Source organism: Amphiprion ocellaris, chromosome 22 (genome assembly GCF_022539595.1).
Source record: "Amphiprion ocellaris isolate individual 3 ecotype Okinawa chromosome 22, ASM2253959v1, whole genome shotgun sequence".
NCBI classification, from domain to species: domain Eukaryota; kingdom Metazoa; phylum Chordata; class Actinopteri; family Pomacentridae; genus Amphiprion; species Amphiprion ocellaris.
The window spans coordinates 2,155,536-2,299,714 of NC_072787.1; the positions used below are offsets into that span (position 1 = coordinate 2,155,536).

The window sequence follows — 144,179 nt, forward strand, 5'->3', positions numbered from 1 at the left end:
TTTCTGCTCGCAACAAGGCAGGCCTGCAGGCCTGCTTGTGTTTTATGCCTTCCCTTTCAGGCCCCTTTGTGGTTGCTGCGGTTACCATGCTTTTTTGGGCTCTATAATTGAGTCTTGCGTTTTTATCCTGGATTCTGCAGACCTGCACAAAGCATTGATTATTCCTGAGCAGTGGACGGGTGGGGGGTGGTGCGACGGGGCGACGGTTAGGAGGGGCTTGGAATGAATGCTATTACGTTCTCATGAAGCTCATTGGCTACATGCTCTTTGTCTCCAACTTTCCGAATCCCCGGGTGCTTGACTGGAAGCACAGAACAGACACAAGCTTTACTGATCCAGTTACTGGAAGATTTCTAAATTTAACAAGACACTCACACATCATCACTCAACAAACATCTTTGTGACTTTTAAAACAGCCACTACTTTATTATAGATCTAATAGGTTTAACAGCATGAAAACTATATACACAACTTAATGGAATGGGAAAAAAACACAAAGATAAATGGATATGTTTTCAGTCTGAAGACAAAACTCTTCTTCAGGCTGTTCTATGGTAAATTCTAGCCTGAACAGATTAAAAAATTTCCACTTAATGACAAAACGCTTGTGTTAAAGTAATGCGTTTTCTGAAGTTTTAATTTTGACCAAATGGTAATTTTTTGTCCACACAGCTGAAAGTTGTAGCAGCAGCTGTTCTGAGCCAACAGTTTTTTTACCATGAATGAGCTGCATTTATGTCCTCCATGCATGTTGCATTTTCATGCCCAACTTTTTCATGCCTTTTTTAATGGATGCTGCTTGGTAGCTTGCTGGCTAAGACAGATAATAAAACTGTTGATTGGCTGTAACTTTGGCGGCACAGTGGCTTGGTGGTTAGCATTGTTGCCTTGCAGTTGGAGGATCACTGGTTCACGTCTCGGCCTTCCTGGAATCTTTCTGCATGGAGTTTGCATGTTCTGGATGTGTGGGTTTCCTCCGGCTTCTCCAGCTTCCTCTCACAGTCCAAAAACATACTGAGGTTAATTAGTGATTCTAATTCATGATTCTTGTCCATGAGTGTGATTGTTTGTCTCTGTGTATCCCTGTGATAGCCTTCACCTAAGTCAGCTGGGATAGACTCCAGCCCCCTAATGAGGATTAAGCGGTGTTTAGATGATGGATGGATGGATGGATGGCGGTCACTTGGGGTAACAGCTGACATATGGATCACTGACAATGACAAAATATTGGTGGTGAATGAGAGATCTGGCAATATATGTTTAACAAATGCATTAAAGTGTGATACTTCAGTAATCAAGTAACAACAGCCCAAACCACACTTTCACATCTAGATATTGGGACAGCATTTCCATTGTGAACTGGCAAGTTGACAGCATGCCACTACATAAACTGCATCAAGGAAATTTCTGTACTGAAGTATGACCTGGCATCCTACTTCACCACTGGATTTTTCCGAATGGAAAGTTAGGATTTCTCAGTCTGCCACATATCTGACATGCACCGTGTGTCTGACTGACCTTTTATTCAGCCTTTTCATTGTACCACAATGTATAGCTTCCCTTAAATCAGCATTAATGCATGCATTTTACAGTTTGCCTCTCAGTTATTCATGGACAGCCTGCATCCATAAGGTACAGCTTTTTTTCCTTTTTCAAAAACAGCAGCTTTCTAAAACCGATGCTTCAGTTACATCAAGTCACATAAAATATTGCAAGAAGTTTCCTCTTGACTTCTTCTCAGCATGGCAGCCAAATGACTTTTCTAAGGAGTTTCACTGAGGAGCATCAACAAAACTTAGCAGGCAAGAAATGATTTGATCTTCACCAGTTAAATTCCCGGTAAGATGTTCTATGAGGTTTATTAAGTGCATGTGTGAAGCAGTATACTTTACATCAACATGGTTTGCACAGTAATAGTAGTAGTATTGTTATATGTGGTAATAGATATCATCCCCAGCAGTGAACAGAAGACTGTCACGGAATTCATGTCTGTAAAATAGTCAAATATTGTAAGATAGAAATTTGACATTTCTGATCAAAATTAGGGACAGAAGTCTTTTGAAGAGCAGAGGCGTCACTTAGTCCAGGAAGTTGAGTCTCTGGTTAGCAAGAGGGTGCTGCAGATATTTCCTTGACCATTAAAAAAATAATAAAACTGTTGGGTACAAATTGGAAGTACTGTGGGATTTATTTAAAATTAACAATATGTTTTCTTCTTATACCTGTAATGCAGCGCTACGTGGAAGCTCCTTGATGTGGTTTTGGACATTCACATGTAGTTTTTTCCTGGACTGTGCAGCTCTTGTAGTATTGCGTGTCTAAATAACCACTGGTATACAGGTAAACATACAGAGCTCTAAATATTCTTAAATGCCATCGCAGTGTCCTTTTCTGTTCTGTAAGTAACTTCAGATGAAATATTCAGTGCTCATTCCAAACACACTAAAGATACAGCGTGGTATCCCTTACCCTCGTCTTTTTTCTCTTCCGTTGTACTTTTCTATTTAAGTTAATTTGAACGATTGGTTTTTGCTGCTCAAACACTCCTAATCCATCGTGATCAATGGGATATTCTCCTTACGGAGGCAACTAAATCAGAATTTTGACACAAAGGCAAAGCTTGTTACAACCGTAATAAGTGTTGATGTATCTCTGCGTGGTTTTTGTTGACCGTACGAAATTACTGACCGTCACTTGGTAGATCCCTTCAGCCTTCAACAAAATGCCTCTTTAAAACCGAGTTAGCCAGTATACAGTACTAATATTCCTCCATATTTAAAAGTGATTATTTTCTGCTTTCTAAAAATAACAGTGTGTGTACTATTGACAGTTGCTTAGCGGCCTCCATGCTGCTGCTCTTCACTATGAATTAACCACCGGAATGCTTAACCTCAAAGCTGCACAGTCCCATCCCAGGGCTTCAGTCTTTCCACTCTCTTCAGAAGGCTTAAAACGCTCTTAAATGTTACCACCCTCTTCTAATATGCAATATGTTGGTAACAACAGCGTGCTGACAGGCTTTCAGAATTACAGGCTTTATTTATAGCGTAACGTTTTCTTTATGGACCATAGAACATTGGACTGTTTTACATTGAAAATCACTGCAATAAATACAGCTCAGGAATACAAGGGGAACAAAATTTAAAAAGTAACTCATGCGATGCACAAGGATGTCTAACTGTAACACAGAGTGAGCTCAGGTTGAGTCATCTGTACTATCAGACAGTCATCAGGATCTGCATGCCTATCATTTGAAAACAGCAACAAAACTATCTAATAATTACGCTTAGTAAAACCAAATTTAAGAACACCAGTGTCCCAAGCTGGCTGTGAGAACAAATACACAGAGAATACAAAGGAGAGGCACATAAACTGCTGTTGTTGAGGACTACTCATGACAATTCCTTTCACGTGGATTAGCAAGTCCTGGAACACAAACACTGGAATGCAGCAGCTTCACCCGATACTACACAACTGGTCAGCGACATTATCACTACTTCAGTGTTCCATCTTGAGGCATCTTTTAAGAAGGGGTTATTAAAAAAGACTGTGTTTAAGCTTAAAAAAAATGGTCAATGCATCTCATTATACTATGCTACTACAGCTTCTTACAACCTTTACTGTTCAGATCAAAGAGTCTAGATGAAGAAGGAAAGTACTCAAAGGCAATGTTTCATTTTATGCTTCAGGAAAATAAAAAGACTAGTGAGGATAGCAGAAGACCGCCTCCGTTGTGTAGTTCATAAAACACACGTGCTAATACTGCTCTGGAGCTGCAGGCCTCCACTAATAGTCAATGTTCTGGTCATTGTAATGGGAGCTGTAGTCATCGTGATAACCTCCGTGGTACTCGTCCTCCTGGAATTCAGCCTGATAGTCACTGTCGCTGATCTCGGAACCATTGGTGCCGGTGCCCTGGCTGCCGTTGGTGTGGATGACCGGCTCAGTTGGGGGGGCGCAGTACTTGGGGTCATAAACCTGTCTGCCCAGGCCGTACACGCTCATCCCCCTCTGGGAGGCCACCTTGTTGGTGCCCATCTGGAGAGAGATGGTAGAGTTGTCCAGTGGCTGCAGCGCCACTTTCTGGTCAAAGATGTCTCTGCGGGTACCAGGGGCTGGCATGCCCGCCTGCAAAAAACCACAACGCAACATGAGAAAGGCAGCATACGTGTCATGTGTTGAAGCCTCTCTTCTAATTGGACAAATTCTTGTAGAAAAACATATTTATAGAAAGTCTGCTCATCATTACTCATCAATAATGAATTATCTGTCATTCAAATTGATAATGAATTTAAATGGTTTTAGTTGGTTCATGTTATGTTTCTACTGAGAGAAGAAGGATTCAATGAAAGTCTGGTAAACTCTTAATAAACTCTAATAATCTCTGCAACATTGTATTTCTCACTTCATCTGTTCATAATTTCTTCATGTAACTAGCTTAGGTTTTAGCTGCCCAGGTTTTGAGATGTATTTCTGAGATTTCTGCCCACAGCCTAGTAAGACAGAGGTGAATGGAGTTTAGTTTGTCCTGCTTACAAAGTTAAAAAATGACCCTAAAAACTGAACAGTTGACACTCTTCATCCAGGTAAGGCTGCTTTCACACTGAAAGTTTCTGTGTGAGATGAGCCTTCCTTTTCATGTCAGCCAAACTAGAGGACTCTGGGGAAGAAAAATCATGGCCCTCAAAAAAAATCTGACTCAACTTTTAGTCACTGCAGTCACAAATCACATGCATGTAAAAGAGCCTTTCAGGCAGATGAGAATGCAACTGAAATGATTATTTCTACAGTTGACCTTCTGACCACTGCAGCTAGAGTTAAAATAATTAATCTGCCAAAGAATGCGGTGGAGTTATGTGACGATCAGCATTGGCTTATCTGTCTGTCTGTCTGTCAGCAACATTACTCAAAAACAGACCAACGGATTTGGATGAAATTTTCAGGGAAGATCAGAAATGACACAAGGACCAAGTGATTAGATTTTGGCAGTGATGCGGCTTATATCCATGGATTTATAAAAGATTTCTGTATCATTGCCAGATAGGGGCACGGCGTCACTGTAACCATGACAACAAGTGAACACTACATCAGCTGCCTGGTGATGATCACATGATTGTGATCCTACTACAAATCCACCACTTAGGACTTATCGCAACTTATTCATTGGAAATGATCCAAGGAACAACTGATTAAATTGTGGGGGTGTTTCTGAGTCCCATCAATTCCTGCCTCCCGCTACATATTTAGGTCATGCAATTCTGTATCCGTACATAATGTACACATGCATAACACACACCTGTGCTCAGCACAAGGTCATTTTGTTTGTGGGTACATCTATATTAAATGGTCACATTCTATGGTGCCGTGATTTCTGATGATCAATAACTAATAAACAAATGCTGCATTTCTACAAAAATATGCTGCATTTCTAAAGAAAAATGCTGCATTTCTGACAATGCCACATGGGGGCAGCTTTGGAGGAGGACTGCACTCTCTGGCTGCTTTTCTTGTTTCTGTGATAACTGTCTAAGACTGTAAATCCTGTGTGGCAGCATTACAATCCTCTGTACAGTGTTTTGGGTGTGAAATGCTTTCAAATTCTTGGATCTGTTAGTCAAACTGGACTTCACACAAAAAAAACAGTGGAACAACGTGCCCCCACTCACAGCACCTAGCGGCTCTAAATGATCCACGAAAACAGTGCTCAGTGAACTACTTTCTAGTGAGGAAATTATGTCCTCTAAAAACTGTCCATCCCATGTCTATGGCTGTTGAATTCCTCTATGTAGGCTTACATTTCCCCGACTGTTTGAGGGTGGAGGAACAAATCTCAGACACTGAGTTCTCAAAATAAGAATAAAGCAAATGAAATTAAGCTATAGGCATAGACAGGTGCCAGCAGAACTGAAGTGTGATCTTGTTTGTGTCTACAATTTGGGTGAAATGACCTTTAAAAAATTATGCCAATACAGTTGTTTCACCAGGTGTAAACAGCTGTGACTGTATGCTAGCACTGGCAGTACCGCCACTCTAGTAAATCCATGAAGAATGAAATGGGCTTTTATAACATGGCAACTAAGCAGTGTGAGCACGTAACAGTCTACAAGGTTTGTGGATTCTGTTAGTCATATTACAGTATAAAATTGTTGGTTTTGGTACCCTATAGGGATTTACTGAAATTAAAAAATATTGAGTGAGAGCAAAATGAAAAAAGGAGAGGGTTTTAACCTGGCTGGCTCCTTTGTTGGTTCCCATCTGCAAACTGATGGTGGTCTGGTCATAGGGTTTGTCAGTCTGAGTCTTTGGATCATACAGATGTCTTCTGGTTCCATAAGCAGTCATTCCAGTCTGACTTGCACACTTGTTAGTTCCCATCTAAGGACAAAAGGCCAGTGAGAGGAAGTTGTTTGTGAAGCTTTAAAGCAGAGGAGTCAAACTCATCTTAGTTCAGGTTCCACATTCAGCCCAATTTGATCTCAAGTGGATCGGACCAGTAAAATCACAGCATAATAACCTATAAATAATTCCACATTTTTCCTTTGTTTTAGTGCAAAAAACCATGTTCTGAAAATGTTCACATTTAAGGAACTATCCTTTTGCAAAACATTATGATAAACTTGAAATTTGTTTGTGCGAAAAATAAATTCAATTTCAACAACATTATGCCTCAGTTCATCATTTACACATTCGAACTTACAGATCACAGTTCATCTACAAAGACACAAAACATTTAGTCACAACTATCTGGAATTGAATGATGTAGTATTTTTCTTTAAAAAAGACAAAAAAACAACAAAAACAAGACAAAATATTACAAAAATGAGACACAAAATGACAAAAAAGAGATACAAACAACTAAAATGAGAAACAGTATGAAAAAAAATGAGACAAATGACATGAAACAAAACAAAAATGAGAAAATAATTTGACAAAAAAGTTACAAAGCAACAAAAAATGGACACAAACGTGACAAAAATGATAAAACCATGAAACAAAACAACAAAAATGATACACAAAACAACCAATAAAGCAAAACACAAAATGACAAAAAACACAAGAGAGACAAAAAGGAAACACAAAACAATAAAAACATTAGACAAACAACAAATGTCAGACAAAAAAAAGACAAAATACAACAAAAACAAGACAAAATATTACAAAAATGAGACACAAAATGAAAAAAGAACAATGAACAATCTAGTATTTTACTTTATGATCAAAACAACTTGTCATGGTCTAGAAATTATTTTAAATTCATAGTTTTACCAATTTACAATCTGCAGTTAATGTCTTCTCTGGAATTTTTACACTTTGAGGGCCGGACTGGACCCTCTGGAGAACCAGTTTTGGCCCGCGGGCCGCATGTTTAACATCCCTGCTTTAAAGAGTACAAAAATGTGAAATGATTTTCAAACAAACTAATAATCGGCTCCCAGTGATGTCTACTGTAGCAAAATCTGTTCATTTGTTGGCCTCAAAAACTGATTTTAATCCACTACACTTTTGTGAAATTCAGAGAGTATCTCCTCACTGTCTGGCAGCTGTTTATTCTATGTTTGTACTGAAACCATTTCTGGTGATCATACACAGCTTGACTCCGTAAATAGGAAAGAAACAAAGGGACTTGGACTAATCCACAAATCTTTTTCCAGGATCACAAACTGCCCCAGGCCACAGTTACCTGCAGTCCAATGACACACTGCCCAGCCTTGATCTTCTCATCATCAAAATGTCGAGCTTGTTTGTCGGCATATTTTACCCCGATATCAATCTTTGTGTCCATACCTTTGGTCTTTGCCTGGCAGAAAGACAAGGACTGATGTAATACAGGGTTTGTGTTTTGTAAGAACAGAAAAAGTGCTCCTCTGCACTGTGTACTGACTCACCATGCTAGCCAGTGCAAGCAGTGTGGTCTGGACTTGTGTCATGTTCCCATTTTCAAACAGGTCATTGGCCTCAAAGATGTCACTGGGCTTTAGGCCATAGGTCAGGATAGCTTTGATGAAGTTCCCAAGGTTTTCCAGCTGCAGAGAGCAACAGAAAGAAGAAAAAGGAGTGATCAGGGCTGGAACGATAACAGCACAAATAAAACAGTTGTTGAAAAGTGAACACTTCATGAAAAAGTGCACTTTGCCTCAGAGCCTGACGTACTGTGACTAGTTTTAGGGGAGCTAAATTTACCATTTCTGATGACTGCTCAGCTACTTTCCTTCACTGAGGTTTTGTTATGAGGCCTGCATTGTGTACAGCTGAGAAATGGTCTTACCTTGTGCCAGTTGAGCTGTGAAAGGTTGATTTTCTTTACTGAACCAGGCTGCAGCTTATTAATTAGTCTAAGAGAAACAGGAAAGCACGTCATGTATCAGAACACAATGTGATTTTTCAATATACAGTCAGGTCCATAAATATTTGGACATGGACACAGTTTTCAGCATTTGGGTTCTATACACCACCAGAATAAATTTAAAATGAAACAATCCGGATGTGCTTTAAGTTCAGACTTTCAGCTTTAATTTGAGGGTTTTTACATCCAAATCAGGTGAACGATGGAGGAATTACAACACATTTTATATGCATCCTCCACCATTTAAGGGACCAAACATAATTGGACAAACTAACATAATCATAAATCAAATTGTGACTTTAATGTTTGGTTGCAGTCAATGACAGCCTGAAGTCTGGAACCCATAGACATCAACAGACGCTGGGTTTAGTCCCTGGTGATGCTCTGCTAGGCTGCTACTGCTGCAGGAAGTGAAGAGAATTTCCCCTTCAGTGTAGTCTTCAGCGAATGAAATGCAGCTCAACTGGATTCAGGTCAGGTGACTGATGTGACCATTGCAGAATATTCCACTTCTTTGCCTTAAAAGTCTTTGGTTGCTTTCATAGTATGCTTCAGGTCATTGTCCATCTGCACCATGAAGCATCGTCCAATGAGTTCTGAAAGATTTGGCTGAATATGAGCAGATAATATTACCCGAAACACTTCAGAATTCATTCTGCTGCTTTTATCAGCAGATCACACATCATCAATAAATATCAGAGAACCAGTTCCATTAGCAGCCATACATGTCCACGACATTATACTACCACCACCATGCTTCACTGATGAGATGGTATCTTTGGATCTTGAGAAGTTCCTTCTCTTCTCCAGACTCTTGTCTTCTCATCATTCTGCTACAGGTTGATCTTTGTCTCATCTGTCCATAGGATGTTGCTCCAGAACTGGACAGGCTCTTTTAGATGTTTTTAGGCAAACTCTAATCTGACCTTCTTGTTTTTGAGGCTCACTAATGGTTTACATCTTGTGGTGAACTTTGTGTATTCATTCTGGTGAAGTCTTCTCTTAAATGTTGACTTCTACCTCCTGGAGAGTGGTCTTGATCAGGTCATCTGTTGTGAAGGGTTTTTTTCTTGACCAGAGAAAGGATTCTTCTGTCATCTACCACACTTGTTTTCTGTCGTCTTCCGAACTCATCAGTGCAGTCTTTCTTTTTAAGAATGAACCAAACAGTTGATTTGTCCAAGCCTAATGTTTTTGCTGTCTCTCCGATGGGTGTGTCAGAGTGCTTTGTCCTGCTGAGGGTGGTAACTGGCATCACATGAATGCCAGGACTCAAGGTTTCCCAGCAGAACACTGCATTATAACAAGATGATCGATGTTATTCACTTACTGGTTATTGGCCATTGGCTCTCAAAAGAAAACATATTGGTCTGTCCCTATTACAGAGTTCATACACATTTTAGATGCCTTCTGAGGACAATACATTACCTTGGATTCCATTTGTACAGATTTACCTTCACTCTGTGTCTTTATAACATCGGTAATACAAGTACACATAAACACAAACATGAAGAGAACTTACTCGCAGAGGATGACCCCATCCTTCAGGCCTTTCTGAAAGTTCTCTCCAATAGGCATCCCTGTTACCTCCTCAATCCAGAAGCGAAGCTCCTCCTCTTTTTGTGGGTCATATTTCTGAGCAATCTAAAACACAAAACAAAGTCATTATATCTACATTCTATTTTGGGAAAACAGCTGCACTACACCGCTTTAAGAGACAGATGAACATTTTGACAAGTAGTATCTAGAAAAGTACAGGTGAATTAACGATGGCTGTATTCTTCTGGTATTTCACCATCATGGCTTACTGAGCTATCTGGTTTCACAGCGCCAAAACAACAACAAAAAAAATCCTCTAAAATCAATGTCAACTCAAGGTCCTGACTTACTGCAGTTTCCAGAACTTTCAACCACATCTCAGCAGATAAAAAAAATACAGCTGCTGCTTCATGTTATTAATTCTACCTATGTTTTTCCTGCTATAAAAAGTAAAATTGTGTGCTGTACCAAAAGATGTATTCTGACCTAGCCTGACTCAAGTTATGGGTCAGGGCTTGATTATCATGAGCCCAGTGGATCTTCTGATCCTACTTCCAAAAGCAGCCGGATATTTAAAACATGAACACGACACTGTGAAATGGCAGCTTGGCAGCAGTGAACCTCTGAACTTCTGATCAGTACCATTGCCCTACAGTGCAGCCCTACAAGCTCATTTTGCTTGTTTTGAAACAATCGAAAGACTAATAACCTCACCTTAATCCAAGTAATTATCTACAATGGTGAGTATAATTGTTGTGGGTTAATCAAATCTCATATCAAACTAGAAAATGAACCATGGAAGATCAAGAAAAAACATAATTTTGACTGTATATCTCAAATTTTATTGGTGGAATAGCAAAACTAAGGCCTGCATCATTCTGCAGAACACTAACATACAGTGCTGTAAGAAAGTATTTGCCCACCTACAGATATCCTCTATTTTTGCATATTTGTCACACATAAATGTTTCAGATATCAAACTAATTTTAATATAAATCAAAGATTATCCAGACTTGAATATTAACATCACTAAATAGAAACTGTCTTCATTGTGAAGTAGCTAAAGGGTCTGAAAAAACAGCTCATGATGCCACATTCTAAAGAGATTCAAGAACAGATGTGAAACAAAGTCACTGACATCTATCAGTCTAAAGGGTTTCTAAAGCCATTGCTGAAGCTCTGGGACTCCAGAGAACCTCAGTGAGAGACATTATCCACAAATGGAGAAACATGGAACAGTGGTGAACCTTCCCAGAAGTGGCCAGCCTACTAGCATTACTCTCAGAGCATGTCGACATCTAATCCAAGAGGCCACAAAAGTACCCAGAGGAACATCAAAAGATCTGCAGACCTCACTGACCTCAGCTAAGGTTCATCTACATGATTCCACAATAAAGAAGACACTGGGAGAAAACTCAACTCAACTTTATTTATAAAGCGCTTTAAACAGCAGCTGCTGAAACAAACTGCTGTACAATAAACAATAAATTAAAACATTAAAACAATAAATAAAACATAACTAAAACATACACAAAACGGTCTTTGTGGAAGAGTTGCAACATGCAAACCACTCCTGACCAAAAAGAACATAAAGGTTCATCTGGCATTTGCAAAAAAATATCTAGATGAGCTCCAAGATTTTTGGGATAACATCCTGTGGACTGATGAGTGAAAGGTGGAACTTTTTGAAAGACATGGGTCCGTTACATCTGGTGTGAAGCTAATACTGCATTACCCAAGAAGAACATGATACCAGCAGTGAAACATGGTGGTGGTGTGATGGTTTGAGGACCTGGACGACTTGCCATAACTGATGGAGACATGAATTCTGCTCTCTATCAGAAAATCCTCCTGGAGAACATTCACCATCAGTTCATGAACTAAAGCTCAAGCACAAATGGTTTATGCAGAATGACAATGACCCAAAGTCCACCTCTGAGTGGCTCAATGAGAACAAATGAACCCAATAAAGATGCTGTGGCAAGATCTTTAAAGGACAGTTCATACTCAAAAACTACCTAATGTGGCTGGATTAAACTATACTGCAGAGTGGACAAAAATTCCTCCACGGTGATCTAAAAGACTGATCACAAACTATTGCAAATGTTTAACTGCAGTCGATGTTGCCAAGAGACCAACCAGTTGTTAAGTTTAGGGAGGCAACTGCTTGTTCACAGGGGTAGTTGATGATGACAACCAAATGCAATTTGTTCTGAAATGATCCATTTACAGCTGTAACTGCCCCATTCAACCTTGTTTGGATACTGCCTAGCTTGTAACTGAAACTTTCACATCACAGTGCCTTAGTTTCTTATTGAAACTATTTAATTGTAGCTGACGCTACACCAAGACATCAATTTACAACAACATTGTCAATAATCATGATACAACACATTCTGGAGTCAGGCCTCATCTTCATAATCACCACATCAGACTACAGCACAGGACAAAAAAAAGCACCGACACTCACACAGGGTGGTAAAAAAAAAAAAAAAAGCAAAACTGAAGTAATCAGACATGCATACAGGATGGAGGAATTGTAGCAAGAAACGGTCAACAAACATCTTCAAAAGCTGCATGTGACCTGTACCAAGACAGGAGACATGACAACCTTTTCTTCATTTTCAAAGGTGTGGAGCAAAACCATGCCACTGAGTGTACACAAAGACTTAGTCTGTTGCCCCCAAATTTATATCACTAGCACTGTCAGCAAATCTTGCTAACAAAGCTCTTGTGGTAGCATTAATTCAAATCCCAGCAGCAGTCGCTCTATCTGCATTCTCAGTCATTACTGAATCTGTGATAGGGATCAGATATATGATGATTTGTCTACTTGTCACATTTTTGTAAATTATATAGTTGTATTTAGCTCCATTTTGTAGAACATTAAATAAATGCAGGTGTTTCTGGATCTGGAGCTACAATAAAAGACAGTTTCTTCAGTCACAGAGGCCATGGGATGCAGTTAACAGTCTTTCAGTCTTGAGGCTTATCTCCCTGCCTTTAATGTAGATTCAGAACAGCTACAAGCACCTGACTTTAGACGTGATTTAAGGACACATTCTTGATAATATCTTAAGTTACACATAACTTCAGTGGTGGAATGGCAGAGGTCATGAACTCCATAATCAACAGCTTTATTCAAACAGCCATCCATTGGCTATGAATGCTTTCTACTCTAAAGGGTCACAGGAAGCTGGCGCCCGTCACTGTGAACATAGGGTGAAAGGTGGAATGCACGTTGAACAGGTCACACGAGCATGGCAGGGTCAACACAAAGACACACTCCACCATGCATGCTCACTTGTTGATGTGAGGTGACAGTACTATTCCCTGCACCACTATATGCTGCTGACTGATCACACAAGCCTCTTCCAGACAGGGTACAGACAATCTGTTAAAGTAACGGCATTCTAGTCATTCAGACAGTGGTCACTTTTCTGTTGATGTTACTCACAGTTGCATTCAGACATACCCCCACTATACTAGAGAGCACATAGACATTTAGTCATAATAATTCATGCATAACTAGACAATATACCAAATGATGTATAAAACACAATAATGCAATAATAATTTCAAACTAACAAACAGCTGCTGATCAAAATGTCCCAAAAACCAACAGCCCAGTTTATCACAGATTTGGTAAACAGTGAAACTGAAGGCTCAGGACTCTGCAATGGCTGCAGTGTAACAAAATGTTAAACTGCAGCTGATAAACCGTGACTCTTTATCGGCTCGCTTGTCTGACATGAAAACATTTTTACAGCTGCTGTTAGATCCTGATCGGCTCTTTCTCCATGTTGGGATCATTTCTAGTTAAATGAAGTGACTACTGTTGCTCTAAATGCAGCAGCTTTCTCTCTCTCTATCTTTTTGGATCCTACTGCTGGCTGATGCTGCTGGTTTGTCATAAACTACTAAGAAATCATCCTAAATAGCTGGAAGCTAAACTACCATTCAGTGTGTAACAGTTCTCCAGTCTGATGTGAAGACATGCAGGTCTAAATCATCAACAAAACAGAAAAAGATGCTCACATGGAGGTCAAAAGAACAAGTTGAGAGCTTCTCTGGTGCATTTATCAATGTCCAGTAAATCTTAGCGTACAGTAATCCTCCTCTCATTAACTCTCTAGACAGTGGAAAGTCTTTTGCATAGACGTCCCACAGACACACTACTCATCCACAGCTTGACAAAAACTCTGCTATAGTTTCCAGTACAGTCAGAGAAGAACCAATGGAGGAACAATCTGTGATCTGCTTCCTGACACCTGGCATGCATATACGCTACGTGACTCTTTTTAATTACTGGAAAATGAAAAGACCAAATATCAGTAATCAGTGGACACTAATGATTTGATGAGGATGAAAATGATGTAAATCATATGCTATGGCCTTCATAGTAGTTTTTGATCCCTTCCTGGAGAATTAATGCCAAGGCACACTGAAGCTGTTCTGGCAAACGGCCCTACACCTCAGTGAGAGATTTTTCCTTTGTCACCCACCTGGATATCTGGATTATAATATCTCTAAACACCAGTGTCTTATTTTTTATAAATCATGCTGAAGGGCAACAGATTTCTTTTTTCTGAAAACTTTCCGTCAGACATCTCTGTATCCGTTTTGTGGGAAACAACTAAACCTTAGATGAGGTGTGTCATCATCTAATACCAAAAAAGAAGTTTCTCAAGGCACAGCTGGAGCTAGAGACATTAAATAGGCAACTATTCAACCATCCATTACCTATACACCCCTCAATCCTCTGTATGGTCAGGGACCTATTGGCTGGAGTCTATCCCAGCTGACTCAGGGTGAAGGTAGCATTCACCTGGACAGGTAACAGCCCTCACAGGGCTACACAGAGACAATCACACTCACATTCACACCTACGACCACGAATTAGAATTAGAATTACCAATTAACCTCAGTGTGTCTTTGGACTGTGGAAGGAAGCTGGAACACCCTGTGACAGAGGATTTAAGTTCATGGTGCTGCAATAATAGGTGTAACCGGCGAGCTTCAGTGATATGTTGTTATGAGAGGATGCTGTGTCACACCGTGATCTTTGATTATTCTGACTAGAACAAATGTAAGGAAAAGCCACCGTGAATTAAGTTGCCACTTCAGGCATATGTACAGACATCAGCACTGCCACAGAATATGAATTTACAATACAGAGGACACAGCACACACAGAGTTTTAAAAAACATGACAAACCAAAATATTAGAATTTCCATTCTACTGCAGTCAGTGCATTCATAAACTTTCATTTTACTCTTTACCCAAATTTTACTGGTTTGTTGATAACATTACCCACAACTGGAATTTTAAAAAAGCCTTGCAGATGCATTTCTCACAGTGTTCCTTCCATCCTTAGTCTGGATCACTGATGTGGGCTGAGAGCCACAGAGAACATGAACATTGAGCTGTGGTTGTCTGTGGTAGAGGAGCATTCTCCATCTACTGCAATGGCAATGACCTGTGGGATGTCTCAAACCTCACTGCAGCAGTGATGGAGGTGCAGCATCCAGACATGGAGATCATCTTCTCTGGTACCACAGAGAGATGCAGGTGGAAGGCTGCTACCTGTGTATGTACACTGTGTTCTACTGTCATCAGTACAAAACTACATGCATTTGGAAAGTAGGTCCAGTGAAGCCAGTGCTATTGCCCAACAGATTTCATCTCAACTCACAACTGAAGGTTTTGTAGTCTCAATTGGTTCCAATCAAGAATTCAGTCACACATGGTTCAACCAGGGTGACAGCTTATGCTGAGTGAAACACCGAGTAGAACAACCAAATAACCCAATCACAGTGTTCAATCAGCATGGTGGTGCCCTGATCACGCATGACACCAAGTGCTGAAGCAAGACTGAGCAAACAGATGAGCTGCTATTCATTCATTTATAACCGTACAGCGAGGTAAAGAATTTGATCAGCCTGTAATTTTAATGGTAGTTTTATTAACTGTAAGAAACAGAATATCAACCAAAAAATTCAGAAAAAAACATTATCAATTATAAATTATTATCTAGTTGATCAAGGTAAATAAGTATTTGATCCCCCAGTAAAACAGACTTAGTACTTGGTGGATTGACCCTTCATCACAACCACAGACGTCAGACGTTTCAGGTAGTTGGTAATCAGGTTTGCAAACATCACAGGAGATACTTTAGACCACTCCTATGCGCAGATTCTCTCCAGATCCTTAAGCTTGTAAAGCCACTGCTTAGAAATTTAAACCTTCAGCTCCCTCCATAGATTTTCTATAGGCCTAAGTTCTGGAGACCGGCTAGAAGACTCTTGGCGCTTTTCCATGAGCACCTACTCGGCTCGACTCTACTCGGTTTGTGAGGTTTTCCATTAGGATGTAGTACCTGGTACCAGGTACTATTTCAGTACCTACTCAGTCGGGGTTCCAAGCGAGTGACGACACACGAGACCTGTACCGTGGGCCAACGAAGAGATCGAGACTTTTCTGTCTTTGGTGGTGGACCAAAGAAAATATAGAGGGAGGTGAACGGTGCGACTTACAACGAGAAAGTATATCAGGAGGTCTCTGAGCGGATAGCTGCTCATGGATACAGCAGGACAACGAAGCAGTGTCGGGAGAAGCTGAAGAAGCTCAAAAGTGAGTATCGGTCCATCAAGGACCAGAACGGCTGGAGTGGGTCAAACTGGAGGTGTTGGAAGTGCTTTAGCCAAATAGACACCATTTACAGGCACCTACTGGTGAGCAACAGGAGGGAGAGTGGCCTGGTCCCATTCATTGTTCCCTCAGAGCGGTGCAGTCGTCCTGTACTCTTGACAGAGAAACAGCCCCAAAGCATAATGTTTCCACCTCCGTGCTTGACTTTGGGGATGGTGTTGCTGGGGGTCATAGTCAGCATTCTTCTCTCTCTGAACATGAAAAGTGAAATAGATGCCAAAGACCTCAATTTTGGTCTCATCTGACAAATTTACGCTCTACCAAGCCTTCTCAGTATCGTTCAAATGCTCATTGGCAAACTAAAGACAGGCCTGTATATGTGCCTTCTTGAGCAGGGGGACCTTGTGGGTGCTTCAGGTTTTTAAACCATTACAACACAGCACATTACTAATGGTTTTCTTGGTAAATAGTCCCAGCTGCCTTGAGATCATTAGCCAGTTCCTCCTGTGTAGTACTGGGATTATCCTTGACCTTTCTAATGATTATACACACTGCATGAGGTGAGATCATGCATTGAGCTCTGGACTGAGGCTGATAAATACTGTTTTTTCTTTATTCCATCTGTGAATGATTGTATCGACAGTTGTCACCTTCTCACCAGGGTGCTTGCTGATAGTCTTGTAGGCTTTTCCAGCCTTGCAAAGCTCTACAATCTTGCATCTGACATCTTTGAATAGCTCTTTGGTCTTGCCATGAGAGTGAAGTTGAAGATGCAAAGTCTGGTTCTTTGGACAGGTTTTTTTCACACATGTACATGTAACCAGTTCAGATTATTAGTTTCTGAAGTAGTATGGCCTAATATGTGTACTTCCTGGTCACATCAACAATCTGTGGAATCCAGAATTCTTGCTGGTAGGACGACAATCAAATATTTACTTCCGTTAATCAATTGGAAATTAATTTCTAAGTGTTATATAATGTGTTTTTCTGGATTTTTTGGTTGATATTCTGTTTCTCCCAGTTAAAATAAACCTACTAATAAAAAAAAAAAGACCACCTTTATTTTTTGTGTGTGGCCAAATCATGAAATATGCAGGGAATCAAATACTTCCCTACTACTACTTCCCTCACCACATATCTAAACTTCAGAAATACTCAACATACCAGAGAGAAAGCATGTCATCAATGGCAGTACAAGGTCAAAGTTTGGGGAGAGAAAGACAGATTCAGGGCTGTAGCTGACAATTAGCACAATCCACAAAGTCCAGTACGAGCAACAGATCTACTGAGTTTGAAGGCTTGTCACATGCAAAAACACTGCACTGAAGTTTTCATAGCAGTAATAATTTCATCTATCATTGCAGCAGTCATGCTGGAAACATTCACCACCAGGACTGCATTTATTTGACTAGCTGCAGTAGCAATTTGACAGATGACGTTACTCTCCACTGTGACAAAAGATGAGCTCTTTATTGATGACCCTGCATTCATTTTTCTGCACCACAACACTGTCAATTTGACATCTGCACCCAATTCATCCAGTGATTGGCCAAATGAGAAGGCATGCAAGGTTTCAACTTGTCTTTTAAGTTGTATGTTCTCTCTGCGTAACCACTGCTTAATTTTTTTCTCAGGACAAATTTGCAATTAACCGACAGTGTCTGCCTTTCTCCCCATTTCTTCAGTTCATCATGTTGAGACTACAAAGACACACAATGACAGATCTGTTGGAAAGAGATTGGGGTGGCAGTGAGATGCAGCCTAGAGGGAGCTTCAATATTTACCATTATCTTGGATGAAACAGCATTCTCCTGATGTTTGCTGTTTATACAACTGCTGTAGAAAGGACAAAATCTTAGTAAATGGTTTACTAGACAAAAATGTCACAGCTTACATACATGATTAACCTTGTATGCTCAGCTGGCAAATTTTCTCAAGCAACCGTTAAAGCACAAGCACTTTCCACATTTTAAAAGTAAATTTACTAAAGGGCATGATTATGTCCTGGACATTTCCTGGCAATCTGCCCATTGATATTTCCTGTGCACTGGGGAAAACTTTGCTCTGAAGGCAGCTGTAGAGGGTCAGGATGTCCCTTAAAACATGAAGGCTGATCCCATCACACCACTTCCCACAAAAACAGAAGTGAGATTTTTAAAGACAAACTCACCCATACTGTACAGAAACTGGCTTACCACGCAATTCACATAAAATATTCATTTTACAAGGCACTGTTGTGAATTATAAATATTCCATGAGCTGTTTTGTCTATTTTAAAAAGATACGTAACAGCCCAAATTTCAACAATTGCGGTTGTGTGCAACCCCTGCTGCAAATAACTTTGAAGAAGCAAAACAATAACTCCATGTAACAATCTGCTCGGTACACCAGAGACAAATGTAACAAGAAAAGCACTCCTAGAGCGCAGTACTCCTTCAAGGCTGCTCATTCCCTCATATGGCATTGTCAGAAATGCAGCATTTTTTGACGAAATGCAGCATTTCTTTATCAGTTATTGATGATCAGAAATCACAGCAACAGAATGTGTCCATTTAATATAGATTTACCCACAAACACAATGACCTTGTGCTGAGCACAGGCGTGTGTTATGCATGTGTACGGTATGTACAGATACCAAATCATGTGACCTAAATATGTAGCCGGCGGCGGGAATTGATGGGATTCAGAAACACCCCCACAATTTAATCAATTGTTCGTTGTATCATTTCTGATAAGTTCCAATAAGTCCTCAGAGGTGGATTTGTAGTAGGATCACAATCATGTGATCATCAGCAGGCAGCTGACATAGTGTTCACTTGTTGTCATGGTTACAGTGATGCCGTGCCGCTATCTTGCAATGCTACAGAAATCTTTAACAAACCAGTGGATCCAGACTATAAGCTGCATCACTGCCTAAATCTAATCACTTGATCCTTGTGTCATTTCTGACCTTCCCTGAAAAGTTCATCCAAATCCGTTTTTCAGTAATGTGCACGGACAGACAAACAGACAAACATACTCTGATCGTCACGTAAGTCCGCCGTGTTCTTTGGCAAAGTAATGATGAGGAAGCAATGTCTTGCTCATAATCAAAAATCGGGGATTTATCCAATGACTGCTTTGTTACACAGCCTGTGCTACTATCTGTAGCTCTGGGTCAGAATAGAGGAGCTGATGGGGGAATGCCCAAAACAAGTTTAATCTGAATGTTTGGCTCACGAAGCGTACCGAACAGTTCAGGATGAATACACGTGCTGTTGCAACCCAGTTCAATATAACCCATTTTGTCACAAGTGTGTCTGGAGGATATCTCCAAATACTACAATATCCACCTTAATATCTTTGTTATGTTTTTTTAGACTCTCCATCTTGATATTTTCTATATAGTCCTCTTTTTTCTTCTCATAATAAAACTCATTACACCTTTAAAATGTTAAAAATAACTCAAAGAAAGAAACATAAGTATGAACTGGTTTGAACAAGATTTCAATTTTCGACAACTGAGATAAAGCTCCATTACTAAAACAAATGTTAGCCTAAAATAAAAAATAATGAGAATAAATGAGGAAGTGATGGAAGTTTAAGTTCAGCATTATGTGGACTTTAAATGATTGTTCCACTGAGCTGACATTAGTGCAGTGTCCTCCTTCTAAAAGGAAGACAGACTGGCAGAGCCTGATGAGTGAGTCAGCACAGAGTTCACGACTGTAGTAAAAAAACATACAGAGATTCATGTGAAAAAGCTCTCCTGCTGCCAGACCAGTCTGACTTTTGGGACAGTGCTTCATCACAAGTCAAGTGTGACCTAGAAAAAGTGAGGAATGATAGTTCTGAAGTGGCCATCCGGGCTGGAGTGGAATGTGCCACGGTTTCAGATTTCACTTTCCTTTTGTGCACAGAACAACAACTATTTATCTCACATAAGCTGGAGTTAAACTCAGACAATCTCGGGTTACAAATTACAGAACAAACTAATACCGATCATAGTAATCATCATATTGTTAATCACTTAGTCACACACTGACACATGGACTTCTAATCAGTACTGAGGTAGCCATGTGTTAATTACTTTTAAACAGCTCCTGACTTATGTCTACACATTCAACACTTTGGGACCTGTGTGTCTGAGTAATTTCCCCTCTCCTCAAAAATGACCCCCGGGAGAGTGAGGATTGTATTCACAGTATTTACCATTTCAATTCTGTAACATTAAAAACTGGTTTTGCATCTAAATAACCATTTAAACCAATCTGTAATTTGTACAAATCTGCTTGCTATTTATCATGTTTTTTTCTTCAGGGACTCGAAGCACACAGTGTGCCTACTGCCCAGGCTAGAAAAACAGTGAGCAGAGTGAAAAGTAAAAGGCAGTGAGTTGAGGCCTGCTGGATGGGGTCCTCATCAAGGGGCTTGTGCTAAAGAATTCCAGGAATGTGATGTATGCAACTGGGAGAAAAGCAAGGACTTCTGATCACACCTTATGCACTGAAGCCCAGATGGACCCCTGCCTGTCTTCCTTCTTTTGTTTATGTGTCCTCTGACAGAGAAAGTTGCAATGAAGCGGCTTACAGCAGGGAAACAAGAAGTCAGTACACTTCACGTCTTCTGGGGAACAAAAGCATTCTACTGAAGGATACTGGGGATTTTCTGAAGGGCTTTTCCACTGTTCGTAAATGAAGTACAACTTAGTGTCAGAGCATATTGCAGTGTGTTGTACTCTTGAATATTTGTACATCCTTTGCAGTCATACTTATCAAGCTAAGATATTCTCCTGTCATCACTGACAACACTCTCAGAACACATACAGTAGTATGAGCGTACACTAAAAACAACATGATCAACATCATGCTGCACATCCCAGCAACATGCTGTATGATAGTCACAATTCACTCTTAGCCTCAGAAGTCTACTTAATAGCTTCTCCGAATTCTCTGGATGTTACTCGATACTTAAGAAGTTGAAGCGAACAGGTATGTTTAACGTTGACCGATGTGGTTTACAGAAGAGAGGTCCCAATTTTTTTAGCTCCCACTGTCCAAATCTACTGCAATATGCTCAGATGTGTTTGCAATATTTTGCCCACTATTCTACAGAAATTTCAACAATTACTCAGCATTGCTACTTTTACGAAGACAGGATATTATGCAGGAATATTGAATTCAACTGCATTCATTTTAGCTTGGTGTACCGAGGCCTGCAAGTAGCAGCAGAAGAACTGCGTGTTTTAATATTTACATTACCATTAAAAAGTTTGGGGTAACTTAGAAAAGTCCTTATTTGTGATAGAAAAGCAGTTTTTTTCAATGAAAATAACATTAAATGAATCAGAAATCCAGTCTAGACATTGTTAATGTGGTAAATGATTATTCTTGCTGGAAACGACTGATTTTTATAAAATACAGGAGGTCCTCGACTTACATCGGAGTTCTGTTTCTGCGGCCTGATGCAAGTCTTTTGCTGTAAGTCGGAACTGAAGCGACAATGTAAACAAAGCAGTTAGGCGCATCACTAATCAGTTCTTCGGAAAAGTCATGAATACCAACAATTTTGAGTCATTTTACAAGATAACAGAACATAACATGCTTGGGAGCCATAATGAAGGGCAAAAAGTCAGTGACTGTAGAATAATCCAAGGTGGCGTACAACCAGAGAATGTAAACAAAAGCCATCTTAAAGCACCGTAGCTGACAGCGTATTCATCTGTTCCGCTTACCTACTAGTACCACATAACCAGTTCTGACATGACATAATGAAATGCCGTAGGTTGAAGGACCCCCTGTATAAACATAGGAGTACAGAGGAACATTTCCAGCAACCATCACTCCTGTGTTCTAATGCTACATTGTGTAAGCTAATGGTGTTGAAAAGCTCATTGATGATTAGTAAACCGTTGTGTAGTTATGGTAGCACATGGATAAAAGAGCCGGGTTCTGCTCAAGGTTTTCTTCCCTGTTAAAAGGGTGTTTTCCTGCCACTGTCGCCTTGGGGCTGCTCTGGGGGTTCAGGCATATGGGTTCTGTAAAGCATCTTGAGACAATTTGACTGTAATTGGCACTACATAAATAAAATTGAATTGAATTGAGTTTTCATGGAAGACATGAAATTATCTGGATGACCCCAAACTTCTGGACGGTAGTATATGTGACAAATGGAAATGCAGCTTTAGTTTCTAAATTTGGTATCAGTGTTTGTATCAGAGCTTAGTAAATCTGTCTATTTGTATACAGTCATTTTGCACATTAGCAGAATAAATAATGTCTACTCATATATGCTGGGACATGCTGGTACATAAAGTGGATGGGATCTACATTTGATTGGCTTTATTTTAGCCAAACATCAATCCAATAAGATAGACCAGATCAGACCTAAAGATATACAAAAAAAAAAAAAAACTATAGGCAGATGGCTCATAACATTCCCATCATGGATTTTGAATTTGTGAGAAAAAACAAAAACCAAAAATCAGACTGAAGATCCCACTGATAGGAGATGTTTGTGGTTTACTTCTTCATACTACTGATATTTAGTTTTTTACTGTATTTTGCAGTATCAAAAATCAGGAATTACCACCAGACTTGAAAAACTCTTTAGAAAGAATTCATCTTTCTAAAATGCTTTTGTAGAGGGTCTATCTGCATCCAAAATAAAACTAAATTTAAAAAAAAAAAAAAAAAAAACCTGCACAAAGTCTTTGGAAACTTTCTCCTATGATGGAAACAAAGACAGAGACATTAAAGCTAGTTACATGCATATTTTTGGATGACATTCAGATATGGGTTTGGACTCATCATATGAAGTTTTGTGGTGCTAAATTAAATGGTCAAACACAAGTTGTGTTTCCACATGTAGTGGCAAAAACTGCTGCTACCAAAGTAACTGTTTCGTGGTCAGCATCATCCTCTCTGTTGCTATAATCTGTCCATATAACTTGCTGTACACAGCCACAGCCTACATGTCAACAAAATGTGTATCTTAAATCAGAGTAAATGTATAAGACAGATTTCTCTGGACAAAGAGAACCATGTGCATTTTCTTTTTGAATCAAGTAGCTAAAAATGGCTTAACCTGATATGTTAGAGTTAATTTAACTAACTTCACATTGCCTTTCCTGAGATGGAACTTCTGCAAATTCACACACTGTCTACTACAATGCAGTATAATTAACAACTGCACTATCTTGCTGAAGTTCATGTGCTAAAGGCACATGAACTTTAATGACATCCCATTCTCAACTCGTAGGGTTTGACATTTAGTTGACCCACCCTTTGTAGCTATAACAGCCTCAACTCTTCTGGGAAGGCTGTCCACAAGGTTTAGGAGTGTGTTTATGGGAATATTTGACCATTCTTCCAGAAGTGCATTTGTGAGGTCACACACTGATGTTGGAAAAGAAGATGTGGCTCATCCCAGAGGTGTTCTGTCAGGTTGAAGTCAGGTCTCTGTGCAGGCCAGTCAAGTTCCTCCACACCAGATTCACCAATCCATGTCTTTATTGACCTGCTTTGTGCACTGGTGCACAGTCATGTTGGAACAGGAAGGGGCCATCCTCTAACTGTTCCCACACGGTTGGGAGCATGAATCGTCCAAAATGTCTTGGTATGCTGAAGCATTCAGAGTTCCTTTCACTGGAACTAAGGGGCCAAGCCCAGCTCCTGAAAAACAAGCCCACACCATAATCCCCCCTCCACTAAACTCTACACTTAGCTCAATGCAGTCCAACAAGTACCGTTCTCCTGGCAACCACCAAACCCAGACTCGTCCATCGGATAGCCAGACAGTGAAGGGTGATTGGTCACTCCAGAGAAGGTGTCTCCACTGCTCTAGAGTCCAGTGGTGGCTGCTTTACACCACTGCATACAACGTTTTGCATTGCACTTGGTGATGTAAGACTTGGATGCAGCTGCTGGGCCATGGAAACCCATTCCATGAAGCTCTCTATGGACTGTTCTTGAGCTAATCTGAAGGCCACATGAAGTTTGGAGGTTTGTAGCTATTGACATTGCAGAAAGTTGGGGATTTCTGCACACTATGTACCTCAGCATATGCTGACCTCGCTCTGTGATTTTACGTGGCCAACCACTTCATGGCTGAGTAGCTATTGATCCAAATTGCTTCCACTTTGTTATAATACCACTACTACTACCACTGTAGAATATTTAGTATGTAGGAAATTTCACAAATTGACTTATTGCACAGGTGGCAACCTATCATGATCGCATACTTGAATTCACTGACCCACTCTTTCACAAATGTTGGTAGAAGCAGTCTGCATGCCTCGGTGCTGCATTTTATACACCTGTGGCCATAGAAGTGATTGGAACACATGAATTCAATTATTTGGAGGGGTGTCCCAATACCTTTGTCAATATAGTGTATGTGTGCTGCTTTTTCTCATTACACTACTTTACAACAGATATCTTTCTACTGGGGCTGCACAGTGGTGTAGTGGTTAGCACTTTCACCTTGCAGCTAGAAGATCCCTGGTTCGCGTCCCGGCTTTCCCGGGATCTTTCTGCATGGAGTTTGCATGTTCTCCCTGTGCATGCGTGGGTTTTCTCCGGGTACTCCGGCTTCCTCCCACAGTCCAAAAATATGCTGAGGTTAATTGATCATTCTAAATTGCCCGTAGGTGTGAATGTGAGAGTGATTGTTTGTCTCTGTATGTGGCCCTGTGACAGACTGGTGACCTGTCTAGGGTGTCCCCTGCCTTCACCTGAGTCAGCTGGGATAGACTCCAGCCGGCTCCAGCCCCCCCCTCCAGCCCCCCCCCCGAGCCCTGCATATTTATCTCAACTGTTGTATTACTAGAAAGCAGCTGTAATCAGATTACTGCTATGGGGTTATAAAACAGGATGCCTTTAGCCAGACAGCAGTGAGAGGAGCAGTAGATGACACCAGCTGGGCCCCAGCTCCTCCCCACACTAAACCATAAACCTATTTGGATTTCCATCATTTTTCCCCCTTTACAAACACCACACAGCAAACATCACCTCAGTGGAATCAGGTCTCTTCACTGCGTTAAAAGCCGTCGTGTCATCTGTTCCCAGACAAAGGAGGGAAAGCTGCTTCATCTCTGCAAGTCTACACTCCGAAAACCCCCGGAAAAAAACTCTGTTTCCATCCCAACATTTTACTTGTTTTAGGTTTTAGTAGTTCACACTTCTTTCCTCTGCGTGTGATGCAAAGTTACAATATTAGGCTGCTGAAGAGAGACTCCTGAATTTCGGGAAACTTCGGGGAGCTGAGGTTTTGTTCCCAACAGGTTCTGCTTTGTGCAACAGTCTGCTGTACGGCGTGTTGCTTTTCTCAGTCGAGCACAAATAGCACAGAAATGATAGAAATACAGAAACACCACAGCAGGAAAAGCCTTTGTTAACTTTTAGAAGAAGTTTGTTGCCACACAAAAGCAGAGACAAGACTGCAACACTTACTTTGCTTCTCACTTCAGCAGATAATCCGTAGGCTGGTCCCTTATTAAAATGTGTCATTGTCTTGGTCCAAATCAGAGTCCTCGGCTACCATGTAGCAAAGAGCCTGCAGTGGAAAACTCAGGTCAGACTGCGGAGCTTCAGCGTTTCTTCTCCCAGAGGCTCTGGAGGAAACTGGCTGCCTCCACCTCGTGTCGTCATATGATTGACGTAACCCCAGCGGCCAATCAGAGTCGCCGGTATTTGCCTCCGTTCCCTGTGATGACACATACGATAAGTAAACATCATTCCAGAACTGGACGACATTTTACATCAAATTTAGAATAATCCACGTTCAAAATACTAAAGCATGCAGTTGTTGTGTAAATGTTCTTGTCCTGAGACCAAATCTAAAAAACTAGGAGAAAAGAATGTTTGAAAATATTTTTTAAAATACCAAATAAGTCTGGAGTTCCCCCTAAAATGCCATTTTTCTCTTGTCCCACCCCCTGATGACCAAACTGAATCTCAAGTAAAACAGTTAAAATAAAATTTAAATCTCCTTTTTTTTGGGTATATTTTTTTCATTGTTGTCTCTTGTAATTGCGGGAACATTTATTTAATCAACATAATATTTTAAATGATAATTATTATGCACACAACCCTGTTAGCATAACCTTTTTATCTGGAAGAAGAAGAAAACATCATCTGGAATTAATATCATCAGTTTTCCTAAAGAATGGGTAGAGCAAAGCTATGTCCTCTCTTCTATTTTTCATATTTTCACAACAGTTTGAGAGAAGACATCAGCTGCAAACTGTAATTTCTAGACCTTGACAAGTTGTTTTAATCATAAAGTAAAACACAAAATTGTTCAATTAAAGGTAACTGTGACTGAATGTTTTGTACCTTTGTAGAAACTCTGTGATCTGGAAGTTGTAAGGCACAAATGATGAACTGAGGCATAATATTTTTGAAACTGAATTTAAATAATAATTTTTCTTAGGAAATTTCAGGTTGTTCATAATGTTTTGCTCTATCTGCCACTATACCTGTTCTTTTGTTCTCTGCTGCCACTTGCAGTTTTTGTAATTTTTTTGTAAAGATGTCTGTTTACACCGTTTACTCCACTATTTAGTTATTTTTTATTCTTGTTTTATTTTGTTAGCTTATTTATCTTGTGTATTTAAAAGGGAGAAAGTCATGCAGAATTTCACTGTACACTGTGTATAATGACAATAAATCTTTCTTGTCTTGTCTTGTCTTATAAAGATAGTTCATTAAATGTGAACATTTCCAGAAATTTAGTATTTTACTTTTCCAGTCCACTTGAGATCACATTGGGCTGGATGTGGCCCCTGAACTAGAATGAGTTTGACACCCCTGGTCTAGAGTATCTGTTCTTGATTATACATAACAATAAATACTTTACTGTTAGAAATAGTTAGAAAAAACACAGTTATTGAGGGGTGACATATTTTTCAATCAGAAGGCATTTACCAAACAGTTTGAGTGGAAGGTAACCAGTATGAGCGTCTCTGAACCTTCATCGCTCATCCAGTGAAACAGCTGCTGCTCCCAGTTTCTTCTACACAAATAATCTGAGAGTATGTCTATAAATAGTCCCAGATGTTAGGCTCTCCCCCTCCTTCTTCTGCTTCTCCTCTTCTTTGGTTCAGTTCAGCGAGTCATCTCAGAGCTTCCTGTTCATGACTCAATCCAGGAACAGGAAATCATAGCACAAAGAAAGACAGTAGACACAATGTCAGAGATTCTAAAAGAACAACATCAGATGCTGGGATGGTCTCAACCGGTGTGTGAAGCCATGTTCTCCATTATGCTGAAAGTGTATATCTACAAAATAGTTAGAATGGGAGATGTTTTTTTCTGGGAATCACATGAAAAGATGCTATTAAAAACTACACAAGGACTTTATAGGCCGAATGTGGTGACAAACAGCTCAGTGAGACTGAATTAATTACAACTAATTCTTCAACTAGTTACCACTAAATGTGCTCCAGTTGTTGGAGCATTCTATTAAAGGGACAGCAGGGATTTTTTTTGATAATAATAAATGGAAAGTTGCATCTTTAGCTCACATACACGTATGAAATAAACTTCATTTGCCCTCACTGCTTCCACAAACACAGACAGTCTGGCATGTCTTTTTACTCTGAAACAGGCAGAAGATTAAAAGCATCACAGCATCACCTTTTCACTTACATTCAAAGACTGATCCTCACAAGTGTTCTGTAGATCTTCCTGCAGAGTGGGATGAGTTATTGATGCTGTCTCCACAGACTTCTTCTATACTTCCACACTCCACAAACTAAGCTGAACATTAAACCTAGACTAAATCACACAGCTTCTTCTAATCTTATTACACCAAGATTTAAGACTGATTTTAAGCTCAGCGGACTTGATTTGAAACCTCTTTAAATCTCAGTTCAAACTTAGGTCTCACTGTCTTGTGGCAATTGGAACAACTCCCATCACCACCTTTAATGAAGACCTTGGTCAAGGTCTGCTTGATCTGCTGGCTTACTACTACACCCTGCATCTTACCTGTCCCAAGTGTGTGGTAGCCCTTCTCTCTGGCTTTCAGACACAAGTATTAAAGGACAACATCCATGAGCGAGACACCACAGGGTCATACAAACTGTCAGAGTGGAAGGGATTTACTGAGGAGTAGAGCTGTCCAGGTTAAGGGGTTGATGTTGTTGCAAACCTGTGCCCCAAATGTTCTTCCATATAAAGTGAAAGTAAGTAGCTTTACATGTTAGTGACAGTTGATCATGTTTAAAAATATGTTTGTACTGCTGGGAGTCATACAAAATAATGCACAGCTGTACCACTGTCCTGTAATGTATTAGTTAAATAATGATGAACAGAGTAATGTACCATGTTGCTTGCATTACCTCCAGATTATATTCAAGCTGCTGTGGATGTTATGTTTAATGTGATACATATTTTATCTTTATGTTGAAATGCTTCAAGTAGTTCTTTATATTTTGAGAAGCAACAAGTAATCTTTGCTAGCACTGATATTTGAGAAAGCAATTCAAATAAATGTGTTCTGCAGTGCTAATTCTGAGTGCTTTTCATTTAGTGTAGACACTTTGTCTTGTTCTGAGCTGTAAAGCTAATAATAACTCTTGAATGAGGAATAATAATCTTGTTTAGTTGCTCTGGTTTGGAGATCTTTTCATTTAAACTGAGTAAGAAACAAGCAGTCAAACAAGAATTGACAAACTAGTTTTGAGTTTATTTTACTTATAATATATATATGCTTGGAATGAGTGTTTCTCCACTTATTTTAAGGGTTAAAATCTTACCAAGTGTAATTATCTTACTGCACTGGCAAATAATCCCACTTGTTTGTAGTCTGAAACCTTTACATTTACATCTTTATATTCGACAGAACAGATATGCTCCTGCTTTAATCAGTTACTCACTAGACTCATGTAAACCTGAAGTCTCTTTTAGAACTGTTGCATCTGAAGCAGGGAGTGCTTATAAAAATATACATAGAAACATTCTGGAGACGGGGGAATTTCAACACAGATGGTGACGGTGTGAACTAAAGATGGATTGTACAGTGATCCTCAATTTGAATTTCATGTGAAACCAAATGAATAGTTATATATCCACAGTCAGATAAATCTTCAAACTAGCAATGTTTGTACTTGTAGAGCAGCAATCCTTGGTTTCCAAGAACATTCAATGGCTCATTCCAGAACTGGAGGACATTTTACGTCCCACAAATCTAATGGGAATGTTTGAAAGTGTTTTTAAAAATACCAAATAAGTCTGGAGTTCCCCCTGAAAAGCCATTTTTCTCTTGCCCCACCCCCCTGATGACCAAACTGAATCTCTAATAAAACAGCTAAAATGAAATTTAAATCTCCTTTTTTTGGTTTTTATTTTTTTCCATTGATGTCTCTTGTAATTGTGGGAACATCTGTGTCTTGTTTTTGTCATTTTTTGTCTTGTTTTTGTCATTTTCTGTCTCGTTTTTGTCTTTTTGTCATTTTCTGTTTCGTGTCTGTTGCTTTGTGTCTTGTTTTTGGATGGATGGATGGATGGATGGATGGATGGATGGATGGATGACTTTGCGGTCATGGGCATCTGGGTCCTATTTCATAAAACAAGCTACCTGCCGGCTGAAACTTACAGTGTGTGAGCGACTAGTCTCGATTAGCCAGCCGATTGTTGTGCATACTGACCCCATTCTCACAGAAGACAATGAACACACTGTGGTGGCTGCCACACATTCTCTGTCTCCTCCAACATACCTAGACCCTGTCACCTGTGACAATGAGAGAAACACCTGTATGTTGGATCTTGGCATGCCTCTGCCAGGCTGGCTAACAATCTGGCCATACAGGTAAGCACTTCCATGTCACCACTTATGGTGCTTTTCCACCAGCACCTACTCGGCTCGACTCTACTCGGGTTGTGAGGTTTTCCATCAGGACGTAGTACCTGGTACCAGCTACTATTTTAGTACCTACTGGGCCGGGGTTCCAAGTGAGCTGAGTCGAGCCGATAATGTGACGTCTACAGAGTGCAGGCCACTGATTGGACAGGGAGTAATGACACACGAGAGCGACTCCTTCACAAACTGGTGAGTGTTTTGTGACTTCAAGAAACTTTATTTAACCATATATTTATTTATGGTGGCAAGCTCACTTTAAACAAACAAGTATATTTTTAAAGTAACGTGGTTGTCTCCTGTATGCAGACAATAAGCTAGCTAGTTAGCCATCAATGCTAACTCCATAGCCGGGCCGCCGTGCTATGACGACTCCACCCATGATGAAGTGGTGCTCAGTTGTAATGGAAAACCACCTGAACCGAGTCAAGCCAAGTCGAGTTAAGCCGAGTAAACGCTAGTAGAAAAGCGCCTATAGTTCCATTGGGTTAACTGTTGTTCTGACTGCAGCACTGCCTCCATTCACCACACAACCATTATGATGTGTAGTTACCAAGCAGACTATGACTTAGAATTTGTGCAGTTCACACAGTAAACATAGCTCAACAATACAAAAAGAAAGAGCATTTATTCAGGAGCATAGCGACTACATACGTGTCTGTATACAGACACTTAGCGATTACCATTAGAATCTCCATGAGTGCCACATATTTTTACACTATTCTTCCAAGGAAGATAGATTTGGGGTATTTGTCCCTCAGGGAGGACCACTGCACAAAGAAGTAGTCCGATATGGGATACAGGATCTTCCCAGTGAGGGATAACGTCTGCACCCGGCAAATGCTCTCGACATAAACTATCACGACTTTCTTCATTCCCAGAATGCCAAGCAGGAGCGCTGCCACACACAGTGGAACGCAGGTCCCTGGGCCGTTACACAGCACCTGAAACAACACAAAGACAGGAGGGGAGTGAGCACACTTCAAGGAAGTCACATGTACGTAAAAAGCAGCGTCCCAGGCTGTTCAGGACATCTGTGACAGAACTCATATATCACAGGTCAGACAGTGGTTGAAGAAAAACACTGTCCCTAAAACTGTGGTATTTAAGACATGTAGTGACATGTAGTATGAAATCCACTTGTGATCATTTGCCCATTTGTTTCCAGTTTCACTAAGTTACAGAAATTCCAGCACTGTAGTCTGTAAAGAACATCAAATTGTAGGTGAGAAATATATAAGTTTTGCAAACAGTGGACACATTTTAATACTGTACATTTACAATACGATATAACGATACCTACACAGCAACAACCCAATCATATTTGGAAATCATTGTTTCCAGTTCATTACTTCTGTAGACTTAATGGTCCTGAGAACAACTGCTAGTGGGCTGAAAGTGTTTTTGCTTTTATTATACATACAAAATGTTTAAAATGTTATAAGAAAAGTAAATATCCATGATCAATGGTCCTAATTTAGTATCTGCATCAAAACTAAACTGCTTCAACATGTGACTTGCATCCTTGGGGTCAAGGAGATGACTCCAACATAAAATACTTCAGTGGGTCTACCATGACGCTAGAGCTGGAGGACAGTCCAAGGAATATGAATTTTGAAGCACACAAATTGAAGAAATGTGAAGATTATAAAGGCAGAGAGCAGAAATTTGCCTTGTGTGTGACTCAGTGGCAGCAATGAAGGTAGCTCAGTTAGACTCCGGACAGAATGGGAGACAGATTAGGCAAAAAAGTGACCTCAGAAATGAAGGAGGCTGAGGGAATTTGGGTTCACAGGAAACCAGACAGAGCTGGAGTCTGGAGAAGTCATCATACAGCTCCACAGCATAGACGCAGCACAACTATAATCCTCTCCACACTGCTCTGGAAACAACGGAGAACTGCTCTGCACTCAGAACAGTTCTGTCATTCTTACAGCTCAACAATAGACATAGAACAGTCCCTTAAAACCCATACAATGAAGTGGTTCATGCAGCAGCAGATACAAGGATTAAGACTACAAACCTTCCACTTGTTCGATGGAAAAATGATGTACTTGGTTTACAATAAGTGTAAACTAACAACAACAATAAAACTTCTTCAAGTCAACCATCAACAACAGCAGATTTCACCATTTTACCATCAGCTGTAGTAATTAGAACAATGGTGACTGAAATCTTGTTTTCCTTAACTGGAGATTGCCAGGCACTGGATTTACAGAATCTGGACATTTTCAGCTTTGTACTTGATTTTTTAGAGCATAGCAACAAGAAAGGGAGTGAGCATGGTTTTACTACTAAACTTGATTTTGTGTCTGCACTAAACCTGGATTCTAACAGGGTGTCCACATGTACAAATGCAGAAAAAAGATGGAAAAAGCTGTGAGAGCAGCAAAGATAGGTCCTTGTAACCAAACAAGTAAAAAAAAAAAAAAAACAACTCTTTAGATTATAGTATACAGTCATGAACAAACTTACATATACTATAAAAATGTATATCATGGCAGTCTTGAGTTTCCAATGACTTCTGTAACTCCAAATTTTCTAGGACAGAATTTTTGAAACACACGTCCTTGTCACAAAAAACAATATAGCATATTTTTTAATATTAATGTTTCTAACGCAAACCTCTGACCAGCACCACACTCTACATTTTTAAAGCTTCTGTTGGTGTCAATCACAAGGGAAATAACCTTTTATGGTTGGTAGAGTATCAGAGTAGACAGAAACAAATACATTTTTGAGCAAATTTACACCAAAATATCACTGGTTTCTATTTTTCTATGAGAGCAGGGTTGTACCATTAAAGACCACTTTCAAACATCAACGAGGATACAAATTTATAGGACTGTAGCTACATTATGTTTTAGGTTGTGGCGCTTCAAATATTGCTCCACAGATTGGCACAAAGAAAATACCACAAAAATCTATCATGACCCCATGGTCTTTAAGGATTTTAAGTCAAAAAACTACCACCACCCGTAACCGAATATTTTACACATTTTACCTCCTCACATATGTATGCATAGGAAAAAAATAATAGTCTGAGAAATATGAGATGGTCAGGCATGAACTTATTTTAAATTTGGTGGTGAACTGACTCCTATATATTTATTCATATACATTTACAGTTGTAAGAAAAAGTATGTGAACCCTTTGGGATTACTGGGATATCTGCATAAATTGGTCATAAAATGTGTTCTGATCTTCATCTAAGTCACACCAACACAGTCGGGGTAACTAATACCGCACAAAAAATGATAGGTTTTCATGGAAAAACTATGTTAACCCCTAGGCTAATGACTTCTCCAAGAGCTAACTGGAGCCAGGAGTCAGTCAACCTGGAGTCCAGTCAATGTGATGAGACTGAAGGTGTTGGTTGAAGCTGCCCTGCCGGATAAAAAACACACACCAGTCTTGAGTTTGCTGTTCTCAAGAAGCATTGCCTGATGTGAACTATGCCTAGCACAAAAGAGCTCTCCGAAGACCTACGATCAGGAATTGTTGACTTTCATGGAGTTGGAAAGGGTTACAAAAGTATGTCTAAAAGCCTTGATGCTCATGTGTCCATGGTAAGACAGATTGTCTACAAATGGAGGAAGTTTAGCACTCTTGCTACTCTCCCTAGGCGTGGTCGTCCAGTAAAGATGACTGCAAGAGTACAGCGCAGAATGCTCAATGAGGTGAAGAAGAATCCTAGAGTGTCAGCTTACACGACTTACAGAAATATCTGGCACATCCTAACATTTTAGTTGACAAATCTACAATAAGTAAAACATTAAACAAGAATAGAGTTCATGGGAGGACACCACAGAGGAAGCCACTGCTGTCCAAAAAAATCCCACATTGCTGGACGTTTAAAGTTTGCAAAAGAGCACCTGGATGCTTCACAGCACTACAGGCAAACTATTCTATGGACAGATGAAACCAAAACTGAGTTGTTTGGAAGAAACACACAGCACTATGTGTGGAGGAAAAAAGGCACAGCACACCAACATCAAAACTTCATTCCAACTGTGAAACATGGTGGAGGAGGCATCATGGTTTGGTGTTGCTTTGCTGCCTCTCAGTTCCTGGACGGATGGCTGTCATCGAAAGAAAAATTAATTCCAAAGTGTATCAAGGCATTTTGCAGGAAAATGTAAGACCATCTGTCCACCAACTGAAGCTCAACAGAGGGTGGGTAATGCAACAGGACAATGACCCAAAGCATAGAAGTAAATCAACAACAGAATGGCTTCAACTGAAGAAAATACGCCTTCTGGAGTGGCAGTCAGAATCCTGACCTCAGCGTGACTGAGATGCTATGAAATGACCCTCAAGAGAGCGATTCACACAGGACATCCCAAGAACATTGCTGAACTGAAACACTTTGGTAAAGAGAAATGGTCCAAAATTCCTTCTGATCGTTGTGTAGGTTTGATCTGCAACTACACGAAACGTTTGGTTGAAGTTATTGCTGCCAAAGGAGGGGCAACTAGTTTTTAAATCCAAAGGTTCACATACTTTGTCCACTCTGTTCTGTGAATGTTTACATGTTGTGTTCAATAAAAACAAGAAAACATATCATTTTTTGAGCAGTATTAGTTTAAGCAGACTTAGATGAAGATCAGAACACATTTTATGACCAGTTTATGCAGAAATCCAAGTAATCCCAAAGGGTTCACATACTTTTTTTTGCAGCTGCATATATTTATATATTCCTTTATGGCCACTAGGGGGCTCCATAAATCAAGACTTTTCTGTGAAAGTCTAAGGACAGTTTTGGAGGTCGCAAAGCCATTTCTGGTAAATATATGAATAGTGATTTTGAGCTAGAGAGCAACAAATTTTGACGAGACAATTGAATCTTAAATAGGAATTGGGGGAAAATATACCCACATATAACTGACAGTCTTTCAAATTACATTCTTTTGTTATTTCACTAATACATGTAACAATCATTTTCCACTTGAAAATTTACTGCTTTACATGATATGAAATGTAACCCACTTTGATGAACTATTATTTAAGGAGATCTTCTTAAAGATGCGCAAGTAGAGCGCCACCAAAACATTTTTATCAATTCCAGTGAATAACAGCAACAGCAGCGCTGATCGACCTGTCCGCATACACAGTTCCCATGAACACAAAGTAGCTAACCAAACTCAAGGAATTTACGTGTAATTGAAGTTAGTGTGGCAAATGAATAGTTGTGTTTAGAAACTTTCTGTTATGCACACTACATAGTTTCTGTACTGTGGCCTAAGTTGAAAATTCTGGTGGCCCCAACTGACTAAAGATGACCAGAATCTCAGCTGTTGAACCTGCAAATTCCTCTTATGGCAGAATCAGTGCATTGCTCATGAGTGTGGCTAGAGGGTTTTGACTGTCCCAACCTCTAGGGTCAGCCAGGTTTAACAAAGAAACCAGGTGTCATTGGTTAGGGTAAAGCAATTTATTGCTTAGTGATGAAACTGAGAATACAACGGTGATAATACAAGTAAACAGAGCTAGTGGGTGGAAGCTGCTAAATCAATTTAATAAAACCAAATAAAGGCTAATATAATTATGAAACTAGTTAAAGACAAAAAAAAAAAACTAACTCCTTAGCCAAACTTAAAAACACCACAACAAACAACAGAAACTCACAAGTTCAGAGTGCACAGAACTAACAAAACAAACAAGTTCTTCAAAATACATACCAACGACAGATGAGTAACTCTTAAACTGAGTTGAACAGCTGTTAACTGAAGTTACAGTCTTCACCAAGACGTGGGAAACTTCCACACTAAGTTAGCAGCTGCCAACAGAAGCTACAATTCACACAGACAAGCAACTTCTTCACTAAATTGAACAGCAGCTAACTGAAGTTACAAATTGCCACAGTACCACACAGATGCAGGAAGTCCCAGGGCAAACTGTTCACATTAAATCCTCGCTGCCCTTACTGAGAGTTTGGTTGAGGATTTATACCGATTAGGCAAAACATTCTGACCACTGACAGGTGTAGTGAATTACACTGATTATTTCATCATGATACCTATTAGTGGGTTGGATATATTAGGCAGTAAGGGAACATTTTGTCCTCAAAGTTGATGTGTTAGAAGCAGGAAAAATGGGCAAATAGCTCTTGTGTGGTGTTCCTGGTCTGCAATGGTCAGGATCTATCAAAAGTGGTCCAAGGAAGGAACAGTGGTGAACCAGAGACAGGGTCATGGGAAGTCAAGGTTCATTGATGCATGTGGGGAGGAAGGCTGGTCCATGTGGTCCGATCCAACAGATGAGCTACTGATAATTACTGAAGAAGTTAATGCTGGTTCTGATAGAAAGGTATCAGAATACACAGAACATCACAGCTTGTTGCGTATGGAGCTGCATAGCTGCAGACCAGTCAGGGTGTCCATGCTGATCCCTGTGCACTGCCGAAAGAACTGGACCACGGAACAATGGAAGAAGGTGACCTAGTCTAATGAATCAAGTTTTCTTTTACATCGCATGGATGGTCAAGTGCGTCGCTTACCTGGGAAACACATGACACCAGGATGCACTATGGGAAGATGGCAAGCCAGCGAAGGCAGTGTGATGTTTTGGGCAATGTTCTGCTGGGAAACTCTGGGTCCTCCATCCATGTGGATTTTACTTTGACATGAACCAACTACCTAAGCATTGTTGCAGACCATACACATCCTTTCATGGAAACGACATTCCTTGATGGCTGTGGCCTCTTTCAGCAGGACAATGCACCATGCCACGAAGCAAAAATGGTTCAGGACTGGTTTGAGGAGCACAACAATGAGTTTGAGGTGTTGACTTGGCCTCCAAATACCCCTGATCTCAATCCAATTGAGTATCTGTAGGATGTGCTGGACAAACAAGTCTGATCCATGGAGGCCCCACCTCGCAACCTCTGGGACTTGAAGGATCTGCTACTAACATCTTGGTACCAGATACCACAGCACACCTTCAGGGGTCTAGTGGAGTCCATGCCTCGAGGGGTCAGGGCTGTTTTGGCAGCAAAAGGGGGACCAACACAATATTAGGCAGGTGGTCAAAAAGTTATGCCTGATCGGTGTATATCTGGTGTGGTGATTGTTGGGGTCTTGTTGGTGGAGGAATGCGGGTTATGGATCAATCCATGGGTCAGGAGGCGGGGAGAACAAGGGCTGAGACCAAGTCTGGAGTTCCAGGCCAATCATCTCTGATGTCTGCCAAGTGGGTTCTGGAGCATGTTCCTTAGCCAGTTGTAGTCAATTCAGCCTCCACAATCCATCTCCCCACAAAGAGAGTGCACAAAGTCCAGCACCAACCACACAGCCACCAGAGGCCGTAGCAGTCAGCCATTCTGCATTTATAAGCCTGGCTGGAACATTCTTGGCATGGCTGTTGTGGACACTAAATCCCCAGTTTTGTGTCCAACCAACCACCAACAATCAGATGGTCTGCTGGACAGAAATCAAGGATGACTGGTCACAGATCTGGAATCTGATATTACCACTTTCATCATGTAAACATGCAATCCACTAGTTTTTAGCAGAGAACCATGGACTGGTGCTGACTGTCATCCCTGCCAGTTCACACTCAGGCTGCAAACCGTGCAAGTGCATGAGCACGTCATCAGTAAAAAGCACAGATGTAATCTTGAGGTTCCAATGCCAGATACCCTGTTCACACCTTATGTGCCTTAAGATCTCATCCATGAATGTCACAAACAAAATCAAGGGGCAACTCTGGCAAAATCCAACACCCACTGGATACATGTTTAACTTTGTGTTTATGATGCAAATACAGGTCTCACTTTAGTTCTACAAGGACCAAATGGCTTGAAACAATAGCCCTGGTGCCCCATACTCTCACAGTACCACCCAGAGTCCCTCTGGGAACACAGTTGTAACACAGCCTCTTCCAAATGCTACAAATCACATGGTGCCTGGCTGGTCAATGACCCCCTATGTAGCTCTACAAGAGTAAACAGCTGTTCCATGGCCAGGATGGAATCCGCATTGCTCTTTCTTGATTCGAGGTTTAACAATAAGTTGAACTTTCCTATCGAATACCCTAGAATAAACTTTACTGAGGAGGTTGTGCAGTGTAATACCCCCAAGGTTTCCATGAAACTCATGGAGGCCAACTAAAAGTCCTTCACACAGTAGATCTTACTGTCAACGTCTTTCTTTTGAAAGTTTCTGTATGAGTAGGGGCAATAGCACTGCTGTTGGAGTTTTTAAAATGTCATTTTTCAGTCCTCTGAGCATCACAAACTCACATACTTCACCATTAACTGTAAGAGTTGTTACATGTCATTTCTATCACTTCATTAGTCATTGTATTTGACTTTTGTAAGCAGTGAACTCCTTTACAGCAGCAATATATCTTTATGTGTGTTATTTCTCAGGGATCTGCTTTACTTGTTTGTTTTTTAAATCAATGTATTTGTTTTACTGGATATGTCAAAACAAAAAATGTCACTTATTTTATTCAGTCACATTTTTCAATAGATAAGAAATTATCATCTATTGCTATGCTATCATGGCGACATATTTTATCTTATCCACCACTCCTATTGACGATGGCCACCATTGTGTACTCATCCCTACCATAGCTGACTGTCATGTTATCCACAGCCTCACAGTTTACACAGACAGCCCAGAGCAGACCAAGAGACATTTTCACACTGCTGTATCTATTCAAAGCAGGTTCTTCAGACCACTGGGTTCAAGTAGGGATGTGTAGGGAGAGAAAAAGTTTCAGAATTTCCTTTCCTTCTGTTTGGGGATAGATCACGAAAATCAGAGGCAATATGACTAATGCAGTTTGTATAGCAATATTTTAATCTAGTCTGACAGAGTCAAGAACTACAGGGACTGACTTACATGAAGAGGAGACTCAATGACTCAGCCATTTAAACTAGGTGTTGCATACAGGTCTTTGAGACAATGAGAAGGATCATTTGCATGTGTGACAGTTCAGCATGTTGTCTCCACACAAGACTATCTCTGAGATGTTTGTCTTGATCAGGAGGTGGTTTGCACAGCTGTCTAGCACAAACACTTTGCTGTTACATGTGTTACATTTTTCTGGTTTTATTATATCTGTCAGCTGGTGTAAGATTTCAGTTAGTCTTTGTCTCTGAAGCTTCAGTTAAACAAGTAATGTAATACAGTCTGAACCTGATCTTCGGTTGTGTCCTGTCACTTCAAAGGTCAGCAATGTCCCTTTCTTTATTGCACTGACAAACCTTTTTTATCAAATGTCTACATGTAGATTTTAAATGAGGTTCAGAACTATGCCAGAACAGCACACATACATAAATGTCAATATTTTGCCCATTAGAACATTTGTTCAGTATTTTTGTGCTCAGCCTTTTTGGGGTGTTCCAGAAAGCATGGTTCCATTACACATTGGCTCATACTTGCCATAACACTTCATTAAAACTATAATACAAAAAATTACAGTTAGCATCAGTTGTTCTAAAACACAGTTGCCAGTTATGACAGCCTAGAGTTTGTTTTAAGTGAGCCAAAAGAACGCAACTGGATTTGTTTTTGGTTCTTGAAGACGTTTTAGCTTCTATTCAAGAAGCTTCCTTAGTTCAGTGGTGGAGGATCCCAGATCTTTATTCTTACACCCAGATCACATGGCTCATGGCTCTTTAACAGTCCTAGACTTACATGACTCAAGGTCATGACAAAACTGCAGAGGGAGGGATCTTGCATTGTAAATACCTGTTAAGTGGTGTCCTTTTTTAGATGGCTGTTCCAGTTTAACATAGAAGGCTTCCTTAACTCATGTCTCAAACCATTTATCTTTTCTGTCCAGAATGGTTGCATTGCTATCCTTGAAGGAGCGTCCCTCATCCTCTAGATGACAGTGGACTGCTCAGCCAATACAGGTTCTCGTGGATTTCCAGTAGTCAGTCAAATAAATAAATATACCTATTACATATTAATTCATCAAACAATCTTCGGTCTCAGGCCACTCAGCCATAACACCATACATTGACTTGTGTTCTGTTTGGGTGACACTCTTCTGATATGAACAATTATACCTACATGTCTAAATCCTGAAAAAAGGAAGGGGCACTATGCAGGACATTGAACACAGCTCCTAATTAGCTTGTTAGGCCTGCTTTTTCACAATTAGTATTAGAAAAGGGCCAGTCAATGCAAGTTTCAAAACTTTATAAATACTCCAACTACTCAAAGCATGTCCCAATGTGGTATGGACATTTGTATAAAACATACAAATGTCCACAAAGTGGGAGAAGGCTGTGAGAAAATAGCAAAGGGTTTTCAGGTAGTTATTACCACAGTTTCAAATTTAATGAAAAAATAGTAGTTAACAGGAACAGTGGAGGTCAGGATAAGGTCTGGAAGATGTGAGGGCTGCACTATGAAGCAGGTTTGACATAGCCAGGCTTTCTTTCTGTAAGTCAGATCGACAAAAACTAAAACCCCAGTCAGAGATAACAGGTATCACGAAGGTGGAAATCAACTTTCTTTATTAACTCTGGTTTACTGCTGCAGACACTGTGAGCGTTCTAATAAAAGAGGGTGTTTAATGCGTCATGTGACTCTTCTGCAAAAAATGAACCGGTGTTGTCCTGCCTACTGCATTCAAGCGGTTGTTTTAACGTAAAATGTTTTCTGATCTTCATCTAAGTCCCAACAATAGACAAAAACAGTCGCTTAAACTAATACTGCTCAAAAATTAAATGTTTTCATATTTTTATTGAACGCAACATGTAAACATTCACAGTGCAGGGTGGAAAAAGCATGTGGACCTTTGGATTTAATAACTGGTTGATCCTGCTTTGGCAGCAATAACTTCAACCAAACGTTTCCTGTAGTTGCAGGTCAGACCTACACGATGATCAGAAGTAATTTTGGGCCATTCCTCTTTACCTAACTGTTTCAGTTCAGCAATATTTTTGGGATGTCTGGTGTGAATAAGTAACACTCTTTAGTCTTCTGTCAATACCGTCTATGTGCAAAGGTATGGAAGCATGTTGCTGTGACTCATCTCTGGATCCACTCACCATGTCAGGTCTGAGTCTGAAGACCAAAGGCAGGGAGTACTGCAGGGCATTCAGGGTGCTGACAACAGAGGAACTCAAAGACTGACGTACCTCCCGGCTTCGTGGGATTCGATGAATGGTGAACTATGGAACACAGCACACAGTCATCAGACATCACTCACCCAGAAGAAGAAACAAAACAATCAAAAAACTTTCATGTGGATATAACTGCCTTTAAACTCTTTCAGATTTCACAGCAGATCAGGTCAGTGGTGAATTTTCCCTACAAGTCTACATATTTAACTACAGTGGTACACAAGGTTCCGTCCCCCTGAGCCCCAAACACTGAGATATTCAATAAAATGCTAAATGAAGACACAATGCTCAAAATGCAAGACTTGAACATGTAGTGGCGCTGCTGTGGGACTTCTCCTAATGTGAATGATGTGACTGCTTATTCCACAATTGATCAGTACCTGTGTCTTAGAGTCTGACTGTTGTTTAGAGCTTTCAAAGGTGCAAACTTTCTCCTGGCTCATCCTGTCAGTGTCAGCAATAACATAGTGCCGCGGCGTGTAGGATGAAGACAGGCTCTCCATCAGCCGCAGGATTTCTGTTGTGTGACCGCCTGTTGACCACACAAGACACAGTGTCAATTATAATTTCACGATAATATGTAAGAGAGTATTCAGCATCTCCTATTAACAAACATATTTTAAATGTTCTACAAGGTACTACAAGACTCTGTGCAAGCTGGTAAGAACTTGACCAGCCTGCAGAGTCGTTACCTCATCCCAACATCCCTTGAATGAACTGAAATGCAAAATAGAAGCTAGGCCTTATTACTCAGCCTCAGAGCTGGACCTCAGCAATGCTCTAGCAACTGAATGGGAATATACATCTGCAGCCAGGTTCAATATCTGGCATAAAGTTTGAAAAGAGTGGCTGTTGGAACAGCAGATTGTTTTCCATGCTGCTACCATAACAGAGTGAGAAACACAGGCATCAGCACAGTCTGGCCCTGTAGTGCATCTCAAATAGCAGACACAAATAGGGCTGCACAATATAATATTTAGACTGGGATATTGTGATGTGTGCAGGATCACCAGTAACATCTCAGGAAGTGCATTATGATAGCTGCCTGATACAAAAAGAAAACTCTGAACGGTCATCATCTTCTATGACTATTTTATGAGAGAAGTCTTGTCTAGTGGAACATCACCGACTCTGATTTAAACATTGGATATGCTGAATTTTTAAAACTGTATGGACACAACAGTTTATTGATATTCCAGCTCTGCATGTCCAAAATGAGCAAGAAGCAGGAGAGAAACACTGAAAAGGAATATTTGACTGCAGAAAAGAGATGCAAGGACTTTTGTATGAAAATGTTTCAGCTACAGAAAGGATGCTGTTGACCAAAAACAACAGCAGGGTCAATATATAATTGACGGACTTTTTGAAGTCCATGGGAAATTTCTTGCATACGTTTTTATTAAAAGTAAAAGAAACTAATGTTTTTTATGTTCACTATGATCATGTCTTTACAAATTCCATAATTATTTATTATACAAACAATCACATTAATAAAAAAATGACTGGATATCACTAAAATGTCAACTAAATAACTGTCTAAATTTAAAAACAACCACCTTCTAATTAGCTAAACAACAATAAAATGAGCTTATTCAAAAAATATTTGTGATCTTTTTGTTAAGTTGAGATAATCATGACAGATATTTCTTTTTTGGCAATACATCAAATTTCATATGGAAAATAACAAATTGTATCTGTGTCTAAGAAATCACTTTCAACTAAGTTCCCCATTACAAAAACACCTCTCAAGGAAGTGTGTTAATTCCAGATCACATGACCTGCTCCACATGATGTCATTTCCTCCTGAAGAAAAGACTGGCCAGACTCCAAGGCTTTCTGAGTTATTTAATATAAAGTAGTGTGTGAGTCAAGTGTGGATTTATGCATGTCAACAAGTTTACTACATTATTGTTGTTATTATTGTATTTAGAAGAATCTTTCTCTAAAAATGCCATGTGGTGTTTGGTTATAGGTGGCCATGTTGATTTTAGGCCTGAAAACAGCAAAAATGTCAACTATGTTACAAAAAGTCCCGCAATTATACACTGCTCAAAAAAATTAAAGGAACACTTTTTAATCTAAGTATTGCATCAAGTCAGTCAAACATGTGGGATACTGATCTGGTCAAGTAAGTAACAGAGGTGGTTTTTAGTCAGTTTCAGCTGCTTTGGTGTTCATGAAATTAACAAGAGGTGCACTAGAAGGGTAACAATGAGACAACCCCCAAAACAGGAATGAGTTTATAGGTGAAGGTCACTGGCATTTTTTCCTTCCTAATGTTTTCCGACTGTTTTTCACTAGTTTTGCATTTGGCTAGGGTCAGTGTCACTGCTGGTAGCATGAGGTGATACCTGGACCCTACAGAGTTTGCACAGACAGTCCAACTCCTCCAGGATGGCACATCAATGTGTGCCATTACTAGAAGGTTTGCTGTGTCTCCCAGCACAGTCTCAAGAGCATGGAGGAAATTCCAGGAGACAGGCAGTTAGTCTAGGAGAGCTGGACAGGACCGTAGAAGGTCTTCAACCCATCAGCAGGACAGATATCTGCTCCTTTGTGCAAGGAGGAACAGGATGAGCTCTGCAATAGCTTTAGAAAATGACCTCCAGATGACCACTGGTGTGAATGTCTCTGACCAAACAATCAGAAAGAGATGTAATGAGGGTGGTCTGAGGGCCCGACATCCTCTAGTGGTCCCTGTGCTCGCTGACCGGCACCGTGGAGCTCGGTGGGCATTTGCCATAGAACACAGGAATTGGCAGGTCCATCACTGGTGCTCTGTGCTTTTCACAGATGAGAGCAGGTTCACCCTGAGCACATGTGACAGACATGAAAGGGTCTGGAGAAGCTGTGGAGCACGAGGTTTACTGACACATTGGTTTCACTACAACAAAACAAATAAGTGAGGTAAAGATAGCCGCTTAAGTAGCCTGTCACACGTAAGTCATTCAAAGTTTTTATGTTTACTGTCAATTTACTGTTGCTTATGCATAATGCATATATTTTATTTCAATCAGAGTTCTAAAAATGAAGTTATTCAAACTTTTTATGCTTTTACTGCAAACAAAAATAAATGTATATATTAATGCTGTTATCATGAGCCCCCTCATTTCTGAAATGTGCCAGTTCAGCTGCTGGGCTCGTAGCTGGTTGCTTCTTTCTATCGCGAGATCTGGCAACACTGCTACAGCCAATTCATTCTTTCATTGCGCGGGTATTTCTGTATTCTTTCTTGTCGCAATTTATGTCGCAGAAAAACAAAGAAACAAAAAAACATAATCTCACAGCTTTTTTTTTATTTTGCGCGTTAAAAATGTGAACTACGTGGTTCGTGGGGGTTATTTGTCTAGATAGCTTTTAGATGGCACAGTGCGGTGTATGAAAAAGCCCCCCCCCCAACGTCGTCACGTTGGTACAGTCCATCACTACAGTCTACGTCTTACAGCTCTGAAGACAAGTTAGCCGAAGATAGAGGCTGAAAGCGTGTCCTGTCTGTTGGCCCTTTTGTACAACATCATGAAATAACGCTAAACAAGTCGCCATCATGTATCTTAAATCAGAAGAATGTGACTGAGGTGAAACACAGCAGAAGTACCGCGGCGTACACATATCCTGAACCATACCTGACCCTGCGACCACAAGAACAGCGACTGGACCTTTGGTTCCAGATTTAGACCTACGCCCGGTCTTCACAACAACATATAACCGAATAATAAATACCACACATAGAAGTAAACCCGCAAATACAGCTTCCAACACGAACGTCATGACTGCTACGGTGGCTCTGTGGGACCAAACTACATACGTCGCTTAATGTGCTGTGCAGCCCTGAGTTCAGGCTGTCAGGCAGTTCACCCTGTTGGAAATCTAGCAGATGGTTACACTGTTATTTTACTTGATAGTGACCTACGTATGCTAAGTACACAATTTGTCCAAATGCAGCTCTTAGTTACCAAGTTAAATGAATAGAAAAGAGTATTTTAGGTGAAAGAGTTAAGACCAAAACTTCTTAGTTAGAGAGTACTATTTAGGTTGAATAAAGGAATTTTTGTCTTCAATAAATGTTTAAATCCATAACTTATTGGAAAGTACTGTTTGAGTGGAGTAAACCTTTAAACCGTAATGGATGATCAGTAAAGTATGTGATCTACAGATCTTAAGGATGAGTTCACTTAAAATATACTTAGAATTAAAAAGGTTTATTGAAGTGCATCAGGTAATCCAAAGATAGTACTGCATCATGTCCAAGTAGCCATAATTTTACAGGTTTATTCCACCAAAATAATGCTTTTCTAATGACCAAGTTAAGGTTTGAAATTCTTATTCCACCCAAAATACTACTTATTACAATAATAAATCTCAACCAGAACGGTTTGAAAGGTGGGAAGAGGCGAAACACAAGGATAAGTTCGAAGGCAGATTATTTATTTAATAGACATTAACATGCATAAGTAAATGTAAGACTGATATATCTGTAAAACTTTATGAAATAGATTTTATTTTTACCAGTTTTAACATGGTTGAGCAACAGAATGGCCAGTGGTCGTGTTGCAGCATGTGGTGCTTCTGTTCAGTCTGGGTCAGGATCTCCACTGCTAAAGTGTTCTGTGCCCCTTCAAAAACAGAGAGAACAGTTGGTTAAACTTTATTTGATCATTGTGCAAACATAAATAAACCTAAATTAGATCTAATGAAGACATCAGAAATGTTTAGAACGTTAAACAATGAAAGTGTCATTCCAGAACTGGAAGACATTTTACATCTCATCCAAGGCTGGGAGAGCAGCTGGGGGACGGAGTAAAGTCCCAGCAGCCTTCAGTCTGTACACGAACTCTCAGAAACTGATTTATTCAAATGTTCCCTGACAAATATATGAGTTCATGCACAATCTGCAGTTGTTTCAGTTCCACTTCAAAAATGCTAGGTGATGTGATGTCTCATTTTGTTAACAACCTGTTGTCTCCTCTCATCTCCTCCTCCAATCAAAGACGAGAGGACAGGAGTTAAATGAACCGAGGACATTAGATAAGGAGATGGTTTGTCGTGACTCTTCACATTCTGTTCATATTTTGGTACCAAATAAATGTGAACTGTAGAAATACAAACATGAGACGTTTGAGTGATTCAGACTACAGAAGTCAGAAATATTTGCTGATGTTTGATTTGTGTGACCTGTAAGAGGCCAGAACAGAACAGCAGTTATAAAAAAAACTTGTTTCCTTCTTTTTTCTTTACTTTAAATCACGGATTTCTTTCTTGCAGTATATCAGACTTCCTATGCACCATGGGTTTTCTCTGGCTTCCCCTCACAGTCCAAAAACATGCTGAGGTTAGTTGGTGATTCTAAATTATCTGTAGGTGTGAATGTGAGTGTGATTGTTTGTCTCTATGTGTAGCCCTGTGATAGATTGTTACCTGTCCTGGTGAACCTGTGATAGACTGTTACCTGTCCAGGTGTCCCCTGTCTTCACCCTCAGTCAGCTGGGATAGACTCCAGCCCCCCATGACTCTAATGAGGATTAAGCTGTGTATAAATGATGGATGGATAGATGGACTATGTCAGAGTAAATGTGTCCTGGCATTGAGGAGAATATAAAGAAGGTTGGAAGGTAAATGCAAGTTATGGTACCCAAACTCATGTGCAGCCTCAAATCTACTTCCAGACTGTAGGCCCCAGTCCTGCTTTTGAGTTTCAGGTTTCCCCTTTGCAAAGAGGGACTTTTTAAATCTTGTTGTTGTTATTCGCTTCCTGCTGACGATCACATAATTGCGATCCTACTACAAATCCACTGCTGAGGACTCATCGGAAATGATACAAGGAACAATAATTAAATTGTGAGGGTGTTTCTGAGTCCAATCAATTCCTGCCGCCCGCTACATATTTAGGTCACGTGGCTCAGTATCCGTACATAACTTACACATGCAGAACACACACCTGTGCTCAGCACAAGATCATTTTGTTTGTGGGTACATCGATATTAAATGGTCACATTCCATGTTGCTGTGATTTCTGATCATCAATAACTAATAAAAAATGCTGCATTTCTAAAATAAATAAATAAATACTGCATTTCTGAAAATGCCATATGGGGGAATGAGCAGCCTTGGAGGAGAACTGAGCTCTCTGAGTGTTTTCCTTGTTGTTTTTGTTCTCATCTTTGTGGGGTTTTGAGGCATTTCCTGCTGCACTGAGTGTCCACATCTGCTCAGACACCAGCTCAGCAGAAGTGCTGTTAGGAAAGATTCTATGAAAATAAACTGGGGTGTATCTGTCTTTGAAACATTTTTAATACTGACTTGTCATTTCATTGTAATTCTATATTGCCTACTTAAATATGTTCTCGCACTGAATCTCAAATAAAACAGTTAAAATGAAATTTAAATCTCCTTTGTTTGTTAATGTTATTTCATTGATGTTTCTTGTAATTGTGGGAACATTTTTTTAATTCAACGTAATATTTAAAATAATTGTTATGCATGGAACGAGTGTCCCACAACATGTTAGCAGAACCTGCTGATGACGTTTTTGACATTTTGTATCTCAATTCTGCCGTTTTGGGTCTCGTTTTTGTCGTCTTCTGTTTTGTTTTTGTCATTTTGTGTCTCGTTTTTGTCGTTTTCTGTTTTGTTTTTGTCATTTTGTGTCTTGTTTTTGTCGTTTTCTATCTCATTTTTGTTGTTTTGTGTCTTGTTTTTCTCATTTTGTGTCTTGTTTTTGTCGTTTTGTGTCTCATTTTTAATGTTTTGTGTCTCTTTTTTGTCGTTTTGTCTCTTTTTTTATAATTTTCCGTTTCATTTTGGTTGTTTTGTCTCTTTTTTGTCGTTATCTGTCTCTTTTTGTTGTTTTCTGTCTCGTTTTTCTCGTTTTATGTCTTGATTTTGTCATTAACATCATCAAACAGTTTTCCTTAAGAATGTTTAGAGCCAAGCTATGTCCTATGTTAATTTCTCAAAAATTTTGAAGCCCAAGTATCATCCAATTCTGGAATGACCCAGTTGTTTCTATCGTTTATTGGTAAGCTATTGTATTGCATTTGTACTGATTTTTTGTGAGCGTACTATTTTATGTATCTGCCTGTTTGTTGTATATTGTGTGAAACACCATAAAAATCCGTTTATTTTCTGGCAACGCAAAAGTCACGTTGTTTTAAGAGGAAAGCTCGTATTGCCGACCTTCCCCGCAGACCGTGAACGCAGCATGCATTCAGACAGCGCAGGCAGCATCAGGAGGAGGATGGACAGCTAGCAGCATGTTCCTCAGCACACACAGCATCCCACAGACACGAGTGGAAGGTGGGTAGCATGTCGTCAGCCTCGTGTGTCGCTAATATGTGGGCGTTGTATGTCTGTGCGGCTGGCTGTGTGTGTTTGCGGCTTCTTTAGCGGTGCCGCAGCGCTACAGGTGCACGCAGGCTGCATGTGCACATACACGGCCGCGTCCTTCACACCATCAGCAGACACAAGGTCATCCAGCTCGTCCCTGACAGGGCTGATCAGCAGATGAAGGGGAGCTGCTGGAGTGTGTGTCAGAGTGTGTGTGAGTGTGTGTGTGTGAGTGTGTGTGTTACTGTACAACACAGGGGCTCCCCACCCTCACCCCAACACACACGCATCAACACACACTAATTCATTGACATGTTACAGGGAAATGTTAAAATGATACAAAAACGCAACTCATGACATTTGTGATGTGGTGGAGGAGACTTCATGGTTCTCCAGCAGTAGGATGCTCTCGTCTGTCAACCAACTGTTGTCTGCTCACTTGTAATGACATGTCTTTATTGCAGTAGTAGAGATGGAGCAGTAGGCTATGGCTGTATGTGTGTGCAGAGGAAGAGGGAATGGTGCTGAGCCCCTGTCAGACCTGCAACATGGAAGTGACCTCATTCAGTCTCAGTTCAGACTCTTGGCTTGGGTTCATGATGTACCAACGAAGGTCTTGAGGTCATCCATGGTCTGGTAAATGATGTCCATCTTATAGGAACACTGCAGCGTCTTCTCCATGTTGAGCGTTATCTCAGAGGTTCTCAGACTTCCGTTGGGGAGCCTCAGCTTGTCCAGGTTGGCCACAGACTCCTGTCCTACACTGGGCTTCAGTGGGGACGGTTCCTCACCAGGTTTGTGCTCTGAAACGACTGTGAGGGCGCAGGCTTTCCAAACACCACCAGGTCCAGCAGTGAGTTCACATCTTAAACTACAGTCCTCTGTGTTCAAGCTCACCGTTTTCACAGCTGCTGTTAGATCCTCATCGGCTCTTCCTCCATGTTGGGATCATTTATAGGTAAATGAAGTGAGCTCTCTGCTGTCTGATGCTGCAGGTTTGGAATAAATCCTCCTAAACAGCTGGAAGCTAAACTACCATTCTCATAGCTTCATTTACCAAAGACTAGGTATTTGCCTGTCATCCTGAACAGATCATTTCGAATGCACCATCAAAAATATATGTGATTATTACGTTAATTTCAGTTGGGATGACTAGTTGACTAATGTTGACCTGTTGGCAAGGAATATCTTGCTAAAATATCATGATCAACCACATCTTGGTGAACCCAGATCAGTTCCAACCAATGTCATAGCTGATAAAATGCTTAAAATGATTTATTAACCATACTTTCTTAGTAACTCTTTATAAACACAAACCTATTTGAGGCAGTATCAGTGGTTTTACTGTGAAGAACTTATTGAAGCTCCAGAGCTTCTGCTGAGGGGACCTGCTAATGATACTGTCTTTGACAAATGATGTCTCCAAAGTCAAGATTGTGTCAAGTCATATTTTATTTTCCCTTATAAGTTGCCAAGACTGCTAGCTTCCAAAGATCCTTCGTTGGCTACCTGGCTGAGCATGAACAGCCTCAAGACCTCCTTTTCTAATGTGCTTCCAATGTAAGCAAGGGATGACAGAATACAATCCTCCTTGTTCTGTGTCAGATATATCCCAAAGTTTGTCTGAAGTTAATATGAAGCTTCAGTTATCTCAGCTGAAAGAAGGTATTTTGCAGTGTTGGTCACTTGGTCATTTGGTCACCATCCCTGAAAGGAAACGTTGCTCAGGGACAAACAGAGGGAGTTTAATACTAACGACCTCATCTGAAAAACAAAGAAATATATCAGAAGAATACTAAATGGATATCTGCTTGATTTGACCAGTTTAACCTCCTAAACGCTCGGTCACCTTTAGATTTAAGCCTCGACTTTGGAACCACCAGAAGGATCCACCTGAGGCTCATATGGGGTCAACAGATCACACATGTAGCTTGGGGCGAGGCCCTGGTGAGCTTTAAAAGTGATCAGTAAAATCTTAAAGTCAATTCTAAAACCAGCAGGGAGCCAGTGGAGGGAAGCCAGGATAGGTGTGATGTGATGTCGTCTGTTAAAACCAGTAAGATTGAGACACATTTTTAATGTATTTTCTCATTTTAGAATGATGACTGTCTAATTTATTATTATTAAAGACCCCACCAGTAAAAATCCAAGTTTGTTTGATTTACCAAATACATATGGTGTGTTTACATGCTGCACATCTAAATATGTAACTCTGAGACACAGAGGTGAGTCTTTTGTTAGATTAACTACTAAAGAAGGTCTTTAAAATGCTCCCTTTACCACTCCTTTCCTCTTCTAGGCCCACTGAAATCTTTCTAGGTAGAAAACCAGAGAAGGGGAAGTGACCGGAGGGAAGGATGGACTCTATGTCTATGATGTGTGGCAGCAGGAGCCCTGTGTTCCTCACAGCCTCCTCCTCCCACCATCTCCGCCACGTCCAGGACCATCTGCTGCCCAGCGGCATGAAGAACGGAGCAGCCGATATAGGAAGCTCCTGTCTGCAACCCACCGTGGCCATCCTGGGCTCCGGTGACTTCTCCAAGTGCCTGACCATTCGAATGCTGCGCTGTGGCTTCCATGTGGTGGTGGGCAGCCGCCATCCTAAGCTGGCAGCTCATTCGTTTCCTCATGTGGTGGATGTGACACACCATGAAGACGCTGTGGGGAAGGCTAACATTGTGTTCCTGGCAATCCGCCGTGAGCACTACCCTATTCTGTGGGACCTCAAACATCTACTGGAAGGTACACAACACTCATACACACTGACAACACTAACTGTTCATTCACTCCTCCGTCAGGTGATGACTCATTTTAAGTGGATTTAAAATTGTGGAGCTGGTAATCTCCTTGTTTAAAGCAGAACCTACAGTATGGATCCCACAAAGCAATTTTTATTGCAGGAAATTGTTTCTTAATGTTTCTCAAGCGGTGTTTTGTTAGTGACTTGCAGCAGACAGAATTCCATTGATGGTAGTAAAATGGAAATGAGCTGCTTAAAATGATCATGCTGTGTTTTAATGTTGTTAACAATGTGGCAGAGCAGTCACTGCGATGCTGCCATTAACCTGCTTTGAGTAGCTGACTCATGTATAACCGAAACTAAAATGCCAAATTTATTTTCCTAATTGTTAACTAAGAGCATAATAATGTGAAGACGGTGTTAACGTGTGAAAGCTGTGACCGCAGTGATTTAGTTGTTGTTTATGTAAAAATTCCAAAAATGCCAAACCTACCAGACAGTGTTTCCATCCATCCATTATCTAATCAGCGCTTAATCCTCATTATCGTCGCGGGGGAACTGGAGTCTATCCCAGCTGACTTATGGCGCTTTTCCACCAGCACCTACTCTACTCGACTTAACTGGGTTTAGCTCGCTTTCCACTACAGTTGAGTACCACCTCATCACGGGTGGAGCTGTAGCACAGCGGCCTGGAAGTCCCTTAATATCATTTGTGTGCAACACAAATACAGCACAACAATGGAGGACATGGAGGTGATGGTGTACCTGCTGCTGGGTCTGTGGCTTTTTGTCACATTCAAATTTTGCCAAGTTCCGTGAAGAGCAACGCACATCGTCGCTGTGGCCAGTTGTTTTCAAAAAATGGCGGGTTTGGCTTTTGTGAAGGAGTCACTCTCGTGTGTCGTCACTCATCGTCCAATCAGTGGCCTGCACTCTGTAGACGTCACCTTATCGGCTCCACTCAGCTCGCTGGGAACCCCGGCTGAGAAGGTACTTAAATAGTAGCTGGTACCAGACACTACGTCCTGATGGAAAACCTCACAAACCGAGTAGAGTCAAGCCGAGTAGGTGCTAGTGGAAAAGCGCCATTAAGGGACACCTGGACAGGTAACAGTCTATCACAGGGCTACACGTATACAAACAAACGCACTCACATTCACACCTATGAACAATTTAGAATCATAATTAACCTCAGCATGTTTTTGGACTGTGGGGGGAAGCTGGGGTACCCGTTAAAAACCCACTCATGCAGAGAGATCCTGGGAAGGTGGGGACACAAACTGGGATCTTCTAGCTACAAGGCGACAGTGCTAACCGCTGAACCGCTGTGCAGCCCAGACTGTGTTTCCCATTGTTTTATCTTCCATGAATACGGTGCGGAAAAGGAGACCTCAGGGTCATGACTGACCACCAGATATACTCTAGTTTATTCAAGTTTTTTACAAGAGATCACCAAGATTATGGCCAAATCTTTGATGGGCAGTATTTCCTGGAAAATATCATATAAAGTTGACTTTTATGTAATCTTTGACATGGTATTGATCCCCTGCTTTACTTTTGTTTGTGTGTTTATGGATGATTAGCAGTTTGTTCTGTCACTGTATGCAGTTTGATTTTGTGGCTGCTTTTTTTTCTGGGTACAGAGCTTAAAATACACTATTATATGCAACTTATTAAGTTTTTATCATATATAAGGAATTTCCTTCATGTCAAAGGACATGTTTTACTGCTTATCTCCACATCAGTAAGTTTGTAATGCTAAGTGTTGTAATCAGAATGTGTTCAGTAATGCCATCATCTTTGCCCTTAGAAAAGGTTTTGGGACTTCAAACTTGACTGGAAGGCTTTTTATTAATCTCCTATCAACAGTAAACTTTAGTGGTGATTATACTACTGTTTAAAGTGACTGTAGAGCAACAACTAATGCAGGTGCAACGATTTAAAATAATTGATTCTCACAACATGCTGCCAGTAACAAAGGTAGCAGTAGATAGGCTTTGGTGCCAAGTCTGAGTTAAAAGTCTCTAACAGCCTATATTGGTCTCTTGTGCAGATGTAGCTGACAACGTTTAATGCTTATTTAATGTATTTACAGATGTGCTTGTCTTACTGTCCTGCAGGGAAGATCCTGGTGGATGTCAGTAACAACAGGAGGGTGAACCAGTATCCAGAGTCTAATGCAGAGTACCTGGCTTCACTGCTGCCAGGTTGTGTTGTGGTGAAAGGCTTCAATGTCATCTCAGCCTGGGCCATGCAGCAGAGCTGTCCTAAAGACGCCAGCACACAGGTACAATCAGATAAATTCTATCCCTTCAAGGAAATAACAAACTGAAATCAACATCCACTTGGGTGCTGTGAGCAGTGTAGCTCATCGACCTATGTTTGATAGTCCTTGGATGACAATGGAACTCTGTGGCAAAGAAAATGATGTGTGCTGATTGCCATGTTTACTCACCTCTAACCAGTTCTCCTGTCTGTGATCCTGGCTGTTTACAGGTCTTCATATGCAGTGATTCTGTGGAAGCTCGACAGCAGATTATGGAATTATCTCGTCAGCTCAACTTCCAGCCAGTTGATAAGGGCAGCCTGTCTTCTTCTCGGGATATTGAGAACATGCCCATACAGTTATTTCCGGGCTGGAAGGGCCCTGTCCTCGCTGCTGTGGCCCTCGCCATCTTCTTTTTTGCTTACTCTTTTGTGCGAGATATAATCCACCCATATGTGAAATACAAGCAAAGTGACTTTTACAAGATACCCATAGAGATAGTGAATCGGACCCTGCCCACTGTGGCCATCACTCTCTTGGCTCTGGTGTACCTGGCAGGCCAGCTGGCAGCTGCCCACCAGCTCTACTATGGCACCAAGTACAGGCATTTCCCACACTGGCTGGAAGGCTGGCTGCAGAGCCGCAAACAGCTGGGTCTCCTCAGCTTCTTCCTCGCTGCTGTCCATGTTCTCTACAGCCTCTGTCTGCCCCTGAGAAGGTCTGAGAGGTACCTGCTGCTCAACACCGCCTACCAGCAGGTCAGTAGGACACGTCTGATTTTCTGTGCAAAGCTGATATTTTCCAGCAAAAGTAAAAGAATTGTTCAACTTTTCTCTTAGCAACAAAACACCGTCTCCTGTAAAGACTTCAGACTGCTTTCTGCCACATATTTATCCTGTTTCTATTGGTTCTGAAGCATTTTTGAAAATCTCTGCACACCTGAATGTGCTCAGCAGGACAAGGCTAGGATCTCATCAGCACAGAAGGTTTCTAGGTACAGTCCTGCAGTACAAACCTGTGCTCACTGACTGTATCTGGCAACCTTCACTACAGCCAGATATGTATTTCTGTAGTATTACGATAAACGTTGTGCAAGTTGTCTGGTAAGAAATAGTTCCAGCATTTACACTACCGTTCAGAAGTTTGGGGTCACGTATAAATATCCTTATTTTTGAAAGAAAAGCATTTTTTTCCAATGAAGATAACATTAAATGAATGATAAATCCAGTCTAGACATTGTTAATGTGGTAAATGACTATTGTAGCTGGAAACAGCTGATTTTTAATGGAATATCTCCATAGAGGTACAGAGGAACATTTCCAGCAACCATCACTCCTGTGTTCTAATGCTACATTGTGTTAGCTAATGATGTTGAAAGGCTCATTGATGATTAGAAAACCCTTGTGCAGTTCTGTTTGCACATGAATAAAAGTGTGAGTTTTACTGGAAATTGCCTGAGTAAGCCCAAACTTTTGAACAGTAATGTACATTTATGTAAAACCTTTGAATTCACATTTCTGTTTGCATAAAACATTCAGGGTATTTATATTGTGTGTTCATTTTTGAGTCTTAGTATTGTTAGTAGTGTCAATCTGTGTACTTTTTACTCTATATACAGAATCAGAATAGCTGTTTCAGGCTGTTTCAAGTCTTTATGCTAAGCTAATATCTGTATTGAATGCACAGACATGAGGCTGATATCCATCTTCATCACCTCACTAGCACAGAGAAGACTGGGGGTCCAGGAGGGATTCATTTATAAAACACACTGAAGTGTAGGCAGTGACATGATTTATTTTTTTCAAATCTGACTGGCAGCACTCCAGCACAGATGCATGCAGCTGGCAACTGGGTGAAATACTACATACACAGTATTTATCCAGCTCTGTATGTATTAGACTGGGTGTTTGCAGATTTGGTACACAACTCACCTATGCTTTATACGCGGCTGGAAAAATAACTTATTGAAGCACAATTTACAGCAGGAGTGTCAAACTCATCTTAGTTCAGGTTCCACGTTCAGCCCAGTCTGATCTCCAGTGGACCAGACCAGTAAAATCACAGCATAATAACCTATAAATAACCACAACTCCTAATGGTTCCTTTGTTTTAGTGCAAAAAAGTCCATTCTGAAAATGTTCACATTTAAGGAATTATCTTTTTATAAAACATCATGAACAACCTGAAATTTTTAAAGAAAAATAAGAAAATAAGAAATATGAAAAACAGAGTGTCTACAAAGGCACAAAACATTTAGTCTCAGGTATCTGGAACTGAACCATATAGTATTTTACTTTAAAAAAGACAAAAAACAACAAAAACAAGCCAAAATATTACAAAAATGAGACACAAAATGACAAAAGAACAATCTAGTATTTTACTTTATGATCAGAACAACTTGTCAAGGTCCAGAAATTATTTTAAATTTATCATTTTACTAATTTACAATCTGCAGTTAATGTCTTTCTGGAATTTTTACACTTTACAAAGTCGTCCTGCGGGTCGGATTGGACCCTCTGGTGGGCCGTTTTTGGCCCGCGGGCTGCATGTTTGACACCCCTGATTTACAGTATACCCACCTGAAAAGGTCTGCTGTTTTATCAAAGCTGCTTGTGATAGTTTGGCTTTGAGTATGTCAGTATTTAAATGTGTCAGTTGAATGAATGTGTATCAAACGACCAGACAGCATTTTTGGGTTGGGTAGTGTTCCTGTAAAAACTGCGAAAACAACAAAATACTCAAAGGTAAGCAGCTTACCTTTGTCCCAGGCCTTTCTCCCAGGTTAATCTGGCCACGCTTAAAACAGCAAGTGCACCAGAATGACTGTTGTGAATTCCAGTCTTCTCTGTGTCTGCAGGTCCATGTTAATGTGGAGAATGCGTGGAACGAGGAGGAAGTGTGGAGGGTAGAGATGTATGTTTCCTTTGGGATCATGAGTCTTGGGCTCCTGTCTCTCCTGGCCATCACCTCCATCCCATCCGTCCACAGCACCCTCAACTGGAGAGAGTTCAGCTTCATACAGGTACAAACATACCGAGGGCTTTTCAAAGTCTCACACTGCTTTTGAAGTCTTAAACATGATTTTGTTTCTTAAAGTGTCCTGCAGGAAGTGGAGGTTTATTTCAGCTAAGCAGCAGTGTGCTTGAACCGTGGTATTAATGGTGGCATTGGTGCTTTTTCTGCTCTGGACCAAGCAGGAGCCATAGGTTTCTCAGAAATCAGTAAACAGAGAAAGGGAAATGGAAAAATTAGTAACAATTTTTTATTGAAACCGAGAGTAAAAGGCAGTATTGATGGCTGTCTGCTGCAGTGGCTCTTCACTGCATTAAATGAAACCAAGACTTTTGAAGCTTTTAAAAATGATCACATGAATTTACAGAAGCAGAGGCCATGATTGACACTGAGCAAATGATACGAGCCTCGATCTGAAGAAACTCCATCAGTGCTGTTTGCAGTGTACCTGACATATTTGTAGATGTTTACCTGAAAATGATGTCCTGAGTCGCCTCCATGTTCTGTCTGCCACCACCACTGCTGCTGCCTGTAACTGTTGACCATATTATTGAGCAGCCAGGCTACAATACCTACTAACAGCTATTTATAGACCAACTGCATGCATGTGTCCCACTCACCTTTTTGCCTTACACCTCTCCTTCTTTTGCTCTACTTAGGCCTAAATAGACTGGAGCGGGTTGTGTTGGATGTGTGTTTTGCACCCTGTGAAACTTTATCACATGGGAATGTTAGTGGGAAGTGTGAGTCTGAAGTGGCCCTTGGTTTTGCTCTCTTTTGGTGCTTTTCAACGAGAACCTACTTGGCTCGACTCTACTCGATCTGTGAGGTTTTCCATTAGGGCTAGTACCTGATACCAGCTACTATTTTAGTACCTACTGGGCCGGGGTTCCCAGCGAGCTGAGTGGAGCCGATAATGTGACGTCTACAGAGTGCAGGCCACTGATTGGACAGGAAGTGATGACACACGAGAGCGACTCCTTCACGAAAACCAGTGAATGTTTTGTGACTTCAAGAAACTTTTACATTATTTATCCCATTGCTGGCAAGCTCACTTTAAACAAACAAGTACATTTTGAAAGTATTGTGGTGCTCTTGTAAGCAGACAATAAGCTAGCTAGTTAGCCATCAATGCTAACTCTGTGGCCGGGCCGCCATGCTATGACGACTCCACCCACGATGAGGTGGTGCTCAATTGTACTGGAAAACCACCTGAACCGAGTCGAGTTGAGTCGAGTAAATGCTAGTGGAAAAGCGCCTTTTGTGGTGTGATCACGGCAGCTGTTACTGTATGTAGCATCATGAGTCTGCTTGTCTTTACTCCAGTCCACTCTGGGCTACATCGCCCTGCTCATTGCTACCTTCCACGGCCTGCTGTTTGGCTGGAAACGAGCCTTTGAGGAGGAGGCCTACCGTTTCTACCTGCCGCCCAGCTTCGTGGTGGCCCTGGCCCTGCCGGTGTGTGTCATACTAGGGAAGGTCCTGATGCTGCTCCCCTGTGTGGCCCACAAGCTCCACCAGATCCGCAGGGGCCTGGACAGCAGTCAGTACCGGTGCCAGCGCCTGGAGCCGGTGGGCTCAGCCGCCCACATCTCCCCTGAGAGAGTCACCATCATGTAGTCGCTGCAGACGGAGCTGCTTCTGTTGGGGCTTTCACATCCTCTGCTACAGCAAGCTGCTTTACTGGACCTGATGACCAGTGCTTATCCGTGTGATTCTTGTTGAAAGGACATGCTACTCTCACTTTGTGACATGTGAACTGTTTTTTCTGACATGTGAACTCTGTACTTGTGTACTTAGAAGCTGTAAACATTCACTAGAGCTACGGTCCCAGTATGGCTATTATGTTACAGTTGTTTGCCCTTTAAAATTTTACACTGAATATTCTTCTTTTGGCTGTATCTAGTCTATATGCTCCCAGTATTTAATCAGTACTCTGTTCAGCTGTGAAGAGGAACTCCAATTTTACACATAAAGTATATTTTCCTGCTTGTACTTAGCCTGTAGAAACAGTGGTTTACTGTCTTATATGGCCCTAGAGGAGCTTTGTCGTGTGATGTCACGGAAGGCGGAGGAAGTTGATGGCAGTGTGATACTGAACTGAAGCAGCTCCTAGTAGGTTTACCAATCTCATTCAATATATGTTTTTATTCCTACAGGTCCTAGCATATAATGTCATCTGGCAGTAGTTACAGGGCAGAACTTATTTATTTACCAGGTTGGACAATATTACTAGCTCCTACTATCACCTACAATGATTAAAACTGTTCTATTTCTGGTCTCAAACTATAAAGAAATGTTAGCAGGTGTTCTGTTTTTCTGTCTGTTAGGGCTGTATTCCAGTACCGCTGAATATTGTGTCTGTATGTCATCTGTGAGAGCCATGACTTCAACAATTTAAGACTTTACCACGCTATTCTTCTAGTCTAATTCGTGACCTAGAATTCAGGTTGAGTAGACAGAAGGAACACTGGCTAAATGTGGTGACATCAGAACTGTGAATGTCTGGATGTGATGTAGAAAGAAACTGCACAAACATTCAAAGAAATAAATACAAAACTTGTGGAACAACTGTTGCTTCCTGAACTTGTGCTGAAGGGTCCTTACAGGTGGAGTCAAAAGTTTCATTTTCTCTGAGGGATGAGGAGTTGAGGAGAGGCCATGGTTGTTGTTACATTCAGACAGTTATTTAGTTGATATTTTAGTGATATCCAGTCATTTTTATTAAGTGATTGTTTCCATAATAAATAATTATGGAATTTGTAAAGACATGATCATAATGAACATAAAAACATTTTTTTTTACTTTTAATAAAAATGTTTGCAAGATAGATCCCATTGACTTCAAAAGTCCCTCAATTATATATTCACTTTTGGTTTCACTTTTGAAGCATCACTGATCTTTGCTGTCTCTAAATGAAAGCTCTCCTTCTCAATCACTAAAAACAAAATGTGAATGTATCAGTTAATAACTGGGCATCATGATTAAATTACACTAAAGTATTTCCTCCCAAACCAATGTACGCTGTGTCTTCTGTGACCTAAGCCAGCATGTAAACACACAAACAGTCTCATTCAGTCTCAGCGTTATTTACTACCATCATTTTTACCCACAATTCTCTCCCTCAAGCACTAAAGTCAACCAAACAGGCCTCCTAAAGGTGTTAAAAGTCTCAATCCTCAAATCCTTTTAGATGTGACTCAGGACACAACTCTGCTGTTTTTACAAAAAATATTTGAACATTTCTAATGACCAGTCAGTATAGAACAGGGCTATTCAATTAAAAATTGACTCGGGCCGGATTTTCAGACTAAGAACATGAGCTGGGCCGGATGTTTTTAGCAGACAGTGAGCAAAGTTAACCATTTAAAATAAACACAAACAGATAAGATAACAAACACACTGGATGTTTATAAACGTATTGCCACATCCAAAAGGACATAAACACAACAGAAGAGCAGTATTTAAACTAAACCTGTGCTGAAATACTGCTTCTTTAAATTTTACATTTCAAACACACAACTTCAACACATTTTGATAGGTAAATATAAGCACAGGTTAAGGTGCATATGAATATAAAAACTAAGTGCCGATTAGAAACACCATCTTTTGTTTTGGTCACATCTCAAAGTGCATTAAAAAGTAACTTGTTTAACAGTAACTTTTCAGAACTTGAGACATTCTTCTTCTTTTGAATAATAAAAAACAGAGTTTGTCCCTGTCCATATTTGGTCTCATCTGAGACAGTCACATCTTCAGTGCATATAATCAAAAAAATATAAACAGTAGGCACAGTGATAGTTACTATCCCTTTGAAACGAAATAAAGCTGACATCAAAGTGCATAATAAAGTGCAACTAAGTGAAATAACTGTCAAAACAAAATGTCTTTCTTAAATATTAAACTTCTAATAAGTGACCAGAAAATAGTCACATAAATACATAAAACTACCTTTAGTGTCTGCTACAGCACGCTGCTTTGTTGCACTTACCATGTCTCGAAGACATCTGTGGCGAGAATGTTTGACGTGTCAGACCTGTTTGATAGCAGATGTCACACTCGTCTTAACTTTATCGTCCGTTAAAACTTCATCCACGAAGGCCAACATGCAGTCCTTCACAGTTTCTGAGTCTGTGAACGGCCTCTTTTTCGTGGCCCTTTCCTGAGCTGTGCAGGTCCGCTTCATTGTAGTACAGCTCCGGTTGTAAGATGCAGTCAAACTCTGAATTATAGCCGCTCTCTCATGACATCCCTCGGGAAAGTTTGTCCGAAACGCGGCACGTTTTTTCAATGTGGTGTCTTCGGACATGATAATCTTCTAGCACTGCAAAGCACTCGTTGCAGAGTAAACGCATTGGTTTGGCGTTCGGACTTGGTGGTAAATAAATAAATACTTGTCAGTCCACGCAGGATTAAACCGACGGTTTTCCTCGCCGATTTGTCGTTTCAGGATAGAAAAAGACACGCTGCTATTTTCGCCTGTATAGAACTGCTAATGTTAACTTTTCAAACGCGTCTCCTCGACACAATGCATTGTGGGTTAGTTGCTAGGTTGCGGTAAGTGTTGCATTCAATGTTTGCAATAATGTTGGAATTTTTGTAAGAACTTGTCAGTGTTACTGAAAGATGTTTTTCTGTTTTTCTCGGACCCAAGTCCCAGTCACTCGGCAGTTGCTTTAGGGCTACTCGAGGGTTGCTTTCGGGCCACATGTGGCCCGAGGGCCGCTAATTGAATAGGGCTGGTCTAGACACAAACACAACATGAAATCAGCATGACCTGTCCAGGTGAACCCTGCCTTCAGGCTAACTCAGCCGGGATACGATCCCGCCCTCCCTAAAGACGATGGATGGGATGGATAACCTTCAGATGATGATCACTGGCCCTGCTCTCAGGAGCAGAGTGGAGGGAAGTGGGAGCTTTTTCTGACATTAGTCCATTAGCTAAATGTCTAGATTAGATGGGCAAAGTTCAGGTTTAACAAACTCTAAAATGCATGGCTATAAACATCTTTGTTCTTTTCTTCATCTCAGCCTTGTGATGAGCAGGTGATCTGTGATGTGATAGCAGAGAAGCCAAACATATACAATATAAAATTAATTTTAATGAAAATTCATCATACCTCATCTCATAGTGCAATCTAGCTGCAGGGAATAAAACTCCCTTTACAACTCAATTTGTTTCACAGTTTAAAGAAGGATGAATAAAACTCTGACTGTTGTTGACTTGGCAAATTAACAGAAGATTAAAAAGCTTGGATAAGTTGGCTTCCAGGAGCCATAAATAAACAGTGGATGTGACAAATTGTACACAATAACCAATATTATAACACGTCAAACAACTTAGTTCATACTGCAGGAGGATGTGTCCATTAGAGAGCAGCACAAACTCTAACAAGTCAACCTGCAGTGGGAAAAGAACAAACACCTTATAGTCTTCAGGTAGACTGGCTCACTGGTTTCAGGAGACTTCACCAAACTGCAGACTGCACCTCTCTGCTCAGAAAACACAGCTCAGTCTACACACAATTAAACTGAAGAATGTTTCACAGTCAAACGCGGATTTGAAAGGCACATCCTGATTATGGACACACTTCATGTTCACATCTGGACTGATCTGGTGTAACAAACTAATGAGCAGTCCCATACTTATGAGCACTGCAGAGGACCACCCGATAAAATGATGCTAAAAGCTTCCTGAACCCCATCAGAGAGGGGATGAGGATCAGACCAGGGATCGCAGCTGCTGCAGGTGAGGCAGCAGCTCCGGGGCGGAGGGTCTGCAGCCGGCCTCCCCGTCCCAGCAGCGGCCCAGCAGAGCGCCACACAGCCGGCCTCTCTCTGAGCGGAACACCCGGTGCTGCTGGAGGCACGGCCGCAGATTATGCGCCACAACGGCGTAGAGGACGTGCTGCCTGTCGCCGCTGTACGGAGGCTCTCTGGTCAGCAGCTGCCACAGCGTGATGCCGAAAGAGAAGATGTCCGCTTTAGGAGACACCGCCTCGCCCTTCAGCAGCTCCGGGGCTCGGTGCGTGTACGTCCCGCAGACGTGGCTCGGGCGTGGGCTGCTGGAGCTCACTTCATGTCCATGGTCCAGTTTCAGAGAACAGCCGAAGTCGGCGATTTTGCAGACGTCCTCACTGGACACCAGCACGTTGGCAGGTTTTATGTCCAGGTGCACGATGCGCTGGGAGTGAAGAAAAGCCAAACCTTCCAGGATGTCTGAGGAGTACCTGAAGCTCCTGTCCTCCTCCAGCAGCTCCGCGCCTTCATAAATGATCTGCTGCAGGTTTCTGCTCCCCACGAACTCCATCAGTATCGTTCCGATGCTGTTCTCGTCTCCAAAAACCTCGGCTACGCAGGTGGTGGCCGCAATGACGCGCACGATGTTTGCGTGGCGCAGGTGTGCTGCGTTCAGTTCGGCCCAGAAGCTCTGCCAGGAGGCCAGCTTGTTCTTGGTGCACTTCTTGGCTTTCTTCAGCGCAACGGTCTCCCCGAAATACTCCGCCTTGTAGACGGATCCGAACCCTCCGGAGCCCACGGGCTGCACGGAGCGCAGCTGCTCCCAGTGGATCACGGCGGACACTTTGTCGTAGAGCCGCTGAGCTGGAACCTGTAAGGTGGAGCCCGAGGATTTGGTCAGTGGGCTGCTGCACGTCCCCACGTCCACGGAGGGGTAAATGTCTTTGGGCAGCAGGCGGGTTATGGGGATGGGAGAAGGCATGGTGGATGGTGGAGGACTTGTGCTACTGACTGAACAACAGCTGGGCAGACTCAAGGTTTTTCACAGCTCCTGATCTCTGCAGGATCCACGCTGTGGTCCACGCAGAGCCACACCGCCACTCCGTGTTGTGGAGGATGTACTGTTCGGGTTCAACGGGTTCACCGCAGTCTGCTCTGTGAAGTAGGGCGACCGGGAAAATGAGGCTTTTTTTCAATCTGGGAGACTAAAACACGATAGTATTAATAAGTTCAGTGTGTGCAGGACACCAGTCATCTACCAATGATCAGACAGAGCCCAGCTTTAGGAATCACGTCAGTGTTTGCAGTCAATCAACGAAAATGCAACACAAAGTGCTTTACAAATATTTTTAAAAAATGGAATAAAATAGTACACTCTACACTACCAGTCTAAAGTTTGGACACACCTTCTCATTTAATGGTTTTTCTTTATTTTCATGGCTATTTCCATTGTAGATTCTCACTGAAGGCATCAGAACTATGAATGAACACGGATGGAATTATGTAGTAAACAAAAAAGTGTGAAATAAGTCAAAACATGTTTTATATTTTAGATTCTTCCAAACAGCCACCATTTGCTCTGATTACTGCTTTGCACACTCTTGGCATTCTCTGGATGAGCTTCATGAGGTAGAACCTGAAATGGTTTTCACTTCACAGGTGTTCCTTGTCAAGGTTCATTTGTAGAATTTCTTGCCTTCTTAATGGGGTTGGGACCATCAGTTGTGTTGTGCAGAAGTCAGGTTGGTTCACAGCTGACAGCCTTATTGACAACTGTTAGAATCCATATTATGGCAAGAACCAATCAGCTAAGAGAGACAACAGTTCATCATTACTTTAAGAACTGAAGGTCAGTCAGTCTGGAAAACTGCAAAAACTTTAAATGTATCCCCAAGTGCAGTCACAAAAACCATCCAGCGCTACGACCAAATCCAACAAGTTCTCAGCATCTCTGGAACTCCTTCAAGACTGTTGGAGAACCATTTCAGGTTCTACCTCATGAAGCTCATCCAGAGAATGCCAAGAGTGTGGAAAGCAGTAATCAAAGCAAAGGGTGACTATTTTAAAGAATTTAAAATATAACACATATTTTAACTTATTTCACACTTTTTTGTTTACTGCATAATTCCATGTTCATTCATAGTTTTGATGCCTTCAGTGAGAATCTACAATGTAAATAGTCCTGAAAATAAAGAAAAACTATTAAATGAGAAGGTGTCCAGACTTTTGACTGGTAGCGTACATAAAATCTATCAAATATATATAAACATAGTACAAAACTAAAGTAAGGGAAATAAGCAGGTTTTCCAACTGAATAAGATTTACTGCCCAGAAGCATCGTTACAACAAAGAAATAATCTACCAAACTCATATTTCCTTACTTTTTGTGCTGTTTATATCAAATTGAGACTAAGATTTCCAGCATCCAAGAAGAGATGATTCGATTCCAACAGCTGGTTCAGTGTAAAATAATGATATTAATAGTAATAATGATCATCATCATCTGTCAGCCTGTTCATGGTAAACTGTGTGCCTGCTGTTGTATTTATTTATTTGAATGATGTGCAAACTGTGTGGGCTGATATGAAGTGAAACAGCTTCCAGGACCCACTGATTTGTGTAGAAGCACAACACATAGACAACATCACTGTGAAGAAGACATTTCTAGGAATCACCAAACAGACTGGCGGTTGGATCCTTCTGGTATGTTTATTGAACTTTCATTACATTGAGTAAAAACACTGGAGTTGTTGACTGCAGCTCTTCTCTCTCATAGCAGCAAAATATGTGAATCAAATCAGGTTATTCTGCCAGACAATAAATAATCTGCTTCTTTGGATGATGTCAAGGTTTAAAAAACAACAGATAAAAGTTGCAGCATTAATATTTATTTTTACACAACCTATGAACATATACATATATATATTTACTTATATATATGTGATTTACTTTGCCTATATTTATAAAAATACAACAGTAGTTTGTAAAATAAACTTGAAGTAAAATATTGAGAATTTGCAATCTATCATTGTCACAGGATGGTACTGGTAAAATCCAACAAAAAGCAAAACCAACAGAGCTGGAATGCAGTTCATCTCTGAACCTTCTCAGCTTATTTTGAATGGCATCATGCGGTCATGTTGTCACGTTTCTCAGCATCAGCACCGACGTCTCCGTCAGAGCAACCTTCCAACATGACTCCCAATATCACAACACAGAGCTGTGTGTTTCTGGGTGGGTGGTGGGCAGAATATTACAGGCAAGTCTGTAAAAAGACTACAAAAGTCACAGTACAATAAAAAATATATGTAGCTATATAGTACAACCAGGCACACACATGCCAACTGTTTAGCAAACTAGATACTTTGTACAAACGGTACATTTAAGAACTAGAAAAGAGGTCTGTAGCACCTTAAGGAGCTTTAGAAGTATGTTAGCAGCTTGATCCAATACCAAAAATATATTGCAGTATTGCAGTGTTTCTTACATACACATTCATCAAAGTTCACTGGTACCACTGAAGCTTATAAAGAAGTCTGACATGAACCAGGAAAGGTCTGCGCCTCTCACCAAACAGCATCTCCTTTCCCTCAGTCACTACACAACCACGGGCGACATTCTGCCTTCCTCTTCCTTTGTCCCAGGACTGTTTAGATTAGCTTTAGAGTTACGAAACTCAAATCTGGATCGCCTCTACTACTCTCGATTACATAGAAATTTGTATTCTTTCAGCTTTGAGCCACAGTCGTTGCTTTTACTGTCCCCTTATCAGATCCCTAGATTCTGTCATACAGTCCATATGAGTCATGTATCAAGTTAGTATTGCAGCTAACTGATCAAATTTGTGTTTATGCAACAGCTTACAGACAGAAGCCACTAAGAAGTCAAGTAATATGTTTTCATGATGTCCCACTGACATCAGAGGAGGACAGAAGAGTGAAAAACGCCCTGGGAGTGACTGAACATATATATCTCCTATTTAACATCTGAACAACCCATGGCAACATGATACAAATAAGTGCTATAAAACTGTCCATTTAAGCAAAATTATTGTCTGAGTTTTTACCTAAACCAGCGGATGAATTGTCAAAGGCCGTCTGAAAAACCCGGCAGGCAAAAAATCTGTGTTTAAAGGTTCGCCATTTGCTAACAGAACCCTCAATGAGTTACAGAGAACACTTGTGCAAGTAAAGCAACAATGACACTTTGATAGGAAAAACACTGTCAAAATTGTACCTGTAAAAATAAAACATTTTATATTGTATTTACAAGTTATTGTTCTCTAAAAGAGCTAAATATATCATCTATAAATTTTGTAATAAAGGTTTAAAACAGAGGGTACTGGAGGAAATAAAGGCATTCAATTTACAAAAAGTGCTATGATTACAAAAAAAAATAGCGGCTTGCTAATATCTCTTGTAAAACCACAAACCTTCACACGGTACAAATAACACGTTTTCATAAATGGTCTGAAACATTACACATTCAGCTCTACATTTTACAGAAACACATCGTCTCCATTCATGACTCATCAAGTCCTGTCATTCAGGAAGGAAAAACTCCAGCTTAATACTTCTAGTTTAGCATTTTTTTCTGAATCTTGGAGCCCAAAGCAAGATGAATATGTGAGGTAAGTGATAACACTATTGGGTTTTACATGCATCAAACATAAGACACACTGCGGACTGCTGTGGTGGAACGGAGACTTCCAAAGTTTCCAGAACTATGTCTCATATGTTATCTCACTTAATGGACCTGTATACATCAGCTAACATCACCTTTGGGAATTTTCATCCTTCAGTTATGTTGGTGGAAAGTACACTAAAGAAAACTTTTATACCTCATTTACAAAAGAAGGCACAGTATTCAAATAGTGAGCAGAAAGTTCACTCTAGTGAACAGCAGTTGGACAAAATAATGTTGATTAAAGGCCCACTTAGACTTCGTGGGCCCCTTAAACACCCCCTCACTTGTCAGTTTGTTCACTACTTTGCTCATTTGATAAACTTTAAATATCAAATCAAATGTTGTTTAAATTGAAGTAATAGCCTAAAACTGTCTGGAGAAAGCAGTTTAGTGAAACTGAGGTCACTTCATACCAACTCACCGAACTATAAGTTCAGGACTTCTTTAAATACAGTTTGTGATTTTTGAAATTTAGCCCTCAGAGCTACTTTTTATCATCTTTGTGACTCCTTCTAAGCCCCATCTGTCACTTTTCCCCCACTGTATGATATTATTACTCCGCCAAGAATGCGACAGAGTTATGTTACGATCGGCGTATGTTTGTTTGTCTGTCTGCCTGTTAGCAACATTACTCAAGAACAGACCAACGGATTTGAATGAAATTTTCAGGGAAGGTCAGAAATGACAGAAGGACCAAGTGATTAGATTTTGGCAGTGATGTGGCTTATATTCTGGATCCACAGATTTGTTAAAGACATCTGCATCTTTGCGAGATAGCAGCACGGCGTCACTGTAAAGGTATGTGTCCACTAGATCTGGCAATTTCCCGCATCCCATTCATCATCTATGTGAAACGCACTGTGTTAATGCTGGTCCGGTTGCGGTGCGTCTCTCCAGAGCAGGCCACAGCTCATTTGCATAAAGTAGACTCGACTTCTACTTTATGCAAATTCGATGCAGCGAACGGAGGGAAATCATACGATAACTGAGCAGCCTTGCTGGAGTACTGTGCTCTCTGCGTGCTTTTCTTGTCTGGATTTGTAAAGGTACTCCATGAAACCCTGAGAGTAACTTGGATCTGAACAGTTGTTGGTGAATGTCTGACAATAATCCACTCAATAATAATCATTTTCTATTAAAATTGTTTAATTTTTCTATTAAAATCCAATTCATTCATATCTTGAATGGTTTTCACTTTCTCCTGCAAAGAAATTCTGACTCAGTTGGATTAATGTGGTTCTACTTTCTGTCTAATGTTGAGGTCATAGTGGGTGGCGGTTAATATTGACTGTAGGTATATTCAAAAAATGAAAATTGATGATGTTCCTGACATTAACAAAAACTGAAAATCGAAGTTAAATTAAAGTAGACTTTATGACAGAGCTGTCGTATTGAATTGCGTCAGATTCTGTGGTCCTGCTTAAAAACAGACTGGCACAGATCTCGCTAAATGTAATTTCAGGGCTGAAAAACTTGTTTTTGAAGGTTTTTGAATGTAATGTTTTCCAAGAAGGATTGCTGTCAATTCATTAAAACTTATTTTAGGGATAAATGTTAATATTCAGTGCAGGTACATAAAATTGAAATGCATTCTTGTATTTGTTGTCACAAAAAAAAGGCTTTGTAATCATACTTTTCACTATGCTTAATAACATAATCACTGATTTATTTATGTGAATACTACACAGAATCAAAATATTGTTGCAGGAAAGTAAAAACTAGGGGCAATAATAGTTTTTGAAAATTGAGAATTTTCATTCAGATAGAACAGTGTTTGTTGTTATTAAACTGTTTACTATAAAACATTCAACAAAAAACATCTATTGACAAATTGTCCTTAAGAGTTTGTAGTGAGTGGAGAGAAAAATAAGTGTTGAGTGAGTGGGAATAAAATTATGCTTTTTGGATCTATGCCCCTCAATTTTCTGTATCATTTGATTTAACTCAAGAATGATCAGGTCAAAGGATAATTCAGTAAGATTATGAATCTGTTCAGACATTTGATGTCAGCTTTCAGCACAGATTTTGGGATTCGGTGCTTCACACATTAACTGTATAAGAAGGGAGGTTAGAGTCTAGCTAGCAACAGCTGACATTCTGTGTGTTACTTCAGGATTTCCTACACAATCCTTAGTAGGGAAATCTAAATTTCTGTTGGTTGATGAAACCAAATCTTCTAGTTTTTAGCAGTTTTTCATAGATGCTTTCTGTCGTCCCCAAAAAAGAACATTTTCTCCTACGATTTGCAAAGCAATGCTCCGGTATCTGACAGTAAGTGTGCCGAGGTCATAAATGAGGCTCACCAAAACTGGTACATAAGAAGTGATCACTGCAGTAACTCTAGTATTCAATGCAAAACAACATTTAAAAAAATCTAAATATACAACACAATCAATAGAGGTAACAAGAAGTGCTCGTCTTGTGTGCCAAGGCGATGCATCAGTGCTAACCGTAGTTTACTATCTAATCCTTTTTGCAAAGACATATACTGAACCTCAACTTTTCACACAGAATGTCCACTTATTATTACAGATGTATTCTGTATCTGTTCATTCCAGCATGCCACTGAAAGCCAAGACTCCACGTTTTTAATGACTATTCAAAAGAAAGAGTAAGTCTAGTGCGTCTTTCAATCACACATGCCTTCTGAAATGTTGGAATTATTAACAGAATATAGAATAATAAGTGAAAGGTGCTGCTAGTGGATGTAATGGATAACCTGTGGGAAGCAGCATAAACAAATACATATGTATTTGTGCCATTTTTACACTTTGAATTTAGATGACAGCAAACCACTGATATGCTAAAGTACTGCGTGGTATATCACACACCAGTTCTGTTTATTTTGTCTGATCTGAATATGATTAAATTGAGCAGGAAGGCTACTCATGCATTATGAACAGGGAGCACAGTTTTAAATGTATATGTTTACTGTATGGACTGACTGAAGCACTGAGGACTCTGTCTATTGGAGGTGAAGTGGAACTACTGCTCACCGATACCTTTCACTCTCAAAAGCAAACATCAAACACTGTTTCATCAGCTGTCAACACCTGCTGGGCAGAGCTTTGCAACATGGAGCATCACTTTACTCTAAATCCCTCAACTGACAAATGCCTAATGACCAGGCTGCATGAGAAGGAACTCTCCTGGTGGTTTGGTTAGAGGTGGAAATAACCAAAAAGAAAACAAAAAGAGGATACAAAAAAATCTAAATGTCAACTGACCTTTTGAAAAAAAACATGTAGATTGTATGCTAATTTCTTTATTTTCGAAATGCAGGTGTAGTTCATTTTAAAAAACTTGTTCACTCCTCCTACAGATATCGATCCATTCTGGTAGTTTTGCTTAGTCTTTGAGACATCTACTTCACCAGAGCAAAGAACGCAAATTGAAATTAATTTGTGGAGCTCAAAGTATCCAAATTTTCATCACAATTGAAGAAATTCAGGGACAAACATTTTTCTTATGACAGTATCCCAGTTACTGAGGACAGTTTTTACTGATTACTCCAACAGCCATGTTTTAAATGAAAAAGTTCTAATTATGTTCATTGTTCCAACCCTGTCACCAGACAAGAATGCTTAAGACCAATACTGGACCATTATAAAAAGGCCTAGCTTCTATTTAATAATATATTTTTTTTATTCTATTGGTAAATTGTGTTAAGATTCATCCTTTCTACAGTTTCTGTGCAGCACAACTTTTGGTTAAGTTGAGGAGGGTTATCAAAAGAGGTGTAGGTCTGTAACAGAACGCTCATCAACTCAACCTCATTGGATGTAAAATGAGATGTGGAGCCCAGTCCCTTCCTCAGCTCCTAAAGATACCAAGCATAATCTTCTAGGTTTTAATTCTAGTGGAGAAGAGGCAGAAGTCTCTGAGGCAGTGAATCCAATCTAAACTCTGTGCTTGGTTAGACACAGTGCTACAGCAGGGTTGTTGGTGCGTTTTAGGGCATCAGCGTTTTAGTTTCCTCATTGCAGGTTTGGGCAATAGACAAGAAAAGTCATGAGATAAATTCACTGTCAGGACTGATTCGAAAAAAGGTTTTCCATCTCCTCTTACATATGTTTACTGTTTTTCAAAAACATCCAAAAAAAACCCTTAAGCAGCATAAAAACTTTTTCTGCAAAGTTGAGTATTTAAAAAAATTTTTTTTGCCATGTTCTTTAACCTTTTTGAATATGATACTTCAAACTGCGAATAAAGGCACTTTGTGGAAACATGTTAGTCTAAATATATTGTTCTCTCTCAGCCCTCAAATCACTTTTCAGAGGTCTCCAAAACATATACAGTTGTCAACAAAAGTTTAAAGACCATGCATATCGTGGCAGTACTGAGTTTCCATTAACTCCTAAAGCTCCTACATCAACATAATTTTCTATGATGAATAACTGAAACACATGGATCTTTGTCACAAAAAATAATCATTTTGGTTCTTTTGTAGATCTACTGAAAATATGACAAAATCTGCCAGTTCAAAGATACACATACAGCAACTTGAATGATCAGTTTTGGTGATGTAGAAAACTGTGCTAATCAAATTTCCTTAGTGGCATAGCCTCCTAACTTTTTGTGAGTGATTACAATGGACTACAGTTGCTCACTTCTCTGCGCCAACTAAAACAGGATCCATTTGATGCACTAATTAGACTCTGCCACAAACACTACAATGGGAAAGTCAGCAGAGCACAGATCTGAAAAAGCAAATAATTGACTTGAACAAGTCAGAAAAGTCATTTGGTGTTATTTCAAAGATGCCTAAGATGCCAAAATCAAGTGTGCAAACAAGTATCACTGCAAAAATCAGGAAGAATATGTAAACTATCACTTGCTGTCGAGAGAAAATTGGTCAGGATGGTCAAGAGTCAACCAAGAATCACTAAACAGCAGGTCTGCAATGAACCAGAAGCTGCTGGAACACTGGTGTTAGTGTCCACAGTCAAGTGTGTTCTACATCACCATGAGCTGAGAAGCTGCAATGGAAGAAGGAAGCCAGTTTTCCATGGACGGCACCTTAAAGCTCGATCGCAGTTTTCTGCTGATCACTTGAACAAAGGAAAGGCCATCTGGAGGAAAGTTCTGTCATCAGATGAAACAAAAATGGAGCTATTTGGCCACAATGACCAGAAATATATTTGAAGGAGAGAAGGTGAAGCCCTTAACCCCAAGGACACCAAAACCTATTGTCAAACATGGTGGTGGTAGTATTATGCTCTGGGGCTGTTCTGGTGCCAGTGCAACTGGTGGTTTACACGAAGTAAATGGAATGATGAAGAAGGAGGATTACCTCCATATTCTTAAAGAAAACCTAAAATCATCAGCTACAAGGTTGGATCTTGCTGGGTCTTTCAACAAGGCAATGACCCCAAACGCATATCAAAAGCAGTAACAAAATGGGTAAATCGGGCTAGAATTAATGGTTTAGACTGGCCTTCCCAAAGTCTTGACTTAAACCTCATCGAGAATCAGTGAACTGTGCTAAAAAAAAAAAAAAAAGAGTCTCTAACTGAAAGCCAACAAATTTAGTTGATATGCACCAACTCTGTCAAGAGGAATGGTCAAAAATACTACCAGAAGCTAGAAACTTGTGAATTGCTATCAAAGCACCTAACTGAGGTGAAAACAGCCAAAAGACATTTAACCAAATATTAGATCTGCTGTATGTATTTTTTGACTCAGTAGAATTTGTCATAATTCCAGAAAACCCATAATAAATCTATGAAGGAACCAAAATGCACAACTGCTTTTTGTAACAAAGGTGCATGGATTTCAGTGGTTCCATCATAGAAAATTAAGAGTTGTAGGAGTCATTGAAATCCAAACACTGCCCTGATATACACGGTCTCTACAAGTTTACATAATCTTTAGTTCACGACTGTGAATTCAGACAATTCATTATCACACATTTGTGATGACTAGTTGGGTAATGACTTGAATTAGCAACTAAAGCTGGCTCGGACAAGCTTCGTTCAGGAGCAACTCTAATGAGGATGTTTCGCGATAACTGGGGTATGCTGGATGCGCTTCATACAGAGTGAATGGCTGTGATTTTGTGTGTCATGGTTAAGACTTGAGACTTTTCTGTGTAGAACGTGGTGCCTGTTATCCCTGATACATGGGTGATCGTAGCTCTCCAATTAAGGGTGCTGCATTAATTGTGTGGTGGAGCGGGTGTTGACAGGGGAAAGGGGGATGATAGCCTTTGCTGTCAGCTCACTCAATATGACGATATACACTAATGAGGTTAGTGAGATCTGAACAATCTACAGTAATGTGTCAGCTGTTAGCAGCCATATTTGTTTGTGTTTGGTGGATTTGGGGTGGGATAGCCAAGTAACCCCACAAAGACTAATTTCACTTGACCAACTACCAAAATGACATGTAAAACTATTGCTCCTTGCTTCCTACTCAGCACTTTATTCATCATAATTTGGGTGAACCTCTGATTTATTGGTCGATTGATATTAATTTAACTTTAATCTTTTTGATTGATATTGATCAAAAGGACCAAAGCGATGATTTTTACAAGTTTTAGCCTACCTATTACTAATCTAATGAACATTAACGTTCTTTTAAAAGAAAAAAAGTACATATTGGTCCTTTAAAATCTTTCTACAACTAAAAGAAGGAAAAAAAGGTCAGCTGAGATGTCAGACAACATCGTGAAATACAAAGTGCTTCATGACAAACCACATACACATGGAAAATCTGCATACTAAGGTAAACCTATTCAAAAGCACTGTAGTTTGGTAAAGAAAAGTCACTGCAGTCAAATTACTATTGTCATTCATTTATGTGAAAATTCTCCAATGCACAAAAGACTAATTTATGTATAAACTGGCACAGCTACTACTGTCACTGCTTAGTAATGTCCACACTGTTGGTGAAAACAGTTTTTACTCCTTTCCACATGGTGTGTTCTTGTGGTGACATTAGTGTTGCAGTGTACAGAGCTGTGCTGCACTTAAATATGTTTAACTGGGGTTTAGAAAACATAGCTGAAGATTACAGCTTGTGCTGCAACTAAAAATAAATATTCTAGTCTGCCTGTGAAGTCTTTTCTCTCTCAAAATCAGAAATTAGTAAAAGTAGAACCTATGAATTTGGAAGAGTATGCATAAACAGAGCAAATAGGATCATTGTCCTGCTATTTTGAGATCATTAAGGAACTGTGGTGGTGAAGACTTGCCAATCTGTCATTAAAAAACTTGTTTTTCCAAAAGCTGACATTCCGACAGTAGCCATCAGGAAGTCGATTAGGGCAACTGTAGTGTGGAGGTGTGTTCCTGCTGCAGACAGTGTTAGCGTCTAGTCATGTTATTATATCATGGTCAGAAGTGCTAATATCTTTAAACATGCATTACTGGAATCTGGTTTGGTTGTCTATCTGCTGGTGTGGTTTTGTAACTCATGTGTGTCAGTGTGTTTGAGTGCAAGCGTGTCAAGCGCAGTACATACTGGGTCACTGAAAAGCTTGGTGGAAGCGGGGCAATGTGGTGGGTGTGGTCAGGTTGGATATGAAGGAGGAGGGAAGCCCTTGAAGTGGACTCTCTGCAGCTTCTGAACCTGTGGGCGCCTGGGGAGGCAGCTGGGCAAGAGTTGTGGGCTCTTCATTGGGTGGAAAGGTGATACCCTGCCCTCCGCTGCCTCCTACCTGACTGTATGGAGGCCCATTGAGTGGCAGGAAGTTGAAAAGCTGTGAGAAGTCCATTAGAGATGAAGATGAGGCCAGAGAGTCGCCCACAGTGACTGCCACTGATGTAGACATTTTAGACAGGGACACCTCCTCGCTGGCTTCCTCCAGCACACTAACTTGAGGCACCAACTCAAGTTTGGAGGAAGAAAGTTGGGGTTCTTGGGCTGCAGAGGATGAGGAAGGCATGCTGCTCTGCAGCTCCATCAGGTAGGTCTCCAGGTCTCCCTTTAGATTCTGCTCCCGCTCCTGCGAGGAGACAGCGTATGAGGTAAAGTTGGAGCCCAGAGGATACTTTAAAGAAAATGGATGTGTGGAGGTGGGGAAAGGCTCTGTGTCCAGGATGGGGCCTGTGTACATGTTGAGCTGGTGTGGCCTTGGTGTCAGCATTCCTGGGAGCTCACCCTTGATGCTCCCAGACGCCAAGTCATAGACGATGGGCTCCAGCGAATCAGCTGGCTCAGTTTTTACTCTCAGCAGCTCTCGGGCATGGCTCTTTTTCACATGGCGTGTCAGGTGGTCCTTCCTACCGAAGCGCTGGGCACAGTACTGACAAAGGAAGTCCTTGCGTCCGGTGTGCACAACCATGTGGCGTCGCACATCTTTCCGGGTGTAAAATCGTCGCTCGCAATGTTCACAGCGATGCTTTTTCTCTTTGGTCCCGCCAGAGGACTTGCCAGCATGTGTTTTGAGGTGTTCCAGCAGAACCCCAGTGCTAGGAAATGGCTGTAGGCACACTTGGCAGGTGAGGTCTCCACTGTTGGCTGCATGCAGGGCAAGGTGGCGTTTGAAACCCAACTTGGTGTTGTAGCTCTTGCCACACTCCTGGCAGGTGAAAGCCTCCTTGTGTGGGTCGTGAGTGTGTAGATGATTCTTTAAGTGATCCTTGCGGTGGAACATTTTCTCACAGTATGAACACTTGTGGTTTTTTTCTGGCGAGTGAGTTGCCATATGCCTTGGAACACAGATACATTCTATGAGCACTCAGAATTGTTGCAATCAGGTTTAAAGTAGGCATGCGTTACACATAAACACAAGAGCTGAAAACTAGTACTCATCAACACATCATTCTGATTACTACACATCACTATGTTACCAAAAGTGTAAAGAGATAAGCAACATGCTGCAGCCTGCTATGAACTGCTGCTTGTCTGTACCGTAGCAGCTTGTATTTGGAGACGAAAGCCTTGGTACAGTCAGGGTGGGAGCAGCGGTAAGGTCTTTCCCCTGTGTGTGAGTACGAGTGCACCTTCAACTTCTCCAGACTGTTGAAAGCTTTCTGACACTCCTGGCAAGGGAAATTCTTCTTCGGCTTCCCTTCTGCTCTCCTGCGCCTCCCTGTGGATGGTGCAAGCTTGGCTTTTTCCAGGATGTGGTCACGGTGGTCCTGGGTTCCCGTGGCCATTGCACCCTAAGGCAGACCAGCTACACTGACAGGGGCACGATGCCCGACTAGTACTGTTGCAATTGTTTTATCCAGTTTTATGTGCTCAACATCGCCCGGACTCAGGGCTCTGAGAGGGAAGGTGGGGGTGGGGGGTGGAGGAGAGAGAAAGAGAGAGATCATCAGAGAAGTTCAAGTTTCTGACTGAGGTGCTGGCAGGACAAAAACACGAAGACACTGATAAAATCTACATCAGAACAAATGGACACAAACAAGGTTGATAAGTTACTGAGGATGTCGTGCTCGTTGGCTGGACACGATGCTCTTTGGCTACTATGTGTTTTTTCTTTTTTTTCCAACACATTCACGATATGTAGCCTATTGCTTGTGTTGGTGTTACTGCAGTTCGCATTGTGTACACACTTGTAATGTATTTACTCTAAAGACTCATGCTGCAGTTCGTATTTCTCTGCAATACAGTGCTCACAATGTTAGGCTGTTTATAACGCTTTCTCTCACCATGGGAAATCAGTATTTTTGTATCTTTCCCATTTACTAAAAAAACACGAGGGGATTTCGTGGTTGGTTGATCACATTTTGAGGTCTGATGAAACTGTGAGACAAAATCCAGTCTAGAGACAAGAAACAGCTATTGAAGAGGTGCGTAGCCCAACAATGAAACCAGGCAGTGAGGGTGAAAAGTGTTGATGTAGACTTTTTTTAAGGAAGCAGGAGGTAATGCTCAGTGACAAAACTCCATCTCCTGTAAGTGCTTTGCAAAATATAAGTCTTATATTGACTCTTAATGCAAAAAAAGCAACAGGAAGATTGTATTATGCATTAACAGTAATTTCACAACGTTTTGCAGAGCTGTCATAAGAGAACTGAAGAGAAATGTTATTTGTCCCCAGAGGACAACCAGCACAGAAGAAAGTTTGGTGAACAGTGAAGGAAGATGAGACCACATTGGGCTCGTTAGGAAGAAAGTTTTCTTTTAAAAATCTTCCTGATGGCAGCTTGGATAAAAGCCTGGTTGTGTGCAAATTGTACAACAAAGAGTTTTCTGATCACTGCAGCACTTCAATCTGACGACATCACCTCAATGTAAAACGGGACAGTACTGGTACCGGCTAACGGTGTAGCCATCCCATAATAGACCACTTTAGAAGACACTGAAAGTGCTTTAGTTTACAAAAAGTCTTAAAATGTTGAATATAATCACTATAGTTCCACTTTGCGTTTGCAGTAATCTGTGGATACAGTAGACAGATGAAAAATGCAGATAAATAGAAATGAAACAAACATTTTTGTTGTTTCACTAAATTGATTTTTTTTTGTAACCGAGATGTTTATTAACCTCTTCAACAAAATCCACAAACAAATAAATAAATAAATAATTTGCCATATAATTTTGTTTATGATCGATTTTTTTGTACCACAGTTGATACATTGGGCACTTTTGGCAACTTTTTGGTCACAACAATGTTGATTTTAGAAATAGAATCTAGTTTTGTCCTATTTATTTCACTATTTATACATTTGATGAGGTAGTAGTCTCAGAAACTCGTGTTAAATATGATACATATATGTCTATTCATTGATTCAGTCATCAACCAAAATTTAATTGAACACAAAAACATTGTTTATTGTGTCAAATATTGCTACTTGACAAACATGTGATTAATTGTGATGAATTAATTAATTACAAAGCTTCTAATTATTAGATACATTTTTAATCGAGTCCCATCACTAATTAAAATGAATAATCTAAAGCTGCCTTACTGACATAAATTTGTCTGGAAAGTCAAACATCTTGGTTGAGGCTTTTTACATTATTATATTTATTACTGTTTATGTATTTCCAAAAAGATGTTCACAATGAAATCATTAAATAATCAAACTTGCATGAAATTCCTGTACAGTTGTGCCTCATCTTCCACCAAAGTTTTATGTGAGCAATTTGAATAGTAGGAGAGTCAGGACAGCATGAACTCGTCACGGCATTAAAACATGATGACTCACTGTGGATGGACTTCATATTCTGTAGAATTATTGGAAAAATATCACTGCCCGACAACTAGGAAACACAGTAAAATAGTCTGCTTTGTGACAGCCTGACAGATCATAAAAGGATGCTCAAGGTGGCGGACAGAATCTAATAAAATTCTACATATAATATTAAACCAAAATGTGAAGCTACAAATTGAACTACACTAAATCTATGTGAATGTATTCAGTGTTATGATATAATGTGTTGGCGGTTCATTCTGGTCTTATGTAGCGTGGTAAAATGCTGGAATTGAATTAATAAAACACATTAAGTGTATATTTAATTTACATGATACATGATACAGGCACATGAGTGTATTTGTGATAATATAAAAATATCAAGTAATAATATTTTTAACAATAAGACTATGAATAACACTGATTTCCTCTAATTTATTCTGTAGTCTCCATCTACAACTTTGTTCCTCTCAGGCCTCTACTCTTATTTGTCCCACTCATATAAAGAAAGGAAGAATAACATGTGAATGATTTAATTATGACATTTAAACAAATTAGCTTAGCCATTTCCAGCTGCTGTTTTACTTCTCTTACCTGAGAGAAAAAAATACCACAAAAAAGCACACCTGCCACCACATTCCCACATTAGACTATGATTTAACTTTCACACAAAGCTGAAAAGACTAACTCACATATGGAGACTTCTCAGAATAATTTTACAGGTGTTTGCATGATTTGCATTCTGGGGTAAATTAACAAAGAGATCAGATAATTCCTTCTGCATCTTCTACCGTCTCCGTTTCACTGTGATCACATCTAACGAGTTCTCAGGCTGAAGAAGAATGAAACTTGTTAAAAGAATCAGTCTTTGAGTTCTTTGCTAGTGGAGTGAATGGTTGCAGTGATTTATACATTTCCAACAGAAATTAACTAAATTCCTGCAAACAACTGCATGGATAATAGCTAACTGTTGCACAATCATTTAGAGCAGGGGTGTCAAACATTTGGCCCAAACCGGCCACCAAACCAGCCACCAAACCGGCCACCAAACCGGCCCTCCAGAGGGTCCAATCTGGCCCATCGGACCACTTTATATAGTGCAAAAATTACAGAGAAGTAGAAGTATTAAGCCTATTAACTATTAAGTAAGAAAAGTATTAGTAAAACAATAAATTAAAAAAGTTTCTAGACCATAACAAGTTGTTTTGATCATAAAGTAAAATATTAGATTGTTCTTTTGTCATTTTGTGTCTCGTTTTTGTAATATTTTGTCTTGTTTTTGTTGTTTTTGTTTTGACTTTTGTCATTTGCCTAATGTCACTTGTTCTTTCGTTTCTTGTTTTTGTCATTTTGCGCTTCCCTTTTTGTCTTGCTTGTGTTGTTAGTTTACTTTTTTGTCATTTTGTTTCTCGCTTTTGTCGTTTTTGGTCTTATTTTTGTCATTTGTCCATTTTTTGTCGCTTTGTAACTTTTTTGCCTGTTTTTTGTTTGTTTCCTGTCATTTTGTGTCTTGTTTTTGTAATATTTGTCTTGTTTTTGTTGTTTTTTGTCTGACTTCTGTTGTATTGATTATAAAGTAAAATCCTCTATTGTTCAGTTCCAGATGACTAAATGTTGTGTTCCTTTGTAGACACTGTGATCTGGAAGTTGTAATGTGGAAATGATGAACTGAGGCTGAATGTTGCTGAAACTGAACTTAATTTTCTTCAGAAATTTCCGGTTGTTCATGATGTTTTGCAAAAAGAGAATTCCTTAAATGTGGACATTTTTAGAATGACCTTTTTTGCACTAAAACAAAGGAACAATTAGGAGGTGTGGTTATTTATAGGTTATTATGCTGTGATTTTACTGGTCTGGTCCACTGGAGATCAAATTGGGCTGAACTAAAATGAGTTTGACACTCTTGATTTTGACTAATCAGAGCTTAGAATTTTGACAAACATAACTTTGCCATATCTAAACAAATATCATATAAAAGCTAAATGATTTCATTTTCATACTAACTCTTAATTAAATCATAATCCTACCTGTTGTAACATAAAACATATTCTGGAGCTCAATATTGTACCATTTCTAAGAATGTTAATACTATGACTGCACTAATCATATTCTGCATATCATTTTCATTAGCTGCCAAAGATACTAATATATCAGTCAAAACACAAACAAATAAAATAAAACGAAAAATAAATAAATGAAAAGACTTAGACAGAAATAACCAGAGCAGGAGCCTTAGCAAAGCCCGGTATTAAACAGAACAACAGAACACCTCCATCTGCAGTAAAACATCACTTTCTGCAGTCGGACTCAAACAGAAACTGTATTTCTGGCTTGAACAACATTTAAAGTCTCATTTGAAGCTAACATCTTGGTCACAAAGACCATTCATGCAATCAGCTGTCATGCTGAAACAAGAACATTCACTGTGGAAAAGCTCAGAACAGAACAGTTCCAGACTTAACCCTTGTGTTGTCTCAACATCCTGAACACTCAAAAATGACCACTGAGCCTCTAAAATAAAGCAGCTCAACTGAATTTTCAACCAAAAATCTATTTTACACAAAGAACCAACCTGTCCTGCATCACACACTTAGTGAATATCTGTTTTTTTTTTTTTTTGCTCATCACAGGGCAGAAAGACTGGATTTACTCAGTGGAAACCACTCATTTGAATACGCCTGTTTTCTTCACAAAAGTAGAGGTTTAATATCACTATTATTGTTTAGCAAGCAGTAGTACTTGAATATCCTCAGAAAAGGACCAGAAATGTGCAGAAAGTGGCTTCAAATGCACTTTTTGAAGGGAAACTAGAGCACATATGAATCAATCAGTAGCACATACAGTTTTATTTTCTCATTGTGTGTTTTAGTCCACTGTACTGTGATTTAACTGACCCTCAGACAGTCTTTGTACCCTGGTGGTGTACAGTTTTAAAATACAAACAACAAGGATGTCCCATCGTGGCTTTTTTGCCAACTCTCAATTTCCAGTTCCGACATCAACCGATACCGATCTATGTGGGCTATTTAACTAATTTTATGTAACATAACATATGGAATTAACACATCATGCTTCATTTTATTGTGATGCCCCGTTGGATGCAAATGCAACAAGGCTTCCAAATGCAAACATTGTCTGTGCAAAACAAGAAAACTACTTCAACTGAAGTTGTGGAAAAAATGCCACATTTATGCCAGAACGGTTCACAATCTCCCTCTATAAGTTCAGTAAATGCCGTCGAAATTCACACATTATTTTGTCAGTTTTCATGATACGCAAAAAAAAACCCTGATAACAATATTGGCCAATATTACATTTTTATGCCAATATCGGGCTGATAATATCAGACATCCCTAATAAACAATGACGATGTGTCACTTTTTCTGATGCTGGGATCATTTTAGGAAAAGTTTCAAGTTGAAAAAAAGTTATTTAGGGGTTTTTCTCTGCTGTTTAACGTAGTGGCTGGGTCATTTTTGACCCTAAGACAGAGTGTCAAACTCATCTTAATCCAGGGGCCACATTCAGCCCAATTTGATCTGAAGTGGACTGGACCAGTAAAATCACAGCATAATAACCTATAAATAATCACTACTCCTAATGTTTCCTTTGTTTTAGTGTAAAAAAGTTCACATTTAAGGAATTATCTTTTTACAAAACATCATGAACAACCTGAAATGTATTAAGAAAAATAAATTCAATTTAATTGACACATTACAATTTACAGATCATAGTGTTTCTACAAAATATGTAGTTACAGGTACCTGGAACTGAATTATATATTTTACTTTATGAAAAAAATGACAAAAGTCAGACAAAAAAAAGACGAAAGAAAACAAAAACAAGACAATATATTACAAAAATGAGACACAAATTGGCAAAAAATTAGACAAACGACACAAGCCAAACAAAAAACCCCACAAAATGACACAAATGATACACAAAAGAACAAATAAAGCAAAACACAAAATGACAAAAATAAGATCAAAAACACAAGCGAGACAAAAAAGAAACACAAAATGACAAAAATGAGAAACAAAATAACAAAAGTCAGACAAAAAAAAGATGAAAAACAATGAAAACAAGATAAAATATTACAAAAATGAGACACAAAGGAACAACGAACAATCTAGTATTTCACTTTATGATCAAAATAACTTGTCATGGTCTAGAAATGATTTCAGATTTATAGTTTTACAAATTTACAATCTGCAGTTAATGTCTTCTCTGGAATTTTTACACTTTGAGGACCAGATTGGACCCTCTGGAGAAAAAGTTTTGGCCCTTGGGCCACATGTTGGACACCCTGCCCTAAGACAACACGAGGATTCATCCATGTCACATGGAGGCTTTATCTCCAGTTAAAGGTATAAAACAGGTGTAAACAGAGAGCTAAGCCAACACACTTCCTCTAAAGAACCATTTCAGGTCCAGTTTACCACTGAGCATCTCTCTGAGAACCAACAGCAGGTCTGAGCTGATCCAGGTTTCAGAGCTCAGGTCTGAACATCAGCTCTGAAACCTGGATCAGCTCAGACCTGCAGGACACCATGGTGTCTCAGTTCAGGCTGCTGCAGGAGAACATCTGCTAAATGTGAATTAACGTGCAGAGAGCAACCTGCCACACCATTCAAACCCAGCACATGTTCACTGTTGGTCCGAGCACATCTGAAGCATTGCCCAATTAAGTTTGCTTCAACTTCTCCCTCCATTTTGCTGCCTTATTGACAAGCAATTTCACGTTGTAGCAGCTTTGCAGCGTCCCTATGATCCGTGCTTAATACCTGCACAGGAAAAAACGCGATCCAGCATGCAGAAGAGAAACACCAGGACAAAATCTGACGTTTGTGTTCCTAAGGTAGATGCCTGATTCGATAAGGAGATGTTTACACATGATCAACTGTGCATATGAGGCAAGAAATTAATGTGAAAGCATGACATTACTTCTGAATCCAAGAGCCGGATCGCATCGCACTGCCGTTGTTAATATTAAAAAAAAATAAAAAATAAAGTGAGGAGGCTATGTTCAACTTTACTCAACTTTCTTTTCCTCTGGTGGTTCCTGAGCTCTATATCACTATATCCCCACTGACATTATTTATTTCTGAAAAATAACAACACTCTTGCCCTCCCTTGGTTTTGTCAGCGCTTCTAAACTGGGTACTGATTAACACAAACTTTTTCCCCCGCTCACCCCTCTCTCATAATTTGAATAACCCCGATATTTTAATTCAACAACTGACTAACCGTTTCCTTAATTTACATCAAACTTACCCTGGACGCTTTAACATCCTTTCTGTTGAGTTTTTCTCGACTTTCAACTATTTTCCGAATTTTTAATAATTTTTTTCTCATATTTTTTGCTAGACGCGGCGGGCCTGAAAATTGTTTGCTTTCTCCTCTTTCGAGCAGCCATTGTGTATGCGCTGCGATTCAACCACACTAGGACTTAGCCACGCCCACACCAAGTTCCGCCCACTTGTGCTTTTTGATTAGTTTAAAGCGCTGCCAATTTCACTTCAGTGTCACTTACGGTGCCTTTGAATTTAAGTCAAATTTTTGGGCCCGACAGATATACTGTCAATCGTTAATATTTGGTGTTGTCTATTTTTTAAAGATGGGACGACAAACTTGTCGGTCTTCGAATCCTATTGGCTTGTTAGACTGTCAGTCCACGCGGTTGGTTTTCAGGGGCTCCTATTGGCTGATGCTGCTGTCAGTCATCGGTGACGGTGTGGCTGATTTTCCTGGTGCGCTGTTAGCAACCACAGTGGAGCTAGTGACTCGTGTAGCATTATCAGGGTGCTGGATGGACTATATAGCTGCTCGTAGCTTTCACAAACAACAGCCCTGCCGTCGTTTTACAGACTAAACATGTTAATGTCATTTTGACCAAAGGAAGAGTCAATAATCCTGCCAGTTATTCGGGACTTTTTGGATAACCTTCACTTGTGTGGATACGAGGCGGTTGCACAAGTCATTAGACTACCGCTGGATTAAAGGTGGCATTTATTAAAGGTAGGTATGAACATTGGATACCTGTGTTCAGCTCCAACTTTACTCATTCCATAGAAATAGTAAAGCTGCACCAATGTTTGGTCACATTAATGAAGGTCAGCCTGGTCGGCTGCAGTAGGAACGTTACATGTGAAGGGGAAACCTGCAGGGTCAGTTTATAACTGAGGGACTCGAGAAGTCTAAGGGTTATATGTTGTACATATTTTTATTAGAAATAGTTCCCAAACACATAAAAATGATCCAGAATGACGAGAAACGATCCAAGCTGACATAAAACTTGTTGAAAATGACTCAAAAATTGTCCAAAATTATTCAAAACTTGTCCAAAATTACTCTAAAATTGTCCAAAATGACTCAAAAACTGCCCAAAGTGACTTAAAAATGATCTAGAATTACAGGAAATTGGCCCAGAATGACATGGAATTTGTCCTAAATGACTCAAAAATTATCCCAAAGACACAAAAGTGATCCAAAATTTTCATTTCAAACTTTTATTTATTCTCGGAAGGTCATTGAGGTTTCCCTTATTTCCAGTGCCGTCGAGATTACAGACACATTAAAACCACAGCACAATAAAAGTACAGAATAATCACTGTGAACAATAATTTCATCAAAGATAAGGTAGATAAAATCAATAAAATAAAAGTAAATAAAAGTAAAATCAGGTAAAACAGTCGCAATGTGAAACACAATGGTTAGAAATCAAATTAAAGCAAATAAGATTCTTGAAGACATGTCACCTCTCATCTAAGAGGCTTCTCCAGTTTTAACTGGTGTAAATGTTTGTGAAACCAGGTGATCCAACAGCAAAGACAGTAATAAAAGGACATGGAGCTGCAGTTTACACAACAAAGGATGTGAATCTGCATATCAGGAGTAACTCAAGATGTTAATGATGGTAAAACTTTCTGAGGAGAGACCTTGTAACTGCATTATAGGTGTTTGATAAGTGGTGTCGCAGAACCCCTCCTCTCTTTGTAGATGGCTGTTCTAATTAGACACAGATGGCTTCCTTTACTCCTTTCTCAAACCATCTATCCTCCCTGTCCAAAATGTGGACATTGCTGTCTGTCAGGAGAGTTCTTCAGTGGAGTCCTGACTTCTCCAAATGAACACTCAGAGTCATCTCTCAAGTCAAAGCAAAGTTTTACTTGCGGCAGTTAGTCAACGTGAACAGAGCACAGTCTGAACAAGTGACTGACAAAGGTGAGAAACAGCGTAGTTTTGTACAGGCACAGAAGCACCAGTTACACATCTTGGTGCGTTATCTCTATTTTGCTGCTCTCCTGTGTGCTTGTGAAGTTGTTGTTTGGTCTCCCCCTGACCATGCACTCCTCGCTGCATCGGACTGCTTCTACATCATTGTTCTGTTTGTGTGTTGGTGTTTTATCCTTGGGATGAACCAGTTTTTGTCCTGGAGTGGGTCTGAAGTGCACTGGGACGTTAGGTTTGGAGAAAATCCTTCTGAGTTTTTCAGATACTCCAGTAGAACAACGTTGTTCCTCCTGTTTTCTTCACTGTTTGTTGTGCTGTTGTGTTTCCTAGGTCTTTTTTAGATTTGATGAAGGCCCAGTTGGGGTAGCCACAGTTCTTCAGTGTTTTTCTAATGTGGAAATGCTCCTTCTGCTTCCCGTCTGCATTGGAAGGAACATTCTCAGCCTGGTGCTTTAAGGTTCTGATGACCCCAGTTTTATGTTCCAGTGGATGATGGGAGTCAAACAGATATTAGTCTGTATGTGTAGTGTTTCTGTAGACTTCAGAGTTGAGGCCTCCATCCTCCTCAACATGCACAGCACAGTCTAAAAAAGGCAGCTGATTATGCTTCATAGCTTCCACGGTGAACCTGGCGTTGCTGTCCACCAAGTTCATGTGCTCTGGGATGGCTTCAACTTCTTGGGCTTTGATTTTGACCCAGGTGTCGTCCACATATCTGAACCAGTGGCTAGGAGTTGTTCCATGTAGATGTTTGCCACTGTGGGTGACAGCGGAGAGCCCGTGGCACAGCTGTGGTTCTATCTGTGGAAACCTTCATTGTATTTGAAGTACGTGGTGGCCTGGCAGAGGTGCAGCAGGGCACATGTCTGGCTGAGGATGAGGCTGGTTCTGTCCTGCAGAAGTTGTTTTCTGACAGTCTCCACTGTCTCTGATGTGGGAATGCATGTAAAGAGTGATGTGACATCAAATGGAACCATGGTTTCATCTGAGACCAGTTTCACTTTCTGAAGCATGCTGGCAAAATCAGTGACGTTTTGGCTGTGATGAGTGGCGTTTCCAACCAGTGGTGCCCAGATAATGTTGTAGGAGGCAGAGTTGATGCTGCTGCTGATGGGTCTGAGTGGTGCTCCTTCCTTGTGGGTTTTTTGGATGACCATATATGAATGCTGTGCCTTCTTCAGGATAAAGCCAGTAGTAAGATGGGCGATCACTGTCTTTCTCGAAAGGAACTTCTTACATATAAGGTGAAACGTCTTCAAGAACCTGTAAGAGAAATGCTCTTGTTTCCTACTGAAGCTCGTGGGGTTACGCAACAAAATGTCTTCCTGTAAGTGCAGTGGAAAATGCTAGAAGGCCGTGAAAAAACAACTTGCCTCATAAAAATTTGAATCAGACTGTTCAAACAGGTTCAATCTTAAAGAATTTGAATATCACGAAAAAGTTGAATATTTCCCATCAGTTATTTAATAAAGAAACTGTTTTATCTATGCTACACTCATCACATGTGGAGTAAAATATTTCAAGCATTTTTACGTTTTAATTTGGATAAATATAAAAACATATCTAAATATTAGAATATTTTACTTTACATTTGAGTACATTTCTATTCAAACAGTATAAATACTATGCATATCTCAGTTCTTTTTTTTACAGAAATGTAATAACAGTGTAGTTGTCATTAATTATTGACTGCAAAGCTCTGCTAGAACAGTGCTTTTTTAAATAGTTATAATTTATAACTTACAACTTAGTACACTTCTATGAAACCTAAAAAAACAACTTTTTTCTTTGCCAATCAGATATAATTACAGTCAATAAATGAAGATGATCACTTTCATAAATCGAACTGTTGTGCGCACTGAAACAGTATATTGCATCAAAGTCCACTGTGAACTGCTAGCATTTCTCACTGGGATTTAAATGCGATACACGACCAGAGGGTGGCGGAAATCCTTTAGAAACAACCGTCCTGCATTCACTTGCCAGGTCAGGCAAGCATTATTCATATACACTGCCTGTCCAAAAAACAAAAGTCACCACTTGGATTTAACTAAGCAAATAGGTAGGAGCCTTCCATTGGATAATTACTGCAGAGATGAATATGTTTCAGCTGCATCAACTTATTTAACCCTAGCTGATGCAGTGAGAAGCTTCTTATTTCTGAAACAACTATGTTGGAAGACATATCCTGTGGTCATAGAAAGGATGTTAATCTGTCTCAGTAGGGTCAAATTACTGGCCTGAATCAAGCAAAGAAAACAACTAAGGAGATGAAACTACTAAACTCAGGTTAAGAACCTTCCAATGCATTATTAAAACCTGAAGGATAGTGGAGAACCATCATCTTCTAGGGAGAAATGTGGTCAAAACAAACTCTTAGATGATCGTAGGAAATCAACAGTAGAACTCATGGCTATGTTTACTAGTGAAAGTAAGAGTATTTCCACACGTACAATGCGAAGAAAACTCAAGGGATCGGGACTAAACAGCTGTAGCTCTAAGAAAACCACTGATCAGTGAAGGTAATCAGAAAAAAAGGCTTCAATTTGCTATGGAGCATAAAGATTGGACTCTGGAGCAAAGGAAGAAGGTCATGTGGTCTGATGAGTCCAGATTTACCCTGTTCCAGAGTGATGGGGGCATCAGGGTAAAAAGAGAGGCAGATAAAGTGAGGGTTAGGGTTAGAATAAATGCTGTGACATTGCAGAAGTTTATTGAAACAATGTCGCAGCGAATGAGTGCTGTTTTCAAAGCTAAAGGTGGTCCACTGAAATATTAGAGCATGCGACTTTTTTTTGGATGGGCAGTGTATTATATGTGCTTTACTTCATCACAACTGTAACTTAATAATTTGCAAATATTTACATAAATTCATTTCAAAATAAATGTACGAATATCAACATTTTAAAATTCATTGACTAGTTGCTATGGGGAGTTTGAATTCTTCTCTGCTCTACAGTGTCTGGTAGATTAATGCACTGCTTTAAAGTTGACATCTCATCTTTATAAATGGTATACTTGTTTTCATATATACTGTGTATTTGTTGTAATATTGTATATATAGGATGAAGTTTCAAGCTGCAACAGCACATCAGTATGTACATTTGCAGCTTCTGTTGATGGCAAAACTTGATATAAAGATTATTGTGTCTCTTACATTTGTCATCGTTATGCACACAACGGAATCCAATATTCTCATTTATCTGGAAAGGTAAACGAGAATATAATATAGGGATCAAAATGTCCAGCTTGTAAACGTGTGCACTGGACTAATTAAACATTAAACTAGTTTTCCTGACTGACGTTATGAGTGCTAGTAGTAGTAGTAGTATTGACTTTAAGTTAGGTTAACCTTGGCCATCTGTCAGCAGCAGCTTTATAACTTAAGCTCATGCTTCCCTGTGTATTTCTAAAGAGTATCTCAATGAGTCCATGACATATTCCTGATTTGTCTTTTTTTGTAATTAAAAACATGCTTTGACAACACTGAAGTTGTATTTGTTGTGGAGTTTCCATTTTAACTGATACTGGCTTTTAGAAATCCAAAAACTATTAAAATGAACTGAGCTGTAGAAATGTGAGTACTCCACTGTATGGCCCTCAGCTGCAGTCAGTTGTATGATGAACTTCATTACATCTTGTACACACACTCACAAAGAGAAGAGCCTGTTCATGAATAAAATCTATGCAAAAAATGAACCTGTTTATGTTATCCATCTATACACAGATCTAAATGGATAAAAAAGCACGAAGAGTCCGGAATGAGGATATTAACCCGTGCATTGAGGTAAGCTTACCGACTCTTCATGTGTTGCATTGTGTCCAGCATCTGCCTGCTGCTCCCAGTTCCTAACCCTGTTCTAAGTTTGTATCTGCTTCTATTTTTCAGGAAAGTGATGCCTCCCAGAAGTGTTTAGATGCCTACAACTATGATAAAAGCATGTGTTCAGCCTATTTCCAGAGATATAAGAACTGTAGAAAATATTGGGTGAGTGTCTGTTTCCCACGATTGAAGAGAACAAAATGAGGAACCTGGCAGGGACAAAAGTACAGTGAGCTATGAAGGATGTCTGTATATGATATTTCAAAAAATTATTAGAGTTGGATGCAGTACTGGCATGCTCATTATCACAGCGACTTGGGTTTGAATCCCCAGAAGACCTTTCTGGGGCGACTGTGGTTCAGATGTAGAGTAGGTTGTCCAGTAATTGTAGGGCAGGCAGTTTGGCTCAAGTACCCTCTACCTGTGCATGATGCTGAACCCCATATTCCTCCTGTACTGCGACCGTACATGGCAGTTCCACTGCCATTATTGTGATTATGTGTGCGAATGAGTAAGTAAAATAACCTAATCAAGTGCTCTAAACAAAAATAGATGTACAGTCATGGAAAAAATGATTAGACCACCCTTATTTTCCTCCAATTTTGTTCATTTTAATGCCTGGCACCACTAAAGGTGTACTACCTGAAGAATACAATGAACACGACAAAAAATGCAGCTGATTCCATAATACTTTATGTCCTATTTGACATGCTATGTCAGAAGCTGGTGGAGAGCAGCCAAGATGCATGGATGCAGTCATCAGAAACAATGGTTATGAATCAGTACTAGTACTACTAGAAAAGAAAAGAAAACATGGAATCCTAAAAGCTGTTTTTGGCAGAACAATGCCATAGCTACTGATGGAAGAACTGAAGTGATTTTGGTTATTATCAAGAAAACCATTGAAAATGTCTGATATCAGCTCTGAAACTAAAATGAACAAGAAATTGAGGAAAACAAGGGTGGTCTAATAATTTTTTCCATGACTATATAAGGACAGACTATTAACTATTCCAGCAGCTGACATGTTCATAAGTGGGAAGATACCAATGGTCCACATGCTCTATGTGCTTTACACTTCAGTGGGGACACCCAGTGGTTGGTCGGGGAATCTGCACAATGTGAAAGAGGATTTAGTACCTCATGATGGACCAAGTCCAGAAACACAGTTTACTCATGGTGTGCGATACTGCAAGATTTGGTATCGATCCGATACCAAGTAAATACAGGGCCAGTATCGCTGATATCGATACCGATACTCCAGACTAACTTTTGCAGTAGTAGATTTTTAAGATAATTTTTTTGTAGTTACTTTTGTAATGATACATACGATCTTTTCTTATAGTGGTTAGAAGCTAAAAATTATGATTGTGATTAATGATTATTTAATTTTGTACAGCACTAGTCTTTGTAATTGTCTCTGGCTCAGTATCTTCCTGCCTTCAGTCTGATCATCAGCTGGACCTCAGTCGGACTTCTCCCTCTCTGCCTCCTCTTTCCTCAGTGTTGGGTGAGGAATGTACAGCAGCTAAACAGCTCATTTTACACATCAGGCAGGAACAGACTGACGAAGCCACGGAAGAAATTAAAGCTATACTTTCCACCACTATGATCTGTGATGTAGCTGAGCCTGCTTACTTGTTTATCTGGCGCCGCTGCGTCATGTGATGGTACAACATCCAATCACAAGAGGAGGATTAGCTGCTGCTCCTCAGATGGAAGAGCTCTGATAGCCAATCAGGTTGCCGTTTGTTGAAGCGGCATCAGTGCAGACATACAGGACAGAAACTGAAACTAAAGTATCGATATCATTACACTGGTATCATTCAATATCAATACCAACGCTGGGATCGATATTATCAATATTTGGATCAATCTGCCCTCCTCTACTGTTTACTACACTTCCCACTGTGTGTGTGTGTGTGTGTGTGTGTGTGTGTGTGTGTGTGTGTGTGTGTGTGTGTGTGTGTGTGTGTGTGTGTGTGTGTGTGTGTGTGTGTGTGTGTGTGTGTGTGTGTGTGTGTGTGTGTGTGTGTGTGTGTGTCTCTGTGTCTCTGTGTCTCTGTGTGTGTGTGTGTGTGTGTGTGTGTGTGTAAATGGGAGCTAACTGAGCGTTTTGTGCTTGTTTCTTGGTAGCATACCATAATGGTGCAGAGGAGAAGAGATGGTGTGAGACCTGATATGCCCACTGCTGAAGAGAGGCTGGAGATCCTCGCTGCTATTGGAGGCAAACCGTACTGAGAGTGCTCATATGGACACTGTGAAGACCAGTGGGCCCAGGAGCTTTATTCACAGCCAGTATGTTGTGGTGATGTTAATGCACTGCAGTGGACCTATACGGTGCTACGGAAACCCACTTGTTCACGCTGAGGTTGAGTGGAATTGACTATTTATAACTGATTGTTATACAATAAAATGGAAATGGAGGAAAGTCAAAGAAAGACTAAATGTAAGATGGATTACTTATTTTGGTTTGGTGACACTGTGACTGATAGGTTATAGGAATATAACTGAAATGCTACTGAAGTATTATTTTAGTTTTTGTTCTAAAGAAAATGCGTCCTTCTTCAGTGTTTTGATTCGTTATGGAATTACAGAACCATTTTAAGAGTTAGTGGTATTACAAAACCAAAACCAGTAATACTCAGGGTACAACTGCTGAATAAAGTATACATATGCATAAACCCCAAAGTTCAACTCATTCACAATATAAATTGCTCAAGTGTGGAGGACTACTTCATCTATGATGTCTGAAACAAGCAGCCATCTGCAGGTCAGGTGTGCAGCCTGTGATGGAGGTCTAAAATGGTCTGGACACATTTTGTGAAACCTTTTGAAGTGTTAAATTACTGGAATATGGAATAATTGTCTTTAATATTTCAGTTTGACATCTGGGCTGTTTACACAGAGAAAAGTCCACATTGTGCTGCTTGGTATTTATATGTGACTACACCAAACAGGACAAGAGAAATAAAAGCTGTATGAGAAGATTAGGAGGAAAGTAGCCACTGAGAACATCCATCTCAGATCAGCCTGATGTTCCCTGGACTGTAGCTGTTGTATTATTTGGAAATTTAGGCTCCATGGGACTGTAAATTAATCTCCTGACATTTCCTCAAGAAGAAATGTGATACAAGGCTGAAGAGAGAGGTGGTTTAAATGGTGGCAAAAGAACCAACTAAATCCATGAAACACGTGTAAGCTAGCCTCGACGATTATATGCCATTATATGTAGTATACCATTGTCTCTCTTTCCTACATGCAGTTGTTCAACCACAACCATTTCCACGTCACTATTTTGAGGGAACACTGCTGTTGAAACCTTGGCTTAGCTCCTCCCAGTATGGTTGTGATTTCTTGAAAGCTAAACAAATGAAATAGAGTGTCGTGAATTGCAAAATGACCACAAAAAGACCTAAAATGCCCACAAAAAAAAAACAAAAAAATGCCATATCTGTCATGATTATCTCAGCTCAATGAAAAGAACACAAAACTATTTCTGAATCAGCTCATTTTATCATTGTATAGCTAATTAGAAGGTGGTTGTTATTAAATTCAGACGGTTATCTTTTTCTATTAATAAGTGATTGTTTCCATAATAAATAATTATGGAATTTGTAAAGACATGATCATGATGAACAAAAATTACTTTTTAATTTTTTTTTTTTTACTTCTAATAAAAATGTATGTAAGATATATCCCATGGACTTCCAAAGTCCCTCAGTTATATACTGACCCTCTAGTATTGACCCTCAGCGATGAGAAGCTGCTGCCATCAGGTCCCTGCACTCCCTGTCAATCAAGCTGACTGAGCCAATCAGCGTCCAGTCCCACGCTGACGTAGGGTCAGACTCAACGGCATAGCAGACGCTCCCGGGTACAGGTAAGGAAGTATCTGATGTGTGATACTTTAATGTTACTCTAAAATTATTACGTGTAAATAAGTCATGGCGGGAATCAGCACAGGCGCCCGGTAGAATGTAGCGAAGTTACTGATTATTTTCTCAAGTAGCTCAAGAGTGTCTGTAATCACTGCGAGCTCGCTGACTGAGCAGATGCATCAGAGAAAACATCTTCCAGTCTGGAGGGAAGGGGGACTAATGGGAAACACGCGGTTAGTTCCACAACAATTCAAATTCAAAGAGGTCCAGTAAGAGAAAATGTATTAAAGCAAAGCTCCAGAACATCATAATGTCTAACTGAATTAGTGAGATGTATGTTAATGTAACCTGGTAGTTTTATTAGCGTGTAATCAATAATTGACCTTCAAACAAATAAATTCAAAAACATGTTAACAACATCTATTCATAAATAACTTTGTATATAACTGTACATCTTAAAATGAAGTGCAGAACTTGAAAAAATAATGACTGAACAACCTGAATCAACTTATATACATCTTTAACAATACTTAAATCTGAAAAATGTAAACAATTGAAGACTTGGACATTTGTTTCCTGTCTTCTATCCCCTGCTGCTAATTGGGAGGGGCTCATTGGTGATATTTAGTTTTAATTCTGTCCATAGTTGAGAAAGCTGCCAGCTGTATGTTGAGCCAAGCATGGTCAGCAAGTTCAGGGCTTTTCTCCTCTCAGTGTCGCTTTATTTAGTTTCATTTAATTTACTGATTACAGGTCTGGGTCTGTATAAGTGCCATGTCTCAGCTTTAATCTGAAGAATTATGCTGGTCTACAAGCACATTTGTTCTGGAATTAAAATAGTGAAACATTACTTATTTTGGGTTGAAAGTACTAAACGGCTATTATTTTCAAGAGACATTTTTTTTTAAAGAGAATGAGAATGAATGAGAATGAATAATAATCGAAAGGAAATGTTTGTCTCCAAGTCACCGGTTCTACCTCAAAACACCGTTCATTAAAATACATTTATCCTGGCCAGAGTTCTGTTCCACATATTTGCAGAAATCTGTGTCTTGGAAGTGGACAAAACAAGGCATTTCATGGATGATGGCTCATTTAGCAGCATGTAGAACTGTTGGTGCCTCATATTTCTGTGGAAGTGTCCCTTATTTTCCACCTCATGAAACAGCAATGCTTTGCAAAAAGTGTTGAATAAAGATAGAACTTTGCTGTTTTATGAGATATTTACCTTGTATTCTGTAAAACATTTAATCACCATTTGTTGCAAGACGTTTCTTGTTTAATCCTCGACAGGTTAGGACCTGGAAATGTGACGCTTTTTAGAATTTAAGTATTCCTTCTAGCGTCGGATTCATAAATATATTATATAAATTCTCATTAACCTATGTACATTTTTTTCAAATCTATCTTATCAAATTTAATCTCTGAAGCAGATAATTTCCAAAAAATTGTAAATCAGTGTTGCTGTATGTGAGATATAGGTCTTTTCATGCATAGTGCCCAACATTTAGGGGTTTAAAAGTAAGGAATGATCGATATGGATTTTTGAGGCTGATTCCAATATTTGGCAGAAAAAAATTCTGATAACCAATTAATCTAAAAAAAATATATATTGAAAAAAATCTTTTTTGGTCTATTAATGCTTACAACAACAAAGATATGAATTACAGACAGAACATTTTACAATACTTTGTCCTTTAGTATTTATTTAATTTTACAACAGAGGAATTTTCAAGTACAAAAACATGCAACAAAGCATTAAACCTCTGGGAAATTATATAACCTTAAAAAAGAGTCAATCTATAAATGAGTTATGGAATACATCTTATCTTGTACTTCTTGTTGCTAGGTTATTTATTTTTATATATATATATATATATATATATATATATATATATATACATATATATATATATATATATATATATATATACTGATATACAGCATATATATATATATATATATATATATATATATATATATATATATATATATATATATATACATTATTTTCTCTGCCATGAAGTCAGGACTCATATGAACCAAAATAAAAACCAGAGACCCTTCCTCAGATGTAAAACATGTCATCTCTGACAGAGTTGCATTTTAAAGATATAATGGTCAGAAATAGTCTGACACTAATGTTCCTCCATAACAACACAGTTGCTGTTCCAGCCTCGGTCACATTCTAGTATTTTCTGACAAAGTAAAACTAAGAGTGACATCATGATGGTTGCTGACGACAGACAGTAATGTTAATCATTTGAACTAAATAAACTCCCTCCCCTTTTGGTCCCTTTAAAAGGTGGAGGGTTCATCTAAAATGTGCTGTAATTCTTCCATCGTTCACCTAATTTAGATGTAAATATCCTCAAATTAAAACTGAAAGTCTGACCGTAAAATACATCTGGATTGTTTCATTTCAGATCCATTATGATGGTGTACAGAGCCCAAATACTGAAAATTGTGTCCATATCCAAATCTTTATGGACCTGACTGTATGTTAGAAGTTATGTATGATAAAATGTGTTTGTGTCCACAGACCTTCCTGCCATCCTTCAGCCTTCTCATGGATGCCTATGTTGATCTCTGCTGTTCATTTGGGTAAGCTACAAATTTACTTTAATTTCCCCCTCTAGTTCAGCACAAACGTTATGCATAAACCCAGTACACATTTTGAAACTGCGGCTTTTCGTGACACTTACAGATCAGTGTCAGAAAAGGAGATCATGGCCCATTATTTGTGGTTTGCCAACAGTGCTAGGAAGCGATTAATGAGGACGCAAACATTTTCTTCTGGAATGAACAGCTGAGCAATTTTACATGATTTCTTGGATCTGCCGTGTATTTTTTATTTCATTTTTAAGAGTTTTAATTTAGCAGCATGCATGGCAAATGACTGAAGTTCCATGTTCAGTTTGCGTGGCTATTTTAGATGATATTTTCGGGTACTTTCAGATGAGTATGACAATTGCACAACTGCTGCTAATACAACCACTGCACTAATCTGACACAGACTTAGGGATTGTTTTTTTCAGTTGTGTTATGCCCAAGTGCATATTTTCTTCTGCTATATCTGTAACTCCTCCTCTTTCTACAGACTTCCTGTGTGGATGGCGTCACTGCTCCACGCTGCCAAACGCCATAGGAGTGACCGCACTCGTCGAAAGAAGGTCTACCATCTTCTGGGGAAGAAACTGGTCTGTACTCATCTAACAGCAGTGTGACTCAGTTTGAACTGCGAATCCTCAACCTTGAATTCTACCCCTGAGTCCTGTGTATTCACAGCTACCAGTCACTATGAATTACTGACTTTTCCTCTTCATCCTCTTCTCACTTTTGGTCCAGATGCTTCATGGGGTTGGTGTGAAGGACCGGAATCTGCGTAGACCCACCTATGTCTTTCCTGAAGAGGTGAAGATGTTAGTGCGCTCTGCCTTCCCAAATAATATCTGTAACTACCCAAACCCCTGCCATGATCACGTGAGTATGAGCCCCTTTTCACAACTTATTGTAGCCTATGTTTAAAGACACTTGCCCCTTTTCTCATTTCACTAATTGCACATCCTCGGCTCCTTTCCACAACTCGTCTCGTCTTAAGGCTTCTACACACTGTGTGATTTTCATGTGCTCTATCTAACCTGCTTTTCCTCTCTTTAGTTCTCCATGCTGCTCCCTGCACCTCTGCCCTCCCACTGAACTTCTTCCTCTCCAGGATCTTTTTCTCTCTTTTCAGGATCATCTTCTCCATCTTCTCCTTCTCCTGGACCCTCGTCTTCCTCTTCTTTCTCCTGGATCTTCTTCTCCCTCTTCTCTCTCTCCTGGACCCAGAGGATGGAGAGTAAACCACATATGAACTGACAGAATTACAAAGAACACTCATGACGACATGAACTGGAATTGATCTTGCAACAGCAGGTTCTTTTTTACGAGGCAGGAAACTAACCAGGACTTTGTTCCACCAAGCTAAGGGAGCGAAACACAAGCAGAACTAGAAACACACATACAGCGTGATAACAGATTAACACTCGCCTTCAACGCAATAACAGAGCAGTACCAAAACACGCTCAGCAGTAAACACAAGCACTACACAAACCCAGAGAAAGCGCAGCGCCGACTTAGCTGATGGCCTGACGGAGACAGAGGGTGAGGGATTGTGGATGGAGGAGGCCTGTGTCGTGGTGCCAGTGTCATCTTGGCAGGTGCAGGAACCAGGAGGAGATTCCTGAGAGGGAACCTGGACAGGGCCAGGTTGGATGAGGCTGGCGGACTGGAGATATGGCAGGAGGCAGACAGCGTGGGCAGGAAAGGTCATGGAACTGAAGCACAAGGAAAAACTGGTTAGCACTGCAAAATACAGCAGAAGTAGAATCAAGACCTGGGTTAACTACCTGGAGTTGTTCAATGGTACAGTATCGTGTAGTGGTCTGATCCTGGCTTTTATGGTGACGGTAGATGAGTTTCAGGTGGACCACTCAGATAATCATCCAGTGGTCTGCACCTGCACACATTCCACTCACATCTCACTTATACCCACAAGAGAAAAAAGGGAAAGGAAGGTTGCCACAAAGCCCAGCTGGAGGTGGAGGGCATGAGCCCGTCTTTGAATTGTGTTGACTATCGTCATCCTGACTACCAAGTCGTCTAGTTTCTCGTCACAATTAGAATTTTAATTTTCATTACGGTTTCCTGCGCATTCAGTCCAAATATTTAGTGTTCTTTGTTGCAGTGTATAGCTGTGCAGTTGCTTTGTATACTGTGTTCCCATGTAGTGTTGCTGTCATGCCCTCCACCTCCAGCTCTGGTTAGCTGCAGCCTTCCCTTTACCCTTCTTTCCATTTTGCCTCCTGTGGGTGAGAGTGTGGTTGTATGTGGAATGTGATCAGGTGCAGGCCATTGGTTGATTGCCTGAGTGTGCACACCTGTGGTGGGGAGTGGTCCACCCATCAATAGAGATGGTCCGTTTGAAGCTGAAGCACCAGCGCATGTGTCAAAAAAAAGACAACACAGTGTTTCAGAAGCACTGCATCGACTGTAGTCATAGAAATCAATATTAGACCACCTTTGTTTTTTTCAATTTCTTCTTGCCTGGCACCACTGAAGGTAAATTACCTGAAGAATACAATGAACATGAAAAAAATGCAGCTAATTCCATAATGCTTTATGTCCTATTTGGCATGCTTAAGCTTCATTGCATTCCCAGGATATATAAGAGGACATTTCATGTCATAAGCAGCACTGCACATGCAAAGGTCTAGAGCGGTTTTCAAACTGTAGCACAACTCAGAAGATGTGACAAGGCAGCCATCTTGACAATGCTTGACTATATATATATATATATATATATATATATATATATATATATATATATATACACACACGTTTGTGTACCGTGGTACAAATCCTCTTCCTAAATATAAACCTAATATAATAGCATTATATGCACTATGTGTTTATTTTACCAGTTCATCTGCACTTCCACTCCCAGGTCAAAAAAATCATATTTGTAAGAAATACACTATATATTTATAAGTTTCAATATGATATCATATAGAAACGTACCTGTCCACTGGTTGATTAATTATTATATTTTATTCTAATTAATTACATGAGCGCGTGGAAGCAGGGACCTGACAGCACAACGACACTCCCAAGGTATTATAAGACTGTGTTGTACATTATTATATATGTTTTTCTATCTATTATGTTTACATCAAGAAGTCACATGTAAAGGGAGACCACACCATGACTTGTTTAAACAAGGAAAGTTTATTCATCAAAATCATTTGTTAATCAAGTAAACATAAGATTATTTTTTCACCCAACAAATCCATGTTGATAGCAGCACAACGATAGCCTGATATCACAACTGTCACATGATCTTACACAGAACTGTGGAAAGTGGGCAACAATAATGGAGCAGTTCACTTCAACTTGGAGATTCAAACTGCCCTTCATACTTTTGGCCACCAGATGCCACCAAAGAGGACTGTGTTGAGGAGCTTCCAGTAATGAACCCTTTTTCGATACAAGCTTCAGTGCTTCAGAAGGCTTCAGTTGGTCATCACTTCCTATCAGCTCATCATCCTGCTCCATATGAGCCTGGCTCAGACCAGGACATGACTGTGGACCATTGAATGACTCTCAGGTAGTCAAACCCAGCTGCTCTTTGAATTTTTGGCTCTGGTTTGTTCTTGCCACTATTTGTGATTCTCTTTGTCCAGTTGGTGACCACCCACCTGCTCTGCCAGCCCTCCAGATCGCCACACAACTGCCATCCAGCTTGGTTCTGCTGGATCTTCGTTTCCAAAGCCACAGCTGGCCTGCACCAACTGATTATAACATTCCAGCTGTAATGCTGTGTCTGCCACGCTTCATCCACATTCAAACAAATGTGTGCCATTTGTTCCTCGCTTTAGACAAAAGCATCTGACCAATATGTAGCTACCTATATGTAGTGGAACTAAATCGAATTTAAATACATTTGAATGTGTAGAGTGTATACTCAGATGAGTTGTGTGATGAATGTTTTTGCTACATCCAGCCTGTGATGTGATGAAGTGCTACTGTGTCTGTATTGTTTCAGGTGGTGTACATCACCGTAGAGGATCTGCACAAAGCTGAAATCAGCTAAGGCTGCTTCTCTCCATTTACATGTCCTTGTTCTGAGAAGTTACAGCCCACAGTTACTGACCATTAGCCAAAGACTAGTATGGAGTGGTGGGAAGATCAGTTCTAGGTGTTCTGTTGAGTGTAAGCAGGTGTAGAGGTTTTTGAGTTTAAATGAATAAAATCATCTCATCAGTTTCTCTATCATGTACTGCACACTGACTCTTTATTTGCTGTTTGTTTTAGGTTCCTTTTGTTCATCAGTGAACTAGATAATGACAGTTTTATCCTTTAATTCACCGAGTGAGAGACTGCATTTACAAAATATCTGCAGAGATATGAATAGACTGAAAGTAAAATTGGACAAAAAATATTTAAAAGGCTGAGAGGTAAAATAAGTATCAAGAATAACTTGAAAACATATTACCAAAGATGGAATAAATCAAACAACAAGAGAAGGAAGACGAGATATAATTCACAACCAACTGCCTTAAAGATAGAAAACATGACTGGGCTTTAGATTGTAAGTATAGACCAGAGTTCCCATGTTTCATTTCTTGATTTATTTGGACGGGACGGTGCATATTAATGAACGTACAATCTCATAATAGTTTACACAAGGTTGCAGTAAATAAGTCGGATTTAGCACAAGGCTAATTTCCATCCGTTGTCCCACACATAAAAGAAAAATATTCAGGGTTACAGGCGTATAAAAACAATATAGTAACACAAAGACAATGATGATAAAGTAGATAATTAGTTGTTGCTGGGTTAAACCTACCCCAAAGTGCTATTATTTTAGTAGTGCTTTCTAGGCAGAGCCTGTCATAAAGTGCTAATAGTTGTTTAGAAAAACAGCACCTGCAGCATCATCCTGTCATTTCTATATGTTTGAGAGATGACACATTGAAATCCATCAGTGAAGTGAGGGGGTTAAAAAACAAACTCACACGGAGCTGTACGGCATCCAATCTCAACATGCAGAGTTTTAGAATTATCACCAGCAGAACGTCACCGTGACCCAACCTGACAGAAAAAAGCCTTAGATGCATGAGTGGATCAAATATGAGCCATTGAGGTCATTTCCTTACAAGATCTTTGTAATGAAAAGTTTCATTTTCCAGCTATTTCTCAAAAACAGGTTTTTGATATCATTCCATTGAAATTTCTAAGTTACCTTTAATACTTTTAAAGAAATTTTAATGTTTGTATTACTACCCCAAGCTCCCTATCACTGATAATATCATACAGAGGTGATGGAGGGATGGAGAGCAGCATCAGCTGGAGAAAAGAAAATGGATGTTGACTTTCTTCTGTTGCTGTTCTGTGCATTCTTCTTTCTCAATCATCAAAATGTTCAAAATCTGATATGAAGTGAAACACAAACATGGCTCATTCCAGAACTGGAGGATATCTGGGCTTCAAAATGTTTTAAAAACCTTCTATTTTACAGTTTTCTGTTCCATATTCATCAATAATAGGTAATAAACTATCACAGGCTTGACTGACTCATCTTACACATCACTGGTAGCATTTTTATTCCATGTTTTCTGTGTTGTTTGCTAACCCTACTGTAATCACAGTAACAGGGTTGCTAATCCATGCTAATGTGATCTTTTTCTCAGCAGTAGAAGCTAGATATTTAGCTGCTGTTACTGCTGACCAAGAGGACAAACTGACTGATGGAAAACAGTCCAAAGAATGAGTCTGATCCTGTTAATATGAGCTGGAGGGAGACATTAAATCAAGGCTGTCAATGGGATGAAAATATGAAAAATAGAAGAGAGGACATAGCTTTGCTCTACCCATTCTGTAGGACAACTGTTGGATGATGTAAATGACAGAAACAAGACACAAAATGACAAAGCAAGACACAAAATGACAAAAATGTTACACAATATGAAGAAAACAAGACACAAAAGACAAAAACGAGACAGGACATTTGATTTATTTATTTATTTGGTAGGGACAGTGCACATTAATGAATGCCTATTTATGCAGCAATGGGCGTAAATATGCCAGATTATAGCACAATGCTAATTTACATCCGCAAATGAGAAAAAACAAGACAAAATGACAGAAACAAGACAGAAAATGACAAAAATGAGACAGAAAATGACAAAAACAAAACAAAAAACGACAAAAATGAAAAAAATGCAAAAAATGAGACACAAAATGACAAAAATGAGACAGAAAATGACAAAAACAAGATAGAAAATGACAAAAAAAACAAAATGACAAAAATAAGACAAAATGACAGAAACGAAACGGAAAGCTTTTTTTGTCTGACTTTTGTTGTTTGTCTCATGTTTTTATAGCTTTGCTTGTCATTTTGTGTCTCGTTTTTGTAATTTTTTGTCTTGTTTTTTGTCTTTTGTTGTCTGACCTTTGTCATTTTGTCATAAGGTAAAATCCTATATCATTCAGTTCCAGGTAGCTGTGACTAGATGTTGTTCCTTTGTCAACACTCTGTGATCTGGAAGTTGTAATGTGGAAATGATAAACTGAGGCTGAATGTTGATGAAACTGAATTTATTTTTCTTAAGAAATTTCAGGTTTTTCATGACGTTTTGTAAAAAGATAATTCCTTAAATGTGAACATTTTTGCACTAAAACAAAGGAACCGTTAGGAGTTGTGGTTATTTGTATGTTATTATGCTGTGGTTTTACTGGTCCACTGGAGATCAAACTGGGCTGAATGTGGAACCTGGACTAAAATGAGTTTGACTCCTCTGGTCTAAGGGCTAAACAACAGACTGTAGGATGCAGGAACACATGGTGTAAACGTACCAGGCTAGTTATTGATGTTGTGGATGTAAAGGTATTAAAAGTGTCTGCCAGCAGGGGGCGCTGTGAGTCAGCACTGTGATCACATGCAGTAAAACCACAGGCAGCCAGTGATGAACGAGAGTTTAAAGGGGTTGTGGAATCTTCAAATTCATAAACGAAGTGCGTTTAATACAAAGTGTTCCTGAATCTAAGCTGCCGGTAACGTCTGAGAGCCGGTGTCTCCTCTGGCATCGTTACCGTCCAGCGTTGGATGGAAAAGCTGGACCGTATGGGAGGCATTTATTAAGTCTCAGTTAGCGCTCCAGCACAGCCGTGAGGAACTTCTAGACGAGCTGAGAACTTTCCCGGAGGAGAACACAACATCAGAGCAGCGGGGAGCGCCAATGGACAGGCCGGGCAGCAGCAGAGACACGGCCGCCAGGAGCAGCGGCTCAGCCCGCAGAGAGCAGCCGAGCAGCGGGGGACGCTCGGAGCTGCTGCCGGTTCTGTCCGGTCTGGCGGAGAGGTACCGGACCGCCAAGTTCAGTCTGGCGGCCCACCTGCTCTGCTGGGCGCTGCTCAGGTGGTACCAGGTGAGAGCCTTTCCCTACAGTTTCGGTCATGGAATTTGAGTAGTGTAGCAGAGGTGAAGGAAAACGTCCTAATCACGGTAGAGCACATTTGGTGATATTGGTCAGATGGTCCAACAAGTGTCAGTCAGATTAGCTGCTCTGGGATCAGCCTTCTCTGTTGGCCATCGACCTGTTACACAAGTTTCACATTTTGTCGGAATGAATGAAGTACTGACAGCTGAAGCAGTCAGCATCTACACTAGCATTCAAAGGTTTGGGGTCGTTAAGAAATGACAGAATCTAACAACAGAAGTCCTATCCAGCACACCTACCACAGCACAGCAAGGCTCAGGCTGTACTTGAGGGACTTTGGAAGTCCATGGGATGTATCTGGCACACATTTTTATTGAAAGTAAAAACTAATGTTTTTATGTTCATTGTGATCATGTCTTTATAAATTCCATAATTATTTATGATAGAAACAATCACTTATTAATAAAAAAATGACTGGATATCACTAAAATGTCAACTAAATAACCAAATTTAATATCAACCACCTTCTAATTAGCTAAATAATAATAAAATGAATTATTCAAAAACGGTTTTGATTGTGTTCTTTTTATTAAGTTGAGAAAATCATGACAGATATTTCTGTTTTGGCAATATATCAAATTTTATATGGAAAATATCATTTTATCTGTGTCTGAGAAATCACTTCCAACTAAGTTCCCCATTACAAAAACACTTCTCCAGGAAGTGTGTTAATTCCAGATCACATGACCTGCTCCACATGATGTCATTTCCTCCTGAAGAAAAGACTGGCCAGACTCCAAGGCTTTCTGAGTTATTTAATATAAAGTAGTCAACAGGTTTACTACAATAGCTTTATAAATCACTTTCAGTTTCAATTTTACTCAATTAAAAATGTCATGTGGTGTTTGGTTATAGGCAGCCATGTTGATTTTAGGCCTGAAAACAGTAAAAATGTCAACTATGTTACAAAAAGTCTCTCAATTATATGTTGACCCTTAAACAGTTTCATCTAATCCACTGATCAACAGCACACACACACACACACACACACACACACACACACACACACACACACACACACACACACACACACATATATATATATATATATTTTTTTTTAAACAGTATTCAAACACAAGTTGTAGACATAAGCTTGAGAAAAGTAACCGTAGGAAAAAGTTTGAGTATTTTATTGGAAAGACTAAAATGACCTCAATAGTAGAAAATTTGCAGTATGAAATTGAAAAATATAACTTCCAGTTATATGAAGTTGAAAAATATAACTTCCAGTTATATGAAGTTGAAAAATATAACTTCCAGTTATATGAAGTTGAAAAATATAACTTCCAGTTATATGAAGTTGAAAAATATAACTTCCAGTTATTGACTTTGATTTTGAATCTGTGATCAAGGAACTTGCCTCAAATGTTTATTTTTGGTTAAAACTTTTGAGTCTAGCTGTTAATGTGTATGTACTGTTGATAAGTGGATTAGATGAAACTGTTCAAGGCCAACTAATTGTGGCTCTGTTCATTTTATTGTCAGAGAGAATGGAAGGCATAGAAAACAAAAGAAGTGAAAACTGAGAAAATGTCTACATAGTTTAGAGTCATCTATTGTGGACATCCACAGATTTAGATACAATATTAAATATATATAATTTAAAAATCTGCAATACAGTGAGACCACAAAAAATGACAAGAGACAACTGTATTTGAAAAACTGTCTTTTTACCAGTACTCTTCTAAACTACGGTTTGAAAGATTATGCTTTTAAAAAGACGAGAAACTTGTCCTTTGAACAAGTACATTCACTTTTCACTGTTGAGGCATAAAAGTTAAATGAGTATAAATAACAATTATCAAATTTCCTCATTGGTATTTACTTGCTTTGTTTGTGAAAGCAGAATACAGAATTCAGATGTCCAGTTAAAAGCATCCAAACTGTACCAACGTAATATTATTTTGTTTATCTTATTTGTATTTTGCAGTCTACATATCTTTGGTAAAATGTATTCCTGAAGTTGATTTTAAATGATTTATGGGGAATGAAGATTTTTATCATTGTTATTTTCACATGTGATTTGAACATAACCGTCATGGCTGCCCTCCAAAGTCTGCTTTAAAACAGGCTTTATAGATGAATCACTGTTCCTCCTTCTAACATTTATGATGATGACTGGGATATTAATGCAATGATGGTTCACATGTACATGCGATGAATAGGTGGTCCAGAAGCTATAACTAACCACCACTGTGTGTAAGGATCTTATGTAACGGTGTTTCTACATCCATTTCTGGATGACTGTTGGAGTGGCAGCTAAGCTTGTGCACATGCACCCACTTGCACAATGACTGAGATTTATGAAACAGAATCAGGTTTACATGCAGCTTTAGAAGTGTGGCTATTAATCTAGAAAGTTTTATGCACGTTTCCCCAGATCTCACCACAGTTCTGAGCTAGTGGTCTACTTGTATTATTTTTTCCTGACTGCTTATTCCACACAAACAATATGACAGATGTGTTGAGACTGTCTAGTTCTTCTTATTCAGTGGAACAGTTGGATCAACCTCTGACTTTTCTATCAAGACAGCCAGAATTGGATGTATTGTGGTGAAATTTGAATTTGCAGAGATGTGCACTCCCAGGTACTTAAAGCTGCACACCCTTTCCACAAGTGATCTGTTCATTCTCAGTGGAGTGTAAGTCATCTGGGGACTTCTCCCAAAGTCCACAATCAGCTCCTTGGTTTTGTTGACGTTCAGCAGCAGTTTGTCAGGCTGTCATCCCCCTCCTTGTACTTTAGCTCGTCACGGTTAATGATGCGTCTGACCATGATCATGTCATCTGATGATTTTGCAGTGGTGTTAGAGTCGTGTGTAGAGGGACGAGAGCAGAGGGCTGAGGACTAACCTCTGGGAGCTCCGGTGTTCAGGTTCCAGGAACTGGAAGTGTGTCTACCCACCTAGACCACCTGGGTTCTAGTGGTCAGGAAAACCAGAATCCAGTCACACAGAGAGGTGCTCAGACCCAGACTGGACAGTTTGGAGTCGGGTTTGGTGGTGACACTGATAATAAAGGCGGAGCTAAAATTACACAACAGCAATCTAGCCGTAGTCCCCTCTCCACCTGCCCAGATGAGTAAAAATAATCGATAAATGAGCTGAGGTGGTGACGTCGTCAAGTACTTCGGTGTTCCAATTGCACATTAATGATGCCTTCTCGCGTTCTCGGGAGTCCGTACTTCCAAGTCCGTACTTGGTATTGAGAAATGGCCAATGCAGTTTGACTATTGTTGTGCACCGCGAAAAACAGGCCGACGTTAAGATAATAGTTCAGCTAATTAGTTCCGCGTAGACTGACCTTTTCCTCCCAGTCGCTTGCGTCTCCCTTGTCAATCCTCTGTGCCCCCCCAGAGGGGTGCACCCCACACTTTGAGACACACTGATCTGAACAAATTACAGCATTTGATATTCAAAGCTTAATTATACGTACCAAAATGTTTTGTTCATCAGTGTTTAATTCTCTTTGTCTCCTCAGAAACTCAGATACCAGTCTGCTCCTATACAGGTAAGTTCCTCTTCTTTCTCTTTTCTCTTTGTTAGATTATTGTGCAGGTTCTGCTCTACTGGGAACAGATAGGTGCATGTGTTGACTCCCTATAAGACAGTTGTTTTGTTCAACACACCAGCCTACTTAAAGCCTTAACTCTTCTACATCCAAAAGGTGATGCTGTTACAGTTTTGTCTAGATTACAAGAGTAAGAAGAGAAAATACGTTTGAACCCTGGATGGTAGAACATCCTAAAAATCACCTATATGTAGATGTTCATTGCAATGGAAGACAGCTTACAGTGGATCACTATTTAACTTCAATCTAAGATTGAAGTATTGGACAAAGGATGTCTAAGAAATATCCGTCCCATCATCTAGCAAAAACAAGGTCATAACTGTGGACCTCTACAAGAAGACTCTAAGTTCCACTGATGCAGGAGCTCAAACACAGATGGCTGAATTGGTTTGAACATGTTGAAGTGCAACAGTGATGGATAAAGTCATAGTGTGTATGATAATTGCCATATACATGACATTGGACAGTACATTAAGTTCTGCATATCTGTCTTGTCCCACTATATGTCACAACAGTCAGATTCTTACCCCTGGATTTTCGCTGTTAGAACCTCTGACCTCATGTTTGCCATGTATATTTCTTCTGTCCTCTGCACAAGTGCTGTCAAAAATATTCATTTTTCAATACATATTGTGTCAAAATATTTGAAAGAGTTTCAGAACTCATTTTTTGCTGTATTGATATACTGATACCATATGTGGTAAAAACTTTGGTTTACAATAATGGATATCTGTAGAGCACCTCTGCTTATAGCTTCTTCTTTTATGAACAGTATTTCATTATTTTTATTTTAAAACACATTTCTAAAGATTTCTGTATCATTGTGAGATAGCGGCACGACTTTTAGAATAGATGAGGATGTCGTCAAGGTAAACAAAGACAAACCGGTTGATCATGTCATGGAGGACATCATTGATCAGGTTCTGGAACATGGCTGGTGCACTGGTGAGACCAAATGGCGTGACCAGATATTCGAAGTGCCCTGGGGGGTGTGGAATACCCTCTTCCATTCATCCCCCTCTCTGATCCGGATGAAGTGGTGTGGTATCCTGAGGTCCAGTTTGGAGAAAATTTTAGCACCATGTAGAGCGGTGAGGGCAGAATTGATCAGAAGCAAGGGGTAGGTGTTGCTATCCGTGATGTCATTCAGGCTACAAAAGTCTATACAAGGTTGTAGTGATACATCATTCTTGTCGACAAAGAAGAAGCCAGCACCTACTGGAGAGGAGGAAGGTCGAATAATTCCAGCAGCCAGAGAATCCTGGATGTACGTCTCCATAGCTGTCTGTTCAGGCTTTGAGAGATTATATAGTAAGCTACTGGGCAGGGAGGCATCAGGGAGCGGGTCAGTGGCAGTTGTTGGGTCGTTGTGGAGGTAGGGTGAGAGCATCCTCTTTGCTGAAGACGGGAAGAAGGTTGCAGTTCTCCAGAGGAACCTGGGCCAGGTTAATGGGTTTTGGTGGAGCCAGGTGAGAGCAGAGTGGAGACAGTTAGCATGGCAGTGGGGACTCCAGGATCTCACATCCTCCTTTATCCAATTGATTGGTGGGTTTTGTTGTTGTAGATGACAAGACAACCAAGCTCACTCACACCAATCTCAATTTAAAATTTTGAGCATTGAACTTCAGGTTTATTGCTCTATAAATCTAATGTTGAACATGCACAAACTGCTGTCTGACCACACTCTACATTATTTATAACTCTGAACTTGTGTGTGCTTTTTTCCAAAAGGTATGTTTCTTGCACATGAGGTTTAATTTTGGAGTGGCTAGCATCCAGTCTTAAATTTTTATCAGAACAAAATTGCTTGACTGTTACTAGTCTTCAAACAGCAGTTTGTCAGTTATTCTTAAAAAACATGTTCTCTAGCAAACTGTTCTGCTCAACCTAAAATCTCAATGGTGTTATTGAATGTATGCAATGCCCCACCTGTGACTGAAACCCGTTCATCTGTGATAAATGAATAGGTTGATTTTGAAGTAAAACTTATTTTAGTTTGATGCAAGAGTAAGTGTGAGATTCGTGCCTGTTGGGATAAATCTTGACTTTTCAGACAGATGTGACAGTGCAAGCCTCCAAGCAAACCAACCCCTTCACACCACCACACCACACCTGGTCTGTAAATATTCTGTAATGCTCACTAGCAGTGCTATGTTGTAGCTACTGCAGATATGTGCTGTGTGTGTGTGATCAAGATCAAGTTTTGAAATTTCAGCACGTGTGTGAATTTATGAGCCATGTTTGAAGATTTCTGTCTTCAGTAAGAACCAGTAGCAGAGCTACAGACAGGATAGGGCACATTGTCTCTCTGTAGAAAAGGTAGTGTTTTCATTACCATGGAATTATTTGGTTGTCTGTCAGCAGGATTATGCAAAAACTACCAGGTCGAATTTAATGCAACTTTGTGGTGACGTGGAGCCTAAGCAAAAGAATAACACATTATATATTGGTGCCTATTTTGAGTTGCAGAATTGCCTACTAGAGCAGCTGTTGTGTTTTTACACCTAGTTAGCTCATCCATGACATCACTCCAGGACCCACTTGATTTGTTTGACCAAGCTCTAAACCAAATTCTTCCAACAGCTGAAAGTAGAGGGACAGAGAAAAGGGACAGAAGGGCCGGCAGGCGAGCAGAATGCAAAGAGAAGAACCAAAGAAAGCATTCCTCACAAAGGAGGATGAAATGAGCGGTACAGATGGTAATGACTAACTGACTGCCTTTCCTTTTCTGGACCTGTGGTTTTTCTGCCCGGTCATTAGGTTTCTCTGGCCCTCCAGATCTCTCTCTCTCTCTCTCTCTCTCTCTCTCTGTGTGTGTGTGTGTGTGTGTGTGTGTGTGTGTGTGTGTGTGTGTGTGTGTGTGTGTGTGTGTGTGTGTGTGTGTGTGTGTGTGTGTGTGTGTGTGTGTGTGTGTGAGACAGAGAGAGAGGCATATAAATAAATAAAGTTGGAGTTGGAGAACCAAATCATTAGTGTCACAAAGCATGTGATGTGGAATGGTAGCTTTAAAAAAATACTTCGCTGTTGTCAAGCATTGGTCTCTGTCCAAATGTCATCTTTGGTCAGATCCAACACACATCTTAAGCTCCCCTAAATGTCAGCAGTGGTACAACTCACTCTACTTGTTAAGCAAAAAATGCCTTTACCTCTTAGTCTAACATCAGCATTAATTATTCCATAAATTCTTGACCCACTAGAGCTGATGTCCTTCTCTAAGCCACTTCACAAACATAGACTCACATCCTTCTAATGGGCCCACATGAAGGGGTCTGATGGTGTAACATTCTCAGCCTTATCAACATGCAGATCTTTGGACAACTGATTTGCATGGCCCTTTCTTCAATAACTGAATTCTAGGAAAGAACACTGAGTTAAGTGGCCACTAGTGGAAAACTGTGGGAGGGGTGATGGTGTTCTTTTTACACAAGTATTGGAGCTCTTTGAGACTCTCAGGCTCACAGAGTTGGCTCAGGCCTCTGTGGCCGTTGTTATGCAAATGAAGGAGTGGATGCATGATGATTTCCTCCTGTAACTGTTGGTTACCCAGGAAATATGGAGGCCACACTGTCTTTTACTCACATAGAGAAAGTAACAGATTGGTAGTAGTTGTATTCTCTATAGATTGAATAAGCGTTGGCATTGTCACTGTTGAGGTCTGGCTGTTACATTTCATTTAAATAGTTATGTTCAGGGCTGCACAGTGGCTTGGTGGTTAGCACTTTCGCCTTGTGTTAGCACTCCCCAGTTCGCTTCCTCACCTTCCTGGGATCTTCCTGCATGGAGTTTCCATGTTCTCCCTCTACATATGTGGGTTTTCTCCAGGTTCTCCAGCTTCCTCCCACAGTCCAAAAACATGCTGAGGTTAATTGGTGATTCTAAATTGTCCGTAGGTGTGAATGTGAGTGTGATTGTTTGTCTCTATGTGTAGCCCTGTGATAGACTGTTACCTGTCCAGGTGAACCTGTGATAGACTGTTACCTGTCCAGGTGTCTTCACCCTCAGTCAGCTGGGATAGACTCCAGCCCCCCATGACCCTGATGAGGAATAAGGAATGTATAGATAATGGATGGATGGATAGGTATGTTAAAAAAATGCAAGTTAAATTCAAGTTTATATTAATGTTCATATGTCCATGATTGGTTAGAGTGGACCGAAGTGACTAACAGCAAAAAAATAATGATTATTTGCAGTCAAGGTCATCACTCTGAGAAAAGTTTAGATATCACTATCAACACCACGCCTGAATTTTATTACCATGACAATTTAAACAGTATTTTAGCAAATACGTTATAAACATGTGGTATTAACACATTTTTAAATGGGATTCGGTCAGTGTTAGACTAAATAGTCAAGTAGCCTAATTTTATTGTACGCAATTAAAGACTAGATTTAAATGCAATGAAGGTACAGTCATAGATGATAACTCATTGGTCGTAGTTTTTCCACCACTTTAGGCTCTAACTTATCAGTCCCCTTTGAATTTATTTATATAGCGCCAGACCATAATCTCTATCCTCTCTGAGTGCTTTCCACAGTAACCTGGACCACAGTAGAGTTGTGTGGACGGAGTCATAAATAGGTAGTGGGGGTGAATGCTATCTGATGGGCTGCTTATTGTGCACCTTTTCAACAAATGAGTGAAAATCTCTCATCTTCAGAATGTGTCTTTTTTTTTATTTATTTGAAAGTCTGTTTTTCATCACAACTGATGTCCTGGTTTTAAATGGGCTGTTGGGTTTCTATGGCTACTGTTGTTTCTGCCCTTATAGCAAGAAAACTCTGGCAGCGTTCCAAATTGTATACTTATTCTTTCACTTCCTGGCAGTATGTACTACAGCTTCCCTTTGAAAGAATTCACTACTTCATGCGGGCTAAGTGCAATTAGGACAAAGTACTTGTCATAATTCTGGACCTTCCTCATACATTTGTTGCAATCTGTAATGCAGCATGTGTGGGAGTGCTCAGTGGTTTGTTTCTGTGAGATGCCGTGATGTATGTGACCTAACTTTAGAGCGAAGTGCATGACTGCAGTAGGAGTAGTAACCTCTGGAGCTGATATGTTCTAGATTTTGTAACATTATAGTGTGGGGACAAGGGGTCATGCAGATAGCACTGGTGTATCTTTAAACCATGACTTGATCGCCCAGAAACTCCTGAACACAAATATGATGAAACATAGTTTAAAGGTCTATCTACACAATTCAGTACTACATAGGTCACACTCCTTTCATGTGGTCAGAAATGATTTTTTTGACATGGAAAATTAATTTTGAGTTAAATACCTGAATGTCTTTTCCACAGAGTTTAAGGAGTAAATCAGTGATCTCATCCATTTAGCATGTTTCATTAAGCTATTCTCTCATTTTTACTGGGAAGCACTTTGGTCACCCTTTGGTTGATGGTTTCTTCAGTCATCGATGCACAATGTCAGTCATAATTTTGGAAGGACCCACATAACGGGGTCACAGCTTTTTGGAATCCACTCTCAAAGGGAGATCTTTGGAGAGCAACCAAACCATCTGACTGGGAGCGTAGGTCAGGGCAGGAATGCGATGACTTTTGGTCTGGGTCTGCATCTTTTTAGAAGCTTGGAGGAGAACAGGGTGGGCCTGTCTCCAGGTCTTCTCACATTGTTGAAGGTGGGCTTGAACAGATGGGACAGCTACTTCCTGTTCTTGAGAGAACATTGGAGGTTGATACCCCAGAGATCCCTGGAAGAGTGATAGATGAAGCACAGGGGAGTGTGTTTTGCACACACTCCTCCCAAGGGAGTTGGGAGCTCAAGGATGTAGGGTCCTTTGAGTTGAAACAGTTGAGACAGATGGCATTTTGTTGAGTTTGTCTGAGTAGTTGTAATTCTATACTTCACACAGCATTGTTTTTTGCCTTGTTTTTTCTCTACAAACAAGGCATTTTCTATACTCATCCTATGACTTATGTAGTACTTCAGATTTACTCTCCATTACTGTCCAACATATTAAGGAAATATTCTAAATATGTTGTTCAGACAGCAGACATTACCTGATCATCACTCTACCTGGGTTTATCTCACTGACACGAGCTATGTCTCAAGTCTGTGCAGGTTCCCCTCTTGAAAGGGATTCATTCATATGCTCAGAGTTATTACTGGACTCCACCCAGTGACCAAACAGTTTGCCCCTGTTCTGTGATTTATTTGCAAAATTGACATTTCAGATGGTCGTTTGGTTTGGCAGTTCCATTTGGTCTGTGGGCACGGGCTTTTAGCATAAGGCACTATCTGTTAGTATTAGCTATAAACATTAGCTTTAGTTGTTGACATTAGCATCAGGTGAAAACCGGCTGTCTTTCTGCTCTCTGTATTAGCTTTGCATGTGATTGTTGCAGGTTGCTGATAGTAGTTTTTTCAACAGGTGTGTGGACTCACGCTGTATCTGTGCAGTCCCTGTTTATTGTCATGGTGACACTGGGGCTGCAGGATGGTTCGCTCTGCTTGCTCTCTATTTGGGAGTCAGTTTTTGACTTTGTTTATGCATACTTACAGTTCTCTGTTTAAATGCATCCCATTTACCATTTATCACTCTATGGCGGTTGACTGTTAGCAGGGACAGATTCTCTTTTATTCTGTTGAAGCACAAACAAGTGGCATTTTAAACTTATTGGTGGTCTGGCCCTCAGTAGAGAGGTTTCCCACATCCTAGGAAGATGAATGTTTAAAAGACTTCAATGAAAGAAAATCACCCAACCTTCGTAACTGGCAGCATAGGTTTGCCACAAAAGGGTTCTTTTTTGTGCCTGTAAAATAAAAAATAAAACAAAGTAACCTGACTTGCTATTGACTAGGAAAACCTTTGAGAGGATTTCCCTGTAATGAAGCACATAGTTTAGCAGCATTATTGGTGAGTGGGAGCAGCAAAGGCCCTGCTGATCTTTTGTTTCCCTCTAAGCCTTTGGTTACAGAACAGTGAAGTCATTGTTTCTTCTTTTCAACTCATGTTTTAATTAGAATGATGTGCAGGGACCATACTTTCTGTGTGTTAAAAAATTAAATATGCATTCTGGTTCCAAAGGTTCCTAATGTGTACACTTTATTCTGTGGAATCTGTTGATACTGACTTTGAAACCTAATTGTAACTTAGATGTGTCTCTGACTCATCAAATTAACAGCTGTGGCCCCAACCCTGACACATTATTATTCACAAACCATTGGAGCCAAATGCTAGATGTGCTCCTTTAAAACATGCTTTAATAGTCAGAAATGATTTGTCTCATACAAAGGGGATGTATGATGACCTTGATTTTGCTTCTAATAAAGTTAACTGGTCCAACAGTTAGTGCCAGATGAAAATGAGAACTTACACCAATGTTTAATACACTTCTCTTGGCCAGTAAGAAACAGACAAGATACTATTAAAAGTCTGCTGGGTAAGAAAAAGTTATAGACACAGTCTCAAAGTTTTTCACTTTACTGCGGAAGAAAGCTGAAGCACTCAGAGAAAACCTATGCAGACAGAAAGGCCAGCCAACCAGCAAGTTGAGTACAGGACTTTGTTGCTGTGAGGCCACAGAACTAACCTCTGCATGCTGAACAACATATCAGAATGTTAATGTTACCACATACAGTACGTTATCATCCAAGGTTTACCAATTAAAATGTCATCTGTATCTAAAGGTCCCAAAATGTGACAAAGCTTAGAGATAAATAAGCCATGCCATCACTTGAAGCCAGCATTATCAGCAGGCAGCATGAGCAAATGTGTGTTGACGGTTGGGGGCTGATCGTACACCAGCGTGATTCAGGCCTGAAGTATGTGATTGGAGCTCGGAGCTGAATTCCAGTGAGTTTTCCACACCCTGTGCTTCAGTCCTTTGGAAGCTCAGTGGTCCATGCTGCAGCATTACAGGAGAAGAAGCATGTAGACACACACACACACACACACACACACACACACACACACACACACACACACACACACACACACACACACACACACACACACACACACACACACACACACACACACACACACACACACACAAATCAACCTAAACACATGCAAAGCACACCAGTCACTCTCTCTGGTGTTTTGATAGTCTTATTATGGGGCAACTTTGAAACTGAGCTTAAGCTGTATACTCTTCATGCATGCAGTGCATTTTGACAGAAGCTGTACTGATATTTCTCTCACAACAAACTATATTGTGGGAGCATAATTCAGTGGTTTTTGCAGGGCGTTTTGGATAATCTGAGGACAATAATTCATTCATTTTAAATAACAGAATGAAGCAGACCTGTCTGACAGAGAGAGGAGATGCTACAGGAGCATCAGGATAAACTATTTGTGTATTCTCTTTCACTGTCTTGACCCGTCTCTCAAATCCCAAGGGGCCCCTTAAATCCAGCTCCAATGAAAAATGTGTTTTGGTCGTTGTATCCTTCATGTTGTTGTTTTTCTGGACTGTGCAGACTGACATATGTGTAGGACTTTAATAAAATGGATTTCATTTTTGTCTACTGAACAGAAAAAGATTTTCTGTTTCCACCTCAACAAGAAATTTGGGTTTATTTATGTTGAATAAACGAATGGCTGCAAAAGAATGCTGGCAAATCATGTATTCTCTATAGCTAAACTTGTACTTACCACCTCTGTTGAGATTTGGGAAAACAATGACTTGTGCAAAATAAGTTACGTTGGGGTACTCTGTGGGAGCCTCTTAGAGCTTCCAGATAAACATAGCACTTACAAAAACCATTTAAAAAACTTACCTCTGAGTGTTACTGGAAGTAAACACACAAAGAAACTATCTGGAGCAGCCATAATGTCACACTGCAGAGGACGTGTCCTGGTCAGTTGGTTGGCTGACCTGATCACATTCATATTCAATGTCAGTGTGTTTGTTTACATTTGCAAGGCTAACTGTGGTTATACTATGGTTTACCAAGACGTGGTGTTACATCCTCTGCTAGTGAGGTGGTTGGTAGTGGACTCTAAAGCATCTGTGTGGATGACTTGTGGAGAGTGGATTGATTAAATCTGGTCGAAGACTGAGCTCCAGATCCCACCTGGTACTCATGAGGAGTGATTAGCCAGGAGCTCCAGATCTCCTGGCCCTGGTCCTCTACATCTCCCAAACCGTTGGATTGGTCCACCACCAGCAATCACCACATGTGTGTATATCTGCAGCCAAACTCCCAGTCAGGGCAGCTGGGGTTTGATGTGACCAGTTCACCCTGGTGCCTCTTTGTGGCTACAGACATTTAGAGCTTCTGTTAGCAGTCCACTAACTCTGGTGAGAAACTATTTGTAACTTGAGGCTTTGCATGTTGTGTCCTAGGAAGTGTGTGTGCTTAGAAGCACCAGTTTTGTTTAGATAATTCTGTGCACTGTTCACTCGTTTGCATTAGGATCTGTTGTTTGTGGTCGGTGTTGCTACTGTGTTTAAGTTTGGCGAAGGAGTTTAGTTGTTTTGTTTGTGTTTAGCCAGTTTAAGAACTCTGTTAGCCTTCGTTTGGTTTTATTCAGTTCTTTGAGTCAGCAGCATCCACCAGCCCTCTTTTCTTTGTATTATCACTGTTTTTTTGTGTTAATTTGTAACTGAGCAATAGATTTCTTTACCTAAACCAACTACCTCTGGTTGTTTTTGTTACTCTCAGCAGACCCTAGTGGTTGGGTCGTAGCACTTGGACCTGTGGTTTAACATGAGGACAAATGTGAGTCATTTCACTTTGATGGTTCACCAAACTGCAGACACACACACAGGCAAGGAGCTCGATCAAAAGTCATTTAAAGTAGGGAGAATCTAGGCAGAGGCAGCACAACACAACCCTACTATGAAGTTGTACATTTTCCTATAGTGACTGTAATCAAAGTTGCAAAAATAGCTGCGATCTCAAATACATTTGTGTTGCATACTTTAGCATCAAGAGTAGTGCTTTGGTCAACTTGCAGAGCAAATAACTACAACTCTATCATCCAGCTATAGACATTAGTCCATGAAAACTGCATAGAAATTGTTTCTATGCAGTTTTACAGATTTATTTCATGCAAATTCAAAACTTCCAAACAAATCCTAACCTAAAAGCTATCTAGAGTCTCACACATGTAAACAAATGGATATGAAGCTGACCTAGATGTAGTTCCCTGCCGTTAGCCGTAATAGCCGCTACAGATGACTATTTTCTGTTTATTTTGGGTCACACTCACACTGTACATTTTCTTTTGTGTCCTTTTGCCCTGAAACTCTAGAAATGGCATGGCAAGTGGAAAGTTGTCAAAACCAAGGCAACACTATTTATAAAGGTGGAAATAAAATATTTTTTATATTGGATCTCAGTTTATATGTGGCTGTACCAGCTAGATGTCATGACATTACAACTAGTTTTGGTTTGCATCTTATGCCAAACAGATAAACATTTGAACTGAATAATGCACATATTTTTTTTTTTAAATCAATTCTGGATTTTTCTGTGATGGAAAAGCAAAGATGTTGATACACTGAAACACTGCATCCAAACTTTACCCTGGTAACCTTATAGTCCTATTGCCTCACTCTTTGACTACAGTGAACACATACAAACCTCTTTCAGAGACCAACCTAATGCTATGTTTGCAGAGTCATCAAATTCCTCTTTAGAGTAGCAAAGATAACAACCTTATCCCAACAGTAGCCTCAGCAGACAGTAATGTGTTCACTTCTTTTAAACTGCCTTTCAATATAGCAGTGGGCTTGTGTTTCTTATTTAATTATTCTACATTGTCTTTTAAAAACTGCCTCAGTTGTTCAGCTTATTGGAAATGTATAGCTCTATATGAACATTTTTAACATCAAGAAGCCACCTGTAATGGAAATGTTGGAGTGTTGTTCAATCTTTGAACAATGTAATCATACAGTTATGGAAAAAAATATTAGACATCCTTGTTTTCTTCAATTTCTTGTTCATTTCAATGCCTGGTACCACTAAAGGTATATTACCTGAAGAATACAATGAACACGACAAAAAATGCAGTTGATTTCATAATACTTTATGTCCTATTTGACATGCTTAAGCTTAAGTGTATGTAGGAAGCCTGGAGAAGCTACAAACCAGACTATCTGCCCCTACAGTAAAACATGGGGGTGGATCAGTGACCATCTGGGGCAGTTTCAGTCTGGGTGGAACAGGACAGATGAACCAGGTCATGTTTGGGGCTACTCTGGAAAACAGTCTTCTTCCATCAGCTGGAAAACTCTTTCCTGCCTCCAATGACTGGATTTTCCATCAAGACAAGGTCAGTAAAAGCCTGGATGGAGAACCAGAACATTGGAACCATGCCTTGGCTGCTCAATCACCAGATCTAAATCCAACTGAAAACCTGTGGAAAATCATCAAACGCAAAATGAAGAACCATAAACCCAAAAACAAAGCAAATTAGTTTGAATTAGTGCAACAGGAATGGACTGCTGTGACAGCAGAACAATGTCAGAAGCTGGTGGAGAGCAGCTAAGATGCATGGATGCAGTCATCAGAAACAATGGTTATGAATCAGTACCAACTCCTGTGTGGATCATGGGACTAAAACAGAAAGAAAGGAAAACATGGAATCCTAAAAGCTGTTTTTGGCAGAACAGTGCCATAGATATTGATGGAAGAACTGAAGTTATTTTGGTTATTATCAAGAAAACCATGGAAAATGTCTGATATCGGCTCTGAAATTAGACTCTTTTGGTGTTATCATTATATTTGTCCAAACAAATGTACCTGTAGTTGTACCAGGGATTAAAATGAACAAGAAATTGAAGAGAACAAGGGTGGTCTAATCTGTTTTTCCATGACCATATACCCGGATTTTATAGCTGATTTTTAAACATCATAAATACAGTATTTTAAAATTCAGTTTAAGTGGAGGAAAGCTGCTGAGAAAGCAGCAAGATAAAACAGGCTCATCAGATTGCTATGGTGAGTTCCCACAGTTTTGAACTTTGGGTGACATCTCTGCCATGTTACTCACTGTGAGTTGTGAAGGGAGTCTGATTTGGCAGTGAGAGTAGGTCAGGAGGGCGGGGCTCTCTCAGGCGGATGGACGGCCTGCTTGTCATTGTGAGTGATTTCTTGCAGGATGCCCAGCACACTGAGTAGTTCTTAAAGTTTTTGCTTCACTGTCAGTATGACAGAGTTTGTAATGAAACCACCAGTAGGCTGGAAGTTACATCTGCCCTGTTGTTACCCCTAATTAAAAACCTTCAAGAGGCTCTGAGGTGTGTGAGAGAAGTTAGACTCTTTCAGATATGAGCCCCTTTACATTTATTTAAAAATTTCAACTTTATTATTTGTCCCTTGAAGGGCAATTTGTTATGCAGCAGTTACACAAACGTTCACAATATACAAACAAAACAATTTTTTTATTTAAATTTTTTTTAAAACAGTGAAAGTACAATAAAAACAATAAAATATCACACAAAACATAAGATCGACAGGAGCATTAGCAGCAATCTTAGTCACTTAGTCAGGTGTAGTTGAGTGCAAACAGTCAGTCAGTCAGACAGACAGGATAAAGTAAAGCACAGCAGCAAAAACACAACATTACCTCCTCCTCTCCTCAGCTTGGATGCAGATAGGCATAAAGGAGAACCTGTTCCTGTTTTTGGGGTACTGCTATGGAGTAGCATCCATAAAAATAAACAGAGCTTTCCTTTTAACTTGTGTATTAAAAATGTCTTCAAGACTGTTAAAACACACCCCAGCTGCTTTACAAGCTACTTTAACTATCCTCCTGAGGGAAGTTTGTGTTCTTGTTGCCAAGGTTACCATACCAGCATATAATGGAAAAGGATATGATTGGCTGGACTTGACTGGACAAAGGAAAAGTAGAAGAGTTTCATCTGGGTCCTATCAAAGTGAAACTTGGCTAGAAATGTATAATGAATAAATCCGTCGCAGTGACAATCGACTGTCAGGTTAACAGCAGCGTAGCAGTGATCCACTGGGGATCAATGTGCTTGATGGGCTTATCACCACAACCACTTAATGTTGGAACCCATCAGCACTGGCACACCGCTATGTCTGTGTGTTAACTGAGGGATTTCTCTAACCCTTTCAGCAGACTGCACTTTCATATTGGAATATTTAGATATATTCCAGAGGTGTACTTCAGCAAATGGTAACTGAGTGTATATTACAGTCAATTATATGTCTGTTCAAAGTATAGTGTCAAATAAACAGCACATTTACTGAATGTAGAGGGGTTACTACAGATTTGTCCAATCTGCATGCCATTTCTAGGATGCTGGGCTGAGCGGTCTTACACATCAACATGATCAGTCCTCTTTTAATAAACCTTTTAAAAGGAGTTTGAAACGTAAATGTTTTGACTCTGGGCTAGGGCTACAGTTATATACACTTATTTTCACTTGAATTATCAAGAAAATGTTCAAATTGAATAATTGTTTCATTAATAAAATGTTAGAGCATAATACATAAATCCATCCATCCATCATTGATACACCGCTTAGTCCTCATTAGGGTCGTGGGGGAGCTGGATCCTGCTGACTTGAGGCGAAGGCAGGGGACACCTGGACAGGTAAAAGTCTATCACAGGTTCACCTGGACAGGTAACAGTCTATCACAGGGCTACATACAGAGACAAACAATCACATTCACACCTACGGGCAATTTAGAATAATCAATTAACCTCAGCATGTTTTTGGACTGTGGGAGGAAGTCAAAAGTTTGGACACACTTTCTCATTGAGATCACATTAATGTTAAAGTTGAAGTTCAAGAATCTTTATTGTCATTATGCAATAATGTCATAACGAAATTTTGTTGGTAATACTGGCTTAAAAGTCAACATTAAAAGACGTGGACAGTAAAACATACAGTGCATTAAAAATAGTAAAAATACATGAAAAATAAGAAAATATACATGTAACAGACTGATTAAAGTGCAGCCATGCAAGGTGCAGTGTCAGTTCCATCTCATCTCAAGCTTTTTAAAGTGAGTGTGCATGAGGATGGACCGAGTTTACAGCTCCAGGGAAGAAGCTGTCCCTCAATCTGGTGGGTCGAGTTCTTACAGACCTGAACCTTCTTCCTGAGGGCAGAGCCACAAACAGTTTGTTACCAGGGTGGGTTGAATCTGCAGGGTCCAGGTTTGGCAGAGGGCATCCCACAATCCGCTGAGCTGTCCAAGTCCTTCAGCTGCCATACCAGACATCATACCGAGACAGAGAATGCTCTCTATTGTGGTTCTATACAAGTTTGTCAGCAGCCAAGAATGGAGTCCAGCCCATCTGAGCCTCATGAGGAAATAAAGTCTTTGCTGGGCTTTTTTTTTTTTTCTACCAGGTGAGAGGCATTCAGGGTCCATGTGAGTTCACTGGTGATGTGGACATCCAGGAACTTCCTCGACATCCTCTCCGTGTATGAGGAGAAGAGCATGATCTTTCTTCCTGGATCTCCTCAAGTCCACAATGACCTCCTTGGTTTTCCTGGTGTTGAGGACCAGGTTGTTGTCTGAACACCACTCGGTCAGGTGCTGGATCTCCTCCCTGTAGTGGGATGTAAGACCCACCACAGTCATGTCATCTGCAGACTTTACGATGGTATTTGCAGTGTGGATGGCAGTCCAGTCATGTGTGAACAGAATAAAGAGGACTGGACTGAGTACATAACCCTGCATATACCCATGTTCAGGACCAGAGTAGATGACTTCTTTCAGACATACTCACCACAGAGGAGCCATGGTACACATGTGGTATTTCTGACAATAGAACTACTGCTTTACCAGTAAAATAAATATGGACAGCTGAGATGAAGCTCAGAACTCAGCCTGAGGATGGCTGTGGGAAACTAAATACAGTTTCTGTCAAATGGTCTTGTCATAGTCCACTAGCTGTCCACTCTCTAAGCGGTAAAAAATACAGTGTTCATACGCTTAGTAGTCCTTTAAATGGGAAACAATGTGGATCCCATGGAACAGTATTTCAGTGTGTATTTTTTCCGTGTATTTCAGAGTGTTTGATTTATAATTTTAAGTCATTTTTGAAGTTACTGCTATTGTGCCACATGCGTGATACACAAAATATTCTCTCTTGGGAGATGCTCATATGGAGCCTCCTGCTGTTTGATGCTGAAGGTATTTAATAAACTCAAAGGAAAGACTCCTACCAAAAGCTGAACTTCAGCCCCTGATTGTTGTGTTTCATTTCATCTCAATCAGTTTAATTTTCAGACTTTTAAGCCTGTTATAGATGTGAAAATGAAGAGCTGAGTGAATGAGAAATGTGTTCCGTGTTTTTGATAACAAACTGTGGCTCTCTGATATTTTTGAATCAATATTGGTGATGAAATGTAGAAAATTCCTCGTTAATTCATTTCAGACTACTCACAGCACACTGCTTTTGCCCGTCTTGCTGGTCTGACCAAGTAAGATTGTTGTTGTTGTTGCAGAAGTCAGCAGTGATTGCTCGTTCAGACATAAAGACGACATATTCTGCTGAGTGCATGTTTGAAAGGGCAATAAAAGATAGACTTTTCTGACAGTAATACCCTGGCATCTTCGACAGTTGTCCAACTAATTACCTCTGCTTATGAGTAATTAATATAAAATTTCAACTACATCTTGCCCAATTGCAGAGACTGTCTTGTTGGTTAGTTGATTAGGAGAAAAGACTGAGTGGCAGTAATCTGATGAATGAACCTTCACTGAATGGTTGTCCTTTAGTAAATGAATTGTAGTGCCATCCATCCGTCTAACATTGTGACCCATATTTGTATGAAGTGCACCCAGTCCAGTGTTTTTCATTCTTCCCAACTTAACAACACAATGAATTCTTACATCAGATCCATGAGTTTCAGGCATTTACAATTACAAGTATGATAGCAAAATGAAGGAATCTATAGTGTTTGTATGTGTGGAGGAACTACTGGCTGGAATAATGAAGTCTGCAGGGAATCACATGTTATTTCTTGCTGCTTCTTTCCCACACTGTGCTATTGGTATTCTAACCAAGATGTCTGGGGTCTGTGTTTACTGGTCCCTCCTTTTGTGCCATGTTTCCATGGTAGTGTCCTGTGGGTTAGATGAAAGGACTGTGTGTGTGTGTGTGTGTGTGTGTGTGTGTGTGTGTGTGTGTGTGTGTGTGTGTGTGTGTGTGTGTTACTTGTGTTGTAGACACACAAATCTACTTACACAAACACCGTATGGGAACCCACCTCCCTTTTGCCATCAAAATGCAACTAGTCCAACTCATTACCTTTCAGGGTGAAGACTTGTTTCAAGGTGAGGATGAGCACAGGTTTAAGACAGGTTTAGGGCAGGGTTGTATCTCCAGGGAAGTAAAGAAACTGAGTGTAATATCCTCTATGTGTTTTTGTGAATTTGAATCAGTAGGTGTGTTCTCTAACCCCAGAGAAAAGATTGGCAATTGGGTCAATATAAAATTGAGGGAGTCCATGGGATATATATTACACACATTTTTATTAAAATTAAAAAAAAAAACAACTCATGTTTTTTATGTTCATTATGATCATGTCTTTACAAATTCCATAATCATTTATTATGGAAGCAACCACTTATTAATAAAAAATTACTTGATATCACTAAAATGTCAACTAAATAACTGTCTGAATTTAACAAAAACACTTTCTAATTAGCTAAGCAATGATAAATTGAGCTGATTCAGAAATGGTTAAGGTTATGTTCTCTTTATTAAGTTGAGATAATCATGACAGATATTTATTTTTTAGCAATATATCAAATTTTATATGGAAAATAACAAATTGTCTCTGTGTTCCCCATTACAAAAACACCTCTCCAGGAAGTGTGTTAATTCCAGATCACATGACCTGCTCCACATGATGTCATTTCCTCCTGAAGAAAAGACTGGCCAGACTCCAAGGCTTTCTGACTTATTTAATATAAAGTAGCCAACAGGTTTACTACAATATCCTTAGAAATAACTTTCAATTTCAATTTTACTCAGTTGTATATATAATATTTAGAAGAACCTTTCTGTAAAATGCCATGTGGTGTTTGGTTACAGGCGGCCATGTTGATTTTAGGCCTGGAAACAGTAAAAATGTCAGCTATGATACCTGTCAACTATGTTACAAAAAGTCCTCTAATTCTGTATCGACCCAAATGCATTTTTGCTTTTGTTTCAAAAACTGGACCAGTGATGCATTTTTTGTTCTTACCACAGTGTGGACCCACAGTCTGAAATGTTCAAATTACATAACACACCTAATAGCTTCAAAAATACCACAAAACTGTTGGCTCGTTGACAGAGATTCATCCCAGCCTATGAGGCTGCCGTCGTTACATGGTCCAGCCAGACCCAAGTCTGACCTGGACCAAAAGTGGGTCAGCCAAGAAAGGGATGATGTTATTCTTTCTAACCAATTCATCTTGTTGAACTGTCTCTGTCAAGTTTGGTTAGATCAGAAACGATTCTGTTCTGAAGAGCTGCTTGGTGATCCTTCTTTTCTCTGTTCTGACATTTGAATTAAACCTGGTGCAGTTATTCAGTTTGACTAGTTGGTCAGACAGCAGCGAAACCCTAAAAGTAAACTGGTGATATTAGGTTTTAGGATGACAGTCATATAAAACAATGACTGGGAAGATGAATGGGAACCACTGCATGTCTGTTGGCACTTTTCTAAAATTTTACCCTCTTTCTGTGCCCTTAAAAAGTTCAGTAAGATGTCTCCTGCACCACCCACAAGACAACTACACAATAACAGTGCTGTGGCTTTATTATTGCCAGGTCCATTCTGCCCTCTGCTGGACACCACTGATATGAAATACACCTCCTCACCTTTGTCTGTGTGTTGCGATTTGGTTTTACGTTGAAAATGGTTCATTATGTAACTGAAGACAGGAGAGTAAGTAGCTGTCATTAAACAGCTATTTATGTTTTCCGTCTAATTATGAGTGATGAGTGTGAATGATGAAATAATAAACACATAACTAACAAATATAAATTTGTACTGGATTTCACAGTGGGTTCCACAATGAGCGCCGAAGATAAATTTGTTTATTTGTGTGATTTCAGCTGAACTTTAACTTTGATGGTGCTCCTACGGTTAGTATGTTGACTAAACTGTCTGTGTGGAAACATATTGTGGCCTTTATCCAGACATTCATGGAGGGTTTGCATGGACAGTACATGTTGAATCAATGCTACAAAGGCATCAGTGTGCATGTGTCCAGTATGATATGGTTTGCTATGCATGTATGTAAAGGAGTCCTCCAAGCCAACTTCTGTGGACTAGAAAAGTAGTATAATAGAAACAGCGAGGCCAGCGTGGTGTCTTTTATTATCCTGTATTGGTTTGATTTAGGGAGCCTCTTTTCTAACCTGGCACCATAATTCTATAAGGCTTTGAAATGGCCTTAAACAGAGGCACAGGTGTGGAGAGAAAACTCAAAACTCCTGCTTCACATTTTGTTTCTGACGTAACATGTGGGCTCATGCTGTGCATGTACATAGAAAAGCAGAACAAAGAGATAAACACATTCTCTTTGGTGCTTGGATGTCGCACAAAGACCCACACTGTCCCCAAGTACATTTAGACTATGTTGTAGATACTGTGTGCTTTCATTACTCCATCTAGGAACGCGGCTTATGGGTCGACGGGCGTATGTTTGTCTGTCTGTCTGTCTGTCTGTCTGTCTGTGTACAATATTACTCAAAAACGGATTTGGATGGAATTTTCAGTTAAGGTCAGAAATGACACAAAGACCAAGTGATTAGATTCTGGCAGTGATGCAGCTTATAGTCTGGATGCACGGATTTATTAAAGATTTCTGTATCATTGCGAGATAGCGGCACGGTGTCACTGTAACCATGACAACAAGTGAACACTACGTCAGCTGTCTGCTGACGATCACATGATTGTGATCCTACTACAAATCCACCACTGAGGACTTATCAGGACTTATCCATCAGAAATGATACAAGTAACAGCTGATTTAATTGTGGGGGTGTTTCTGAGTCCCATCATATTCCATATTTAGGTCACGTGATTCTGTATCCACACGTAACGTACGCATGCATAACACACGCCTGTGCTCAGTGGAAGGTCATTTTGTTTGTGGGTACATCTGTATTAAATGGCCATATTCTATGTTGCTGTGATTTCTGATCATCAATAACTAATAAAAATATGCTGCATTTCTGACAATGCCATATGGGGGAATGAACAGCCTTGGAGGAGTACTGCGCTCTCTGAGAACTTTTCTTGTTTTATCTCGTAAATACATGCTTTAAAATGTACATGCTGGTCTATTTAATGTTGCTTAAGAGTGAATTCTGCCCACCATTACTTTTCAGAACTCCGAAGTACTTCAACTTCCTGTATATATTGTAATTTTGGTTGTAGTTATTAACATACATATTAATAAGAGTTCCAAATGGATAGCTTAATATATTTTATGAGACTAATCTTTTCATTGAAGACAGCAGCTCCACACTGACATTAAGTCAAGAGACAGTTTGTTACTAAAGATCTGACTTACTCTTTCATTTTAGTACATTTTGGGTTCGCAAAGATGTGAGCGACTGCCTGATTTACTGAAGAGACACCAGGCCGTAAGATGGGTCAGACAAACAGCAACAAAGGAGCTTAAATGTGATTGTGGCTTTCCTTGACTGTACTGTAATGTAGTGTTTTAGTTAATTATTATTATCCACACGGTCACTGACATATTGTAAAGAATGAGATGATCATTTATCAGTAATAGCAGGGATGAATCCATACAGCTTCTTTTGTGTGCATGTATCCTAAATTCGGCTGTCAGCTTGTGTGCAGCATCTTGTGCGTTCTCTCATTAATAATTAAATGTCTGATGTAAATGGAGACAGATGGCTGCTGTAACTGTAGACCTCCATTAGGTCAGTCCACTTTGTGTCCTGTATAAAGCCTCTTCATAAATTCATTCATCATTAGTCCTTAAACTGCTAGGTTGTCCTGCTGACCAAGCTGAACATGAGTTAGAGCAAGGACTGATTGAGTTGTAGAAATGACTCCAGTCTTTTAAAATCACTAAATATCCTTTCTGTCATCAAATCTGAGAAGCCATGAGATGATTAACAGAGTTGGAAAGAGACAGGAAGTCAAAACATGCTGCTACAGGACTGAAATTTTCCAAAGCAAAGATCTTTTGTGCGTGTGTGTGTGTGTGTGTGTGTGTGTGTGTGTGTGTGTGTGTGTGTGTGTGTGTGTGTGTGTGTGTGTGTGTGTGTGTGTGTGTGTGTGTGTGTGTTTGCAGTGTTAGTCAGGCTCACAAAAAAGCTGATTGGCTGTTTTGTTGTTTGTTTGTTGTTGTTGTTTTTTGACCTGAGGTCACAGGTCAAAAAACATGTTTAAAATGGCCATTTATAATGATCAATTCTGCACCAGTCTGTTAGAAGCTCTTCCAGACACTTCCTGGAGCTCCCAGAGAGCTCAGGACTCCACCAAGGCTGCTCAGTCCTTGTATCCTTTTCAATGGATAAGTCCTCAGCAGTGGATCTGTAGTAGGATCACAATCATGTGATCATCTGCAGGCAGCTGACGTAGTGTTCACTGGTTGTCATTGTTACAGTGACAAAATCTTTAACAAATCCGTGGATCCAGACTATAAGCCGCATCACTAGTGGATTTATCGCATGTCAACAGGTTTACTACAATATTTTTATAAATAACTTTAAATTTCAATTTTACTCAGATGTATATGTAATATTTAGAAGAATCTTTCTGTAAAAATGTCATGTGGTGTTTGGTTATAGGCGGCCATGTTGATTTTAGGCCTGAAAACAGCAAAAATATCGACTATGATACAAAAAGTCCCGTAATTATATATTGACTCTAATAAAGACATGTCAGCATCAAGCAGCCTCCAGAACAGAATCAGGTTTCCTCTTTTTTCTTTGCTGTGATGCAAGATAGTAGGCAACAATGTGGAGATGGCCACAGAGTGCAGGCAGAAGGAGGAGGGACAGGGATGATGATGATGATGATGGGGAGCAGGAGTAGACTGAGGCCAGACAGAAGGAGAGGAAAGTGAGAAAGTCAGTTTCCGTCTCTTCATCCACTGCCAAATAAGACACGTCTAAAAGTAAGTACTCTGTGTGATTCACTCTGGAAAGGTTTGTATCAGCAGGAGTCACTGAAAACATCAGTCTGAAGTGTCTGCTTCTTTTTCTTTTGCATCTAACTTCATGTAAATGTGTGGTGTAGCGTTGATACTCTAGGTGCAATGAGGTGAAGGCTGTAGCTGCAGAATGAGGAGCAATGCTTTGGAGAAGAGAAAGATCAGCCTTGTTCCTGTTCGTGGGTGTATGTGTGTGTGTGTCTGTGTGTGTGTGTTCATTCACACAGTGTGTATGCTGATGCCATGTGTGTACACGTGTAAGAAGTGGAGCCCCACAGACACAATAGCCAGCTGTGTGCAGGACTGTGACGGTACCCACGTCCACATTCCCTCAATGCTTGGTGTGGGTGGCATCTCCAGGCCAAGGCAACATTTAGTTCTGGAGACAGAAAGAGACAGAAGGGCATGGAAGACAGGGAAAGATGAAAACCCAAGTCTCATCTCAAGACAGGTATTCCTTTTGTGTGTGAATGTGTGATATTTGTAGCAGGTGTCATTTGTGGCAGGAGTAAAGCCGGTCTGCATTGATTGTCTTGGCAAAACTGTGCAAGTAGAAGTATCGTGTCTCTGAGTTTCTCTGCTCAGATCTCTAGTAAAGTGAAGTTTGTATCACCACATGCAGTGTGAATGTGAGGTGATGGGTTTACTGTGTGTGATGCTCTGGAGATTGTCATGTTTTTGCTGTCTAAACATAGAATTCCTCCTATGTGTTACTATGTGACGATCGGCGTATGTTTGTCTGTCTGTCTGTCTGTCTGTTAGCAACATTACTCAAAAACAGACCAACGGATTTGGATGAAATTTTCAGGGACGGTCAGAAATGACACAAGAACCAAGTGATTAGATTTTGGCAGTGATGTGGCTTATAGTCTGGATCTATGGATTTGTTTAAAATTTCTTTATCATTGCGAGATAGCGGCACGGCATCACTGTAACCATGACAACAAGTGAACACTACATCAGCTGCCTGCTGATGAGCACATGATTGTGATCCTACTATAAATCCACCTCTCTGGACTTATCAGGACTTATCCGTCAGAAATGATACAAGGACTGAGCAGCCTTGGCGGAGTACTACACTCTCTGAGTGCTTTTCTTGTTTTCATATGTGCTAATTAATGACCTTTTTAAAGTTTGTATTAAATTTCTCGATACACTATAATTCCCTTTCTCAACGATAGTATTTTCCATAGTATGAGGGACCTGATGTTTTCAGAGACCGGTGAAGCACAGATAGGCAGGTAATAAACAGTCGTCTTGTTATTTTTTCTTTCCCATTTGATAGAGGTAGATGAAGCAATGGGACCTGAGGTTTTGGATAGTAACAGTACTGAGGTATCCTGAAGTGTTGATGTATAAGAGCTCTTTGTCTGCATCTCCAGCACACTTTGTATGTACAGTTTGTGTGAGGTTACAAAAATGTGATAACATTCAGAAAGTAATCTAACAATAACATTCAGTTTTAGATTCCCTCCTTAACTCCATGTTTCAGGATCTAATAGTAGTAATCAACATACAGGAGGCTCATAATGCATTTGTATAAAGGCTCATTCCAACTTCACGTAAACTTCATTTCGTTTTTAGCCCAAAGAAAATCATTTCTGTGCAATCTGAGGCTCATAATTTGATATCGTCAGTGGTTGCGATATGTTGACTGCTGTGCTTGTGGTGGTGATGTACAGAGTGAGGTGACATGGATGGGGAGATGACACTCACCTAGTAAGTGTGAATACCTGTTCTGCTGTGTGTGGAGAGAAGGAGAGAGGGTGAGTGGGTACAGCTATTTTTTGACCACCATGGCAAACCTCTTTCTGAATGATTGCTGGGATTTTTTTAGAATATTGTTTGTGCACAGCATAATTAAGTTTAGTCTTTTATTTAATAAAGATTACCTACTATTTTGTAGCAAGTCGTACAGTCATCAGATCTAATTAATGTGAGTGTTTATTCATATCTGAAATGTCATAAATTTTTCTGCAGTCTGATGTATAACTACGTGAATGCTCTGAATTTCATGGGGGAAGGTTGTCTTCTCAAACGGTACTGGAGCTTATTGTGGGTTCCACTATATCCACCGATGTTCACACAACTTCCAAAACACATTTTTGTGTGGAAAATGCTTCACTTCTTCAGAGAGGTGTCATCATCAGTGTACAGGTACTGCACAGGTAATACAGTATTATTTACAAGTTATAATGAAACGGCCTGCATAATAGTCTTCTTATGCTATCAAAACACCCCGACACTCTGTAGGTCCCAATTAGCCACCACATAGTCAACAGCTACACCTACAGTCATGAACAAAAGTTTACACACACTTATAGAGACAGTATCTATCATGGAAGTCATGAGATTTCAGGGACTCCTCAAACTCTGAATTTTCTGTGATGGGATCATTGAAACACATGCATCTCAGTCACAACATATATGTGGTTCAATATATAATTGTGGGACTTTGTGTAACATAGTCGACATTTTTGCTGTTTTCAGGCCTATAACTAAACACCACATGGCATTTTTACAGAAAGATTCTTCTAAAATATTATATATACAATTGAGTAAAATTGAAAGTTATTTCTAAAGATATTGTAGTAAACCTGTTGACTACTTTATATTAAATAAGTCAGAAAGCCTTGGAGTCTGGCCAGTCTTTTCTTCAGGAGGAAATGACATCATGTGGAGCAGGTCATGTGATCTGGAATTAACACACTTCCTGGAGACGTGTTTTTGTAATGGGGAATGTAGTTGGAAGTGATTTCTCAGACACAGATAAAATTTGTTATTTTCCATCTAAACTTTGATATATTGCCAAAACAGAAATATCTGTCATGATTATCTCAACTTAATAAAAAGAACACAATCAAAAGATTTCTGAATGAGCTCATTTTATTATTGTTTAGCTAATTAGAAGGTGGATGTTATTAAATTTGGACGGTTATTTAGTTGACATTTTAGTGATATCCAGTCATTTTTTGTTCAGTGATTATTTCCATAATAAATAATTATGTAATTTCATGATCATAATGAACATTAAAAACATTAGTTTTTTTTTCTTTTATGAAAATGTACTGTATAAACTACTATTTTTGCCATCTGTTGCTGTTTCTCAGGGGCTTCTGCTCTATTTTACTGTTTCTGAACCACTTCTGTGAATATTATAGACTACACCTAATACAACACTGTCTTACACTGATCAGCCTCAACTTTAAAACCACTGAAGTGAGAAGTAATTCACTGAAATGTTCTCTGCTGGGAAACCTTGGGCCATGTTCTTTTGACTTGTACCACCTACCTAAACATCACTGCAGACCAGACACACTCCCCTCCCCATGGCGATAGCACTCCCAAATGCCAGTATGTCTGTGTGGGTTGTACAGTGGTGCTGAATGTTCTGCTTAGATTCACACTTGGCTGCAAGGGCTCCATGGCAACCCTTTCAGTCAGATACAAATACAAATTTAAGATGCCGCCGCCTTCTGCTCTGCTTCTAATGCCAATCTGATGATATCCAGTGAAGTAATGATGTGATGACTGCATGTATGTGTGTCGGTTACATCATGGTTGATCAGAGGGAAATGAACGTCACATTTTCTCAAAACTGCGAGGGAAAAAAATCCATTCATACAAATGTGTTTGCCTGTGTTTTTAGATTTGAAAGCTAAAACACAGAAGTAAAATTGTGAAACTGGGAAATACAGCAGTAAACTGAGATGTCACCATGTTTTCTAAGAACACTTCAGTTTGCATGTTTGCCTAGACCAAAGGTAAACTGAAAACCTCTCTTTCCCAGGTTGGTGTGTTGTAGGTTCTATGACACCGTCTCTCACTAATATCTCAGTACAGGTTTGTGCTCTGCCTGCTTCAGGGAATGATAGCGTGGACCACATGCATGCATGGAGTCAAAGGGTTGGGCCTCAAGCTGCTAGAGAGAGGGGGAGCTCTGCTATAAGCCTTCAAGCTTCTTTACGACAGTCAAGTCCAATTAATTAGAGGAAAATACCAACGGCCACTCTGTGAATGAACAAGTCTGGATTAACCACAGATTGAAGTTACTCTTGTTTGGCCCCACCCCTTAGGCAAAAGGGTGTTGTGGTTGGTTGGGCAGGAGGGATCAGGAAGCTGTGTTCAGCTGTGGAGGAACGTTACCACATGTTCAGGTCAGCTTACATTCACTTCAGTTTCTAGTTTCACTGTGGGTACTTATCATGTTATAACAAGCAAGATTGTTTTTGTTTGCAACAGTAAATGAGAAGGTAAAATGAGCTGAATTCATTTTGTGTGTTGTGTCATACAACATTCATAAGAAATTTATTATAAAAATAACATTACCATCACTGCTGCTTTCCGTATCAAAATGGGTCATCACTGATACAATAGGACATCAAGGACAAATAGCTCAATATAAACCATATCCTAAATGACTTTTTTGTCCCTTTGTCTGATGTTGTCAGAGATAAATAGCTTCCTAAACCTTTTCACAGCAGACATGACATGCCACAGAAGAAAAAATGTCAATAATGGCTTCATTACACTTGGGGGATATTTTACCATTGTGGATGTGGGTTCACTGTAATGACTTACTGGGACAATTAATGGAACTGAATCGATTCGACATGTACTTTGCATGCTGTGAAAAGGTAGAATATCTACAGAGAAACGAGTCTTGTATGCTGGATAAGATAAGATAAGATAAGATAAAGTTCTTTATTTCTCCCCACTCCAGGGGAAATTTACATTGTTACAGCAGTTTTATTTACAATATATACAAGGGTGGCAAAATTTTTAACAGAAAAAATAAAAATAAAAATAAAGTTTAAAAGTGCAAAGATGTGCAGTGCAAGAATGTCTGTGCAAATTTTATGGTTTGGGGTGGTAATGATATAGTCCAGTTTATGTTAACATCAGCCAGTGATGCTGATGTTGTAAAGTCTTATAGCAGATGGGATGAAGGACCTGCGATAGCGTTCCTTCTTGCAGGGTGGATGTCTCAGTCTGCTGCTGAAGGAGCTGCTTAAAGACCCCACAGTGTCATGCAGTGGGTGAGAGGGATTGTCCATGATGGATGTGAGCTTTGACAACATCCTCCTCTCACCCACCTCCTCTATGGAGTCCAGGGAACAGTCCAGGACAGAACCAGCCCTCCTGACCTTCTGTTTAGTCTCTTTCTGTCCCTTTCAGTGCTCCCTGCTCCCCAGCAGACCACTGCATAGAAAATAGCAGACGCTACCACAGAGTCATAAAATGTCCTGAGCAGAGTCCTGCACACTCCAAAGGACCTCAGTCTCCTCAGCAGGTGGAGACGACTTTGGCCCTTCTTGTACAGGACCTCTGTATTGTGTGTCCAGTCCAGTTTATTGTTGAGGTGAACACCCAGGTATTTGTATGTGTCCACCATGTCAATGTCCAAACCCTGGATGTTCACCGGTGCAGTCCGGGGTGTCCTCCTCCTGCGGAAGTCCACGATCATCTCCTTCGTCTTACTGGCGTTGAGCTGCAGATGGAGCAGCTATGTTTGGGTTGCTGCACCTTTTCACTTTTACAAACATTGATGATTTAAGATGAGGATAGCCATGTCTTCATTTCAGTGCACTGCTAGTGCTTAGACCAGTATATCTGACAAGCTGTATGTAAATGAGCACAAAAGCACAATTCCCTGTGCTGCAGCAGCCATATCAGCAGTGAGCTACACACCAATAAGCCCCAACATTGAAGCCGCTGGCTCCCAGACAGCAGCAGGTTTCTAAACTGGACAGTGATCCCTGCCACAGTACAAAAACATGACCGAGAGCCGAATGACCCAAAGATCTAATGTCCTGGTGCCAGACACCACGGGACACCCAGAGACGGAGGGACAGCAGTGGTTGGTACTGTCACCTAACAGCTTGAAGGTTTGGGTCTCAGCCTGGGATCTTTCCGCATGGAGTTTCCATGTTCTCCCTGTGCATGTGTGGGTTTTCTCCAGGTTCTCCAGCTTAGTCCACAAACATGCTGAGGTTTATTGGTGATTCTAAATTGTCCGTAGGTGTGAATGTGAGTGTGATTGTTTGTCTCTATGTGGGCCTTTGATAGACTGGTGACCTGTCCAGGTGAACTCTGCCTTCACCTTCAGTCAGCTGGGATCGACTCCAGCCCTCCGTGACTCTACAGAGGATTAAATGGTGTAGAGATAATAGATGGATGGAATCTAAATACTGTCCACTGGGGCCTTTCTGTGTGTGCATCATCTCCCCATGCCTGCATGGGTTTTCTCCAAGTGCTCCTGCTTCTTCCTACAGTCCAGAGACATGTTAGGATAACTGGTGATTTATTTATTTTTAAATTGTCATTAGTCTTAGTACAGAGTCACAGAGTGTGATGTTATAATAATGAATTCAGATAGGATTTGGAAGAGAAAACTACATGCTTGGAGTAGAACAAATGAATACAAAATACAGTCTGAACAAGTCAGTTCATCTGACAAGTTATCACAAGAAAGTTTTTAGGGCTGCAACTAACAATTGTTTTCTTGATTCATTAATTAATTATACCTGCAGTGTAAAAACACTAGAGAATAGTGAAAAAATCCCATCACAGTTTCCTAGTGTAACCAACTCAGCTCTTGAAAAGTGACTACCTCCAAAGTATTTTTCTGTCAGTCAGCTCTTATTGATTGAATAAAGCTCTAAAGGTCTTGTGGACAGTATTCTCCTGTGTCTACACCACCCACAGTGCTGCTTCTTTCCTAATGTGATTTGACTTAGCTAGCATTAAGGTTCCGTGTCCTTGAGTGCAGAGTGCATGAGTTGTCATGCAACCTGCACTGTCTGAAGTTGCAGCTCTGTATTTATAGCAGGGCTTCTTAGTGTCTTTTCTTGTTGTTGAGACTCAGAGATCACTGTGTACCTGCTGTTTTGAGGCTGGATTAAGCTTTGGCTGCTTCTTCTGTTTCTTCCTGTGTGTAGAATTATCGTTCTGCACAGCTTCATGTAAAGGCCAGTCACTGCAGGTAGAAGAACAAAGGGGAGGATCTGTAATTTAAAACTCGGAGCGCTTTAGCAAGCATAATTGGTGATCATGAAGGATAAATACGGAGCGAAAAGACAGAAAAGTGCAGGAGAAAGCTAGTAGTGCTGGGAAAGAGGAGACCCTGCGAAGGTGTGTGTGAACAGTGAGGTTATGTGTGGCTGTTTGTGTATGGGACATCATGGGAGCACTGCTGAGCTGGTTTGCTGTCCGCGTTTCTGCTCTGGTGGTGGATACAGCTGATGCACTGAAGCGCTGGAGAGTAAGTACAAACTCTGGCTATGTAGGATTTCGTTACAGAATATGTGTGTGTGTGTGTGTGTGTGTGTGTGTGTGTGTGTGTGTGTGTGTGTGTGTGTGTGTGTGTGTGTGTGTGTGTGTGTGTGTGTGTGTGTGTGTGTGTGTGTGTGTGCGTGTGCGTGTGCGTGTGTGTGAGGGAGAACAACCTGTTGCTGAAATCAGAAACTTGAAAACAACGGTAATTCTTTGTCTTAAAAATAAGAGCACAAAGTTAGCATGCAACAACCCGTCCCATTCTTTAAGTTGTACTTGTGCTCTGTTTTTTTTTTTTTTTAAACTTTACTGCATTGTCGTGCCGTTTTGAACTGGTCACACGCTGTTATGCCCGGCCCAGCAGAACCGGTCCTTGTCTGGCACTTGGTCAGTGAATGTGAACATTTAGAACTGTAGCTTCTCAAGGATTTAAGTGTGAGTGTTGCACTGCTCTGAGAGTAAACTCCACTCTTTTGTGATTACAGACAGCTTCTGTGTTGCAGCTGCTAACTCATCCTGCCCCCCCCACCCCCTCATGTGACTTTATCAAGTGACTTTTGTTGTTTCTCTGTTACAATTGTGACTTTATAGCAAATGTAGCAAAATGCCAAACTTGACATAAACTTGGTGGGTTAAAATCAGTACAGAACAAGCTGTGCTCTGATTGATGTCTCCTTGTTTCATTCATCTCTGACTGCTTGAGGATCAGGCTTAAGATTCTCGCTGCGCTCATTTTCATCCTCCCTTCTTTTCTTAAATATCTCCACAGCCCCACGAAGCCATTGAAGACTCCACCAACCCCTCTGAAGGATTAGGCTTAGAGGAGAGGGATTTTGTTGCTGACCCCTTGGCGTGGTGTAAAGGAAACACAGGAGAGGGTGACACACCTGACGACTATTTTGACTCCCGCTCATGGCACAGTGAAAACCTACCAAATTTGAGTCCAGATGGAGAAGACTCTCTGAATGCTCTGCTGGGACTGCAGGACACCTACAGCGTTGGTCGGCAAGCAACAGGGGGCAGCTTCTGCGCTGGACACACTGAAGCCAGATGGAGGGAGTCGGTGTCAGCAAAGGACAAAGATGCTACAGACACTCATGCTGGGCGCTCCAGTTGTAGCAGGAGGAAAAGCCCAGAAAGCCACGTGGACCCTAATATTTCCCTACAGCTCAGCACCAGAGACCTGGGCTCAGTTGAGATCCGACCCCATTCAAGTACATATCAACCAAAACCAGACTTACATCAACAGCAGTCCAGTTTACTAGCTGTTTGCTCAGAGACTCAAGTCAAGTGCAGCACAGAGCCACACAGTGAACGCATACAAAGCCAACACAACACAGACACATTTGGTGCAAAGGTAACTCTACCAGACACTCAAGAACTGACGTTACATGCGAAGCTTGAAGAAAGCAATCCCAACAGACTGAATGAATCTACAGACTCAGAAACATGCATGGTACATATAGATGTCAAAGAGACACAGCAACAGCGATTCACGCATAAACACAAGACATGGCCCCAAACACAAAGCATAGACATAGAGAGTAAAAAGAAAAAAGATGGAGAAAACTTAGAAATTTGTGATGTTCAGGATGTAGAAGTGCAGAATCTTGAACTGTTCAGTGCTTACCCTAGAGCGAAAGATACCGTTTTAAATAAATGCAACAGCTGCTGTGGTAATGAACATCACAGACAAAGAGAAAATTCAGCTAGAATCAGTAAAGACAGTGAAATACAAGATCTAAAACTACACAGTGAAGACAAAAGGGCCTTTAGTGAAAGTGTGAGAACAAATCACAAAATAGAGAGTAATTATAGAAAGGACACGTGTAGAGCTGTTACCTATTTCACCGATGCAATAAATTCAGAAAATTCTGACAATGTTTTTACACCAGCACACTCTAAATCTAAGACAAAATGCACAGACACTCAGTTAGTTTCAGAAATTGCTGCAAGTTCAAGCATCACAGACACACATGGCACGAAGACCAGTAGTGCATGTCAGAACACAAAATCAGAACTGAGAGACACACTGGTTACACAAATCAATGCACTGGCACAGGAGGTAGATATCTGCTGCTTACAAGCCCTGCATAAAGAGTGCCCCACCAGAGGACAGTCAGAGACCCATCCTCAGGTTTGTGCTACTGTAACAAAGCCCCAGGATAAGACATGGGTGTCCGGTGTCTGCCTCCAGGAGGAGCAGTTTGGGTGTGCTGGTGCTACAACAGAGGGAACTAAACCACCTGGGACAGTGAATGAAATCGGTTCCTCCATCACATTTTCCACAGAAGCCACAGCTTGTTTTCCATTGGATACCTGTGCTACTGAGCTGACAGTGGCTCCAAAAGTTTTTAAGCAAACCTTACCTGTCCTGTTGTCAGACTCAGAGAGCGAGGAACTCACTGAGAGGAAACCAGATCAAAAGAAACCTCTGATTATAAAGTCACAAGCATGGCTCGTTCCAGGTCAAACCCAGGATTTTATCCCTAATCACTTGGATCAGGGGGGTACTACAATAGATAAACCCACTAATAGGCATCTCCTTTCTGTGGATGAGCTTTTGGAAAGGGTAGAGTCTGGCTCTGTAGAACTAGGACTCAGATCAACTGAACTCCACTCTGACACTGGTAAGGGGCCTAAGGAATGTCCTCCTCATCACTCATTCTCAGATAAACTGCTGTTTTTATCTGGCACTGGAGAAATACAGGATTCCTCCACTCTGTTATCAGAGAACGATAGAGAAGAGAAGAGGAGGGTAGGATTGCCCTGCTCTCTTGTCCAACGTAACAAGGCCTGGGAAGGGGAGGGCAGTCTTGTTTATCTTGACCAGGACCAAATCGTGAAAGCAGTAAGTAATGACAATCTTCTGCAGTCACAACTTGGCATAACAGAGTGTTCTGAGAACAATGAACTAAGATTTTTTAAAAGTGAATTGCACACTGTGAGTGGTCCTGATGCCTGTGTTGCTCAGACTCTGCCTATTAAGAAAGGAAAGTCATCAACAAATCCTGCTGCTACTGAGCCGTATGCAGACAATTGCATAGAGCACCATGGCATAACTCAGCAAAACCTTTCTTTGATAAAAGTACAAACTACTGTCAGCTCAGTTTCTGGTCAACGTGAGAAGGATCATCAGGGTGTGAGGATACTTGAACCCCCTTGTAGCCTGAAATCCTCTCTGCTGTCAGACTCCAATAATAACACCAAGGCCACCACAAAAAAGGTGCAGAGAGGGGAGAGTGGTAGTTGTTTCTCAGGGGGTGAAAAGAGCATCTGCAAAAGTAATAGAAAAATTATTTGTCCTTTGGTTGAACCATCGAAAGGTGTGACCCTAGACTTTTTAGAATATGTAGACAAGCCCCAGGAAGATTCTGACGCTTCTTTGTTGTCTTTTGACCGCAGACTCACTTGGGAAAGCGAGGGCTTTGAATGTGGGCTGGAAAAAGATCCAGATAGCCAGTGTAACTTAGGTGTGTTTCATGAGCAGGAGCTGGAAAAACTGAAGACAGAGAAGAGCAGTGCGAGTGACATTGCTGTAGAAAGTCTCGACTATTCTAACTCAGAAAAAATTAAAGGCCTTAAGCCCTTTGTGTCAAGTTCAAAAATGAACAGTGGATTTAACAAAGAGAAACAATATTTTATCCAACCAGGAGTTAATAGCTTAGCCAACAGAAGTGACAGCTTACCCAAGCTATTGGAGGACTGTACAACTGAGTACAGAGAGGACACAGAGGTCAGCATTCAAGTTCAACAGCAGACAACAAAGGTAATAAGGTTCTCACATCCTGATGCCAGCTTCAACCTAGCTGTTGGTAGTAGTATGGATGCAGTTCTGGAGGCTGAATGTTCAATGGAAAACTGTGGCACAAAACAGTATAATCTAGAAACAGAAAAAAAGAAAGAATGTGAAGTCACGAGGCTTGCTGAAGATGTTGAGGATATTGTTAACCTTTCAGGGGACATGTCCAGTCCTGAGCTTCCACAACAACAGACTGAGCAAGGGAAATCTATAGCCACTCCTGAGTTAGACCCTGAGGGGAACCCAGTAGCACATGTCCTACATAGTAGCAGTGAAGAGTACCGGAGACTTGTGACTGTTGCTTGTGATACAATGTCTTGCACCTCAACTAGCAGCAACTGTGATGAGTTGGAGGATCCTACTATTTCAGGCAGAAATGGCAATCTTAACAAAATGTCCAAGACAACAAAATCAAAAGGCAATCAGATAGGAAACAAAACCTCCAAATTTTCTATGTTTACTAAAATGCCTTCTTTTAAAAGGACCAAAAGCTCAAAGGGGTCCAAAAGTGAGGAAGTACCCCTCACTTCATCAGATGGTGGAGATGAGGGCCTTCTGTCTGAGCAAGAGGCACAGAATGCCACTTCAGATAATGAGGTTTTGGTCAAAAATGACATCCTCAACCAAACAGTCCACAAGGAATTTTCATCAGTGCATTACCAGATAGAAGAAGAGGACCTTGGCTTCTTCCCCTCTTCTCCTAACACGTGCCATCTCCATCACCATGTCCACCAAGGAAGTGGTGGGGATGATAATGGAGGACTAAGCCTGGACAACCCATTCCTTGGACAAGCCCAATCACCTACTGGGCAGGACTACAAGAGGACTAAGTGCAATGACAGTTTAAATATCCGCATGCGTTTTGCACAAGCACACAAGTCCCTTTCCAGTCTGTTTGAGTCCCGTTGGATGGACAAGGGGAATGAAGAGCAAGCTACCGTGAGCACTGATCTGGATTCCAGTAAAGCCAAACAGCCCTGGAGAAAGCTCAGAAAGACCAGGGAGGCTGAGCTGAAACGAGCTCTTTCATTGCCAGATGGGGAAAGTAGCAACACAGCTTTTGAGCAGGACCATAGAGACTTCTTGTCTTCTCCACCCTTGGACCGGCTCAGCAACCCAGGATCGCCATCCTTCTTCAGAAGCCTTCGGCACACTGATCCCATCTCTAAGCGGGCAGTTTCACAAAGGCATGGAAAGGAACACTCCAGTGCATGTAAATATGAGGGCCAGACAAGACAATGTTCACCTAATAGTCTACCTACAACACCATGTATGTCTGGCCAACCTCCCTTTTCAAAAGACTCTGCTGTCCCACTGTCCAATAACACTAGCCCTGTTTCACCTTTGAGCCCCTTCTCCTTAGCAACACTTGAGAATGGGCATTTGCTGTCCTGGACTAAGTCCCATCCGGTGGCCAGCGGCCGCTTAACTGAGAGCCCCCTTAGGCCAGTAAGCCCTAAACCCTACAGCCCTAGGCCAGCAGCCCTGCACAAAATGTTTTGCTACCCTCACTCACCAAGGCCTACTTCTGTCTCTCCTATCCTTCTGGGTCAGTCAATCAGTGCGGAGGGATTGACAGACCCCCCCGGAAGACCTAAGTCCCTAAAACCTTCTGCTGGCCCGCTTGGTCTCAGTCTTAGCCCTCTGGATGCAGCCGAGGGCAGAATAGACAGCATGTCACACATCAGCCTGTATGCCATTGGTTCCATCAATGTGCTGGAGGTAAGAAAAAAACACTTGGTCATACAAGAAGCAGATTTTTGTAAAATATCAAAAGAAATGTGTGACATCTTTATAAAGACACTATCATCTTGATCAGCCCCAGAAATGTTTTAAAAGGATCACGATCAAGCTTCTGAGATGTGTGCTTACATACCATAAATACCCTTGTCTTCTTCCTTTGCATATTCTATACAACTATAAAGCTGTGGAGATAAAACAGACATTGCTTAGACCTCAGTCAAGAACCAGATAGGGCCCTGGCTGCCTGGGAAAAGTATTTGGGTCCTGCCTTGAACTTTCAGTTCACTAACTCTGATTTGGAACAGAAAAAATGACAAAGCAAAACAGAAACAACCACCACAGGTAAACTCTTGGTGTGCAGTTGATGGTGTTGACATATTTCTCAGGGTGGTTGCCAGTGTAGCTATGTATTTGTCAGTGTCTGGCTTGGGACAAGGAACAAGTTGATTTTTCTTTGTAGCTCTGTGTAAAGAAAAGGAGAGAAACAGCAGAGTTGTATCTTTCTCCATTTCAGTTTCCAGCAGTGTGGTTGATTTCCATATTGTAAGTTAGCTGGCTGCTGTTGCCTTCACTTTCTACCACTTTGTATAAGAATCATGCTGTGGATAACTTCAGAACTAGCGACACCTTGTGGATTCCTCGATGTGGTACAAAATAGAATAGCCCTTCAAAACTGGCTGCTTCATCACAGGATTTTCCATAAATTAGACACTCACTCAGTACACAATACTCTTAGGCTTTACCACTAGCAGACTCTTCAGAGTTAGTTGTGTGGATAGTTTTTTCTAAATATTTTTAATCAGGTAATCTAACTGACATTGACATCTACTGTTTAAGAGAAACTTGAGAACATGACACATTTCTAATCCACAGTCATAGTTAGGCAAGCACACAATCAGCATGGAGCATAAGACAACAAAGATGAAACGAATACAAGACAAAACAGAACAGATGCATGAGTCATATAAAACAATGAACAAAAGCAATTTTAAGACCCATAGAAATACCAGATAGCTATTCTATAAAGTATCCAAGGAATATAAAAGACTCCAGCTCACTGGAAACTTTCAGTCTATTTCATTTCAAATGTGCCTAATGTCTGTAATCATGTTTGGCAACATTAGTGTGGATATAAGGGACATCTAAGATGAAGTACTTACTGGACTGTATATTGTAGTCACAAGCTTTAATGTAAGCAGAGATTTAAGGTAGTTTGGAAGCTTTGCCAGTAAAACTTTTTAGACATCCAAACTTGTTGGACAGAGAGCAATGATGAGTGCAAAATTTGTCATAAATGATAAATTTCAAAGCAATGTGATAAATGTTTTAGCTGCTAAAGTGGTGATAAGGCAGCAGGAAAGTACAGAATATCAGCATAATCAAGTACAAACATTATAGTTGTTGTCAAGCCATATTCCTAACCATTTATAAAGCTATGTAAAAGTGATATGAGTAGGACAATATCCTGGAGTTTGATGGTGGCATAGTCATAGTGACTGGTGGAGGTAAAGAAAATAATATACATGATCTTCTCTGCATTTAAATGAAGTATGCGATTAAGAAGCGATGGAAGAGATCAAGTGCAGACGAAAGCCTGTTTTATATATATATATAACATGAATATCAGGCTTCTGATATTCATGTTTACAGTCCATGGCCAGAGCATAGTTTAGAATGGAACTTTACAGTTAACTGCCTTTGAATCCCCAAACTGTATCTTAACCTACTTTTACAGATATATTAAAAGGCAAAGTGTGCTTTGTCTCCTGACAAACAGCTTAAATTCCCCTCAGGTATTACTATAGTCTGTCCATCCTTTTTTGTCAAACAACATTGCTTAAACATCTGATAACAGGCCATGCGGATGTATTGTTGGGGCTGCATTGCCCTTTTTGGGCTTACTGGGAACACACATTGAAAATGATTTGCAAGAAGTGTGTAAGCACAAGCGAAGCATTTGGCTGCTTGTCAGGAGCACGGCCAACCGAATTCTCAGATAGTGGTTGCTCAAATTGCTGATTGATTTCACAAATTTACAGGGTAAAAAAAGTTAGCATTTTATCAGAGAAATATTTTTGTTTTTAGATTCCCCAGCCTGTTTGAGTCTGCTAAGAATGAACGTGTAAAGATCACAGTGATACTTGGAGGCCGGATCAGTCCTTACAGATGCTATTAATCCTTTTAGAACAGCAGTGTTGCGTCAGGGCTGGGTGGTGTCACCTAAATTCAATATCATGCATAATTGTTACATTTACAACTGTTATAACTAATATATACATTTATAAATACAATCAATCTTCAGAGAGGACATTTACAGTACACAGTTAACAGACAAAACATGGATTTAGACCCCAATTAAGGATACTTTGCTTTTTATTGTGTTGGCTCTTTTCAGAGGTGATACTGTACTTTAGACCTCTACTGTCTGAAATACACCAAACTATATCTTAAAGAAGTTCATTTTTTTATATCTTGTTCATACTGTGATATTCTGTTAGGCCTTTAATGAACCCCAAAAACCTTGTTGCTTCAGGAAATGAAAAAATAAACAGTTTAAATACTGCACATTGTTTGACAAAGGTACATATGAATGATATCATCAGGAAGCTGTATTTAAACACTGTGACACTGTGGGATGGACTGCTGGGTCTGAGAATCCTCCAGGTTTGGTGTGACATTTCCGGCTGCTTCTGGGACATGAACTCAGCAGATGCTGGGAACGCTCTTGTGTTTAAGATGTACAAACAAATCACATTTCCCTTCTCAGCAGCAGCTTTTTTCTTGCAGTATCTGCATCTAATGTCAGTCTGTTTTGTATCATGTTCACTTAACCCTCCTTTTGTCCTTTTTCTGACCCCAAGTTAAATCTTTTGCCATGGTGTACTTTTTTGTAAACAAGATCTATTTGGCCCTAAATTCCAAAATGAAGGGAAAAAATTGTGCTAATGGGTTAGACTGATGTAAGACTAAAGGTGTAACACAGATTTGATTGGCAATTTATATAGTATGCTTTATATACAAGTCAAACCAGGCGGGATCATTTTTGACCCCAGATGACAGAAAGGTGTATGCCAGCTGGGAGAACATTACGAGGTTTAAGTTAAAGTGTGTTTACACAACAAATATTGCCTCTATTGTGAGAACCAGCTCTTCCTTTTCTGCTTCAGTTTCTCTAACGCTGGGCTGATTTTTGCTCAACCTCTTTCAACCTCTTGCCCTCTGGAAGGCAATATACAGTCATGGAAAAAAATATTAGACATATTAGGCATTGAAATGAACAAGAAATTGAAGTAAACAAGGGTGGTCTAATCATTTTTTCCATGACTGTAGATCACTCAAAACATGGACTAACAGACTTGAACACAGCTTCTTCACCACAGCAGTATGTACC

General features: G+C 40.2%; 7 protein-coding genes across 12 annotated transcripts in view; 3 read left to right on the forward strand and 4 right to left on the reverse strand.

Moving 5' to 3' along the window:
* Positions 1 to 3,019: 3,019 nt before the first annotated feature.
* On the reverse strand, positions 3,020 to 26,140 carry cnn3a (calponin 3, acidic a). Its single transcript, XM_023299988.3, has 7 exons — positions 25,966 to 26,140; positions 9,867 to 9,988; positions 8,267 to 8,333; positions 7,887 to 8,024; positions 7,682 to 7,798; positions 6,229 to 6,375; positions 3,020 to 4,128 (listed from the first exon to the last, which is right to left on the reverse strand). The coding sequence occupies exons 1-7, from the start codon at positions 26,020 to 26,022 to the stop codon at positions 3,787 to 3,789; spliced, it is 990 nt and encodes a 329-aa protein (XP_023155756.1). The 5' UTR covers positions 26,023 to 26,140; the 3' UTR covers positions 3,020 to 3,786.
* A 4,845-nt stretch (positions 26,141 to 30,985) lies between these two features.
* On the reverse strand, positions 30,986 to 45,248 carry alg14 (ALG14 UDP-N-acetylglucosaminyltransferase subunit). The gene is made up of 4 exons (XM_023300007.3): positions 45,089 to 45,248; positions 41,846 to 41,997; positions 41,391 to 41,513; positions 30,986 to 31,320 (listed from the first exon to the last, which is right to left on the reverse strand). Exons 1-4 carry the CDS (start codon positions 45,231 to 45,233, stop codon positions 31,090 to 31,092), a joined length of 651 nt encoding a protein of 216 aa, XP_023155775.1. The 5' UTR covers positions 45,234 to 45,248; the 3' UTR covers positions 30,986 to 31,089.
* Positions 45,249 to 48,650: 3,402 nt separating this feature from the next.
* Positions 48,651 to 59,377, forward strand: steap2 (STEAP family member 2, metalloreductase). The gene is made up of 6 exons (XM_023299993.3): positions 48,651 to 48,758; positions 51,088 to 51,530; positions 53,649 to 53,815; positions 54,025 to 54,552; positions 56,652 to 56,816; positions 58,133 to 59,377. The coding sequence occupies exons 2-6, from the start codon at positions 51,146 to 51,148 to the stop codon at positions 58,424 to 58,426; spliced, it is 1,539 nt and encodes a 512-aa protein (XP_023155761.1). The 5' UTR covers positions 48,651 to 48,758; positions 51,088 to 51,145; the 3' UTR covers positions 58,427 to 59,377.
* Positions 59,378 to 61,888: 2,511 nt separating this feature from the next.
* Positions 61,889 to 63,694, reverse strand: mos (v-mos Moloney murine sarcoma viral oncogene homolog). The gene has a single exon (XM_023299996.3). The coding sequence runs from the start codon at positions 63,525 to 63,527 to the stop codon at positions 62,529 to 62,531; it is 999 nt and encodes a 332-aa protein (XP_023155764.2). The 5' UTR covers positions 63,528 to 63,694; the 3' UTR covers positions 61,889 to 62,528.
* Positions 63,695 to 65,216: 1,522 nt separating this feature from the next.
* plag1 (pleiomorphic adenoma gene 1) lies at positions 65,217 to 83,741 on the reverse strand. Its single transcript, XM_023300004.3, has 3 exons — positions 83,596 to 83,741; positions 76,088 to 76,444; positions 65,217 to 75,885 (listed from the first exon to the last, which is right to left on the reverse strand). The coding sequence occupies exons 2-3, from the start codon at positions 76,333 to 76,335 to the stop codon at positions 74,700 to 74,702; spliced, it is 1,434 nt and encodes a 477-aa protein (XP_023155772.2). The 5' UTR covers positions 76,336 to 76,444; positions 83,596 to 83,741; the 3' UTR covers positions 65,217 to 74,699.
* Positions 83,742 to 84,063: 322 nt separating this feature from the next.
* chchd7 (coiled-coil-helix-coiled-coil-helix domain containing 7) lies at positions 84,064 to 92,061 on the forward strand. The gene is made up of 4 exons (XM_023300002.3): positions 84,064 to 84,339; positions 89,282 to 89,341; positions 89,444 to 89,542; positions 91,514 to 92,061. Exons 2-4 carry the CDS (start codon positions 89,288 to 89,290, stop codon positions 91,616 to 91,618), a joined length of 258 nt encoding a protein of 85 aa, XP_023155770.1. The 5' UTR covers positions 84,064 to 84,339; positions 89,282 to 89,287; the 3' UTR covers positions 91,619 to 92,061.
* A 10,752-nt stretch (positions 92,062 to 102,813) lies between these two features.
* arhgef4 (Rho guanine nucleotide exchange factor (GEF) 4) overlaps positions 102,814 to 144,179 on the forward strand; it is a 117,572-nt gene continuing 76,206 nt past the window's right edge. For 2 of the 6 annotated variants that reach the window (XM_023299997.3, XM_035943787.2), the window contains exons 1-3: positions 102,816 to 103,229; positions 106,782 to 106,811; positions 136,013 to 140,767. In XM_023299997.3, the coding sequence (XP_023155765.3) occupies positions 103,041 to 103,229; positions 106,782 to 106,811; positions 136,013 to 140,767 (4,974 nt within the window). In that variant the 5' untranslated portion in view covers positions 102,816 to 103,040. Of the gene's footprint in view, positions 103,230 to 106,781; positions 106,812 to 128,324; positions 128,420 to 134,994; positions 135,233 to 136,012; positions 140,768 to 144,179 lie in introns of those variants that run through there. The other 4 variants (XM_055006977.1, XM_035943790.2, XM_035943789.2 and 1 more) reach the window with 4 other exon arrangements.

Coding starts and splice junctions, on each gene's coding strand:
- cnn3a (XM_023299988.3), bottom strand. CDS start 26,022: ATGACACATTTTAATAAGGGACCAGCCTACGGATTATCTGCTGAAGTG. Junction 8,334..9,866: donor GATGGGGTCATCCTCTGCGA/GTAAGTTCTCTT, acceptor TGTTTCTCTTAG/ACTAATTAATAAGCTGCAGC. Junction 7,799..7,886: donor TGCTTGCACTGGCTAGCATG/GTGAGTCAGTAC, acceptor TCTTTCTGCCAG/GCAAAGACCAAAGGTATGGA.
- alg14 (XM_023300007.3), bottom strand. CDS start 45,233: ATGACGTTCGTGTTGGAAGCTGTATTTGCGGGTTTACTTCTATGTGTG. Junction 41,998..45,088: donor TCTTGTGGTCGCAGGGTCAG/GTATGGTTCAGG, acceptor TGTGGTCAACAG/GCGGTCACACAACAGAAATC. Junction 41,514..41,845: donor AGTCAGACTCTAAGACACAG/GTACTGATCAAT, acceptor TGTGTTCCATAG/TTCACCATTCATCGAATCCC.
- steap2 (XM_023299993.3), top strand. CDS start 51,146: ATGGACTCTATGTCTATGATGTGTGGCAGCAGGAGCCCTGTGTTCCTC. Junction 51,531..53,648: donor CCTCAAACATCTACTGGAAG/GTACACAACACT, acceptor ACTGTCCTGCAG/GGAAGATCCTGGTGGATGTC. Junction 56,817..58,132: donor GAGAGTTCAGCTTCATACAG/GTACAAACATAC, acceptor TCTTTACTCCAG/TCCACTCTGGGCTACATCGC.
- mos (XM_023299996.3), bottom strand. CDS start 63,527: ATGCCTTCTCCCATCCCCATAACCCGCCTGCTGCCCAAAGACATTTAC.
- plag1 (XM_023300004.3), bottom strand. CDS start 76,335: ATGGCCACGGGAACCCAGGACCACCGTGACCACATCCTGGAAAAAGCC. Junction 75,886..76,087: donor TCCAAATACAAGCTGCTACG/GTACAGACAAGC, acceptor CTGTGTTCCAAG/GCATATGGCAACTCACTCGC.
- chchd7 (XM_023300002.3), top strand. CDS start 89,288: ATGGATAAAAAAGCACGAAGAGTCCGGAATGAGGATATTAACCCGTGC. Junction 89,342..89,443: donor ATATTAACCCGTGCATTGAG/GTAAGCTTACCG, acceptor TCTATTTTTCAG/GAAAGTGATGCCTCCCAGAA. Junction 89,543..91,513: donor AGAACTGTAGAAAATATTGG/GTGAGTGTCTGT, acceptor GTTTCTTGGTAG/CATACCATAATGGTGCAGAG.